We start from the raw sequence: 123,256 nt of genomic DNA on the forward strand, positions 1-123,256 counted from the left end.
ACCTTGTTTGAACAAAGTCACTTAAAAACTGCTGGAGAAATACAGAGCAAACCACAAGTAACTAAGGAAGTTATTTATCATTGCAATGCGTCACAATGGCTCTTAGAAATTTGTTGTATGCGGTGAATGCCAATTTATGATTGCACAGGCAATCTATGAATGCAGTTTTTCGTGTCGACAAAAGACCGATTCCTTAGCTTGTAATAAACTACGTAGAGCAACCAGTTCCAGTACGTAGTCCCCCCTTATTAAACGGAGGACGATTCTCCGGCAGAATTAGTGGAACGATACTGACGAGCTCAGTCGCATGGGCGAAACACAGTGTTCATCGCTGTTAATTCTTGCTACAATCGGCTGCCGAGAAACATACCTGATCAGTGTTATACATTGCCATTCCAACGCCACCACCATCTTTAAAATTAAAAACTTCCATGTTGACAGGGCTGCCGTTTGTTGGTGTGTATATAAGCTCCAGTTTGCCATCGCCAGGTGCAACAAAATCTGTTGCTTTGTACTATGCATAAAGTAAGAGTGTAAAACTTATGGTTTAATTGACACGGCTGAATGTAGCATTTTTTGTTTACATTTAGAAACATTACTCCCCTTACCGAACTCATTATTAGCAAAATAAATGAGGAATAATTGCTTGTGAAATGCATTCGCCAAAAACGCAAAGTCACAGTATGTTGCTAGTAAATTATTTGCAAAACTGTATTCAGTAACAAAGTCAATCCTCTCACCTGGTCACCATGAGCATGGCGGCCGATCACAATTGGGTCAGTCCATCCTGGCACCAATCTTGGCACAACTTTGCACAAAATGGGCTCTCGGAACACTGTGCCACCCAGAATGTTACGAATTGTTCCGTTAGGGCTTTTCCACATTTTCTTAAGTTTAAATTCTAAAGCAATAATTTTCAAGTGAGTCTTGTAGTTGATGCAGCTTTTATTTACATGCATCAATCCGACTGTGAATTCAGTTATAATGAAAACTTATAAACTCAATTGATGGTGCCATAATGGAGCCTTATTTTCAGTGGTTGAAGATTTAGGTTAAGTGAATGACACGAAAGTAAAGCCAAGCTTGATATTTACCTTCAACTTCAGTTACACTCTATGACTGACATTAAGATAATATAAAGATGAAAAGAAAAGAAAGATGGCATCACATGCTTTTTTAAACCTAAGACAAGTGTTGATTATGATAACAATTGCTACAAAAACAAAACTTGGAAAAGCATAACACACAGCAGCATGAGGTGATATGGTTTATACACCATTAACTTACCTTCAACTCTTTCCTCATCAGGCGTGATTGTTGCACATTTAACTGCAACGTTATATTTTAAAGTAGCCAGAGCAGAATCAATAGTGACCTGATCGTCTGTCTTGTCACGATATTCCATGCCGAGATCATAATACTTAAGGTCAACATTGAGGTAGGGCAAAATCAGCTGAAAAGCAATCAAGCATGAAAAGTAAAAACTGGTGATAAACCATGGATGATAAATAACACCGCTTGCAAATTATTTATTAGCTAAACAGAATTTATTCAACACTATGCCACTTAATATAAGAAAAAAACTTAGACAACTTGCAGGTTGTTTGAATCAGTAAAAGTATTACCATAAGCATACTACATTTCGTTTAAAATTGGGAACAGCATCCACAGAAATGTGTCACTATTTCCATTTCGGTACGGTAATAAGTTTACCTTTTGTTTAATCATATCCCAAATGATTCGAGTCATTTCATCTCCATCCATTTCCACAACAGGGTTAGCAACTTGAATGCGCTTATCACTTGAATCTGCATAGAAAATAAATTCAATTTCACCACTAGGATCTAGTGCTCAACAATTAAGAGCAACATATTTTTATAACTTGTGCTTTAATGTTTAGCATATACTACATAGCCTATAAAAACATCAGTAATTAACAAATGCACATAAAAAAATAATTCCTAACGAGATCACAGATAGAAGCAACAAGCAAGAAAATAGTTTGAGGCTTACAAAACTACAAACTTACATTGGCGTTGAGATCCATTAACACTGAAGGCAGAAACAACATTAACTGATTTCCGAAGAGTTTGCAACAGGTTTTGAGTTTTTGAAAGTGCCATGTTGGATAATTGTAATGATTCCAACCAGTTGATTACTTAAGACTGACTTAGGAATTTAAAGATTCTGCCATCAAATGTAAGTTAAAAATAAAAAAAATTAGAAAAGGTCATGTGAAGGTATTCAAGGTATTGATAAAACATCCAAGGTACTAAGATTTTTGTGCTAGGTCAAAACTATCCAGATAGTGGCGTAACACCAACTTTATGTTTTATTTCAGAGCAATTTGTTCGACTAGGCTTTGTGAAACAAACTTTCTCAGAACAAAAAATCATAAACGCTCCTGGACAGTGTCAAACCGCGCCTTTTGGAATCTGAGACCAATGCAGTCGCTGTGAGCTACGGACACACACGCTAAACTCTGTCGAATTTAGAGGTTATAAATGTAGCTTTGTTGTTTTTGTTGAGCGAAGAGGTGAAAAACATGTCATGCTTGAGTGAACAGATGCATATAGCCTCTGAGGTGTGCTTTTAAATATTCGTTGTCAGGTATTGTCAGCGTTGCCAGATGTTTTTGACTGAAAAGAGTCTTTATTCTATTGCAAATTGGAATTAATAAGAAATCAAAAGATTCAACAATACAAAACTCCGTACCGGATATACTCGAGTATAGTTCGATCTCATGTCCATAATCTACGTCGGCAATGATTTTGCTGCAGTAAAAATGTGTTAATTTTGAAAGCTGCCGAACAGCTTGTCCTGTGTCGAACCTGTCTTTTTGAGGTGAAAATCACATTTGCGAAAATCTCGACCTTTACTGGAGTATATACGGTAACTGTTAAATTTTTTTTTGCAACTGAGAAGCAAAAGTAGCCCAGGTTTGGCAGGAAAAACTTGCCAATCTAGCAAGCCTTAAAAATTGTAAGGCATTGTTGGTATTTTCAGGGATTGGCAGATATTTTGAAGGGTTGTCAGACCATAATCTTAACATCCAATTATAATCCTAAAACCGTAATCAGGGTTACCAGATACTCAAGCTATAGTAAGGCCAAATTCATTATAAAATAAGGCCAAAAAAAGACCAAATTTTTTATTTACTTCTAAGGCTAAATAAACGCTAACAACTTAATTAAAATATTTTTTTGTAAATGCCATTTAACGATCAAGCATAACAGAAAATAATTTAACACTGTCAGAGTATAATGACCGGTTCGTTTGCATAATCTGTTTAATAAACAATTACTGCAGTAGCAGAAAAACTAGAAACCATTATCACTTTAATTCATCATCAGTAAAAATAATAATAATAATGTATTCTGGTCCAGTACACACCACCGTCATTCTGGCAGAATAGTTTTTCCGCTTTCCGCCTAAAAAAGTCATCCGTGAATAAGTGTGAGGCATAAAATGCAACCTGACATACCTTCAAAAAACCTTGAATAAAACAATAACCCGCAACACGTGCCACTTAAATTTTACATGCATCGAAATTAGTATTAAATTACCTTTCCAGGGATGTGCACCAATAGGTGGGCATTTGGAAGGAACTCCCAGCAGAACGCTTCAAAGATGGAGGATATATTTACGATAAACATTAAAATAATATGATTTTTGCATAATTGACACCTCTTCAAACATCTTGAAATAAAACTTTAATCCGCAACACGTGCCACTTAAATTTTGCATGCATCGGATTCAGTATTAAATTACCTTTTCAGGGATGTGCACCAATAGGTGGGCATTTGGAAGGAACTCCCAGCAGAATGCTCCAAAGATGGAGGATATATTTACGATAAACATTAAAATAATACGATTTTTGCATAATAGACACCACTTCAAACATCTTCGAATAGAACTATAATCCGCAACACGTGCCACTTAAATTTTACATGCATCGGATTCAGTATTAAATTACCTTTCCAGGGATGTGCACCAATAGGTGGGCATTTGGAAGGAACTCCCAGCAGAACGCTTCAAAAATGGAGGATATATTTACGATAAACATTAAAATAATATGATTTTGGCATAATTGACACCTCTTCAAACATCTTGAAATAAAACTTTAATCCGCAACACGTGCCACTTAAATTTTGCATGCATCGGATTCAGTATTAAATTACCTTTCCAGGGATGTGCACCAATAGGTGGGCATTTGGAAGGAACTCCCAGCAGAACGCTTCAAAGATGGAGGATATATTTACGATAAACATTAAAATAATATGATTTTGCATAATTGACACCTCTTCAAACATCTTGAAATAAAACTTTAATCCGCAACACGTGCCACTTAAATTTTGCATGCATCGGATTCAGTATTAAATTACCTTTTCAGGGATGTGCACCAATAGGTGGGCATTTGGAAGGAACTCCCAGCAGAATGCTTCAAAGATGGAGGATATATTTACGATAAACATTAAAATAATACGATTTTTGCATAATAGACACCACTTCAAACATCTTCGAATAGAACTATAATCCGCAACACGTGCCACTTAAATTTTACATGCATCGGATTCAGTATTAAATTACCTTTCCAGGGATGTGCACCAATAGGTGGGCATTTGGAAGGAACTCCCAGCAGAACGCTTCAAAGATGGAGGATATATTTACGATAAACATTAAAATAATATGATTTTTGCATAATTGACACCTCTTCAAACATCTTGAAATAAAACTTTAATCCGCAACACGTGCCACTTAAATTTTGCATGCATCGGATTCAGTATTAAATTACCTTTCCAGGGATGTGCACCAATAGGTGGGCATTTGGAAGGAACTCCCAGCAGAACGCTTCAAAGATGGAGGATATATTTACGATAAACATTAAAATAATACGATTTTTGCATAATAGACACCACTTCAAACATCTTCGAATAGAACTATAATCCGCAACACGTGCCACTTAAATTTTACATGCATCGGATTCAGTATTAAATTACCTTTCCAGAGATGTGCACCAATAGGTGGGCATTTGGAAGGAACTCCCAGCAGAACGCTTCAAAGATGGAGGATATATTTACGATAAACATTAAAATAATATGATTTTTGCATAATTGACACCTCTTCAAACATCTTGAAATAAAACTTTAATCCGCAACACGTGCCACTTAAATTTTGCATGCATCGGATTCAGTATTAAATTACCTTTCCAGGGATGTGCACCAATAGGTGGGCATTTGGAAGGAACTCCCAGCAGAACGCTCCAAAGATGGAGGATATATTTACGATAAATATTAAAATAATACGATTTTTGCATAATAGACACCACTTCAAACATCTTCGAATAGAACTATAATCCGCAACACGTGCCACTTAAATTTTACATGCATCGGATTCAGTATTAAATTACCTTTCCAGGGATGTGCACCAATAGGTGGGCATTTGGAAGGAACTCCCAGCAGAACGCTCCAAAGATGGAGGATATATTTACGATAAACATTAAAATAATACGATTTTTGCATAATAGACACCACTTCAAACATCTTCGAATAGAACTATAATCCGCAACACGTGCCACTTAAATTTTACATGCATCGGATTCAGTATTAAATTACCTTTCCAGGGATGTGCACCAATAGGTGGGCATTTGGAAGGAACTCCCAGCAGAACGCTTCAAATATGGAGGATATATTTACGATAAACATTAAAATAATATGATTTTTGCATAATTGACACCTCTTCAAACATCTTGAAATAAAACTTTAATCCGCAACACGTGCCACTTAAATTTTACATGCATCGGATTCAGTATTAAATTACCTTTCCAGGGATGTGCACCAATAGGTGGGCATTTGGAAGGAACTCCCAGCAGAACGCTCCAAAGATGGAGGATATATTTACGATAAACATTAAAATAATACGATTTTTGCATATTTGACACCTCTTCAAACATCTTGAAATAAAACTTTAATCCGCAACACGTGCCACTTAAATTTTGCATGCATCGGATTCAGTATTAAATTACCTTTCCAGGGATGTGCACCAATAGGTGGGCATTTGGAAGGAACTCCCAGCAGAACGCTCCAAAGATGGAGGATATATTTACGATAAACATTAAAATATGACGATTTTTGCATAATAGACACCACTTCAAACATCTTCGAATAGAACTATAATCCGCAACACGTGCCACTTAAATTTTACATGCATCGGATTCAGTATTAAATTACCTTTCCAGGGATGTGCACCAATAGGTGGGCATTTGGAAGGAACTCCCAGCAGAATGCTCCAAAGATGGAGGATATATTTACGATAAACATTAAAATAATACGATTTTTGCATAATAGACACCACTTCAAACATCTTCGAATAGAACTATAATCCGCAACACGTGCCACTTAAATTTTACATGCATCGGATTCAGTATTAAATTACCTTTCCAGGGATGTGCACCAATAGGTGGGCATTTGGAAGGAACTCCCAGCAGAACGCTCCAAAGATGGAGGATATATTTACGATAAACATTAAAATAATACGATTTTTGCATAATAGATACCACTTCAAACATCTTCGAATAGAACTATAATCCGCAACACGTGCCACTTAAATTTTACATGCATCGGATTCAGTATTAAATTACCTTTCCAGAGATGTGCACCAATAGGTGGGCATTTGGAAGGAACTCCCAGCAGAATGCTCCAAATATGGAGGATATGTTTACGATAAACATTAAAATAATACGATTTTTGCATAATAGACACCACTTCAAACATCTTCGAATAGAACTTTAATCCGCAACACGTGCCACTTAAATTTTACATGCATCGGATTCAGTATTAAATTACCTTTCCAGGGATGTGCACCAACAGGTGGGCATTTGGAAGGAACTCCCAGCAGAACGCTTCAAAGATGGAGGATATATTTACGATAAACATTAAAATAATATGATTTTTGCATAATTGACACCTCTTCAAACATCTTGAAATAAAACTTTAATCCGCAACACGTGCCACTTAAATTTTGCATGCATCGGATTCAGTATTAAATTACCTTTCCAGGGATTTGCACCAATAGGTGGGCATTTGGAAGGAACTCCCAGCAGAACGCTCCAAAGATGGAGGATATATTTACGATAAACATTAAAATAATACGATTTTTGCATAATAGACACCACTTCAAACATCTTCGAATAGAACTATAATCCGCAACACGTGCCACTTAAATTTTACATGCATCGGATTCAGTATTAAATTACCTTTCCAGAGATGTGCACCAATAGGTGGGCATTTGGAAGGAACTCCCAGCAGAACGCTTCAAAGATGGAGGATATATTTACGATAAACATTAAAATAATATGATTTTTGCATAATTGACACCTCTTCAAACATCTTGAAATAAAACTTTAATCCGCAACACGTGCCACTTAAATTTTGCATGCATCGGATTCAGTATTAAATTACCTTTCCAGGGATTTGCACCAATAGGTGGGCATTTGGAAGGAACTCCCAGCAGAACGCTCCAAAGATGGAGGATATATTTATATACGATAAACATTAAATTAATACGATTTTTGCATAATAGACACCACTTCAAACATCTTCGAATAGAACTATAATCCGCAACACGTGCCACTTAAATTTTACATGCATCGGATTCAGTATTAAATTACCTTTCCAGGGATGTGCACCAATAGGTGGGCATTTGGAAGGAACTCCCAGCAGAATGCTCCAAATATGGAGGATATGTTTACGATAAACATTAAAATAATACGATTTTTGCATAATAGACACCACTTCAAACATCTTCGAATAGAACTTTAATCCGCAACACGTGCCACTTAAATTTTACATGCATCGGATTCAGTATTAAATTACCTTTCCAGGGATGTGCACCAATAGGTGGGCATTTGGAAGGAACTCCCAGCAGAATGCTCCAAAGATGGAGGATATATTTACGATAAACATTAAAATAATACGATTTTTGCATAATAGACACCACTTCAAACATCTTCGAATAGAACTATAATCCGCAACACGTGCCACTTAAATTTTACATGCATCGGATTCAGTATTAAATTACCTTTCCAGGGATGTGCACCAATAGGTGGGCATTTGGAAGGAACTCCCAGCAGAACGCTCCAAAGATGGAGGATATATTTACGATAAACATTAAAATAATACGATTTTTGCATAATAGACACCACTTCAAACATCTTCGAATAGAACTATAATCCGCAACACGTGCCACTTAAATTTTACATGCATCGGATTCAGTATTAAATTACCTTTCCAGGGATGTGCACCAATAGGTGGGCATTTGGAAGGAACTTCCAGCAGAACGCTTCAAAGATGGAGCAATATTTACGATAAACATTAAAATAATATGATTTTTGCATAATTGACACCTCTTCAAATATCTTGAAATAAAACTTTAATCCGCAACACGTGCCACTTAAATTTTGCATGCATCGGATTCAGTATTAAATTACCTTTCCAGAGATGTGCACCAATAGATGGGCATTTAGAAGGAACTCCCAGCAGAACGCTTCAAAGATGGAGGATATATTTACGATAAACATTAAAATAATATGATTTTTGCATAATAGACACCACTTCAAACATCTTCGAATAGAACTATAATCCGCAACACGTGCCACTTAAATTTTACATGCATCGGATTCAGTATTAAATTACCTTTCCAGAGATGTGCACCAATAGGTGGGCATTTGGAAGGAACTCCCAGCAGAACGCTCCAAAGATGGAGGATATATTTACGATAAACATTAAAATAATACGATTTTTGCATAATAGACACCACTTCAAACATCTTCGAATAGAACTATAATCCGCAACACGTGCCACTTAAATTTTACATGCATCGGATTCAGTATTAAATTACCTTTCCAGAGATGTGCACCAATAGGTGGGCATTTGGAAGGAACTCCCAGCAGAATGCTCCAAAGATGGAGGATATATTTACGATAAACATTAAAATAATACGATTTTTGCATAATAGACACCACTTCAAACATCTTCGAATAGAACTATAATCCGCAACACGTGCCACTTAAATTTTACATGCATCGGATTCAGTATTAAATTACCTTTCCAGGGATGTGCACCAATAGGTGGGCATTTGGAAGGAACTCCCAGCAGAACGCTTCAAAGATGGAGGATATATTTACGATAAACATTAAAATAATATGATTTTTGCATAATTGACACCTCTTCAAACATCTTGAAATAAAACTTTAATCCGCAACACGTGCCACTTAAATTTTGCATGCATCGGATTCAGTATTAAATTACCTTTCCAGGGATGTGCACCAATAGGTGGGCATTTGGAAGGAACTCCCAGCAGAACGCTTCAAAGATGGAGGATATATTTACGATAAACATTAAAATAATATGATTTTGCATAATTGACACCTCTTCAAACATCTTGAAATAAAACTTTAATCCGCAACACGTGCCACTTAAATTTTGCATGCATCGGATTCAGTATTAAATTACCTTTTCAGGGATGTGCACCAATAGGTGGGCATTTGGAAGGAACTCCCAGCAGAACGCTCCAAAGATGGAGGATATATTTACGATAAACATTAAAATAATACGATTTTTGCATAATAGACACCACTTCAAACATCTTCGAATAGAACTATAATCCGCAACACGTGCCACTTAAATTTTACATGCATCGGATTCAGTATTAAATTACCTTTCCAGGGATGTGCACCAATAGGTGGGCATTTGGAAGGAACTCCCAGCAGAACGCTTCAAAGATGGAGCAATATTTACGATAAACATTAAAATAATATGATTTTTGCATAATTGACACCTCTTCAAATATCTTGAAATAAAACTTTAATCCGCAACACGTGCCACTTAAATTTTGCATGCATCGGATTCAGTATTAAATTACCTTTCCAGAGATGTGCACCAATAGGTGGGCATTTGGAAGGAACTCCCAGCAGAACGCTTCAAAGATGGAGGATATATTTACGATAAACATTAAAATAATATGATTTTTGCATAATAGACACCACTTCAAACATCTTCGAATAGAACTATAATCCGCAACACGTGCCACTTAAATTTTGCATGCATCGGATTCAGTATTAAATTACCTTTCCAATTATGCAAAAATCATATTATTTTAATGTTTATCGTAAATATATCCTCCATCTTTGATGCGTTCTGCTGGGAGTTCCTTCCAAATGCCCACCTATTGGTGCACACCCCTGGAAAGATAATTTAATACTGAATCCGATGCATGCAAAATTTAAGTGGCACGTGTTGCGGATTATAGTTTTATTTCAAGATGTTTGAAGAGGTGTCAATTATGCAAAAATCATATTATTTTAATGTTTATCGTAAATATTGCTCCATCTTTGAAGCGTTCTGCTGGGAGTTCCTTCCAAATGCCCACCTATTGGTGCACATCTCTGGAAAGGTAATTTAATACTGAATCCGATGCATGTAAAATTTAAGTGGCACGTGTTGCGGATTATAGTTCTATTCGAAGATGTTTGAAGTGGTGTCTATTATGCAAAAATCGTATTATTTTAATGTTTATCGTAAATATATCCTCCATCTTTGGAGCGTTCTGCTGGGAGTTCCTTCCAAATGCCCACCTATTGGTGCACATCCCTGGAAAGGTAATTTAATACTGAATCCGATGCATGCAAAATTTAAGTGGCACGTGTTGCGGATTAAAGTTTTATTTCAAGATGTTTGAAGAGGTGTCAATTATGCAAAAATCATATTATTTTAATGTTTATCGTAAATATATCCTCCATCTTTGAAGCGTTCTGCTGGGAGTTCCTTCCAAATGCCCACCTATTGGTGCACATCCCTGGAAAGGTAATTTAATACTGAATCCGATGCATGTAAAATTTAAGTGGCACGTGTTGCGGATTATAGTTCTATTCGAAGATGTTTGAAGTGGTGTCTATTATGCAAAAATCGTATTATTTTAATGTTTATCGTAAATATATCCTCCATCTTTGGAGCATTCTGCTGGGAGTTCCTTCCAAATGCCCACCTATTGGTGCACATCCCTGAAAAGGTAATTTAATACTGAATCCGATGCATGCAAAATTTAAGTGGCACGTGTTGCGGAATAAAGTTTTATTTCAAGATGTTTGAAGAGGTGTCAATTATGCAAAATCATATTATTTTAATGTTTATCGTAAATATATCCTCCATCTTTGAAGCGTTCTGCTGGGAGTTCCTTCCAAATGCCCACCTATTGGTGCACATCCCTGGAAAGGTAATTTAATACTGAATCCGATGCATGCAAAATTTAAGTGGCACGTGTTGCGGATTAAAGTTTTATTTCAAGATGTTTGAAGAGGTGTCAATTATGCAAAAATCGTATTATTTTAATGTTTATCGTAAATATATCCTCCATCTTTGAAGCGTTCTGCTGGGAGTTCCTTCCAAATGCCCACCTATTGGTGCACATCCCTGGAAAGGTAATTTAATACTGAATCCGATGCATGTAAAATTTAAGTGGCACGTGTTGCGGATTATAGTTCTATTCGAAGATGTTTGAAGTGGTGTCTATTATGCAAAAATCGTATTATTTTAATGTTTATCGTAAATATATCCTCCATCTTTGGAGCATTCTGCTGGGAGTTCCTTCCAAATGCCCACCTATTGGTGCACATCCCTGAAAAGGTAATTTAATACTGAATCCGATGCATGCAAAATTTAAGTGGCACGTGTTGCGGATTAAAGTTTTATTTCAAGATGTTTGAAGAGGTGTCAATTATGCAAAATCATATTATTTTAATGTTTATCGTAAATATATCCTCCATCTTTGAAGCGTTCTGCTGGGAGTTCCTTCCAAATGCCCACCTATTGGTGCACATCCCTGGAAAGGTAATTTAATACTGAATCCGATGCATGCAAAATTTAAGTGGCACGTGTTGCGGATTATAGTTCTATTCGAAGATGTTTGAAGTGGTGTCTATTATGCAAAAATCGTATTATTTTAATGTTTATCGTAAATATATCCTCCATCTTTGGAGCGTTCTGCTGGGAGTTCCTTCCAAATGCCCACCTATTGGTGCACATCCCTGGAAAGGTAATTTAATACTGAATCCGATGCATGTAAAATTTAAGTGGCACGTGTTGCGGATTAAAGTTTTATTTCAAGATGTTTGAAGAGGTGTCAATTATGCAAAAATCATATTATTTTAATGTTTATCGTAAATATATCCTCCATCTTTGAAGCGTTCTGCTGGGAGTTCCTTCCAAATGCCCACCTATTGGTGCACATCCCTGGAAAGGTAATTTAATACTGAATCCGATGCATGTAAAATTTAAGTGGCCCGTGTTGCGGATTATAGTTCTATTCGAAGATGTTTGAAGTGGTGTCTATTATGCAAAAATCGTATTATTTTAATGTTTATCGTAAATATATCCTCCATCTTTGGAGCATTCTGCTGGGAGTTCCTTCCAAATGCCCACCTATTGGTGCACATCCCTGGAAAGGTAATTTAATACTGAATCCGATGCATGTAAAATTTAAGTGGCACGTGTTGCGGATTATAGTTCTATTCGAAGATGTTTGAAGTGGTGTCTATTATGCAAAAATCGTATTATTTTAATGTTTATCGTAAATATATCCTCCATCTTTGGAGCGTTCTGCTGGGAGTTCCTTCCAAATGCCCACCTATTGGTGCACATCCCTGGAAAGGTAATTTAATACTGAATCCGATGCATGTAAAATTTAAGTGGCACGTGTTGCGGATTATAGTTCTATTCGAAGATGTTTGAAGTGGTGTCTATTATGCAAAAATCATATTATTTTAATGTTTATCGTAAATATATCCTTCATCTTTGAAGCGTTCTGCTGGGAGTTCCTTCCAAATGCCCACCTATTGGTGCACATCTCTGGAAAGGTAATTTAATACTGAATCCGATGCATGCAAAATTTAAGTGGCACGTGTTGCGGATTATAGTTCTATTCGAAGATGTTTGAAGTGGTGTCAATTATGCAAAAATCATATTATTTTAATGTTTATCGTAAATATTGCTCCATCTTTGAAGCGTTCTGCTGGGAGTTCCTTCCAAATGCCCACCTATTGGTGCACATCCCTGGAAAGGTAATTTAATACTGAATCCGATGCATGTAAAATTTAAGTGGCCCGTGTTGCGGATTATAGTTCTATTCGAAGATGTTTGAAGTGGTGTCTATTATGCAAAAATCGTATTATTTTAATGTTTATCGTAAATATATCCTCCATCTTTGGAGCATTCTGCTGGGAGTTCCTTCCAAATGCCCACCTATTGGTGCACATCCCTGGAAAGGTAATTTAATACTGAATCCGATGCATGTAAAATTTAAGTGGCACGTGTTGCGGATTATAGTTCTATTCGAAGATGTTTGAAGTGGTGTCTATTATGCAAAAATCGTATTATTTTAATGTTTATCGTAAATATATCCTCCATCTTTGGAGCGTTCTGCTGGGAGTTCCTTCCAAATGCCCACCTATTGGTGCACATCTCTGGAAAGGTAATTTAATACTGAATCCGATGCATGTAAAATTTAAGTGGCACGTGTTGCGGATTATAGTTCTATTCGAAGATGTTTGAAGTGGTGTCTATTATGCAAAAATCATATTATTTTAATGTTTATCGTAAATATATCCTTCATCTTTGAAGCGTTCTGCTGGGAGTTCCTTCCAAATGCCCACCTATTGGTGCACATCTCTGGAAAGGTAATTTAATACTGAATCCGATGCATGCAAAATTTAAGTGGCACGTGTTGCGGATTAAAGTTTTATTTCAAGATGTTTGAAGAGGTGTCAATTATGCAAAAATCATATTATTTTAATGTTTATCGTAAATATTGCTCCATCTTTGAAGCGTTCTGCTGGGAGTTCCTTCCAAATGCCCACCTATTGGTGCACATCTCTGGAAAGGTAATTTAATACTGAATCCGATGCATGTAAAATTTAAGTGGCACGTGTTGCGGATTATAGTTCTATTCGAAGATGTTTGAAGTGGTGTCTATTATGCAAAAATCGTATTATTTTAATGTTTATCGTAAATATATCCTCCATCTTTGGAGCGTTCTGCTGGGAGTTCCTTCCAAATGCCCACCTATTGGTGCACATCCCTGGAAAGGTAATTTAATACTGAATCCTATGCATGCAAAATTTAAGTGGCACGTGTTGCGGATTAAAGTTTTATTTCAAGATGTTTGAAGAGGTGTCAATTATGCAAAAATCATATTATTTTAATGTTTATCGTAAATATATCCTCCATCTTTGAAGCGTTCTGCTGGGAGTTCCTTCCAAATGCCCACCTATTGGTGCACATCCCTGGAAAGGTAATTTAATACTGAATCCGATGCATGTAAAATTTAAGTGGCACGTGTTGCGGATTATAGTTCTATTCGAAGATGTTTGAAGTGGTGTCTATTATGCAAAAATCGTATTATTTTAATGTTTATCGTAAATATATCCTCCATCTTTGGAGCATTCTGCTGGGAGTTCCTTCCAAATGCCCACCTATTGGTGCACATCCCTGAAAAGGTAATTTAATACTGAATCCGATGCATGCAAAATTTAAGTGGCACGTGTTGCGGAATAAAGTTTTATTTCAAGATGTTTGAAGAGGTGTCAATTATGCAAAATCATATTATTTTAATGTTTATCGTAAATATATCCTCCATCTTTGAAGCGTTCTGCTGGGAGTTCCTTCCAAATGCCCACCTATTGGTGCACATCCCTGGAAAGGTAATTTAATACTGAATCCGATGCATGCAAAATTTAAGTGGCACGTGTTGCGGATTAAAGTTTTATTTCAAGATGTTTGAAGAGGTGTCAATTATGCAAAAATCGTATTATTTTAATGTTTATCGTAAATATATCCTCCATCTTTGAAGCGTTCTGCTGGGAGTTCCTTCCAAATGCCCACCTATTGGTGCACATCCCTGGAAAGGTAATTTAATACTGAATCCGATGCATGTAAAATTTAAGTGGCACGTGTTGCGGATTATAGTTCTATTCGAAGATGTTTGAAGTGGTGTCTATTATGCAAAAATCGTATTATTTTAATGTTTATCGTAAATATATCCTCCATCTTTGGAGCATTCTGCTGGGAGTTCCTTCCAAATGCCCACCTATTGGTGCACATCCCTGAAAAGGTAATTTAATACTGAATCCGATGCATGCAAAATTTAAGTGGCACGTGTTGCGGATTAAAGTTTTATTTCAAGATGTTTGAAGAGGTGTCAATTATGCAAAATCATATTATTTTAATGTTTATCGTAAATATATCCTCCATCTTTGAAGCGTTCTGCTGGGAGTTCCTTCCAAATGCCCACCTATTGGTGCACATCCCTGGAAAGGTAATTTAATACTGAATCCGATGCATGTAAAATTTAAGTGGCACGTGTTGCGGATTATAGTTCTATTCGAAGATGTTTGAAGTGGTGTCTATTATGCAAAAATCGTATTATTTTAATGTTTATCGTAAATATATCCTCCATCTTTGGAGCATTCTGCTGGGAGTTCCTTCCAAATGCCCACCTATTGGTGCACATCCCTGAAAAGGTAATTTAATACTGAATCCGATGCATGCAAAATTTAAGTGGCACGTGTTGCGGATTAAAGTTTTATTTCAAGATGTTTGAAGAGGTGTCAATTATGCAAAAATCGTATTATTTTAATGTTTATCGTAAATATATCCTCCATCTTTGAAGCGTTCTGCTGGGAGTTCCTTCCAAATGCCCACCTATTGGTGCACATCCCTGGAAAGGTAATTTAATACTAATTTCGATGCATGTAAAATTTAAGTGGCACGTGTTGCGGGTTATTGTTTTATTCAAGGTTTTTTGAAGGTATGTCAGGTCGCATTTTATGCCTCACACTTATTCACGGATGACTTTTTTAGGCGGAAAGCGGAAAAACTATTCTGCCAGAATGACGGTGGTCAGTACACATGGTACTACAGAAAAAAACATTAACATACTCGCAGATAACAATTGATAAGAAAACATAAATAAATAAAAATAAGAAAATTTTGAAGAGAAAACAAAAATCACAAGGAACAAAAAAGATAAGACACAATCATAAATAGTTTTCGACACGTCGCTTAAATGTCGCAATAGACATACTATTGACTACAGCATATGGTAAATTATTCCAAGTATCGACTACTCTATTGGCAAAGGAAAATTTACGGCAGTTCAGTTGAGCAAACTGTTTATGCAATTTAAAATTATGCCTTACTTACTGTATACTTACTTACTCATTTTCAATACTTGGAGAATAGGCTATAACAACCTTTCAAAAAAATTATTAAAATATAATTGCTTCTGATAAAATTGGTTTTTTCTATTAATATTATTACTATTACCGGTACCCTATAATCAGCAGGTCTATGAAGTTTTTAGATGGTTTCCAAAATCAGTTGCTTACAGTACCTTAATTACTATGCTGTTGGTAGACCTACTATGTACTGACTGCTGACTAAGAGACTTCACTAATTAGGCTACTTGGCAATAGTCCCGAAACCCGGTTCAACTCAATAGAACCACCCTGTCCACAGCTAACACATTCTCTACTCTCTATGTCTATCTACTAACTACTTAGTAATAAAAATGTATATATTTCAGGCTTTAAGTGATACTTTTATTTGCAATTTACTTAAAATAATACTTTCTAAACCGGTCAAAATTTGCAGCCATAAAAAGGGCCAAATAAATCCAGATTTTCTGGCCTTATTTGCATTAATTTTTTTAAGCCAACTGCAATTTAAAAAAGCCAGATTTTTGGAATTTGGCCTAAAAAAAAGGTCATCTGGCAACCCTGACCGTAATCTGAAAAAGTACACCAATTGGAGCTGGCAACCCTGATAATGTCTGACAATAGGTAGTTAGAGGTAAGGCTCTCTGAGACTATATAATATTCATAATACCGTATGGTAAGAATAGGCACTGCGTAAAATTATTTTCTAGCCTTTGCTGCCCTCTACCAATGTAGGTTATCTGCACTAGAACTAGTACGCGCACCATTACTCCATTAGGATATCTTACAGTACCACATGTCACCAATACTTTTATTTCATGAAATCTTACTGTATCTAATAAGTTTACAAACACATCTAGACTAGTCTCAAAAACAAAATTTATTAAACTAGCCCGACAAAAACAATCAATTGACTTTCAAATAAGACAATCTCAATACTTTAACATACTGTACCCCATCGCAAACATTCATTGTATACCGGTAAGATCCACTAAGTCAAGATCTAACTAAGTGTGATTTCACTTTTTATTGTAGGCTGCAACAAATAAACTGGTGATTTTGTGGACCGACTATCGATCTAAATTGCTAACACTTCAACGCAAAATAAAGATGACAAAAGTAAAACCTATTCTCGTCGCCACTGTTTTTGACCCTTCGACTTTGTCCATTGTTGTGCCGCATCACAGCGTAACATGAGAGGTGACCACAATCTTCAAATTACAGTAAATCATGGAATATTGACAGGTGGCAGAGTTGCCAGAACCTTACAAAATTTCCACCCAACAACAGGTTTTAAACTAGCTAAAAACAAGCCGAATTCTTTCTCAAGCAGCCCAAAAAAGAAGCCAAAGGTTAAAAGTATTTTACGCACACTTAAAATGGCCTAACCGCTTGAAAAAATGGTTTTACTTTACAAAATATAACCAGATTTAAACAGAATTTTCCAAAAACATTTGTAAACCTTTCATTAAAGAATTACGATAACCTGCAAAAGTTTGATTTTATTTGTCGTCAGAAGCTAGGTTTTATGAAACCAGTGAACTTACCCAACCGTTGTCTGGGAGATTGACCACTGATACTCAGTCTGATCATCGAATACTGCAGTCCTATTGATAATAACCCTTAGCACTTAATTTTTTACGAAGGTTGGCTGCAAAGCCGAGATTTTCTTACCCTTTTGTAAATGAAAATTCAGAATCAATACTCAACAAATCACATATGTAAAAGAAACCAAAAAATCGCCATCCGCCAAACTAAAAACAAAAGACAGCCAAAGTAAAAAGGGGTCCAACTTGGCGTGAAATTGCCAACCTGGCAACTCTGACAGGTGGTGAATCAAAATCACCCAGTTTTGCCAAGTTCAATGCTGTTGCACCAGAAATACAACGAAAACTGACAAAACTACACCAAATTTTTTAATCTTGCAAAATACAGATATTAACCCAGAGATTTTTAATCTAATATTTTTGATTTATTTTCTGGTATTCCTGTATGAGCCGAAAAGAAAACATAATAGTTTCTCAAGTGGTAGGCTACGTTAAGCATGTCTTCCTACCTCAAAAACACACGCTTGTTCCCTATACGATTACGAAGTCATTGTCTTTTTCAGCCTTACATCCCAGTTTTATCTTGTGTGTATGTGATGCCCTCGACGTTCAGCATTAGGATGGTAAACCTAATACGACGGTACTTGTCGACAGTTTTGGGACTGCCGCGTTCTGAAAAGAGCGTTTCCCGTGGAGTCTTCAGAACGTTCCGGGTCGAGGTTCGGTTTTAACAGTCTTTGTTTCGCATTTTTACGCTGCTTATGGGAGGGACCGCGTGAAAGTGACTGTTCTTCCTTATCTTGGATGTTACCTTGCAAAAAAAGTTTCTCCTTTGTACTTCTTCAACCTTTCCTGGCGCGCCCATACTGGCCGATGAATTTGGTAATAGCGATCAGAAAATTCACTCTGTTAAACTCAGTGATTGGGCCTGCGTCAGCGGTTCAAAGCGAAACACGCATGTGAAGCTGCCAGAATTAAGCTCCTAAAGAGGCTTTCAGTCCAGTTATAGCCTTAAGATTCACTATTCACTACCCCCCTGAAATTATTCGTTTCTGCGACGCATGTTGTAACGCATGACTGCTTTTTTCACAAAACTCTGGCTTTTGGGCTGTCTTGGCTGTTGAGTGTTGAGCAGTGGTGCCACGGCTTGTGTTTTAGCACAAGATCTTGTGTTTTTACTTTTGATCTTGTGTTCTTCCGTGCTTTCCGATCGATTTTTGGCTAAATCTTGTGCTTTTTGATCAAAGTCAAATTAATCGTTGCTACCATGGTTTGAGTTTGGTAGAGAATTAAGGACTGGAACTAAAAGGTTTTGGTAACTAGGTTTTCGGTTCCATATGGTACTTAGGCAATTAGGCATATTGACCAATTTTACTCATTGAGTTATCAGGCCAGACAAGATTAGCTAAAAACTTGATCTGAAGAGAGTACAGTATGTGCTTGTCGTCAAACTCAGAGGTTGTATTGCCCGATACTAGATACGGTAACAAGAGCAGCGAAAAGAGTACATCAGCATCAAATAATGACGATCATTCACCAAGTCCCAAAACGAAAAAGTGGTATAAACAGCCTTTTAATTGTCAATGGTTAGATTATCCTGATTTTAAAAGTTAGATACAAAAAGACAAAACTGATTGATATGTAGCCTTTTGTGAGATATGTAATATTAAATTTTTTGAAATGATGGACCGTAGAAATAAAAACAACTGAACTAAATTAAAGACCACGAATAGAAAGAGAACATTAGTAAGCATGTATCTTCTCTAAATTGTTGATTTCAGAGTCATGTTAGCCTATTCTTCAAATTGGCACAAAATGGCTCGCAAAGGTTCAATTTTGCAATCTTGTGCTTTTGTATCCAAACCTTGTGCTTTTTTTTCTTATATCTTGTGCTTTTTCCAAATTTGCTGTGGCAGCATTGGTGTTGAGTAGCCTAATGAGTTGAGTTTGAGTGAGTTTGCTTTGCTGTGGAGGAGTAGGGAGTGAAAATTTTTATTTTTGTGCGCGAAAAACAGCAATGCAGGCGAATGTACATTGTACAGCATGCCATAGAAAATGCAAAACACAGACATACGAGACAGCGCACCAAGAAGCCTGCAAAATCATGTACCAAGATAGAGTTGACAAATAATTAATGTGAAGTAGGCCTACGGTACCACCAGATTTTGAATATTGTGATGATTTATTGCTGAAAAGAAATCTCAAAAGCAGACAAAATTGTGAAGTGAAATATGCCATATATAATTTAACACCAAAAATGTTCTGACCTTGCAAACATTACAAGAATTTGTTTTATCTTTCATAATATTTGGTTGAACTGTCCAGTGTACGTCGGAAGGCGTACACCGATGCATAGCGCTCAAGTCCGCTTTCCCGCAATGCAGGATAAAGATAAACAAACAAACAAACAAAAAAAAAAAAAAAAAAATTCTGCATAAAATGTAGGGGATGCAACCTAGTTCGTACCCTGAACAGTTCGTACCCTCAGTTCGTACCCTGAAAAGATCGAGAGAAAACATTAAAAAAAGCGGAAGTCGCTGATCGCAGTTTCCGCAAACATTTTAAAATTTTCCCCCTGAAAAGATCGAGGGAAAGATAGCACAAAGCCGAAGTCGCTGATCGCAGTTTCCGCTAACCTTAACCGTAACCCTATCCTAACGCTAACCCTCGCTCATCGCAGTTTCCGCAAACATTTTTCCGCAAACATTTTTCCACAGTTTCCGCTAACCCTAACCATAGACTAATCTATGCTCTAACCCTAACCTTCGCTGATCGCAGTTTCCGCAAACATTTTTCCATAGTTTCCGCTAACCCTTACCCTAACCAGGCCTCGAAATTTGTACTTTTTTCCGGCGGTCAAGCATGTCCTACCGGACTGGCCCTTTCAGTGGACATTTAATATCTCAACCGGACATATTTTTTGCTTGCAAATAAATCAGTGCGTTAATGACAGTCGTGTAATGACGCAATAAACACAATTGAAAACAACAATCCAAATTTCCTTATTACAAACGCAACTCCGATCATTTATTCGGTGGTTTTCGCGTTATAGAATCGTTGTGCCAAGCGATTACTGCCGGCGCGGGGTCGTAAATCTTCATGTCAGGACTGTCCAGACAAATGCGCATTAGTGACGCAATAGTGTTAGCCCTCAATAGTGTTAGTGTTAACTAACTAACACAATAGTGTTAGTCTAACACCCTCCCTTATGTGCAGAAATTCTATCAGTATCAGCGTGAATAAGGTCGCCACATTTGCCTAAGCACGTGCGGAACCCAGCTGAGACTTGCTTCTCTGTGACGTTTCTTTTTAACAAACGATCAATGTAACGCAATAATCCTCGTTGTTAAAATTAGAATACATATCCTGCCGAAAAGTTCAGACAACTGTATTTCAAGGCAACATTGCAAGGCGTTGAAATGATGTAAAAATGGCTACTTTTGCCATCAGCTCGTTAACCACACCACTCTAATGTGATCTTTAAAGCAATTGCCTGTACGATTATTGTTTCAGCTCTGTATTTGTTCGCGTTAAACAAACAATTGTAACAATTCAAATTTAAAATATATATATTTTTGCTGCATTATCTCTATTTTTGTCAAGAATTTTGCGGCGGTCATTTATGACCGACCAATAAGTCGGCTTCGGCAGACATTCGAGGTCATTCCGGAGGTCATGTCCGCCATGACCGCCGGAATTTCGAGGCCTGCTAACTCTAAGTCTCTAACCATAGAGCAATCTATGCTCTAACCCTAATCCTCGCTGATCGCAGTTTCCGCAAACATTGTTTCGCAATTTCCGCTAACTGCAGTTTCCGCTAACCCTTACCTTAACCATAGAGTAATCTATGTTCTAACCCTCGCTGATCGCAGTTTTCGCAAACATTTTTTCGTAGTTTTGCAGTTTCCGTTAACTGCAGTTCCCGGTAACCTTTATCCTAACCATAGAGTAATCTATGCTCTAACCCTCGCTGATCGCAGTTTCCCCAAATATTTTTCCGCTGTTTCATTTTTCCGCAGTTTCCGATAACCCTAACCCTCGAGTTTGTTTGCGGAAGCTCCGATCAGCGAGTTCGGCTTTGTGCTATGAAACTGCAATCAGCGACTTCGGCTTTTTTTAATTTTTTCTCTCGATCTTTTCAGGGTACGAACTGAGGGTACGAACTGTTCAAGGTACGAACTAGGTTGCACCCAAATGTAGGCCTACAGAATAAGCAGTATACCGTAGTATGCTAACTCGGAAAAGCTTCACAATTCATTATTTAAATTTTAAAAATGAGCAAGTAAAATCCTAAAATGGTTACCTCCTTGTATGTGAGGAAATTATGAAAGAAATTTTCAATATTATACACATTACACAACTTGAAACTAAGTAACATAGGCTAATTTCTTGAAAGGGAAGGAAATACCAAAACTGTTTGCAGAAATCTTAAGTATCGTATGTTTGCTTGCACATATCTTTCTGCTTATGATGTGCAGCGCGTGCCTACTGCCGGGTGCAACCTAATTCGTACCATGAACAATTCGTACCGTCAGTTTGTACCTAGAAAAGATCGAGAGAAAAAATTTAATAAAGCCAAAATCGCTGATTGCAGTTTCCGCAAACATTTTAAAAGGGTTAGGGTATCGGTTCGGTATCCACAAACAAACAAACTGAAAAGATCGAGAGAAAAAAATAGAACATTGCAGTTTCCGCAAACATTTTAAAATTTTTGGTAGTGATTCTAAGAGTTTGCCAAAGACGCTGATCGCAGTTTCCGCAAACATTTAAAAAAGGTTAAGGTTTAGGGTGTTTCCGCAAACAAACAAACTGAAAAGATCAAGAGAAAAAAATCGAACAAAGCCGAAGTCGCTGATCGCAGTTTCCGCAAACATTTTAAAAGGGATAGGGTTAGGGTTGATCGGAGTTTCCCCAAACATTTTAAAATTTCTGGTAATGGTCCTAAGAGTTTTTGTTTGTTTGCGGAAAATTTTAAAATGTTTGCGGAAACTGCAATCAGCAACTTCAGCTTTTTTCAATTTTTTCTCTCGATCCTTTCGAAGTACGAACTGACGGTACAAATTGTTCATGGTACGAATTAGGTTGCATCCCCTACTGCCCTTTACAATGTGGTATTCTGACATATCAGTTACATAGTTAGCAAAAGAAGCACATTTACCTTGAAGACAACGACTCTTAAAGACAATGACGCTTGCCATATATTGTACGGTATGACACCTGAGTAATATTGTTCTCATTGCGGCTCATAGACTCATATTGGTTGAAAGGTGACACCAGTATATTGTTCAGAGTTAGTCTAAATATTTAATTTAATTAATTAGTCTACTTGATGACTTGAAATATTGGGAATAGTAAAATTGTTTTATAGTTAGTATATATATATTCGAGACTTTATTCAGACTTGGTGAAGTTTTTCAACTGGATTTATGTATGTGAATTTTTGTGTTATTTAGATAATTTTACATTGTGTAATAATATGTCTCATGAAAATCTGACGTAAAATATATATAATAATATAATCTATGCAATGGCATCAGATACCTCTCGATTTAAGACAATTGAACCAATTTTTGTTGCTTCTACCGACAGAAAATTAACAACAGATTACCAATATTGGAGAGGGTTACAGGTGAGCTAATTTCTATATTGTGCTAAAATCATAAAATTTGCTAGATCAGTTTTCCTTCGAGCACGATCATTTCTGTTATGACATGTGATATTGTTTTTTTTTTTCAATGGTCGAAAATAAAAATCAGGGCTGTGGAGGGGTGAAAAATATATAACTCCAATTCCTCGGTTTATACAGTAACTGGCCTACTCCACACACACCAAAATCTTTCCGACCTCGATTCCACAGCCTTGATAAAAAATGAATGATCAGGACAGTTTGTTTGTCGTTCTAAATGTATGGGTTTTTGTGTCAAAATAAAACACATGCTTGAATGCATATTGATATTGAGCATACAATTGTATGCTTTGTGATTCTATATAAGTAAAGCTGTAGTTATTGCATTTCAAAAAAATTGTTGTGCTGTGGCATATGATATAACCATAACAATGTTTAAAGTTTTTAATTTCATCGCCTTTATACATTTTAGTTTCCAATTACTGTTAAAGAATTTGGAGCAGTCACTAATGTAGCCTTCCAAGCAACCAAGCCTAATTTTTTTGCTGTATCAGCATCGAGTAGAGTAAGTATGTATATGTATTACATAGTGTAGTGCAATGGTGTATATTATATTTCTAGATTTCATTAAAGAGCTATTTTGAGATTCAATGATGATAATTTTTATAATCGTTTTGTAGTAACCACATTGTTTTATTGTGATAAATTCTTGCAACAGTTCAATTATTACTTCAGGTTGAAATATATAATCCAGAATCAAGTGAACTTGTGAAAACTTTTTCTCGGTTTCATGATGTTGCATATGGAGCAAGCTTTCGAGCAGATGGAAAGCTTCTTGTTGCAGGAAATGAAGACAAACACATTCGCTTGTTTGACATGGATAACAGAGTACCTTTGAGGATATTTAAAGGACACACTAGGTCAGTAAAACTGCTTGAATTATGTAACGTTTCTCACATTTACTGGTTATTTTTACCATGCAAGATTAAATACAAAAGCTGAATATTTTACCTGTAAAAAACAAACAGTTTTTTGAATTTTTATGTCAGCATGCTTATCTCAGGCCTGTCCATGTGACGAAGTTTTGCAGCAATACCAAGCACATTTTCTCAGCTGCAGATGATAAAACTGTTAAAATATGGGATGTGGCCACAGAAGAAATTGTCAACGAGTATGCAGAGCATGAGGTACTTTGAACGAACCTGTTATGTGTGCTTTGCGTACACATGCTTTTTGTATTTCTATTTCATTTGTTTACTTACGAAACAATGTTTTTATTTTACTTTTTTGTTTGAAGGACTACATTCGAAGTGGCAGCACTGCAAGAAATTCAGAAAACATTATTATAACTGGTATGTACAATATATGCATATGCAAAGAAAGTGAAAAAATATACGTATTTGGTTTCAAAGCATAATTTTCATATAAATGTCAAAGAAGCTTCTTGGTGGAGATGCTACTCTTCGTTAGCCCAGCTATTTATACAGTATGCTCTTAGTTTTGGCTCAATGTTTTCTAATAATAAAATTGTTTGTTCCTAGGTTCTTACGACCACACAGTACGTATGTTTGACACTCGCACCAACCAGTGTTCCATGACAATCAATCACGGATGCCCTGTTGAAAGTGTGCTGTTATATCCTTCTGGCAGTCTGCTGCTTAGTGCAGGTAACATTGTTGAGTTTCAGAACGTAGTCAGTGGTCACTACATGGCATGCTACATGACTAAATAAAGAGGGTCTGCTACTATTCGGTGAGTCCGATTTGGTGAGTTCCTAACTCCTAACCCTAAAACGGCAATGATAATTAGGCTACGGTACCGTACCCAATAATTAAAAAAAAAAATTTAAAAAATCACCGAATAGGGAATCGGACTCACCGAATTGGACTCACCGAATCGGACTTACCGAATCGGACTCACCGAAACGGGCCGTTCCGAAATAAAGATGTGGTGAAATCGTAATGTTTACATTGAATATAAAAAAAGCGATTTTGTTTTAGTAGAATGTTTACTGTACTGAATTAATTTCGGTAACTGTAGTATATATTAGATGTTTGTTCTTTGTGATTCAGGAGGAACTAGCATAAAAGTGTGGGATGTCCTGCAAGGAGGGAAACTGCTGGCAACAGTTCGAAACCACCACAAGACGATCACTTGCATGTGCTTCAACCACGACTGCACCAGACTGTTGTCTGCTGGATTGGACAGGTGAGATAATCTCTAGCCAAGCAGCACTTCAACTACTGCGAATGTATTTTTCCAATACCAAAAGATTATCACTGGCCGACACTATCTTTGGTGCCGGCAGTTTTTGAACTGATTTAGACTAACTTTGGGGCGCTGATTCCGAAAATGCAATCAGTTTTTCTCCATCAGATCAACTTTTTTAAGTTACAGTGATTTTGACTTTTTTACAATTGCCCTACAAAGTAGCACAAATACAATAGTTTTAATGCTGTCATTATGGGATTACAACCTTTATTATTAAAACAGTTGAAATTTTGTCGGCTAGTGTTATAGTTTCTTAGATGTTGGTTCCATGCCCATGTAATACAGCCTAACATGGAAGAGTTATTTGATGACTTACCGCGTTATCCAGCAAATACTTCAGATCAGAGGTGGTAATTAGGTAAAGTTATTCTCGGCAAAGTAAAAGATGTACGCACATTAGTTGGTTTGTTTGTCATCTTTTTCATTATTAGCTAGGTATGTATGGTTTATTCATCCGCAGCATCCCTAAGCTCTTCTGGTGCGTTATGACATTTTGATATTGCAGACACGTGAAAATCTATGACGTAGCAACTTACGGCGTTGTGCACAACATTGACTACCCGGGCTCTATCTTAAGCATGGACATATCGGTATGTGTTTGTATTTGTAATGAGTATGTAGTTTGATGTCAAGCCTTAAAGCAGCCGGCGGCCATGGCCGCTAAGTAGTGATTGAATGACCGCCGGTGCTACCTCCTCAGTCGGCCAATTTGGCCGCCGATTTCTTCAGGTAATTATTTAATTTTGCAATAGAATGATTGTGGATTGTGCGGAAACATTTGGTATTGTATCGAAAATATCCAGCTGCGATCACCCGCTATAAGTCTTGTTTGTAATTCCCTGCTTTTATTTTAACAAAGTGTTAATCCGAAGTGCTAATTTACATTGGCTGGCAATATTGTCGTTTTTATGTTGATTCAATGTTGTCGGAAATCGTTGTTAAAAAGGAGAATTACCCAGACAACATAATTTGTCATTTTTACCCTGATTTAACCACTGCAAACGTAGAATCAATGTAAAAATGACGGATTTTGTTGTCTGGGAAGGTTAGTTGACATCCGAGGGGAAAACACGTGTCTTCAGAGTTATGAAATGTTTCCGCTGTGGGTTAGTGACTTCACACCTTCAATGGTGACATCATAACGGTATAAATGGTCAGGTTTTATGAAAGGAGGTATGCAGTTGAAACAATTTAGTGTCGTTAGATGGTCCCGCAATACCGGATTACAATTCCGATAAAGCAGTTATTGCGTGTTACAACGATTCTATAGCAGGACGCCCAGACTTCAATAACACTAGTCACTAAGTGATCATTTTGGCATTGTTGCAAGTTTAATTCTATTTACTTGTGCTATCGTTATTTTGTATTTTGGCCTCCAAGCACGCAGATTTGGCCGCCGAGAAGGAGCTCTCGGTAGGCCACGATGGCTGCCGGACAAAAACACGAGTTTTAAGGCCTGGATGTGTTGGTCGATTGATATTTATTTCAATTGCTTTGTTATATTTCCTCCTCAGCATGATGATAAGACACTTGTTGTGGGAATGGCTGACAAGATGCTGTCTATCCGCCACCGCAAGCAAGCCTACAAAGACGCAGAACCACAAACAGAGGAGTTGTCAAAGAGAAAGCAAAAACGATCCCTGTTCATGGGAGGTATGGTGGTATCCCAAACAGTAAATCCGTTTTTTACATTTTGATTAATTTACATTCCTTTTTAATCAATTTAAAAAGTAACTGATTTTCTGGTTGGTTATTTATTGTGGCGTATTCCTTGAAATAATTCTAGCCACAATACAGTCGGCATGGTTACTTAGCGAAATGCAATGCTTGCTGTTCTGTAGTAATCGGCCTTGTGCTTGCACCGGAAGATCGCTCATTCTAAACAATTGTGCAACCGTTTAAGCTACTACAGTAACTTTAAGACCAATATATCAGTTTAATGCGCAACTCATCGCGTTTAACTTATGTAAGGTGAACCAACAATCGTGTGCTTATAATATTGCGTTTGAAAGTTTTGTCTACATATAAATCTCTACATTGTACAGGCCAGACGTTTGTTCCCAACGAAGGCGACATTGTGATTGGCCATCAACATAAACCTCATTTGCAAAAATATGACGCTTATTTTAAAAGGTTCGAACACACAAAAGCTTTGGACGCAGCCCTAAATGTGAGTTTTTTTGTGTGACTCTTATCTATTGAGTTTATTGTTTATAGTATTAGGAATGCAGTTTTTCAGATGCCGCAAGATGTCGTTTTCAAATCGACGTACTTTTAATCGCACGAGTGTATGGATTCTGGTATAAATCTATTTTCAAAAAGTGAAGAGCCCAAAAAGAAAATACTTCTCATTTTAAAACTTAAAAAAATAATTTAGTTTTTAAATTTTGAGCTCTATTTTTTATAACATTGGCCATGCGTTCTATTCCAACATTTTGCTCCTAAATCCACTTTCAAAACCAAACAAATCTTCAATGCTTTACTTTTGAAATATATTATTTGCAATTGTTCTCACGGTACTGTAAACCCTTTGCCGCCGTCTGACCGGTTTAATTACAATACATTGACGTGCCTTTTTTTCAACAGCCTCCGGTGAGCAACAATACTCCGGCAGTGACTGTGGCGGTCATGCAGGAACTGATCCGTCGTGAAACCATACGCGCTGCCATTGCGGGCAGGACTGATAAAAAGCTTTCAGTATTGTTACGTTTCCTGATCAGGTGATGAAGAGTTAATGTATTAATTGCGTCCACTTTACAAATATTTTGCAATTGAAAATAATTTGACAAAAAAAAAAGATTTTACGCAAAGTATGTGACTTGATTTTTGGTTTTAAAATTACATTTATAAAAAAATTCCGTTTTTTATAAAAAAAAATAATTAAAAAATGGCATCCTGACTTTCAAGCTGCACAAAAATAAATACCGTATGTCAATGAGAAGTGCTTTCATCAGTGTCCGCGTGTTGTTGCTGTCGTCACATTATTTACCGCATGTTTTTTACGGATTGTTTTATGAGTCGGATCGCGCTTGGACGCATTTTGGAATTAATACAGCAATCACAAAATGTATTGTAGTTTTAATACACACAACAATACCACCAAATTATTACACGCTTAAGAGTATGAAAATATCTTTTTAATAAAAAAAAGTAACTGTTCCTTGAAAAACATAGTCGCAATACCCACATGGACTATATGTTGTTGTGGTATTGCACAAATTGATTTAAAATTGTGTGTCTATGGTTAAATTCGCTCAGAGGGACTTCACTTTGCGAGTGTTAGGGTAACAGTAGAACTGCTTTTGACGCAAAATTGTGACTTTAAAAAGCTAAACATCATCAAGTTGTAAAAAGGAATATTTAGTTACATGCTCTGTTTCATGCCTTCCGCTATACAGCTCTACCATAGATATTAGATACTCTACCACAAATACTTTGAAAATTAGAAGCTTTTTTCTTTCGTGCTATCAAACATTTATTATGAAAACCAGTTTTAAAATTTATACCCGTTGTAGCTCGCTGTTGGGAAGTGATCAATAATTCACTGAACGCGGATGGTATTTTTGGTCAACTGTGCATGCAGCAACTGGTCTCTGCTACCCTACACCAACAGACAATTAATGACTTGTTTTAATTGAATTCACGTCTCCAGCTTTTCTTTGGTATGCGTTGCAATGAATTTTACTGGTCTGTGTTTGATTGACATTTTCAATAGAAATAAATTCGAAGTTGGTAGCCTACATGCAAAACACGTTAGCCTACTGCTGAAAAGAGTGCCCGCTTGTGATACTAATTCTAAATAAAATACTCTTTTCTAGTTTTTGTTTGGATATATTTCTTAATAATTTTAATGCATATTTTCTTGTAGAAACCTTACCAACATCAACTTCGCTCCAATTTTAATAGAAATTGCTGAAATAACAGCAGGTGAGGACGACTAAAGGTTTACAATACTGTTGTTAAAAAAGCTCTTAGCCTGCACGTACAATTACGTGATATAGTAGACACCCTGAAGTGCTGTGTGTCGTGAGTTTGTAATTCCGGGTAAGGGGCTGCTTTCAGTATGACAGCAGCCAATAATTTCTGTGCTGTTGCATTTTTATTTGCAAAAACAGTTTAAGGGCTGTTGGTTTTTTTTCTGTCATTACCATCAACAAACTGGCATCAACTTGTGCAAAAAAAAGTGTTTCTTATTATACATCTGCGTAATATTTTATTTTGATTTCAGATATATACAGCGAAACATTTGACGACCTGACAGTGGAAATGAAACTTCTTTTCCAAAGGCTTCAAAACGTCGTCAGAAAGGAGGCCCAGCTGCATAAGGAGATGTACAAGCTGATGGGATCGATGGACGTCATAGTGAGGTCAAACTCGCAATCATTACAGACCTCACAAAACGAACTCAATTCTTCACAAATCGTCACTTCGAACTGAACTTCACGGTTTTGATCACTGCCGCCCGCTCAAGATCAGTTTGTATCGAGTAGCTGGATCAGAAAGTGGTTACTGTCCAGTCGGTGAGACTTTCCAGCTGCGCTTGAACGATCGCATATCGGTCGCAATATTGATATGGCATCACAGTGACATGTGTTTTATTGTTTTAAGAAAAATAAACACAATGTCTGTGTTGATTGAAAAATACAACAAAAATATTGATAAATGCACAGCACCGTACTTAAGATAACGATAAGAAATGTAGACCAGCACTGGAATGTTCTAGCTTTTTTATCCAATTACGCGGAGACTGAAGCAAAATACAGTAAGTACGTAGTGCATGGTGTCCGATCATACCACCATGTAAGGGAAGATGGAAGCACATTGGGATCAATTCGTATCCGACTGACGCTAGTAAGTCGCCATTATTATGAGACCCTTAGGTTCAATCGTCTTTTTAACTGATTGACATACAGAGGTCATATTCCGCATACAATTTTAAGTTTGCGCCAGTTCGGTATTCTTTTGCTAGCACAGCAACATGTAAACCCATTTTGAGAACATTTACAGAACCCGCAATTTCTCTGGGCGGGTTCAAGTCGACCCTAAACCAATAGACACCAAATATTTTCTGAACCTTACACGAAAGGAAGCACCACCAGAAAGCTTTTCGTCACAAATACTTTCGTGTCCGATCTTTTAATTTGCATCTCTTTCATGTCTTTGATAAAGATATACATTAGCTACTTTAATTTGATCGGTGATTAAATTTCTCTTGTCATTTGACTTACCTATAAAATTGTTGGTTTTGATTGTTGATCGGTGAGAAGTTTAAAATACAACGTCGCAATGAAAAGCAAGCTGATTCAACTCCTAGACTTGCTTGAAGGTGGATTTAAAGCTTTCCTTTATTGGCTTTGTGTTTTGATAAAAATAGAAATTTCAAGCACAACATATAACAAAGAAAGATCACGTTAAAACTGGAGCAGAAAGACATTTTGTGACGAGGCGATGTTTTCTGCTTGAGTGGGCATAGTGGGAAGCACTTGGAAGGGGACATCCCATGTCATCGACTCGGTGGAAATGCGTCCTGGACCTTGCCACACGCGGTCACCTGATTGGCCAGCTTCTATATCCAGTCCTTTGATTGGTTCAGTGGCGGTCACAAACTCAAAGTGCAACCTCCATTTCAAGCAAACTAAAAATGAGGGATCTTGAATTAATTGTTATTTAACAGGGACTAAAGAAAACAAAATTTAATTTGGATCCTAACTGCACTAATGTAAAACTTACACAATTTCATGCTCAAAAGCAAAATATTGTCACAACGGCCAGTTTAGTTAAATACTGTATTCTCTTGTAAAAGTAAAGTTCTTAACAATTATATAGGCTACTAATACAACAACAACAACAAAAATACAAAAATTGTTTTGAAATTCAATGTCGAAAAGCAACTTCATTCACTTGCGGTTACGGGATTTCTTTGCAATTCCAATAACAGTGACGTATCAAAAAATAATTTTTAAATTGTCACTCCTTGATTTCAAAGAGTAGTTACTGGGGATAGTTATTTATAAAATGAAAATTGCAAAAAATATGACTTTTTTAAGCATCAAATTTATGCTAATCTCCGTAATTAAAACTTGCCTGCAAGTTTTACATGTATTTTGAACAACGAACAAAATCACTACAAGTATTCAAATGTCTAATCCAATAAGCATTCAAGTACAATTTCATGTAGTATACAGTACAATGTTTAGCCTATGTATAATTTTCTGTTTGGAGGAAGCATTGATTTCCAAAGATTAAACGATCGCTCCACATGTGCGGAAGTAGGCTGGAATTTTAACAATTTTGCATGCTGGAGAAATATCTAGCCTACCCAGCTTCACAATTAGGCGTTTCTTAATGTATTTTCTCAACTGCACAGGGTCGCTTCCCAAATCAAAGGAGTTAATATCATCATAGGCCCCTTGTACTGTGTGTAGGTTATGTGCAACTTTCCATTTTAAGAATTAAGTTTGTCAGCCCACTGTAGCAGTGGCTGATTTCTGTCAACCGACTGGTCAGCTTTTGATCATTCACTATAGTTTTAACCTTTCTCAAAAAAATACATTTTCTTTTGATAATTTTTTTTTCAGCTTTATAGTTAACAAGTCTGTTAGTAGTAGGCTATTTCGGTGGAGTGGGTATTTAATTTCCCCTTTGACTTCGCCCTTGCTTACAAATTATTAAGTTTCAATGTCTACAGGAGCTGCTTGAACTACCTTTACGAAGTTACGGTACTAGGGTTCAATCTTTGCACTTTAAAGTAAAAATTAAGTCATATTTTATGACCTAAAACAGAAAATACGACTTTATAACTTCTTAAATAGAGTTCATAACAACGTAGTTTTTTCACTGTTATCAATTTCACGACTTTCTGTACCACCAAAAAATATGGCTTTTACTGGCCCTAGTAATTACCTAAGTCCGTAAGGAATCCTGGTGTGACGTTTAAAGGAACGGGAAGGATCAGATGGCTCTTGTCTGTGCATAAACAAAATTCCATGTGTTTGCTGTGGGATATCAGAGCATTACCTTGGCTGGCGTTGCGTTGGCATTCCTCCGCCAAGATTTCTTCACATTGCAGACAAACAGTGTACTGGAAATTGACAACATATGAAAGACGGCGTTTCATGAAAAATATAGACGCTAAAAAATTCACTGGTTTCTATGCGAACCAATGAAGACAAACATACTGAGAGGCCAATTAGGTCATGTTACAATTATCACACGCTTAATATCAACTGTCACTTTTTTCATCATGATAAACTTAAGAATGAATACTAGTGAAAAAATACAAACGCCTTCGTGTGGCTAATAGTAGTGAGACAAAATTAACAAAAACATTTACTCATCACGAGGAATAAAATTATAAACATCATGTCATAAAAAATCTTAAAACTATGTGCTTTACCTGTAGCACTGGTACAGTCCCTTCGGCAAATGAGAACACGCCAACGATATCGTCACCAATCTTTGCGGAGGTTTTCATAAGCGAAAATATTCCCATCAGGCCTCGACTGTTTGCGATTTTGTAATTTTCTAAGATTGTCAGGAAAGAGTCGGTCAAAGGATTTTATAAGAAATTCTCAAAAACATAGCTACCAAAAAAAAACAAGATGCAAAAAAAACGCGAGTACACAGTGGCGGCTGGTGCTGTTTGTGAGCAGTGGGGGCTGCAATAAGTAGTCCGGAGGGTGAAGTCCGTTGGTGAGTTCGCCGAAGACCAAGGACTTCGAGGGGGGGACTGGGGGGTATCTCCCTAGAAAAATCACATTAAATTTAGTGCGTCCTGAGCACGTTTTTACCCCAAATATTAAAAAAATGCATTCAAACTTTGTTGAAAAGTTGATGTATTCCTAAGCTGTAATTAAAAAAGACTAACAGTATTGCTTTGGAGACAAAGTTTAGGCTACCAGTATTGAGCTTAGCCTTGACCAGCACTTCCATAACCTGTTGAATACCCTAACTCTACACTACAGCTAACACTTCTACATTCACAGCTCATCGCTACTCAGCGAAATAAAAACTAACTTTAAAAAGTCTGTAGCCTAAAGTTATTCGGTTAGGTGGGGCTGTTTTCCATGCAGCCCCAACAGATTAAAAAATTGCTGTAAAATACCAAAAGAGGTGGAGCTTCAAGGATAATTTTTAGCCAATCAGAGCGCTAGAAATCCAGAATCGCGGGCTGCAGAGAAGTTTGCCCAAAGTCGGTGTTGCCAAACGAAACTTTTAATATTTTAATTTTCGATCCGCAATTCTTAAGTGAAAAAAGTAACCCGGTCGGACAAACACAGATGAAAACATATTTTCTCTCTTCTCTTTCTTTCAGGTGGGGCTGCAGCCCCATGGCACGAGCCGTCACTGCCTGTACATCATTTCAATGCCACCACAGTAATCGGCAGCGAGTAATAACTACAGACAATAAAAAAAAATTAAGCCCAATTTCAGTTACTTGAAGAACGACGAGAAGTTATTGTGCTTAATACTTCAGATGCAACATCTAGCAAGTCACTCTTTGCTGTTGAACGTTCCAAAAAAGGGTTGCCTGGTATGTTGTGCTCTTGGTTCAGTTGATATTCTGTTAAACCTGAAATAGATCAAGCTTCATGACATCAGTCCGCCAGTTTGTGCAAGCTCGTTGACGAAATTCCATGACCTCAACCATGCTTGGTTGCAAATAGTCTAATATTTAGTTGATACAAAACGAAGTTTATGGTGTATTTTTTTCACATAAAAACCAAACAAAACCTTTGTTATTGTAAAGTGTGTTTTCCCACAAAGAGGTATTGGAATCATAGGCGCCGGGTTTTGAAAATTGCCGGGGGGGCAAACTTTCTAGCGACTGATTGCTTACATTCAAAATGCTGATGTTTGTTTGTCAGCATTGATGTGTTTGCGTCTATCTGCCATTGTATATCGCCAAGCTTTATAATGTAGGCTTAGGCCTCGAAATTCACGGCGGACATGTCCGCCGTCACAGCATGTGGTGTCCGCGGGAAGTACCATCTAGATCGGTCATATTTGTCCGCCGAGAAACAACACAGGAACTAGCGATACAAATCGTCATTGCATAGCACGAACAATTATTGCAATACAGTAATATATTTTCCAGCGCATTTTAGCGCGCATCTGGAAAATGTGAATACTGTATCTCTTAGCTTCCATTCAAGGAGGAAAACTTTCGATTTTTACGTTGCTTCAAGGATTGATGACATTGAATCAGCGTAACAAAGGTGAATTCTTCGCTAAGGATCGATAGGAGTACAGGTACTTCTACAGTCTACACTAATCACGCGCAATTTAGTTCAAGTTTTATGTCACAATATCTGGCTTTGATCTCCTAGTAATGATTATACAGCAAGGTTGGTTACTAAATTAGATTATAGGAGTAGGCTATTACAGCAAGATGCAACAAAATTTTTTAAGTTTTGGTATTACAGTAAGAAAAAAAAGACCCAAGGAAAATTTACTTTCGCTTACATGACACGCAAAAGTCTGTGAAACTTTGCACAGCAGAAAATAGTAGCGTCATTGTAGAAATTTTCCGACTCCTGCCCAGAGTATTGTGACGCAATAAGCCACACAACCTCGTTCGGGGGAAGTTAATCAGTTATGTGACGTATTGACCAGCTACATGGCGCTTTGACTCTTCAAGTGCAAGTCGTTGGTCTGATGAAAGCCTTTCAGAGTGACTTTACTGATTTTTTAAAAAGCCTTTTAAAACCGTAGTTATAGTTCTGAAATAGCGAAGAATTATTATCAAGATAAAGTGATTAAGCATGACGATCGACGGCTAAAACTGGTGTGTCCGCCGTGAGACTTGATTTGTCCGCCGAGATAGCTGCTCAGACCGGACACGTTTGTCCGCCGTCAACAAAAACGAATTTCGAGGCCTATAGGCTACTTCGAATTATATGCTAGTCACTTTGAACTTTAGCTCTTCATACGCGAAGATACTAAACTGAGCAAACTGCACCTCGTTATTGACACTCCCAAGAAAAAACAAAGCGGAAGAAATCAAGAAAAACGTTTTTCAATCATTGTTACAATGCTTCAACGGCACCATGCTGGCGTTTATCAGCTACCGTACTTCTGTTTCTTTTGTTATCTTAGGAGCAGCGCTCTTGTTGCAACAAGTAGATCTTTTAATTGAGATCGATCCGCAATGAAGGTCAAACTAACGCAAATCTGAACTTAGAAACATTTGCTTTAGGATTTTTTTAAAAATAATTTGCGAGGGGGCAGCCACCCCGAGCTAAATTCACGGGGGGGCGCCGCCCCTCCGCTCCCCCCCCCCCGGAGTCGGCGCCTATGATTGGAATGACGTGTAAACATCATGTTCAATTGACTATACAAACTCAATACTGTACTGATATAAACAACATGACAAAATGTCGGATATTCAAGCACACAAAACAAAGCTAGCAAATGTGTTACTTACCATACACAACTAAAACTCTAAATGGTATTCTCAACAGCTTGATTGGAGCTCCCACTCTTTGTGTGCCAATCGTCAGTTTGTATGAGTACTTGCATGATGGGCCTTTATAGGTTGGTGGGGTAGCACTTGGTATTACTTCTTTGAAATGAACTGAAATGATATACTGTATATATACTTTTATAACTAACCTATGCCACTGTTGTATGAGAGTACGTATGACGAAAAGACTCACATGTTTTGCTTTCTCCAGGAGCAAGTTTTAAATCACAAAATAATATTTTGATTGGGGTTTGAAGAACACAATGACCTTGTTCATCACGATGGGGAGTAAAAGAAGTGACATGACCCACTCCTCCTACCAAAGAAAATGTTAATCATGTTAAAAAACGGTGACATTGCTATTATGATTTGACATCCTTCTGAAACATATTGGCTGTTGACTGTGAAAACAGACCAATTAGCAGCACTATGTCATCAGAAATCCCATGATTATGCTCAAATGCCTCTTTTCAGCAGTTAAATTCCTGCCTTTTCGTTGTCAAAAGAAAGCAATTAACTAATTGATAGCCAAATACAAAGTTCAGTATATATATTAGGTAAACAGTGGTTTCAAAAAAAGAAAAAATTTAATTGAACTCAATTTTCATCGCAGTTTTACTTGTTGATTTTGTTTGGTGATAAATCAGCTTGAATTTTTCCATTAAAATGAAGTGTATTCACCTATTGGAGCAGAAATTTCATGCATTAGTTGTAAGGATGGATCAAAAATTGAAAACATATTTCCATAACAGATTAGCAATTTTTTTGCATTACTGTGCCATAAACTAGTAGCCTACTACCTTAGCAACTTACACATACGTTTCTTAAAATATTTCAATCTAACAAAACTTAAAAAAAAAAAAAAAATTAATAATTACCAGCAGTTTTTGGGATGTTATTCTTCAATAAAGTAGATGGAAGGATAACTCTTGATTCGTTGATGCAGCAGAAACAATGAATGTGCACACTTGCCCATGCTATAGTTTCAACTTTACTATAAAAATAAAGTTTTATTTAAGATGTTTGTCATGTTATTTAATAACAAAGGCGAGCAAGGCAAAGGCTTTAATAGGATTAAGCATTACAATTAATATATTTCACATTTTACAAGGAAATAATACAACCATAACGTTTTCATTCTATTCTAAGCCTTCATTAGGAATCAGAAAAATAAAAATGATCTATTTCCTTCTTTATTGTATAGTTTTGTTACTCAACTCAATTGCCTCTTGACATGATCATATTGAGAATGCTGTGCTAGCGAAATCAATTTATGATTAAAAAATATGGCTGGTAAACTGTTTGTTGCACTGAGTAACAAGACTAGTAATCATACGAGACAGTCAACCGCTTCAAGTGAACAGTTTGCAGGGTTGGTTCACAAAAACAGAAAAGTTTTATTAGTCTTCTTTTAAAATGTAAGTGACTGACTAACCTAAATGCATAACAACGAGAAATAAGCAGTAGAAAACCAACACAGAAACAGACAAAAGCAGAAAATAAATTACATTAGGGCAGAAAATTACAAATTAAATTACAGTAGGCTATAATCAATTAATCATAAACTCACTTTCTAGAATGTACAGGATTTGACACATTTAGAAATCTTAAAGAGCACTGGATTGTTTCCCCAGCTAAATAAACTGAGCCCCTTGAAAGTTTTGCAACCACTTCTATCATTGTGTTGTTTTTAATTCATCTCAAACTTGGTGACTTGAAATTTTTCTGCTGCCAGTACCAATAAATACAATCCATGCTAATTCACAAGTTAACAAGAAATTTCTTAAGTTCAAACTTCAGAGCTAGTGTACGGCAGTGGTGGGCACTAGTTACTTTCAAAGTAACTGAGTTACAGTTACAGTTACTTCGCTCAAAAAGTAACTAGTTTCAGTTACAGTTACCGTTTTTAAAAAAGTAACTAGTTACAGTTACAGTTACTAGTTACAGTTACTTTTCAAAGAAAATGGTTGCATATGAGTACTGATCTACAACTACTCTTCTTTGCATGAAGTACAAGTTGAAAAATACATGATAAAGGGCAAAATGATACTTTGTTCGTAGCTGTTGTCTTACTACAAAACAGCGACCACTCTTCTAGCTGTCCACATACTATAATGCTTCTAAGATTCCATAATCTAACCCCAAAACGTCCGCCTACCAAATATGAAACAATAATCGAAAAAATGACATGCACAGGACCAGTGCCGGCCTTAGGGTATTTCGGGCCCTGTGCGGAATATGCTTTGCGGGCCCCAATGACAATTATCCAAATCATCCAATTTAGTAGCGTAGCTAGGTATTTTGAAAGGAGAGGAGGTTTGACGGCCGGCGTGCGAAGGCTGACGGCGTGTGCACCGAAGGCGACCCCCAGCGGCAGATGGTCTGGGTGGCCTCCCGCAGAAAATTTTGAAAAATCACTTTGAATTTGGTGCATTTGGAGAGCATGTTCAACAAAAATTTGGGTATGAATATTACTGTAAAATGGTGCTGTCCGGTGGCATAGCAAAAGGATAAGATCATGTTTTCTTTGGCATTTTTTGGAAATAAAGCTGAGTCTCTATGTTTTCTGCATTTTCTGAATTGCGGCCCCCTAATTTGCTGGCCCTGTGCGATCGCACGGTTTGCACACTTGAAAGACCGGCACTGCACAGGACATTCCTTGATAAGCAGTAGGGGGTGTCAATATTTTTATACGGGTAGCCTACGTATCTAAAATGAACGAAGAGGCACAACATCAATTTCTTTTCACAAACATCAGTATTTCAAAATGTTGACTGCTAAGTCCAACTTGGTTTGGCTTCAAAATATCCTTTCCAAGGGAGAGCAGTCTTTCAACAGCAGCACTGGAGGGGATAGGAGTATTGTATCGCAAGAACAAACGCCTCATGGCGTCATTGGGGAATGCATCAGACGTAACCGCCTTTGTTGGGTTACGTTCGAGAAATTCATTTAAAATTTTTCCCGCACTCGCTTTCTTTTTTGTGTTTTCAAATAACGAAGCAAAAAGTCATCTGCTTCATGCCTGTCAACATCAGTGTCACGGTTGCTTGCTGCATCGTCGATGTTGGAATTGCTGTGGTTCTGTAATAGGTTAACAATTTTGAGATGTAGAGCCGTCTTAACTTCTTTACCCTTGTAAAGCCAAGAAAGTCGGAATTGTGGGTGAAACGCAGCAGCTAATCATCAAAGACATGGCCAAATCTGTTTTCCAAAGTTTCCAACAATCTGGTAAGTAATGGCAGGCAGACAGCCATCTTGATGCTGTTTCGAAGTTCTTATAGTCTTTTCCTCGTCATGCCCATATATGCATTCTCTTCTGATTGCAGAATGTCCAGAGATTGGCATATTGGTCGCATAACCAGTGGGGTTTGTTTCAGTCTCGGATACTTTAGACAGAAACTTATCCATTTCGACTTTTGACTACTGAGTACTGACTACCTCGTCTACCTGTGCTCAAAGCTATATAACCCCAATCTACAAAAAAAGAATCGCTTTACAAAAAAGGAGAACCTGAAATTTCTAAAAACAGACAGCTTAGTGGGGGAACAAACAAAGGATTGTGGCGTCACAGACATCAATCCTTATAGAACACCGCGAAATCCTACCTCGCAGTTTACGCGGCCTCCTTTCTGTCGATGGTACACCGCAAAATCCTATCTCGCAGTTTACACAGCTCCTTTCTGTACACAACCTCGCTTCTTGTCTCGAATGCCTATAATCTCTTCCAAACAGATAATTTGACCTCTACAAATAAACTGCAATAAACGACTAATTTTTGTTCGGGAAATCAAGTAACTGTAACTAGTAACTGTTGAAAAACGCTAAAATAGTAGCTAGTTACTGCTTATCGTTACTTTTTCAAAAAAGTAACGAAGTTACAGTTACAGTTACTCAAAAAGTAACTAGTTATGTAACTAGTTACTTTTTTAACTAGTTACTGCCCACCTCTGGTGTACGGTACACAAGTACAAAAAGTCTACGGCTCTCCGTGACGTCATAGACAGGAATTCAACCACATATAGGCATTATAGGGTGAAACTACCTTACCTTTGCTTTACTGGTTTGGTTTTGGTTCTTTATCCTCGGACTGACAAAGCCTTGATAGGTTATTCCTGGTAGTTTCGCATACTTGTAGAGGCTTTTGACGGAGGGCCGGTTACAGAGACTGACAGAGTGAAGAGTTTTCCGATTGTTGAAGTCTTGTTGCCGAGAATTATTCCATCTATTAGGTGCTGTTAAATGGAGAGCAGTCCTTAACGTGCGTTGCATAAGCGCACACCGCGAGAGTCGAACCAGAGACACTTGATCTTGAAACTTCTTCATTCACGAAGTCACGCGCTAACCAAGTGAGCTATCGAGGCGGACTGTTCACACTAGAGATGCAGCAAACCCAAAATTTTTATCCACACACCGCACCGCAACTGAATCATTTATCCTCAAACCGCACAACTTATCTGGAACTTTGACACCGCGCTGCACCGCACACCGCAAATTTTTGAAAAAATATTTTAGTTAACGCGTTATTTTTTAGAAAGTTAAATGTGGCAAAAAAACACCCATGGCATAGCCTATAACTGGTACCGTAACCTACCGGTACAGTTGTGCACTAATTGACTAGGCTAACCAGATCATATTGTCTTATCAGCAATGCATCTAAGTTCTAAGACATCATGCTTTTTCAAATAGAATGTTCCTGGATCCAGTATCAGGACTTTTGAACACTTTTTGTAAGAGTAAAACTTATAGCCTTAACTCACTGTAATAGTAACTAATGCAGTAGGGCTATAGCCTGGTAACTGGGAGCTGAGCTATGTCTTATCAGCTAGGCTATTAACCAAAAACACTCCTACAGCTTCCCTCACAAGCCAGCCCCAAAAACCCTGTCAAAGTGTCAAGCAGTGTTGCCAGATTTTTTGAAAAAAAAGAGCCCAAAAATGCGCCAAAGCGATTTAAAAGTAGCCCAATTTGCCGTCGCGACGTCGACGAAGGCGCAAGCTTTCTAGGGGGGTTTTGGGGCATGCCCCCAAGAGTCATGGACAAAGCAACATCTTTGTCCATCATGCTGATTGTGTAGATACAAAATGCATACACTGTTACAACATATAAGAAGACAAGAAGTAGAATGTTCTATATTGAATCAAGCATTGTTCAATAGAAAAAAACTTAGACGGGACAATGCTATATATACAGACTTCCTACAAATTCCTATTTTCAAATTCAAGATACAAATGGTTCCATAGTAGATGCTAACGCATAGCATAAGCCCTTCAACTCAGATGAACTACTAAGAACCAAGACCCGACAACATTCTATCATCAACTGCTGAAGCTTCATTTTCATAAATAGAGCTGTCATACTTCAGCTCTGATGACCGGGGATCAAACGGCATTTTTCCAATTGTTGCAGCAGAGTTCTGATCCTCAAAATCGCTGACAAAAGTTGAAGTCCCATACGATTTCGCAATTTGGTTTTGATTGCAGAAACTCTCGAAAAGGCTCACTCAACCAATGCATTGCTGATTGGTATACATTGTCAGTGCCAATTGAGTAACTTCTCTAAATTTATACTCCCCTGCACTGCAGCATTTCTAAACTCGTACACCTTGGTACAAAAAGTAGCCTACAACAATTTATCATTGTTTTTTCATCATACAAGGAAGACGAGTTTACATACAGTACGGTAAATTTCTCCACTGACATTCAATTTTTCCAACTTTAATTTATAGCTTAGACACCAATAAAAGCTTCAAACATTATGGCACTAAACCAAGATCATAACTATAATTTCCAATATTCGATACAAGTGCAATTTCGCTTTCGCCACTCGCCAGTCAGTCCTTCCGTTTTTCCGGATGAAAATGAATACAGCATTAATGTAACAACAGTCAAAGCTGCTCATGGTCAGCGGTAAAATCAATCCTCATGCAGAATCATAAAAATAACGTCATTTTTTTCGTAATAAACCGAAACTTTACCAACATTTTTAAAGGCTCGTCGGATTCTACCAATTATTCAATTCTGCCAACTCAAAATTCACTGCCAAACAACTTAAAATTCTGCCAAATTTAAGCGCCGTATCGCGCCAAATAAGAGACTGAAAGTAGCCCAAAAAAGCGCAAGTCGCAAACCAACATTTTTTGGCGCCAAGCCCAACTAAAAGTAGCCCAATTGCAAATAAATCGCCCAATCTGACAACACTGGTGTCTAGTCAAGTGTCAACTGCAAGCCATTTGCAGCTTTAGCTTTGGTAACAACTAGAACAGCACACAACTCAGGCGAAAGAGAAATTGAGAGAGAGAGAGAGAAACCTTTTATTTCGTCTGTTGCGACAATAGTACGGTACAATTATAAACAATACGAATAAAATAGTACCATAGCTATCTAAATACCACAACAGATAGGAAGCAGCGAAAGACTATATCAGTCATCGAGTCAGCTGCTTCCCAGTTCTTAATGTGACAAATGTCAAGCATCGGCAAATTACGTTGAAACAAGATAGGCTGATGTTCAGTAATATTAATGAAAGAAAAAAAAAAATCATGTGCTGCTGCGATCCTTAAGTGAAGTCCTGTGGTTTTATTCAAATATAAACTTTATTCCGGGTGATTAAAAATAGGAAAAACTTTTGAAATCAATAAACTCTTGTAGCAAGGGCGTTTAAACTTCAGTGCAACCAAGAAAAGTTCAAGCCAATAAATAGTTCAAGGCTACGAGTAAAAACATTTTCAGTAGCAGTATTACAATACAAAAATAATCACAATTTAAAAAACAGGTATAGGCTAGCCTAGGCCTATTGTTCTGTCATAAAAGAAATGGTTGAGTGACTCTCAGTGGTACCTGTTAGGCTGCATGAAACTAGCGCAATGTGACCATATAATTTGACAAACAAATTGAATAGAATGTAAATGAGAAATAATTTAGTGTAACCGAATAACACAATAGGCCAATAATGTTCTCTTCAGACGAAATTTAACAAAAATCAAATCCAGACGACGTATCATTACAAAGTTTGAGCCCAAAATAACAATTTATGACAATTTTTGTCACTTTTCCACTGACATAAAGCAACAAAATTTAAATTCAATTAAAAAAATCAAACACTTCGCATTGAAATAAAAGCAAGAAAAAAAAAGCATTTTTGTCGATTTAGGCTAAGTGCGATTGATCCAAACTTGTCTGGCAGCCCTGCTTAAAAACTGACTAGGCTTGATTGCTGGCCAACGTTCGATTTTTATGTCAATTGAAAAAAAAAAACTAATCGGTAAATAGTTAAAACATTGCACTCTCAAGTTTTTTGGCGGTAAAAGTAACTACTTTCGATTCTCTCACTTTTGCAAACGTAACTATTTCCGCAAGCGTAACTATTTCCCAATTAGTTTTCTTTTTTCAATTTTTTCTTTCGCCTTAGTTGTATGATGTTCTAGTTGTTACCTTTAGCTTTCCAGCTTAGGGTTTCCGTTAAAGAACAAAAAAAGTGATCAGTGTTTCCAATTTAAATTTGAAGTTTTATAACTGATATTTCTTGAAAGTTTACACGGCAAGCGGCGCGGCACGCGGCCGAAAAGTCAAAAGCGGCCGCGTACATGGCGCGGGTTGCATCACTAGTTCACACACTTCAACCTATGGGTCTTGATCGATTCCTATCTATGACGACATGGTATTTTTTACCAGGTTGGAGATTTGTACACCACCTCCTAAACTTTTAACACATCGCAATATTAAAGTAAACCTGCGACTGCAAAAAAAGGTTCAAAAGTTTCCTAGAGAAATATTTATCAATCCTTGCTGTGTCCCCAGCCTACTGTAGGCTGTCCGTTTAAAGTTAGGTTGTCTGTCAGCACCTTTTTTACACAAAATTATTCGATTTGTTGTAGCCTACAGTTACAAGTTTTTTTTAGTCATAAAACAGGAAGATGGCCAATTCACCCCCAAAAGAATTTGCTTCAAAACGACGACTATCAAACTTTATAACGGAAATTTTTCATCAAAAAATGTGCGAGATCATAAACCAACGTTTTTCAGATGAGGCCTCTTGTGCATACTACTGAAAAACTCTGCATGAAGTCATTTGGAATGACATAGCGTACATAAGGTAGCATGCTGCAAAAAAATGGCCAATTCGCCCCCTCTTACCCTATGGTAATTGATGGAAATGTCACTCTATCAATTAAAAAATACATTTTACAAGGAAATAAACATGGGTTGTATCAAAGCATATTCAGTACGGTATTCATATTAACTGATAAACCGACACCGTCCATAAAGAAATCAGATTACACATCTGCCGCGTATAAATTCGGCAAAAGTTTTGTTTGAGTATTACCGCCTGTCGTAGGCTACCAGACAGTAAGATCAAATTCTGTATCAACGTGGCATAGTTTATTGTTAGTAAATCTTTTATTAAATTTTTTATTTGATCATAATGTAGCCTAGATCAGGTGGATCTTTTTTGTGCCTCTTTCCATCGATTTTTATGTCTACTGTCATTGTAGAACTTGGAATGCTATGGACTAGAGCAGTGGTTCCCAACCGGGGTGCCGCGGCACCCTGGGGTGCCAATTGCAATGCTCAAGGGTGCCGCGAGATATTGAGGTATTGCAATACTGCAGCCCAATCTTTGTTTTAACTCCTGTTAAGTGCGGAATTGATCAATTTCTAACTGAGTTTCAGTGTGCAGCCTATTACGTTTCGCGTCTCGCAGTTATTCCCAGCTCCTTTCTGGAGAGTCGCTTAGTGGAGAAGTCGCTGGCGATAAGTAGATAATCCGCAGTATGCCTTTGTTTTCTCGCCCAGGAAAAACAGTGTGAAAGAGATTTTGACTCGTTGCTGTTCTTTCCATAAAAACGTTTGAAACGCATCATTATTGCCAGGTTTCATGATTTTATTTTGTGTTTCACGGCGCTCAATTGGGTCTCCAAATTAGCGTATTTAGTATATAGGCCTATCTTCGACCATTTAAATAACGTAAATGGCAAAAATGAAACTCTCTTAACTTCAAACGATAAAGTGAAAGTATAGCAATATTTATTATTATTATATTTAAGTGTAAGGATAGTTTATATTTAAGTATAAGTTTAAGTATGAGAATGGTTTGTTTATAAGTTGAATTAAGATGTAGGCTGTCTAACTGCCTGATGAAATTTCTATCTATCTAATTTATCTAGTTTGGCTATCTGACTCCATGAAATAATTTCCACACAATTATTGTTATTCGAATTATAATTTTAGATTATCAGAAGGTGTTCATATAATATTGTAGGTCTCTAACACAATTTGAATTTATACATTACAGAATAGTGAAGTTGCAGAACAGGGAAACATTATTACAAATCATTACATTTTTAACTAAACATACAATCAATTTAATGTTTTCTGAGAGCTGAACTGGTCTAATTGCGCTGGTTTGATGTGAGCTAGTCCGATTTGATAGAGCTGGTCCGATTTGATAGAGCTCTTTGTCTAATTGAGCTGGTTTGATGTGATAGAGCTCGTCCGATTTTATAGAGCTCTCGTCAAAGGACGAACAAACCATTTTATTGTGTGCGCCCTTTTTTCTATTTTTTTTGGGAGCATTTGAATGGAAAATTACAGAAACTTTAGTAAATTACCCATGGTTTGGAATGGTTCATCTTAGTTAAAGAAAGGGAATTTATATGACGAAATAATGGATCGCTACAAAAGCACTATGAGAAAAAGTGCAAATGTGGTCCTTAAAAGTGGACAACGGAAACTTTGACATGCTTTCACGTTTCTCTGAAGTGAAGAACAAAGAAGTTGTCTCATTAATCAGCACCTAAAATCATTGAAAGAAAAAATGAGAAGTACTTTTCCAGCTTGTCCAGCTGGACTCTCATATTGTTTTGAATCTTAAAGAAGAATTAATTGATATTCGTAACGATAGAAATTGCTTATGCACAAGCAGATGCATCTCGACAAATTCTGGATAAAAATTCAAAATAAATACAGTATCCTTGCGTTGGAAAGAAAGCTATTGTGCTTTTGCTACAGTTTTCCACGTTATACCTATGTGAGAGTGGGTTTTCCGTATTATCCAAAATAAAAACTAAACAACGAGAACGACTGCTTATAGTCGAGAAAGAAATGCGGGTGATTTTATCGAATGTGCCCCCAGATATTAAGGGACTTTGTGCAAGTAGTCAAGCCTAAATTTGACTTTTGTCACTGACTTTTGAATAGCCTAAATAGGTTACATTTATTTACGCGCGCTATACTGTAAGTACACCTCATTCTGTGCTATTTTATACAGTCATTTTTAATACAGACACCTCATAAAATTGATCCAGTTTTGCCAGGGTGCCGCAAACTATTTATCTCTTTGATAGGGTGCCGCAAGGTCAAAAAGGTTGGGAACCACTGGACTAGAGTAATCAATCACATTGCTGCAACCGAGACATCGGTGTCCTTAGCCTACGTAGTTTTTTTGCATTGGCCATCTGCTATATGCCGCATTACACCGATCAATGTATTGTGCCTAAAATGCTCTAAGCAGTAGCCTACCGCAGCCTACACCCATAATCAAGAAATGTTCTGATCTTAAGTTGATGCAACGGGTTTCACGAATTACCCATAAGCATCATAAATACTCTTCCATAAGCATCCATAAGTGACGTCGAACTTATGGGTAATACGATGGAATTATCGTGCTTGTGGTGCTTATGAGTAATTAATGGAACTGGATGCAACCATAGCGTTTAATAGCCAATTAGTCCAACCCACATTAGTGCTCATATTTTATACTTTTTTTCCAACTAAAAGTAAATAATAAGAAGTTGAAATTAAGAAATGGGGTTCGTTTTGGGGCAATTATTTAAACAAACATGAAAATCTGAACTTGTGATAATCCATTTTTAACCCAAAAATAACAATATAATGGTGTACCAACAAGCCCAAGTGCCCACTTAAATTATTATAGGGCCCAAGTCGGGTTTGCTGGCTGGGATTGTATGCTACAAGAAATTAGTGCACCTTTTTGAACTGTTATTGTAAACAATCTTAGACGTTGATTATTACAACGCCATTGTTTTGAGGTTATGGTAAGAAATGTTGGTCAGTGGTGATCGAGTGTGAGCAGGGCCGCGAATCCACTTGCGAGGAAACTTCTTCATTTGAGAAAATCTGATCAATAAATTCATGAAAAAGGAAATTTGTGATGAAATTAGCAAGATTGAGAAATTAAAAAATGAGTAGATCACGAGAAAATAAGACATTGAAAGTGCAACCCAAACACAAAAAAATGCAAAAGAATTTATTACATTTATATTTTATGGTCCCACACTTTTACGAAAAAATTTTCTTTTATGCAAATATGTTTTACATTCATTCAACGCTTGTAAATGTTGCTGATTACAATTTGGCTCGTTTGGTATGTGAAACAAATCGAAAAGAATGTCAAAATATGCTTGACACCTAATATAGGCTATTTGCACGGCAAAAATAAATCGTGGCATGGCCTAGGCTACTTGGTCTCCAGTTTATGTAAATGTAAATTGATCGCATTTTATCTATGATGCAACCACAACCACAATGGTGCAAAGAAATCAACAGCCTTTTAGCTAATTTCATTTTTAGCATCCTAGCAATTAGGCCTATGTACTAATTGTGAAGAACCGGGAAGAACGCCTTTCTTCACATTGACCTACCCCTGGCACCTGCTGGTTTTGTTGGCTCTTTCTTTCCACAAAGATAAGAGTTAAACTGACTGGTAAAGCGGCGGTCGATTATTCAAGTGGCAAGAATACGGTGCGATACTGATGAGCCCAGCCTCATGGGCGAAACACGTGTCTATCGCTGTCTATTCGATGCTACAATCGGCTGCCAAAATAACTTAAATATGTACTAATTCTTGCAGGTAATTTTATAATTTCGTTAAAGCTGATCGTTGCTGTCTGACTGAACATTTTCTTAAAGTTAGATTTTTTCACCTTTTGGTGACTCTTAATAATATAAAAGCTTTTTGTTGCCTTACAAAGGAAGCAAAAAATAAGAAAAGGTATACCGTAGTCTAATAAGTTTAAAAGCGTTTAGTCACACTGTTGACAAGTGGTTAACAGGTGTGAGTGAAGTTTTCTGGGTCAAATTGTCTTTGTTTTTCCATTTCTTGTGATGTTGAAACTCATTGTGTCACCTGGATAAGAGAGCAAAACAAATGTTAAAATAAGATTTTAGAAAATTTCAATCACATATTTACCAAAAGTTGGAAGATTATGGAAAAGTTTTGCCAAATGTAACAACCCAGACACCTTATCTGGCCCAGATCTGGTCAGATCCGTAGCCTACCAGACCTGGTAAAAATCTGGACCAGATTAAGTGGCTGTATGGGAAATCAGACAATAGGCTATTTTTAGGTAGCCATGGTTAAGAGAACTGCAAAATGTTTATGGGATAAATCTGACAAATGCACTGGTCTTGTTTTTCTTTTCATCTATTTTTTTGCTGTAACTTTTCTGTGTATGAGCCTAATTATCCAAAAAGATGTAAAAAATACATCAACCGTAAAATTCTACTTGCATTTTACTTGCCTGCGAAATGTGTTCTCTCTTTAGGCTGTGAAATTATGGTAGGCCTGTTGAAGGTGGAATCGAAGATTAGCTTCCTGATTAGCAAATAAAATTATTTTTGTTTTCGTGTGTGTGGAAAACGGATGGTAATTTTTTTTTATTGGAACAAAAATTATTCAGTGGCAACTCTGTACTGGTCCATTGTTGCTCTCTTTCTTTCTGCTTCTGCGTTTTTCGTGCTCCACCAACACGTTTATTCCAACGTAGTTAATTCCTTAGAAAACTGTGACTGTTGGAAATCGTTTTTAGTGCGGTTATTGTTTTTAACCCATATTTTCCTGAATCTGAGTTTTTTGTTTATTTCGTCGAGGTAGCTTAAGTAAAGTGTATGTTTTTTCAAAGTTGACCAGGGTGGCGGATTCTATACTTGCACCTTCTTTTTCTCATGCACTATGGATGATTTTACTTTTACCAATTTAAACTGATGCTAAGAGCATAAAGGCACAGGTAAAACAATGCAAGATCATGTCTCAACAAGGGTGCAACCTATTTCGTCCCCTGAACACTTTGTACCCCGATTTCGTACCCTGAAATCGGGGGTACAAAGTGTTCTGGAGACGAAATAGGTTGAATCTTTGGCTTAAACATGTCTAACCCTGACATTAGTGCATAGCACGAACAATTGCAACTGTCTTTTTGTCTTTTTTTGTTTATTTTTTACTCATATAAATTGTTAAAAAAAAATTCACTGGCCTATTTTTTTTCACTTATAAATTTATAGAAATTTTATAAGCTGATATACAAGTCCCCCCCCCCCCTTCATAACTCATGACAAAGAGGAATTGACCAAAACATGTGGATTGAAGTGTGCGAACAGTAAAGCAAAGGTAAAGTAATTTCACCCTATATGTTTGGTCGAGTCCTGTCTTTGTCATGAGGTACCAAGGGAGGGGCTGGGACGGGAGACTTGTATACCAGCTCCAAATTTTATTGAGGTGTTGTGACCGTGCCATATTTTAAACTGATTGTCCTGCTTTGGTATCATGCACGTTATAAAGTCCACGTTTTGTCGCTTCTATCTTTTTCTAGACCTCTGCTATGTTTGTCATATATTGTTTTTTTGTTGTGATGATCAGAAATAAAAACAAACTGAACTGTTGCGAGAATATAATTTCCAGCGCATTCTAGTGGACATCTAGAAAATGTTAATACTGTATACCTTAGCTTCCATTTAAGCGGAAAAGTTTTGGATTTTTACGTTGCTTCAACGCTGGTTTTTTTTTCGGTCATTTATCGGTCATTGACCGATTTTTTAGCAAAATGTCCGAAAAAAATATAGTCAATTCGGTCAAAATGTCCGAAAAAATATTTAGTCAATTGACTAAATATGACCAAAAATGACTAAAAATGACCGAAATAAATAAAAAATGATCAAATTTTTTCCAGGCATTTCGGACAAATGACCGAAAACTCTCAGCAAAAAAAAAAACCCAGCTTCAACGATTGATGACATTGAATCAGCGTAACAAAGGTGAATTTTTCGCTAAGAATGGATGGGAGTACCTACTTCTACACTAATCAGCGTAATTTAATTCAAATCTTATGTCACAATGTCTGGCTTTGATCTCCGAGTAGGCCTAATGTTGATTGATAATATTGAATCAGCCTAACAAAGGTGAATTCTTCATTAAGAATGGATTGGAGTACCTACTTCTACACTAATCAGCGCAATTTAGTTCAAGTCTTACGTCACAATGTCTGGTTTTGATCTCCAGTAATATTGATAAGGCAAGGTTGGTTAAAAAATTAGCGAATGTCGAGTAGACTAAGTTATGGTACTACAGTAAGAAAAGGTCCGGGGGAAATTCCATTATATAAACTGTGAAAATGAATATGATGAACCTACTTGCTCTTCATCACTTTCGCTCACATGACACGCATAAGCATTAAGCAAACCTAAGGAAAAAAGCTTAGTGAAACGTTTGACTCTTCGAGCGCAGGTCGTTGGTCTGATGAAAGCCTTTCAGAGTGACTTTGCTGAAATTTTAAAAAGTCTTCTAAACCGTAGATATAGTTCAAGATAAAGTAATTAAGCATGACAGTTGACGTTAAAATTGGTGTGTCTGCCGTGAGACTTAATTTGTCCACCGAGATAGCTGCTCAGACCGGACATGTTTGTCCGCGTCAACAAAATCGAATTTCGAGGCCTGCAACCTATTTCGTCCCCTGAAAAGATCAAGGGAAATCTTGAAATGTTTGCGGCAACTCCGATCAGCGACTTCGGCTCTGTTGTATTTTTCTCGATCTTTTCTGGGGACGAAATAGGTTGCACCCCATTACCATACTGGTATCCGGAATGGCCTGTTTCGGTTAGTCCAATTCGGTGAGTCCAATTCCTTAACGGGTGATTTTTTCAATTTTTTTTAAAAGTTATTGGGTACCGTAGCCTAATTATCATTGCCGTTTTAGGGTTAGGGGTTAGAGGTTAGGAACTCACCAAATAGTAGCAGACCCACTGGTATCGGTAGTCCAAAATCTTGGTGGTCTGCTTTTGGGTTTCGCTTTTTGTTTATTTTCTTGTGTTAATTGTTTGTAAATTTTCATGTTTGTGTGCATTCTAAATAGTACATTTTCACTTGTGATTTTTTTCCTTTCATAAAATTTTAAGCATTTTTTACTTCTTCAGCATTGACGTCATTCTTGACTGTCTACTTTTTTACATTTTTCATTAACCCATTAAACGCCGCACCTATTTCTAGAAGTTAATTTTTTTTCATTTTTTGATATGTTAGTAGCACCCTTCCAGTTTGGACAATTAGTAAAAAAAATTGAATTTTTTTTGTTTGTTTATACAAAATCTGAGGCGTTGCAGAAACGCAACGTCAGCGGTTAAGCGATAATTTTTTTTTGAATTGCTTGACTAATCGAGTGTTAAGACTTCTTTCCCTTTACGTCTTCTGCGTCTCTCTTTTGACCGTTTTCTTTTTTTCCTTTGAACGTATAAAAATCTAAGACCATATTTTAGTCAAGTGCGAAAACATAGTTTTCTATTCACAATTGCAAACAACGAAATCATGTGGCATAAAAACATATACAGACGAAATCGGTTAATAGTATACTGCTTAAACGTATCAATCGTTTATTTGAATCAAAACCTGAAATCCCAAACCAAATCCAATCTAATGTTAAGTAAAAACATCGGTTAAGCGTATACCGCTTAAAAGAATAAGTCGGATAAAAGCATCAGGATTTGCTTCTAGTTTGCCTACTTCATTCATTTAATCGTATAATTGTACCCGTTAGCGAAAAGAGAATGTCTCTTTTTTGCTTCGCATAATTGTCTGCAATGTTCAAAGGCGAAATGAAGCAAAGGTGAGACAGACGCAAGCGATCAAAACAAAGACAAGTGTCTGTAATCCCAGGCCATAATCTTATGTGCTAGACATCGCACTACAAAGAACCAATTTTCGCACAGCTGGGCTTCATTAAAACAGAAGAGCAAGAAGAGCACACAAAAGGAATAATCACACTTCCCAATAAAGAAGTTTAAATGCTTTTGATGTCATCGGTCGGCGACTGGCCTTGCAAGGAAAGGACACGGACAAATTATTTCGGCTTGAGAGGGAAGTGTTGAAAAGAATGTCTAAAAGTTTAAACCAGAAAACTGTGGAGAATTTTTTTTTAATTGCTTAAAAAAAGTAGCCTATTGTTGTGAAATGCAGTGCGTAATTTCATTTGTTGCAGTATTGTTCAGTTGAAGAACATGGCAAATTAATTATTTTACCAGACATGGCAAAACACTTGAAAAAAAAACCTTTGCGATTTCAAAACAAACAATGAGTGTGAGCTGTGTTTTTCCACCATACCACTATTTTCGTAGGCCCTTTTCCATACTCAAAACTACACAGCTGGTACAGAGCTAAAAATAGCCCGCTTGAATCAAAATCTTCAACGTCAAAGTTCGCGTTGTGACGTCACAGAGATCGGTGATATGAAAGATTGCCGATTTGCAGTCCGATTGCTGCAGTTTGCAGAAAAATGCTCTGATGGTTCTCCCAGTCAGCAAAGCTGATCTTTTTTACATTGTTTCAACGTCTGCAGACAATAAATCAATGTAAAAAAGACCAGTTTTGCTGACTGGGACATACAGCGTAGTGGTATGTTAACACAGAACTAGGAAATTCCTTAAAGTTTAACCAGAATTGTAAACAGTTGTAGGAAGTATCAGTGGTATTGTGCGTTGCAGCCTAGTCAGCACAGACATCTTCTCAACATTACGCCCATTCACAATAAACCTTTTTTTAGTAAATTGGTTAAACGAATCAATCGTATAATCGTATCAAAATGTCTGGCAAATAGGTGATTCGATTAACCGATTTCGTCTGTATACGAGTAATAAAAGTACACAAAAAATGCACTCAATAAAACACAATGTCCTTGAACACATCTACTTTGGATTATGGTCTGTTTTTGTGGTACAATTCATTGCAATGCTGATGAAGAGGAGCATCACACATCCCACAAAGAAAACGCGTTTGGCTGTGACACTGTCTGCAACGACGTCTTTTATTGCAGGGAATAGTTTTTAGACAGTGGTGCGATGTAGAATTATTTGGTCGGCTATATTCAAGAGCAGAAACATTTGGGCAGCCAGTGGCAGAGATTGCAAAGCGTTTGGAGTTCAAAAGTTTCACAGTCACTTGTCGTCGAAACTCTAGTCCCAGTGATTTCCTTTCCAAATCTTTCAGCTTGTCAGCTTCTTTGCTTACAGGAGAAAATAAGAAAGAAGCCTTTTTCCTACTCCATTTTACTTCCGATAAGCTGCGTTTTTTCTTCGGAACTGGGGTCGTTGGGACATCATCACTTTGTACTGGGTTGCAATGAATTTCAATCTCTCCTGCAGCGTCTGATAGCACTGCTCCACTTTCTGTCAAATCGTTTTCGTCCATACCCTCTTCGTCGCTAACTACAGCAAGATCTGGTGGTGCTATGACCATGTCAATTTCATCTTCTTCACAATATTCCATATCTTCGAAAGCGGCTAATGCCTCCTCTACAGTAGAAACTTCTGGCGAGACATTATGTAGTGTAACGTAATGCGTTCGGAAAAAATAGCAGTAGCTCGGCCTGCCTCTTGTAACTATCAGTTACCGTGTGACTTTGTGAGACAGAAAACAATATCCAGCTCTATTTCGGTCAAGCCATCAGTAAGACAACTAAGTATCGTTTAGAGTTGGACAAAATTACTGGTTACTGGCTAGTAATTCTAAGAAATCATTTGCAAATCAGGTCAATTGTCACTTTATTGTTTCGTAAATGCTTTCTTAGGAAACAAACAGAAGTTTTCGCCTGTAATCAGCATCTCTTTACGAAACAACGGTGCGTGTCTACTACACTGCATATGCATAATAAAGTATCGGTTTTACGCTGACGTTGCAGAAATGGTACAGCAAAGTTTGCACTTAAATATCTCCGGCTCTTCACACATTTAGAAGATGTGCTTACACTGGTATGTTCTAGCATCACTACACTATACTTTAAGCCAATTTTTGAAATTATTTTATTGAATTAATGCATATTGAAATACGACAAACAAAATGCGCTCGAAATGCGTGAAAAGTGTCGTAAAAGAGCGATGATTTTAAGTATACAAAAAAATTATTTTTTTAAAATAAGGTTTTAAACACTTTATTTAGAGTTCAAATGACTAGAATATTCATTTTTTTAGATAGAAAGTTGCTTTTGAAATGCGTTTATAAAGGTTCAAAGTAAGCGTTGCAGCAACGCAACGTCAGCGGTTAATGGGTTAAATCCATATCTGAATTCAGGCCTTAAAACTCGTGTTTTTTTTCGGCAGCCATCGTGGCCTACCGAGAGCTCCTTCTCGTCGGCCAAATCTGCGTGCTTGGAGGCCAAAATAAAAATGGCGCATGTAAATAGAATTAAACTTGCTACAATGCCAAAATGATCACTTCGTATTGTTGAAGTCTAAGCGAGGTCCTGCAGTAGAATCGTACCACGCAATAACTGCTTTATCGGGATCGTAATCCGGTATTGCGGAACCAACTAACGACACTAAATTGTTTCAACTGCTCGCTGCTCAGTAAATTGTTTCAACTGCATACCGCCTTTCATAAAACCTGACCATTTATACCGTTATGATATCTCCATTGAGGGTGTGAAGTTACTAACCCACAGCGGAAACATTTCTCAACTCTGAAGACACGTGTTTTCCCCTCAGATGTCAACTAACCTACCCAGACAACAAAATCCGTCATTTTTACATTGATTCTACGTTTGCAATCGTTAAATCAGAGTAAAAATGATGAATTTTGTTGTCTAGGTAGTTCTCCTTTTTAATAACGATTCAATGTCCGACAACATTGAAACGACATAAAAACGACAATATTGCCAGCCGATGTAAATTAGCACTTCGGATTAACACTTTGTTAAAATAAACGTCGAGAATTACAAACAAGACGTATAGCTGGTGATCGCAGCTGGATATTTTCCATACAATAGAAAATGTTTCCTCACAATACAACAGTGGTGATTATGACGCGCTGACCTAATTCTGCGTCACTCTTTGATACTACATATTTTCGACAGTTAATCCACGATCATTCTATTGCGAAATTAAATAATTGGCTAGGCTAGAAGACACCGGCGGCCGAATTGGCCGACTGAGGAGGTAGCACCGGCGGTCATTCAAGCACTACTTAGCGGCCATGGCCGCCGGCTGCTTTAAGGCTTGTGAATTGCCTTCATTCACTTTGCAATTTTTGATGGTAATGTCGATTATTTCCTTATTCTATCTAATAAGTCAAATTTATAAAGAACACAGAAAAATGAAATAACAGGATGTATTTTCTTATTCAGGTTGATGTAAATTATTTTTTTGAATTATTAGTTTGTAAAAGAAGGATTTTCAACCTAATTGCTTTCTGAATTGTTTTCTAAAGAAACTTGGTATGAATTGAGTTGAAATGTGTTGTATAGCAGTATTTGCTGAATTCTTTTTTGCTTGACTGTACAAATATACGTGTTCAAGCTTCCATCATGTCTCAATCAAACTCTGTGGGATTGGCTCTGTTAAAAGCTGAACTCAAGCAAATATCATCAATTTTCCCAAAAACTCATCAATTGTTTCGTGTAGTCAATGCAAGCATAGATGAAATTTGCTGCCACTTTATTGCTTCAAACCAAAACCACATCATTCACTGCACCATATCGGTAAGGGGTTATAGCCTACTGTAATAGAATAGTTTGCTCTTTATGTTTTTTACTCATTTGCTGCATCAAGCACTTTAGTTGTAACTGGTGCGTTTGTTGATGGAATATACAGTATATACTGGCCAAGTTAATGATATAAATTTATGTATTGATGATATAATCACTAATAAAAATCTACTTTGCTCGTAACAGTGCTGAAATCACTTGGTGCTGCAGAACCTAATTAAGTATATATATAATTATGCTGATGTCACATTACAGATGCACAAGTGCTTGAGCCTAAATATTATGCTCCAGTGTTTTGATCTACTGTTTATAAAGAAATATTTAGTGAATTTTATACTCAGGAGCCTTATCCTTTGGCAAGACCGATGTGGTACTCAGAATCTGAGGACAAACTTGTTGCACTAGTCATGGAGGAACTATCTGATACTAACTTCAAGGCACAGTGCACAGTAAAGTTTGAAATATACATACATACATCATTTCGTTTAAGTTTTCTAAAGATTTAAAACAAAGCATGAAACTTTAAAGCAAATCTTTTAAAACCATGTCTTCCATTGTATGTGACCACCTTGAAGTCTATTTTACCTGAAAAGTGATATTGTAGCAAAATATTATGTTAAAGTCATTGCATGAACAAAAAAAGGTTTAAGATGTTCATTGTTCAGGTAGAAATGTTACATAAGTGATGTTCAGATAAGGCTACGTTTATTGCAGGGCTGTGGAGTCGGGCGAAAAATATACCACACCGACTCCTCGGTTTATGTCGGGCTGACTCCAGCTTCAGTGTTGCCAAATTTCAGAGGGTTGTCAGATTATTCCTAAATTTTGTCCTTTTTCATTTAAAAAAAAATTAATTACATTAAATTTGTAATCAAAGTTGAAACGGCGACTTTGACAAAACTGACAAGAACCTACACTTCTATTTTGAGTAAGCGTTTGGAACGCAATACAAAGAATAAGAAACAATATATTAATTTTGAAAAAGTGGATTGCAAACAAATATTTTATTTATCGTTTTTACCAAACCTGAATCTGCAGTTTGTTTAACGACTCCGGACACGCCAAAATCCCTCCGACTCCACAGTCCTGGTTTATTGTATCAGAGGTGTCATATTGCAACAGATTTCCTAAATTTTTGCATCTCATTGTATGTACGGTATTTAGTGATTTACATCAATTTTCAGATAAACACGATGGTCAAGTTTCTTGTAACTCGTCTGTGTGAGAAATTTAACTTAGCCCTCCCCAACCGCCTAACTGAGCTTGATAGATCTCCCCAGCCTGAGGTGAGTTTCAGAAATTTGATATGAGCGTTGCCTTTCTTGTTGGAACTGATTTTTTTTCAAAATAAGTTCTAGATGCAAATGTTTATGTACTGGTCCCACTTCACTGGGTTTTTGCCTTTAAAATTTTTTTTTTTTAACTATCAGAAATTTGGAAACCGGCTTCTACTATTTCAACAAACCATAACGTGCTCTGTTTTTGAGTAATTTTGCTTTCATTAAGTTTATTACAGTGTGGGAATGTTAACAAAACTGTAATCAATATAGTCATCTCTTTGAAGATTTCTTTGTGAGAACTTTGGAAAGGTTAACACTTGACTTGTGCTTTCCTCTGAAGTTGTTGCATATGTATTTGCTCTTTCATTAAGCTGATTGAAATAATTAAATTTATGAATTTGCGTTTCAGCAAGTGGAATTGAATACACTGTCAAGCTCAGAAGATGAGGATGATGAAGGCAACGATGAGGTAAATAGTTTGGGAGTATAAGTGTCCATTACATGAGGGTAAGGAGGCGAAACTGGGTTAAAGTTTGAGATAACTTTATTTTATTTTTGGGAAAGTTGTGTTGTGTTTATTTTTATTCTGTATGGCAAGATCAGTATTAATTGTAATTAAAAAACTGTGCACAATTACTCTTGGAAGTTGATGATTGATTGCTAGAAACTGGGCCATAGCGTAGTGGAAAAGCTTCTTTGAAAGCATATCACTTTCACTTTGGCATACTTGTATAGTTTCTGTGGAGCTGGCCGGATCACTAGTGTCGTTGTCTGTTATTTGTTCCATTAACTAAGTGCTTCTGTTTGGAAAAGGAAAGCTGCTCTGAAAGCCAGATGGTCAAAGCACGCGCATCAAGACTCAAGAGCTAAGCTGCCGTTGCTTGATTTTGCCGAATGTTTGCAGAACCAGGTGTTCATGCATTGAGCATTGAGCAATTTGGTCATTCAAGTTGCAAGATTGGATTGCGGGGAAATACAGTACATGCAACCTCAACCTTGTATATAATTTGACAGTTTTCAAGAGTTTTCTTTACTGATATCAAAAGGTACTTTGCTTTTTAGGATGATGCAACTCTTGAGGAAGATGTTGCTGCGGAGGCAGAAGAAGTCAGAAAAGAAAACAGCGACATTTCTGAAGAAAACTTAGAAATTCTGCACAAAATAAAGCAAACACAACGAAAAGATCACGTTGATGTAAGTGAATTGAACGAATTGTAATTTAAACATTGTGGTACTGTGTAATTTCAGCATAGTGTATTATAAACACAAATAACAAAAATATTCATATTACCTGGATTGTTAATAGCGGAATGGCCCGATTCGGTGAGTCCGATTCGGTGAGTCCGATCCCTTAACGGGGGATTTTTACAATTTTTTTTTTTAATTATCGGGTACCGTGGCCTAATTATCATTGCCGTTTTAGGGTTAGGGGTTAGGGTTAGAGGTTAGGAACTCACCGAATCAGACTCACCGAATCGGACTCACCGAATAGTAGCAGACCCGTTAATAGATAGTCTTGTTGAAATAGAAGTCTTACACCTGAATGTAATACTGCGTAGACGTAGCAGGTTCACTAACAAATTAATTTGCTTTGTATATATGTAGTTAAAAAGTTTTTTTTTCAGCAACTTGAACATTGTTTTTAAACATCGACAATTTCTTCATTTTATGCCTGTTTAAATCACTGATAGAGATTAAATTATCATGGTAAGTTGTTGAAAGTAGAAGTGTTGATGTGCTGAAACCATTTCGTCCAATGAAAGGCTCTTTTCTTTTTAGTGTGTTACTGAACTCCACTATGTTACTTCCTGTCCCCAGCTTTATCCGGCGTTTGTTTACAGAGCTGAATAAAGCCATTTTACTGATGTCAAATTTTGCTGATCAGCTCGATTGCATTAATCTGCTTGTACTGTCTTGTCAGCAGTGCTTAAAAGATGTTACATTTCTTTCAAGGGTCGGATTGTTGGATCTGTACAGGCTTCTGATCGACTGCTGAAGGAATTGAAAGCAATATATAAGTCTGACAGCTACAAGAAAAGTTAGTGTTGTCGTAACTTACGTTTGTACGGTTTGGTATTAGTTGGCAGTATTTGCAAAATTCTGATTTGGTTAAACGGCCCAACTATGCCTTATTAACGAGTTCATTCAGTCCTGGTTCGACTCCTGACTCAAGCTGGTTGTTGAAAAACACCACTCACCTCTACTCAGAGTGAAATAAATTGGGTGGGCGTAGTCGCTGAAGGAAAGGCTGCCGAGTGAAAGGAACTGACCACTAGGGTGCGTCGTGTGCCCCCAAAAATTTAAAAAATGATCGAAAACAAAATTATTTTTTTTTGTTGGTGAGGCTTGACTAAAAAAGCAAAATTACAAAATTTCAAAGAATTTGGTCAAGGTTTAGGTGCTCCACATCCCAATTGCCCGTATCCCCTTGTTAGCTTGACAATAGGGTGGATTGAAAAAAGAAATTTTTTTAAAATTAAAAAAAGGGGGTCTACACCCCTGAGAAATTGGCAAAAAACAACAACAAAACTGGTTTCAGGGAGTTGTACCACCTATTGGCCGTGCTACCCCCCCCCCATTTTATGGGGAAAGACCCCCAAAATTCTCAAATTGGATGTAACTTTGGAACTGCTGGTGCTAGGAACATGAGTTTGGTATCAAATGATGCAGAATCATAATGTTTTTATCTGCTCTAAGAGGACTTTTTGCCTTAATTTCAATAGAAAAAAAGTTATGACAAAAAACGTATATTTGACAATGTTTTGGACAAAAACGGTAGCGCAAGCACAAAGTAATGGGTAAATGCACATGCTGTACTGCATATACTGGTCGCAGATGACTTGGATACTTTTGCTTATTGCATTTGCAATAAATATACAGCATAGTATGCATAATATAATACGGCACACATGACATAGAGAATACAAGGGTTAATCGAGAGGATGTTGGCAGTGGGCTAACGGTACAGTAGTATGATTGGTAATACAATATAGTGCTCATGTCATGTACACACACAGCTGCATGACCTGGGGGTTACTAACTGGACTGTTCAAAGTGTAGGTGCATAAAACATATAGTGTAGTTGGTAGACTGTGATCTGCCATGAAATCACTGTCAAGAAAATACCAGCACACAGATTGATATACTCCATACTGCTGCATGTGCTAGACTACCGGTACTACATTGAGACTTCAGCAATCAGCACAAAAAGGTGAACATGTCAATCTAGTGGGTTAACCCAAGTGGGAATTGCTTCTTGCTGTTGAATTCTTTCATAAATTGACGAGATCGTACCTGATGAATCAGCCCAGGTCATCCCTTCTTTCAAAACCTACAGCATATAAGCTTGCTTCAGTCACAAGATTGACGTGACGCTCCACTGCTTGGTTGTGGCAAGGATAATCCAGCCGCAGAGGTTCGTCGATGACATTGTCAAGCTGTTGATCTGTTAGCGATCTCATGATAGGTGGCTCAGACTTATGAACTGTGCCAAGCTTCCCAAGTTGGTGGTATGATTTTGTTTTAGTATTAAGCTGTGGCACAAGAAATCTGCATATTGCAGGTGGCACCGCTGGTGAAATTTCCTTTCTCAGGTTTCGATTTTCATCTTCTGCTTTTTGTGAGGAGCCAACATGATTCTTGCTTTGCTTTCCCTGTGCTTGTGAACCTAAGGAATAGATTTGTTGGACTGCTGCTCTTCTACCTTGGCAGCCTTCATCGCCTAGCATACCAACAATGACATTTTCAGATTGAGCGAATAATGCATTGCGTTCCAAAACCTTCTTGGAAAACTCTTTTACTTCTTGCTTTGGGAAGATTTCTTTGCAACATGTTGAAGAAGTTTTTTAACCCATCAGATAATGAATTGTGGTGTTTTATTTCAAACCAAGAATGGAAGCAAACCTTGATGCATTATGCAGTACTCAGACAAGTTCATGAAACTTTTGGAAGGGTTGATTACATGAGTCGTAAGTAGCCTACAAGCAAGTGTTAGCCACCTTGAATGACATAATTCCCCGACTGACAAAAACTGCAAGTCTTCATCAACATTCAACATGCCCAAGCGCAATGCAGGCATAATCCATATATTACACTGGTCTACAAAAAAAGATTTTTTTTGCTCCATGAACTTTGTAGACTGATTTAGAGTAATTTTGGGGTGCTGAATCCGAATCTGACCTCAGATTTATCCTATCACGTCAGTTTGTGAGATATGATAACAACAAATTGTTACTTTTGTCAAAAGTAGAAGATTTGACGTTGCGTTCACCACCAACATATGCAGTGCTATGGCAAAAGGTTAGTGTTAGACAGGCCAAAACAGCCTTTAAGTAAGGTTACTGGCTAAGCATTGCCATAGGCCTGCTAAAAATTTTGTAGTTTCATGCAAAACATTGATGGGGGAGGGGGTCAGTTATACTTTTTGCCTCCCTTTTAGCTTGTTATTACTGCCTTGTTAATAATGTTGTTTAGAAAGCAAATTGGTATCAAAATTATAGTTGGTGACTTGGTGAGTGTATTCCAGCTACTTATGCACCACATGGCCTGGATTTCTGGATATAGCACAATGTGTATGTGCAATAAAGGCAACGTCAAATCTTCCACTTTTGACAAAAGTAACAATTTGCTGAATATCATATCTCACAAACCTGACGTGATAGGATAAATCTGAGGTCAGATTCGGATTCAGCACCCCAAAATTACTCTAAATCAGTTTTCAAAGTCCATAGAACAAAACTCGTGTTGTTATGTTAAAACAAGGTATTTATGGACTATAGGGTGAAATTCCTGTATTTTTAACTGCAATGTGGAGGACCTAAACATTAATATTTTTTGCTGAAACTTCATATTATTGCTATTTCAGTGAAACCTCACCATTGAAAAAAAATAATACAAAAAATATGAACATTGGGGCACATGACGCACCCTACTGACCACCCTACTCTCGTTAGTGCCGATTGCTTAGTACCATGAGATTGAGAACCTTAACTTGCTTGGATCAAGTATGAGACTCACCTTTACCTTATTAACGAATTCAAATTCAAGCAATTTGTATCTCTGCACGGGCACCAAATTTAGCACTTTGTAACTGATGATTGTGTAACACAAAGTTGCAATAGGAAACGAATTACTGGTGCACCGTCCGTGTCCAATGTCCATTTTGTATCAGCTTGTATTTTTATCTAGTTTCGCTTTATCCTTTTTTCCATAGTGATTACTAGACGATCATGTCTCAACTTACTATGCAAGTTTGCAAGGTTCACAATTATGGGAAATGCTTTGTTGTCTATCAGTTGCATGGAGAAACGTGGAGTGAGCGGAAGGGTTGAAATATTTGCTTTCGTCATCGAATTCGATTTGGCCTCGTCAACTGCGTCACTAAGCAATGTCATTGTTTGTTTTCAGACTGTGCATTCACTGCATAAATTGCACCACAGCAAATAACAAACCGTGAATGATAAAGCACAATGGTGTTGTGGTTGTATTACTTTCAAAAGTATGCTTCTTGCGATTAGACAGCGTCTGATGATGTGCGTCATACTGATCATGTCAACTTCTTGAGTTTTTGTAAATTGAACATCTAACCGACTCGAACGTTTTTCCTAAAATGCGACTGCCCACAGCGACAGCCACTAGCATAATAGTTCCACAATCTACATCCTTATCTGTCCTATGTGTATGGCAGAATGCTACAGTGTGGACCTGGTCAACGACAGCTTGTACGAGTGGTACATTCACATATTGAAGGTCGACCCGGATAGCACTCTTCACTCGGACTTAAAGAAACTGAAAGCAAAGACTGGCTCAGCCTCTGTCATCATAGAAATATCGTTCAGGGAAAACTTTCCATTTGATCCTCCATTCGTTCGTGTCGTTAATCCCGTTCTAATGGGCGGGTGAGTTCAACAAGCCCGACGTTATTTCCGATTGGTAATGACTGTCCAGTTGATGTGTTTCCAGACAGCAAATCAGCCATCTTAGTAAAAACCACTGATCCGCTGTCTGGGTTCATGTTATTTTATTCTCCTTGAACTGGGCTGTGGGTTAGGGTGTTGCATATTTAAAAAAAATTTTGATTTTAACTTTGGAAATATAAATGGGAGGTGGGAAATGGCCAAAATATGAGGTAGAAAAAAATTTTCAAAAAAATATTAAAGTTTAGGGGTCCCACGCTCATCCCAAAATTTTGGGGGGGCTCGCGACTAGTGAAATCTGGATATTTTAGTTAAATACGTATTTTTTGGATTAAATAGGGTATGCAACATATTGCTGCAATCAGAATTTTATGAGGAATAAACTGATGTAAAAATAACATTCACTTTCAAACGTTTAAAAAAAAATTTCTTTACACATGTCACAATTTTAGGTTATAAAAGCGCAACAACAATGACTTTGAAAGTCGGCTATTCAAAGTTTGTTAGATGAGCAACCAGCAGTCAAGCATTATAGTTAAAAGATCACAGTTATCAATTCCTAAAGCAGTGGTTCCCAACCTGGGGTCCGTGAGAAAGCATTTGGGGGTCCGTGATTACCTTGATGAATTTTGGAGAAAAAAAAACAAAAAATGATCTTTTTAGTTTCATTTCTCTCATTAAATTTGCTTACATTAAAAAAGTTTCGGCATGCCACTTTGGGTCACCTTAATATTCAAATACCGGTACTGCTGACATTTCTTGAACAATTCATTCATTTTCTGATTTGATCAACTGTTTAACCTGATATTTGCCGCGGGAGTCATAGCCGCAATGCAATATGACACAGTACAGTAGTTGAGAAACATAATTATTACAATAGTCAATAGTATGTTAATTGAGTTTCAGGCAAAATTAAGGTAGGGGTCCGCAGAATTAATAATTTGTCTATAGGGGTCCGTGACAACAAAAAGGTTGGGAACCACTGTCCTAAAGGAAAGTGAATAGCCATGGCACAGTTGAGCCTTAGAAGAATATTCTTCACACAAATTATGTTACTTATTTGCTTTTCGAAAAGTAAAGTGACGACTCCAGAAGCTGTTAAAAACATTGCGACAGCATCGGTTAATACAGAAAAACTACTTTTAACCAATCGTCCACTGTCTGCATTCTTTGACATTACCAGTCAGTACTCTCCTTGCCTTTCAGTTGGTTCACCAGGCGACTGGATGTCTTTCAAAGACAATCAAATGGCAACTGAAAGGTTGATAGGAAATTTGACCAGATGCATTCAAAACAGAAAGGTCAAAGACAGCGACGATAGTATGACAGATGCTGAGATGAAAGCAACAGACAATAAAGTTAAAGCATAATGTTCTCACTATGACGTCAGAAGCAAGTCATTAATATTGTGAAGACTGGAGACACTTGATAAAACTTGTTTTTAACACCTTTCTTAGGACTCGCTTTGCATTGGATCGTGTATTTCGTTTGTTTAATGTAAGCTACAATTTTTACAACTTTTACCATGGTTAGTTTTTACTTCATTTCTAATTTTCTAGTGCTAAAAAGTTTGCTTATTTCCAAATGGATTGTGGCCAAAATTCTGGTTAATATGATGTGTTACTTGACCTTTTAATATGGGGCCAAGCAGTCTACCAGTTGTGGGGCCCAGTCCAACAAAAGACTTGTAATAGAACCCTAAAAAGGGTTTCCAGTGTTGAAGTGGTCAGACAATACGTCTGAAGGACATACGTGTGGTCCCTCTGGTTCATATGCATAAATTAATATTTAAAAAAATGAATTGAATGCAAAGTTTTATGTTTTGCTAATCGCTTGCTAATTTTCTTCAAATTTTGAGATTAGTCTGATCTTTGCTTTGTTGGTAAGATTAAAATTCAGAAGTTACGGTATTTCAGCGCATCCTCAAATTGAAAGTAAGAGTGGTTGCATGTAGGGCTTGTAGGCTAACAATCACTCAAAATTTGTTTTTTATGTCTAAATTGGCCTTTTATTTTATGTTGTTTACGAGGCAGTCCATTATAATACAACAAATCAATGCAACCACTAGGTTGCAGAATAAGATGGTTCAAATATATGTTGTAGCCCAAGTCCATCAAAAATTTACTTTTCAAAATCAGGTCAGTGGATGCCGAGTTGGAGACTTGGGCCGTCACTAGATGGTGCACTTCATCTGCATAACTAATTTTTGATTTTAAACACTATACTCAAGGTAAAAAGATGGTTGAAGTGTCTATTCCACCATTTTTGAAGATGCAGAATCCAAAAATGGCATTGTTTTTGGTCTAAACCAAGTATTTTAGGAGGTATTGGACTTTGGTAAAAATTAGTTGTATTAATGGAATGCCTCTAACCTATTCTGCAAAATAAGAAAAAAATCTACTTTTAATCACTTGCCTAAAAATTTTCAAAATCTTATAAATCTCATTTTTGTTTATTGCAGCTCATTCTACATTCAATTCTGACAAAAATGATATGTAACATGACATATCTATTATTTATAATGTAGATTTCCCAACGATTTAAAAATGTTGCTATTCGCGACCAAAAATGAACTTTTCGGGGTAAGTGCGGGACCCCTAAATATCAATATTTTTAAATAAAAATTTTTTTGGTGTGGTTTTGGAAGATTTCCCACCTTACAATCATACTTCCAACATAGGTTGTAAAATTTGCAACACCCTACTGTGGGTTGGCGCCCCAGCCAGCAAATCTGTCCTTTTTACATTGATTCGAATCAATGCAAAATGACGGATTTACTGTGTGAGTTGTGATAGCTTGATATTTGTTTGATGTTAACATAGAATGTAGGTCAGGGTTCCCCACAGCATTGTGGAAAGCGACAAAGTTTATGCAAAGTATAGAATTATTGAAAGAACTACATTGTTTTAACGTCCAGTGACGTTAAGCGATGAAAATAGGTCAACTTTGACTGGCTATTTTTGTGATGTCTCAACCTCGTGCGTTGTCTAGCACGAGTTTATTTCTGATTGTCTTTTTTCCAAAGATTCACAGCCGGATTACCTTGCCGTTTTTACATGATTTCAACGTCCAGCGACTTTGAAACAATATGAATAAAGGCAACTTTGTTAACATACAATGTTTGTCTGAACTGAATCATGTTGAGCGACCATGTTTTATAATAGTGCTTGTCAGCAGTATATTTATGCGTATTCGCTTGTGTGTGGGTGCTTTGTGATGATGGCAACTTAATAAGAACTGCTCACTTTTAATAAGTTGATACACAATCCTGTATGGACTACCACTCGACACTCGTATGTCTTAACGTGTTCTTGACGTAGTGACGGAAAACGATAATGGTTTTATGGATAAAAAAAAAAACTTTCAAAATTATTTTACTGCAGTAAATCTTTTAAAATTTAAGTTTAAACCTCGTCTTTTTGAGCAGGTTTGTTCAAGTATTCGCCAAGCAATGGCCCTTTAAAATTTTCAGTATAGGAACATGATAAGCCATATGGGAAAACGTATGGTAAATTTTTTTTTTGGGGGGGCTTTTAAGTGATTTTTTTTCTCTATGCCGTTGCTAACATCTAAAATAATCATTTCTGACTGAAATCACCACATATCTGGAATCAATCGATGTTTAAAAGATACAAGAAAAGTTTAATTTAATCAAAAAATAGTAGCAATATATTATGCCTATTTTTGTAAATGCAATCTTAGTTGAAAGTCTGAACACCGCGTCAAGGTGTCGCCCGTCATTCAGGTTTCTCTTATTTGCTGTTGCTTCAGGCAAGGAGATCCTTTTCACCGTTAACATATAATTGCGGTGATGAGGCAAACGAAACTGAACTAAACTCCCAATACATCAATAATTACATCTTGGAGGATGACAATCGTGGCTTTTTTGAAATCTGGATAATCCCGCCTTGCCCTTTCTACACAATGAAGAATTACATTTCTTCTGCATCATAAACTCTCTTTGTACTCTTCCATAATTCTCACTCCTCGGTCTGCCACATTGTTTACAACTTGGATACTCTTTATCACTTTTTCCAATCTTTTACAATTCTGAAACTCCGGCCATCTTTCTACTGCATACTTCAAGAAACCAATGTCTCCCATACTGAATTGTAGCCTGTGAAACAATGAAGCAGAGCTTGCACCAACAAATTCATGCAATTTTGTGTCAGCAGAAACCGAAGGAAACACTGGCTTTTGTGGAGCCAAATGAACACCGTGATTTTTTTGGTAGTTGTGATACAGCTTGTCAGCCTTAAGCAAGTATTTCTTTATCCTCCGTGGAAAGCTGATGTGAGCATAAAGGGAATGGTACCAGCTCTTCTGTCAAATACCACATGTGGCCCGTGAAGGCTTGTACGGCGACATTTGCAATTCCTGAAATTTCAATTACAAAGAAATATTCAAGCATTTTCTTATAAAAAGGTAAATCATTGGACAGCCGCTTCAGAAGCAATGGGACACTGGAACCAATAAGGAGCGTAAAAAATAGCAACAAATTTTAAGAATTGTTAAAGACTTTGCAAAATGTGTGGCTCCAAGTCTAGTTGCAGGTGTTGACATCCACACAACTACCAAAAAAATCATGATGTTCATTTGGCTCCACAAATGCCAGTGTTTCCTTCGGTCTCTGCTGACACCAAATTTTAGATGTTAGCAACGGCATAGAGATAAAAAAAATAATTAAAAGCCCCCCAAAAAAAAATTTTTTTTTCTAACATACATTTTCCCATGTGGCTTATCGTGTTCCTATACTAAAATTTGAAAGGGCCATTGCTTGGCGAATACTTGAACAAACCTGCTCAAAATTTTTTGAGGAAGTTTTTAGGACCAACCTCATGATCTGAGGGGGTTGGCGGGTTGCCGCCATGTTTTGAAAAAAACAGTTTTTTTTGACCCACCCTATTGTACAGTATATGGAAACGTTTTTTCATTGTTTAGCTTTGTACTTGGGGGAGGTGCCATATGTATGGAGCTCCTTACCAAGCAAGGATGGAGCAGTGCTTACTCGATTGAATCTCTGATTATGCAAATAATGGCGACATTGGTCAAAGGAAAAGCAAGAGTGAACTTCGGAGCGTCTGCTGTGAGTCTTGAACTAGAGCTATCCAGTAGGAAGCCGATCTAATGCGGTGTTTATCAGTTTCTTGAACAAACTACGGAGCATCATCTTGTTATATGCTCTTCAAATGTGTTCATATGACAGTGGTAGTTTTGTGTCAGTTTTTAGTCAGTTTTTAGTATATTGATGTTGATACGATGTAGCTTTATATTCTTTACCATTCATTACACAGAGTTTTTGTTGTTACTTCTTACAAGCGTTTGAATCTTCATGACCTTTTTGTTTTTCAGTCATCCTATAGTTTGTCAAGAGCTCAACAATCTTTTTCCCGGCTTGTTCAAATCCACGAAAAGAATGGCTGGTACACTCCACCTCCAGGAGACGGATAAATCCGCTTTTGCGTTCCGTTTATTCCATCGTGTCAGTCTGCGGATAGTGTCTTTTATGAGCCGAACTCCATGCTGCCCGGGCTTTGGACTTGCGTTGAACTTTCAAAAAGTTCTGTTATTTCTGCTCAGATGAGATGAAGAAACAACAAAGTTTTAGCTCTAAGAAGCTGCGGACGCTTTCTGGTAGTAGCGACTTTTAGTGCAACATACATTCTGCTTATTTTTTATTCATTTTCGATTTTCTGTTCTCCATCTAACGTTATTGTTTTGCCACAAGTGTTGTGATTGGTAAGCTTCAAAAATCACCAGAAAGAAATGTTTTTTCTGACCTCATCACCAAAAAGAACCGACACATCGTTTGGTTTAATGTGTTGAGCATTCACTAAGGTTGAATAGTGCACATGTTTTTAGAATAGTTAAAACAAATCTTAATCCTTTTCTTTTGTGTTTTTACAACTATTGACTTCTCAATAAATGTGGTTTCTTCACGCAATTGGTTTGATATCCCATTCAACAAACATGACATGATAAATTTATCATATTTTGGTGTTGGAGTATAGATGTACAGTTTCAATACCTCGTGGCATGAAATGTCTTTTTAAAATAAAGGACTTATGCATTTAATTCAAACGTAGGAAAATTTGCCATTTATTGTATAGATTGGCTACACATTTGTTGACAAAGTTGGATGTTTGCAACATCTTAGTTGTTATATTCCTTACAGTTAAAAAGTAAGACAATTTTGAGACCTTCGCTTTTTGATTATGGTATCATTGTACATTTTACTATGTTTTTCCCTACTTTGTTTGACAATCGCCGCGTGCATTGTTTCCTTTGTGTTCATTGTTCTTCTTTCACGCCTTTTCTCATAATTTTGCGAAGGTATTTGCCCAAGAAAGAGTGGTCTGATAAGGTATGAGTACTATGCGCCTTCCGCCGCCGCGAGGACGCTTCAAAAGGACATTTTGATTAGTGGACAACTTCACAACAACATGTCTTGATGATACGTGCATATTTTTGTTAATATCTGTGTGGTTGTTTTAGGATTCTTCTCTGTGCTCGGTCAACCGGCCCTGCGTCAAAAAGCCTCTACAAGTATGCGAAAATTCCTGAAACAACCTATCAAGGCTTTGTCCAGTCCGAGGATAAAGATTTAGAACCAAACCAAGTAGCAAGAAAACGAGTTTCCTGTTTAGTGAACTTAGCGTCACCTCTGATCTTCGAAAACTTTTAGTTTATGAAGCAACAGCATGTATCCCTTTTAAATTGTGGGCTTATGTACATAAGTCTGTTCTGTACCTCTCCTGCAGTCTACAGGAGAGAAGTTACAAGTTTTACAATAGTGTAAAAATGGTTTTGTCATTTGTTCAGGTGATGTCATTGTTGGTGATTCGTATTCATGTTCATTGCTTTGAAACCTTTGGATTTCTTATCCTCGCAGTTTATTCACCCGAAACGGAGCAGGCTACACACCAAAATGTGACTTGCCAAATAACTAAAATGAGAGTGTAAAGTTTTTGTTTGCGAGCTGTCGCAAGATGTAAACGGTAGTCTACTGAAGCTTGACAATATTCAACGACTTGCTTCCAAAGAATGAATTCATTTTTCACTATCCCATTGTGAAAGGATATGAAACTTGCTTAGTTTGAAAGAGTTTCTTTGTGTGAATTCCATCTTTAGTGTACAGTGCGAATGAAGTGCAGACAATTTGAGATAATCTCACCGTTTTAAAAGAATATACAAGGTCGATTTTTGATGACGCATTGTGGCAATAACCTGATATATTTTGTAATGTTTGTTGATGTTTTTATCTATTTTCTTACTTGGAAAGTAGACATCGGTGGCTTTAGATTTTGTGCTTGTTCAAATTGCTGCCGAGTTTTGTACGAGAAAAAAACATTCATTTTTGTTTGAAATGCATTTTTGATCGCAATAGCTACCAGAGTAAGAATGAGATATTCTTTGGCACTCAACAAATTTCAACTTTTGCGATCTCTGTGCAATATAGTATTGAGAAATTTCTGGTGTATGATGCCGCTTTCGTTGTTATTGTCAATGCGCTTAGCATTGAAATGTAGATAGGCCTATCCTTAACCTTACTAAATATTAAGCATCATCCACCCTGGTGTATCAAAAAAGGTTCTCTGGCCAGTGAAGCAGAAATGTATCCTTGCTTTCAAGTTTGATCTACACAGTATTCCCTTTTTGACGTATGTTGTTTTGTTGAACCTATTCCGCCGGATTGAACCACCACACGTATGACGTCACATCCCCATGCTTCGTCAAGGGATAATGTTGTTCAGTTTGAATAGGCCTAAAGAAGGTTTTATTTTTCAAAGAGTTTGAATTCCACCTTTTCGTTGAATTTGTCAAGTACAAAATATTGATGTAGAGCAAGGTATTTGTCATTTGATGGAAGTAGCCCATTTGTCAGTTTTGTCTAATTTTGTCCTACCTTACATATTATGACAGATGTTAGTCTACTTATGATTGAAAGAGAATAGCTTTTATCATATCTAGTAGAGGGAAAGTTTGCAAACTGTTCAATGTGGGATTGAAGCTCTGATGGCTCGAAGGCACCATTTTGAAAATTGGTCTAGAAAACACTGTAGGCTCAGATATTTTTTCACTTATAAAAAGATCTACCGGTAGCCTACTGTAGGCGGCTGGGCCTATTCAACATTGTCTACGTTCAACAACTTAATCCAACATTAATCTATCAACTAAAGTTGCTTTCCCTCAAACTTGGACAACCTCTGTTCTTGACACCATGACTGTAGGCTACTGTAAGTTGATTTTAACAGATGGATTAGTCTGCTTTTGATTTTACAAATTTGGTTTCTTCAAGTCATCTACTCTAAAGAAGCACATTATTTTCTATGGAGAGAAGTACCAGTAGGTTTACTAGGTTACCGCACAGCCAAGAACATCTTTAACCGTTTTAATTGTGCAACATTTTTAGTTGTGAAAATGGCATTTCTCTTACCGTAACAGTTGTATTGATAGGAAATAAACACAAATTCTCTTTGTGATTGATGAATGATTGCAGCACAACTCGACATCTAAAAATGATGGTTGCAGCGCAACCTGACAAAATATGATTTTGGTAGTGCATACTTTTCAATTTATTTTTCTTTGTCGGAAAACAACAGCAATGAAAAAATTACAAATAGTGAACGGGAACAAAACCAACAAAAGGAAAAGGTGGCAAAACTACAAAAGTTTAACACGTGCATGCGATGCAAATTTAAAGGTTACGTACACGAAAGTAAATTAAGCACGGCCACCAAACCTAACAGTTTAAAGTAGATGAATTAGTTGGAAGAACCAGTTGGCTCCACATACCTAAAGCAACTGGAGGTGTGCCAGTTGATGAAACCATGCGGGGACGACTGAACCTTACAACCAATATAAAAAAGAAAAATTAACAACACAAGCATTTAAGAATAAACAATGAACATACGGCATATTATTACATATTAAACATATTACATATACAAAATTATATATGTACAGTGCATCGTTTTAAGTAAAATGGAGTGTTCGCAGCAACGACAGTGGTGTGATGTTGAATAGGAATTGATAACTGATGGGTACAGGAATTTATAGGTTAATTAACTTATTATTTGAGCATGATATTAAACTGATGATCATGATATCGTCCAATAACATAGGCCTACTCTGATGAGATAATGTGAGAACCGATTTAACACGCTTTTGGCTAATTTTATATGATTTTAAGATGGTCCAATTCTTAAGGCTTAGTCGCACATGTTCTAATCTGCCATTTGTGGGTGAAGAGCAGCTGTGTGTGGTAGCGTCAAGGAAAAATAGAGTATGATGAATTGCTTGATACCCAAAATTGTATTTATTAACAGAGTATTTGAAAAAATTGGTTTATCTTTTTTCTGAATATTCTCATCGAAACACTGTCTGGCAGCCTTTTGTCTGGTAAAGAGTTTTTTCCGAAGCCGTTTTAATTAAAATGAAATAAATGTTTAGTACGTTATTTTTTTATTAAAAGGGTTCATTTGGCAACTCTAGTCTCCAATCTTCAGTCCCAGACCAGTGCAGTATAAACCAGTGTTGTCAGATTGGGCGATTTATCTGCAATTGGGCTACTTTTAGTTGGGCTTGGCGCCAAAAAATGTTGGTTTGCGACTTGCGCTTTTTTGGGCTACTTTCAGTCTCTTATTTGGCGCGATACGGCGCTTAAATTTGGCAGAATTTTAAGTTGTTTGGCAATGAATTTTGAGTTGGCGGAATTGAATAATTGGTAGAATCCGACGAGCCTTTGAAAATGTTGGTAAAGTTTCGGTTTATTACGAAAAAAATGACGTTATTTTTATGATTCGGCATGAGGATTGATTTTACCGCTGACCATGAGCAGCTTTGACTGTTGTTACATTAATGCTGTATTCATTTTCATCCGGGAAAACGGAAGAACTGACTGGCGAGTGGCGAAAGCGAAATTGCACTTGTATCGAATATCGGAAATTATAGTTATGATCTTGGTTTAGTGCCATAATGTTTGAAGCTTTTATTGGTGTCTAAGCTATAAATTAAAGTTGGAAAAATTGAATGTCAGTGGAGAAATTTACTGTATGTAAACTCGTCTTCCTTGTATGATGAAAAAACAATGATAAATTGTTGTAGGCTACTTTTTGTACCAAGGTGTACGAGTTTAGAAATGCTGCAGTGCAGGGGAGTATAAATTTAGAGAAGTTACTCAATTGGCACTGACAATGTATACCAATCAGCAATGCATTGGTTGAGTGAGCCTTTTCGAGAGTTTCTGCAATCAAAACCAAACTGCGAAATCGTATGGGACTTCAACTTTTGTCAGCGATTTTGAGGATCAGAACTCTGCTGCAACAATTGGAAAAATGCCGTTTGATCCCCGGTCATCAGAGCTGAAGTATGACAGCTCTATTTATGAAAATGAAGCTTCAGCAGTTGATGATAGAATGTTGTCGGGTCTTGGTTCTTAGTAGTTCATCTGAGTTGAAGGGCTTATGCTATGCGTTAGCATCTACTATGGAACCATTTGTATCTTGAATTTGAAAATAGGAATTTGTAGGAAGTCTGTATATATAGCATTGTCCCGTCTAAGTTTTTTTCTATTGAACAATGCTTGATTCAATATTGAACATTCTACTTCTTATATGTTGTAACAATGTATGCATTTTGTATCTACACAATCAGCATGATGGACAAAGATGTTGCTTTGTCCATGACTCTTGGGGGCATGCCCCAAAACCCCCCTAGAAGCTTGCGCCTTCGTCGCTCGATCGTCGACGTCGCGACGGCAAATTGGGCTACTTTTAAATCGCTTTGGCTCATTTTTGGGCTCTTTTTTTTCAAAAAATCTGGCAACACTGGTATAAACACTAGCGACTGGATCCTGACCTGGTCAGGCTGACCATAGAATTGACAAGAGTGAAGGATTTATTCATAGCCTGTCACGCCAGTGTTAAAACCAGATAAGAGCGTTTTCTGTAATGTGTTTATATCATAGTTGTCACAGGAAGGGGGAAGTTGGTGAGGATGTGCTTCATCGTCTGGATGTGCCAAGGAAAAAAAGTATGGGTTTCGAAAACTGGAAATTAAGATTTCTTCATTGTCGATTCCATGGTCAGGTTCTAGTATGCACCATACCTATTCCCAGAGCTCTTCAATCACAGTCATACAATCACAAACGAATTCGACATGCTCAGTATAGCAGAAATCCCTGATTAGATTTTATTGATTAGTAACAAGATCTTAAATTGTTTGAAAATAAACATGAAATTGTGTTGAGGGTTTCATAGCATAGACATGATTTCATACGGTAATATCTGAAACTTCTTTTACAAAATGAAGTCAAGTGCACTTGTATGGTAAGCTACTTTGATTTAAATCAGCAAATTTTTCCATATGTTTCTGATAGACTTAAGGTTCTCATTGTTATGTGGAAGGCTTGGGAGCTTGTTCTGAAAATGTACGTAGCCTACCGTATGTCAATAATAATTGCGGTAGGAATCTATTTTGTTTCACAGTCGCTACCGTACCGGTAGCCTATAGTTAGGTTACTTCAATAGACGGTCCTATACGGTATGCTTGGAAAAATAGCATCTTTGAAATAAAAAGTAAAACTAAATATTTACCCTAGTAAATAAGATGATCTGAATGGCATAACTTAATTTTTAGTAATATTGTTGAAATATCACCACTTCCGTTGAACATAGAAAGTTATTGATTGTATTTGAAGTTTTGGTTTAGAAGGGTGCAACCTAGTTCGTACCCTGAACAGTTCGGACCCTCAGTTCGTACCCTGAAAAGATCGAGAGAAAAAATTAAAAAAAGCCGAAGTCGCTGATCGCAATTTAATAGCACAAAGCCGAAGTCGCTGATCGGAGTTTCCGCAAACAAACTCGAAGGTTAGGGTTAGCGGGAACTGCGGAAAAATATTTGCGGAAACTGTGATCAGCGAGGGTTAGAGCAGAGCATAGATTACTCGATGATTAGAGTTAGGGTTAGCCGAAACTGCGGTTAGCAAAACTGCTGAAAAATGTTTGCGGAAACTGCGATCAGCGAGGGTTAGAGTTAGAGCATAGATTGCTCTATAGTTAGGGTAAAGGTTAGCGGAAACTGCGGAAAAATGTTTGCGGAAACTGCGATAAGTTAGGGTTAGAGCATAGATTGCTCTATAGTTAGGGTTAGGGTAAAGGTTAGCGGAAACTGCGGAAGAATGTTTTCGGAAACTGCGATCAGCGAGGGTTAGGGTTAGAGCATAGATTAATCTATGGTTAGAGTTAGGGTAAAGGTTAGCGGAAACTGCAGTTAGCGGAATCTACGGAAAATGTTTGCGGAAACTGCGATCAGCGAGGGTTAGAGCATAGATTAGCCTATGGTTAAGGTTAGCGGAAACTGCGATCAGCGACTTCAGCTTTGTGCTATCTTTCTCTCGATCTTTTCAGGGGGAAAATTTTAAAATGTTTGCGGAAACTGCGATCAGCGACTTCTGCTTTTTTTAATTTTTTCTTTCGATCTTTTTAGGGTACAAACTGAGGGTCCGAACTGTTCAGGGTACGAACTAGGTTGCATCCGGTTTAGAAGGTATAATACCGTACTGGTACTATGCAGAGGTGGGCAGTAGCGCGCTACTTTTTTGATAAAAGTAGCGGTAGCGGTGCTACTTTTTAGTTATAGTAGCGGCTGCAGTAGCAGCGCTTTTTTTTTCCAAAGTAGCGGGAGAGGCGCTACTTTTTTTCAGTTGCACTCCCGCTACCCACTACTTTTTAATTTGAAGTGAAAAACAATACTCATTTTCTTGGCAACAATGGCGTGGTCAAGCAGCTATATAATCGGCTTGGTTGCAAAGTTTCGGTCTTTTGGGAATGTCGTCACGACTCCGAGGATGAATTTTTTGGTGTGTTGGCGCCATCCCGTGAAACGTCGGTGCAGAAGAAAACAGCAATTGTGGATGCCTCTTTTTCAGACAGGAGCAAGTCCTTGAGCTTTTCGAATACCAAGTTAAAACATCTGTTAAATGTTCATTACATACAACAGTACAACACCCCCATTCCTTCCAGTGCTGTGGTGGAGAGACTTTTCTCTGTTGGAAAAGATGTGATGTGCTTAAGCCAAAGCGGGGAGGATTTAGTGACTCTCATTTTGAAATGCACGTGTTTTTGAAAGATGCGTAACAACAAACTTCCCTTAGAATGTGTTTTCTATAACAACGTTAAAGTGAAAGTGTAAACAAATGATAACATTCGTTTTCTAGATCATTTTTGCGTCACTAGGGACCTGAAAAATGTTTCCTAGTGTCATTTTAGACAAAAGTAGCGGAAGAAGTAGTGGTAGTGCGCGCTACTTTGGTCCGAATAGCAGTAGCAGGTAGCGCTACTTTTGTAAATTGGTAGCGGGTAGCGTGCTATTTTGGTCCAAGTAGCGGTAGCGCGCTCATTTAAAAGTAGCGGGTGCCCACCTCTGGTACTATGCTATATTCATTTCACCATCTAGTAATTGGCAGCGTTATGATGGAACTATACCAGTGTGCTACTGAAGAGCAGCCAGGCTTTTGTGTCATCATCCAAAACATGGTCCATCATATTGGAATTCTGCTCCAAATAGTTTGGCTAAACGACATTGGCCAAATTCAATTCAAACAAAATTTCTTACAAATTATCAACAAAGAAAATTGTTGAAACATTTCGGACACTTGATGCAGTCAAACTCCATCTATTGATCATTAATAGAAAAGAAAAGTCGGCTGCATAGTCGAGTGGTGAGAGCCTTGGAACGGCAATCGAAAGGTTGTTGGTTAGACAGTGCTCAAGAGCATGCGGCTGTGTCTTTGGCAGGACACTTAAGGCATGTCTGAAGGTGGACATGAAGATTGGCTTCCTTGCCTTCTTTTTAAACTCTTTAAAATTTTTTAAACTTTTCCGCATAGCCTAGCCTATGACTTTATCAATCATAGTTTGCAGTTTACTCTGAAATCTGAATCCTAGTTATTATACAAGATATGCGCAAAAAGAAAAAAAGTTTAATTGTGCCTCTGAGGCTATCGCCTATATTCCCTTGTTTAGCCTACTTAAGCAAGACAATGACCTCAATAATGTACTCAGGCATGTTGTTACGTAAGCTCCGTATCTTTGGCACAACCATACCGATAAGTGCGAAACATAAAGTCGAGCATGCTTTAATAAACATATTATGAAAGTAGCAGCATTAAGAAAATGGCAAAACTAAAAACCTTAAATAATACATGTGATGAAACTATTCTCTTGAAATAAATGTTGTTAGTTTTTGCAGCCACTAAACTTACTCGTTGACAGTAAAAAAAGTGCACATAAAATCAGTCATTTTTGTAAACTTGGCTAACAAATAACATGAAAAGAAATTTGACTCAGTGACCCCGAGCAAACATTGTGCACTAAAGATTATGTGTAAGTTTGTTCGGTAAACCTGGTCAACCTCTTTTGGCAAACGAAAATTTACCAAGAAAAAGTCTCCAACTCTGGTAAAATAAATAAAATTCTAACACCTGAAGGTTAAGTTCTAAACTTACTTATTCTTACAGCTGGAAGCAGCAAAAAAGCACTACCGGACGCCGGTATTATCGATAAAGTTTTAAAAAAACGCTGCTGGACAATGTCAAACTGACACCCTTTGGAATCTGAGACTGATGCAGTCACTATGAGGCACAAACATTCCTGTTAATATTTGTCGAGTTTAGAGGTTATAAACATAGTTTTTTGTTGTTGTTGAGAGAAGAGAAGGCGAGAAAAAATACGTCATGCTTGAGTGAACGGGTGCATATAGCCTCTGAGGATATGTTCACAATATATGTATTGTAAGAATGGGTCTGCTACTATTCGGCTAGTCCGATTCGGCTGATCCGATTCGGCTAGTCCGATTCGGCTATTACCCTTTTCGGCTACAGCCCGATTCGGCTAGTCCGATTTGGCTGATCCGATTCGGCTAGTTCCCTATTGGGCTACAGTCTTTATCTGTTAGTTCCCTATTCGGCAATTTTTTGAAAATCCAACGATAATCCTTCTGTAATCCAACATCGTTTCTTTTGCATTCCGACAAAGAAAAACAAATTGAAATGAAATTTAGCGAAAAATGTTTGAACTATTAAATTGAACTGTTTGCTCACATAAAATAGACAACGTCTTCTGTTTATTTAGAGAATGTTGTAATATCGCTTCTTTTATAGTTGAAATCATCGAAGCTTTAGATGAGTGGGGTTTAGACCTAACCATTGAGATCTTAAAACTAAAAAGCGAATTAAATTTATTTTTGAACTATCAATGTTTGCTCAGATAAAATTGACATGTATCATGCGTCGCCGTCTGCATGCAAACTTAGAATATATTAGAATCCTCAACTATTACAAAATTCTAAATCCAACGACACTTTCTGTTTATTTACTGTAGAGAATTTTGTATTTTGATCTCGAAGCTTTAGATGAGTGGAGTTTAGACCTAACCACTGAGATCATAAATCATATTTATGACACCGGTTACATCCCTAGTGATATGGTACGTTCCATATTCATAACTTTACCAAAGAAAACCGGAGCAACAGAATGGTCACTCCACAGAACAATTAGCCTTGTGAATTACGTAACAAACAGCTTACTCCGAATCATGTTGATGAGATTGAGACCAAAACTACAATCGGAAATTTCAACAGCACAGTTTTTATTTGTTCCAGACAAAGGGACCACAAAAGGAATTTTTTACATTAAACATGATAACAGAGAAATGTATGTCCGGTTCTTCTGTTTATTTAGAGAATTTTGTATTTTAATTCGACAATATGGTATCTTTTGCATTCTTGCATTTTATCCAGTGTTTACCTTTGAGTGCCTTCCCAGACGGCAAAATCTGTCATTTTTACATTCATTCAACGTCTGCAGACGTTGAATCAATGTAAAAATGACGAGTTTTGATGTCTGGGTTCGTTCAAAATATGTGTTTTACATGAAAACAACAGTTTTCATGATTACCAATAGGGGTTAATGAGATAAAGTCTCAGCGAAAACGTGTCAACGAAAAAAAGACAGTTGCCAAATAGCGTTTGCAATAAAAGATGAAGTTAAAACCTAAGTGGCAGTTTAGAGTAAACCTGGGTTTCGGCGTTACATGACCTGAAATTCCTTTGGTTAGTTCCTTCGTTAGACTCTCAGTTGATGTTACTTGATCATGGCAGAGGAATCGATTAGTACGCAGCGCAAAGGTGAGGTTTTTCTACATGATGGCTACATGTTTCAACTAGCTCAATATAGTCCAGACGGGCTTAAGAAATACTGGCGTTGTTCCCGACGTGATGAGAAATGCAAGGCTCGCATCAACACTTGTGTGGCAACAAATCAGGTAATAATGTGTGTTATGATGACTATATTTTGATCATTTGAGAAAATGTGCCAAGAAATGTCAAGTACTTGAATTGTAATAATTGCAACCGTTGTTCACCTGCATTGACGTTGGACCTGGGAATGCACCACGGACTGCCCTACCCTAATAATAACAACTGCTTTGATAGTGACGTTGTGCTATTACTTATTACTAGGGCCATTTTTTTACCTAAAAAATTGAAAAATATGACTTTATTTTTTGAAATATATGATAATATATGACTTTGTTTTAAGCATCAAATTTATGCTAATCTCTAATTAATAACTCGTATGTAAGTTTTTACATGTATTTTGAACAATAACACACTCGAACAACTAACAAAACACTTCTATTTCACTTGAAAATCACTACAAAAATTCAAATGTCTAATGCATCCACTGGCGCCGACTTGCGGGGTGGCCAGCCACGCCACCCCATAACCTCTATGGCATGATGGCAGCCACCCCGTTTAGGTTACATTACTTACTGCAAATAAATGTAATTTGAACGGACGTTTAAATCTTTTTTTGATTATTGGTTTTCGCTTCAAGTCAACGTAAAGCAAGAGGTGAACCAATACAGTATTGCGAAGAAAATGATTGTTTTTGTCACAAGCATGATACTTGCGTAACATCAAGCAAGCTACGTGAAGATTACGCAACACGTGGCTACGATTTGTTTCCTTGTTGTTGGGATCGTTTTATTTGTTACTTTTCATAAGTCATTGTTACATTTGTTAGGTTTACAATGGGATTTATTAATCAATAAAATACGATCTTTCCATTGCCTCTCCCAAAAATCTTTTTTGAAAAATTTTAAACTGCTTAATATCGCTATAAATTATGACAGCTATAAAATACTCGGAAATAAAATTAGCTCCACCCCCTAAATGAATATCTATTTTCAAATTAAAAAAATGCAATTTTCGAATGCTTAGTAAAAATCAAACAAAAACATGCAGTTTGAAAGTTTATAGGTTGCCATATTGTGCTATCTGCCACCCCGTGCAAAAATAAAAGTCGGCGCCTATGTGTAGGCCTACCTACCAAACCAGCTACTTAGTAGTACGAGTCAAAGCTCTGTACTCGAAAAGTACCCTTGACTTCTCAAAACTGCATTTTTGGAGTTACGACGGTTCAGCTTATTAGCGACGTAGTGGCCTACTGCAAGTGTTTATAATGTTCAGAGACTGGATTGTGTGTTGCAAAATAATGTGTCAAGATGATGTCACAATGCAAATTAACATCAAACAGCAAGCGCTATTACTAGGCTACAGAAAGTAATAAAAATGTTGCTTCCAATGCTAAGTGAGACTCAGCGTGAGAACTCTCATTGCCTCCCTTCCACAAATTATTATCAAAGTTCAATGTCTACAGGAGCTGTTTGAACTGCATTTACAAAGTTACTCCGGCTCAATCTTTGTATTTTGAAGTAAAAATGAAGTCATATTTTATGATCTAAAACAGAAAATATAACTTTTTATGACTTTATAACTTCTTAAATAGACACCGTAGAAACGTCGTTGTTTCACTGTTATCGGTTTGACAACTTTCTGCATTACCAAAAAAATATGACTTTAATGACTTTTACTGGCCCTACTTATTTCACAGGTAGTAAACACTGGCAAGAATCAGCATTTTTAGAAATGAAGACGATGTTCGATCAAGCTCAAACTTTCAGGAATGTCGTTTTATGATTATTCGCAAGAAAGAAAGTTTGTAGCAATGAAATCGGAGAAAAAGTCCGTTTCGACCCACCCTACTTGTTATGTACCGTATTGATTGTATTGACTTGTTAAACTAGGGATTGGAATTTTGTAATAGTTGAGGATTCGAATATATTCTAAGTTTGCATACAGACGGTGACGCAGGATACATGTCAAGTTTATGTGAGCAACATTTTAATTTAATAGTCCAAAAATAAATTCAATTCGCTTTTTATGTTTCGCTAAATTTCAATTCAATTTATTTTTCTTTGTCGGAATGCAAAAGAAACGATTGATGATGATTATGTGTCTCATCTGATACAGACGTTGGCGATCATGGTCTTCCAATCTTTTCTGTCATTTGCCATTCGTATAAAATCGTTCGTTTTAACTGTTGTGTTTGTGGCCCATTGATTCAATCTGTTTAAATAAGTTAATCTTTGACGGCCACTGCTTCTTTTTCCCATCCCAAATCTCCCTGTCTGTAAATATGACCTACAAATTGCATCTGGCGCCTTCTAACTGTTCTTATTATCATATCGTTACTTATTGTCTAGCATTCACATCCGTAGGTTAGAATTGATATTACATATGCTTTCAAAAGTTTAATTTTGGTCTTTGTTGTCATGTTGCGATTCCTGAAGACTACGCTCATTTTACTGAAAGTATCCTTTGCTATAGCGATTCTCTTTTTAATTTCAGTGTCACTTTGCCATCGCAAGTTATAGTGTACCCAAGATATTTCAATTTATCAACTTGTTTCACACCATTGAGTGCAACACACCATTGAATGTATGGTTGCAATTTGGATAAGTTTTCATTTTTGATACGGTCATACATTCTGTGTTTGAATTTAACTCTTACCCATTCGTGTACTGTTATTGACAGCACAATTTAATAAGTCCTGTAGATCGTTTGCAGATTCTGCTATCAGGACTGTATCATCATTCATCAGCGTATCTCAAGCTTGTTACATTTTGTACCCCAACCTTTACTCCATTCATATGTTCGATGTCTCTCAAAATCATCTCACTGTAAGCGTTGATAAGATCTGGAGATCGGACACATCTCTCTGTTATCATTTTTAATGTAAAAATTCCTTTTGTGGTCCCTTTGTCTGGAACAAATAAAAATTGTGCTGTTGAAATTTCCGATTGTAGTTTTGGTCTCAATCGCATCAACATGATTTGGAGTAAGCTGTTTGTTACGTAATTCACAAGGCTAATTGTTCTGTGGAGTGAGCATTCTGTTGCTCCGGTTTGGTTTGGTAAAGTTATGAATATGGAACGTACCATATCACTAGGGATGTAACCGGTGTCATAAATATGATTTATGATCTCAGTGGTTAGGTCTAAACTCCACTCATCTAAAGCTTCGAGATCAAAATACAAAATTCTCTACAGTAAATAAACAGAAAGCGTCGTTGGATTTAGAATTTTGTAATAGTTGAGGATTCTAATATATTCTAAGTTTGCATGCAGACGGCGACGCATGATACATGTCAATTTCATCTGAGCAAACAGTAATAGTTCAAAAATAAATTTAATTCGCTTTTTAGTTTTAAGATCTCAATGGTTAGGTCAAAACCCCACTCATCTAAAGCTTCGATAATTTCAACTGTAAAAGAAATTTAATTATTCAAACATTTTTCGCTAAATTTGTCGGAATGCAAAAGAAACGATGTTGGATTTTGTTGGATTACAGAAGGATTATCGTTGGATTTTCAAAAAATTGCCGAATAGGGAACTAACCGCTAAAGACTGTAGCCCAATAGGGAACTAGCCGAATCGGATCAGCCAAATCGGACTAGCCGAATCGGGCTGTAGCCGAAAAGGGTAATAGCCGAATCGGACTAGCCGAATCGGATCAGCCGAATCGGACTAGCCGAAACGGGCCATTCCGTGTAAGAATAGCCTCTGTGAAAAGAGGCAGACAAAGGATAATTTGGACAACAAACATCTCTAAATGGATGAAATCAAATTATGGAAGTCCAGTACAAAAAGCTCATGTTTGTGAACAATGGCAAATTGCTTCCAATCCTCAATACGAGAAAGGAACATGATTATGGTGATGAAACAACTCGTAATCATTTTGCATTTATGAATTGTTTGTAGTTTCATATGGAAGTAACCTGCTTTTTTGTGACATTTATAGGATCCGGTATATATATAATATATTTTCTAGCTGTTTTTGTAATCTTTTGATAATTTCAAGTACCGTATTAAACCTTGGCTTTTTTTTTACAAATTTACAAAATTCTTGGCCTAACGTATTGCATATAGTGTAGCACCATGTCTATGACATTGGCCTCTGATGATGGAGCTGTTGAAAATACAAATGGAAGTTTTTGGGAGGTGATTTTTTGTTTGCATTATGGTTTGTGGCAAAGTCATAGTCATTTTAATAACAAGAAGGACTTCTAAAACACAGGGATTGTTTATCAAAACCTGTAAGCAAATGAACATCTTGATCATATTGTACAGATATGTAGCACTTACTAAGTCATGTTGTTTGCCGCATGTTTATTTGTTTGAAAATGTGTACCTACCAATAGTATAAAATATTTGAACTATATAATGCTACATGTATGTACTGTACTATGATGCTACTGTATATAGAGCTCGACTGATATCACTTTTTCAGGCCGATACCGATATTTATGAAATTTTTAGGCCGATACCGATATATATCGGCCGATATATATCAATTACGAAAAATTTGTTACCAACAAGGTTATTAAGCAACAAACCAGTCCAAGAAAGTTTATGCATTGGTTGCTGTCATAGGCGCCGAGTTTTCAAAATAGCTGGGCGGGCGAACACATACTGTCACGTCACGTCGTGATCACCAATAATAATGAAGAACTCCACTGTTGTTTTCCTGCCACCAAGGTCCAAGATCTAGGCTTCCTAGTTCCTACTACTATAAATTGCAAATATCTAGCGATAAACTGCGCTATTGAACCGAGTTTACATTGAATCTACAATAGAACAGTTAACGAAAGAGCTGAATTGCAACTAATGAGTGACAACCAACGGTTTCATCCGGCCAAACCAACACGTGTGCACTGTTCAGTAGTGCACAGTTTAATATCAGTGACGTAACAGACGCAACTGTGATGGTTGAGACGACAACATAGAGCATTTTAGCAGCAGAGTTAATTGATGACGTCGTTTGAGAGAAAATTACTCCTTTGAAGAACAATGCTACAGTTTTTACACCGATTTAACATCTGGCGATGTTAAAACGATGTAACAGCAGTGGAAATTGCGGTCAGACTTTTGCTGCGAATGAAGTTCCTCACAGGTTTGCGCAATTTACTTGATTTATAGCACTGGGCTTACGAGTGGCAGAGTGGAGACAAACGGCGCGGCTGGACACTTTTGCTCGTCTCACGGCGAATCAACGTTGTTTAACGTTGCATGAATGTAACATGGCAATAATTGACAAAAACTAATCGCTTAATTAGTAGGTCTAGTAGGGCCTATCATATGGCGACAAAACCTTGCGAATAAGGTAAGTAGGCTAGTATTAGAAGGTGGCAGATGGTTACAGAAATTTTTGGACTTAAAATTGAATTAATTTTTTTTTTTAATTCCTGAAATGTTCGGCGGGCGCGGCCCACCCGCCCGGGACTCGGCGCAGGTGGTTGCTTGCTTAATTACGCCGCATAACTTCCACCGAAAGAGGTCGTGTGGCTTCTTGCGTCACAATGCTCTGGGCACGAATCGGAAAACTTCTATAATGACGCTACTATTTTCTTCTGTGCAAAGTTTCACTAGGCTTTTTTCTTTGGGTTTATTTTTGCAACTTCTACAATGACGCTACTATTTTCTTCTGTGCAAAGTTTCACCAGGATTTTTTCTTTATTTTTGCAACTTCTACAATGACGCTACTATTTTCTTCTGTGCAAAGTTTCACTAGGATTTTTTCTTTGGGTTTATTTTTGCGTGTCATGTGAACAAAAGTTAATTTTCCCTGGACCTTTTCTTTCTTACTGTAATACCAAATTTTGCTGCATCTTGCTGCGATAGCCTACTCGTATGATCTCATTTTGTAACGAATCTTGCCTTATCAATATCACTCGGAGATCAAAGCCAGGCATTGTGACGTAAGACTTGAAATAAGCTGTGCGTGGTTAGTGTAGAAGTACACCCGCACTCCCATCGATTCTTAGCGAAAAATTCCCCTTTGTTACACTGATTCAATGTCATCAATCGTTGAAGCAACGTAAAACTCGAAATTTTTCCTGCTTGAATTGAAGCTAAGGGATACAGTATTAACATTTTCTAGATGCTCGCACTAGAATGGGCGGGAAATTATATTCTCACAGCAATTGTTTGTGCTATGCAAGCACGTTTGAGAAACTTGTGTTTCTTCTAAAGGCATGCATGGCTGGTTTTGAGTGTGCTTTTGCTGGCCGATGTTTATCGGCGAAAAATAGCCGATACGATATATCGGCTACACCTGATATCGGCCGATACATATCGGCTGACCGATATATCGGTCGAGCTCTAACTGTATATATATTGCACTTAATATTACATATTGTGTTAAAAGGTGAATCAATACAAACGAACTGTTTCAAGAATTGACAACGGTTTGAAACTGTGTGATGATCTCATGTCCTTCATTAAAGAAAGAGCACTTATTGAAGAAAATTATAACAAACAGTTAAAGTCTTGGAGTAACAAGTTTCACAAAGTTAGTGTATTTAACTTTTATTACCCTTTTTGCTAGGTTTTGTAATTTACATCTTAGTATATTGCATCTACAAGGAATAAAGTAGAAAAATCTGATGAATTGGTTAAGGCAATTCGTAAACTTTGTTCTGCGATGAACTGAATTAAAATATTTTAATGATAATAACATGCTAGTTGATAGTGTTAAATCTCTCACAGAGAAGTTTTATTTTCAAAATTTTTATTTTAGATGATTGAAAAGAATTCCGCTTATCATACTCTGGAGTCATCATGGTCTAATATGCTTAATGAAGCTGATCGAGTTGCTCAACTTCATTTAAAAATGAAAGAAAATTTAATCTTAGATCCTTATGAAAAGGTATGTTGATTAATTGGCAGTATTTAAGGAAGGACTAAGGCTATGCATTTCAGCCAAAAAAAAGTCCTATTGATGATATGTTTGTTGTCGGAAGATATTGAGAGGAATAACTTCTCAAAAATTGTGTCCTTGTTTCTTTTTAGTCCCTCCTTTTTGATTTTCTGTGTATTGTTAAGCAGCACCAGCACATGTTCTATTTGTCTGTCTAAAAATTAGCCTTAAAACAACACTAACTAAAGTATATAACTATTACATTGCATTTTTATGTGGCTTTGTTGATTTTGGATGTAATTTTTAAGACAAATTGCTTTTCAGGTGAAACAGTGGAAGAAAGACAATTATCACAGCTTGACACTTGGTGGGTTAAAAGAAACTAAAGTTTGCCAGGATGAATTTGCTAGGGCACAAAAACAATGGGCAAAATATTTGAAGAAAGTAAATGATGCAAAGAAAAGTTATTTCAATATGTGCAAAGAAGAGCGCACTGCTCAAGTGCAGGTTTGTGGGTTTTCATAATTCTTGTTTAACATTTACACATTACAATATATGTCATGTATTTTTGCCCCATGATTGCATTGAACACTTAAACAGTTCAGCCCAAAGCCTTATAAAATGACAACATTTCATGTAGAGCTTTCATTCTCTCATAGGCTCCATTGTCCATTTTGTTTCATCACGAGAGGAGTCGCTGCAGACAACTAGTCGACCCTCATGTTTCGGGATAAAGACCAGGCTTCTTTGAAGCAAAATAGATGATGACTGCTACATTTGTGAATGCACTTATCTCAAAGTACCATCATTTAAACTAAGAATTCAAGGAACTAATGTTTTTGATATTCTGATCACAGCTTCTAAACTCTAGTCTCAAAGGCGGCATTGTGTCCTCGGCTGCATTGCCAAGTGGTGAGAGCCCTAGAGCGACTCTCGAAAGGGCGCCGGTTCGACACCGCTCAAGAGCATGTGGCTGTGTCTTAAAAAAAAACCAATATATAGTGAAGGTTTAAGTCAGTAGTTTGTTAATTAATCATATCACTATTCGATGTGTGTGGACTAAACTTAATGATTCACTTTCAGGAAAACAGTGCTAAGAGTGACACTACGTTAGCTCCAGACAAAACAAAGAAGTTGCAAGAATTGGTAGAGAAAAAGGGAGTAGAAAGAGCAAAGGTAAAAATAACATCTTTGCTTCATATGTTGTCGCATGGTTATTGTTTGTCATGATTGTCATGTTAAAAGGGCAAGGAGCAATCCATTTAGACTTGTTGTACGTATGGCATTTTAGTTTTTTGCATATTTTGTTGATTTAGAAAGAGGTTCAGAAAGTGATGCAACTACTGTAGGTTAAGTTTAACGTTGAGTTTTAAAGGTACACAAATTGCACATCCAATCCAAAAGGAAGTATATGGCATGAGATTATTATAGTTACTTCTCAGGGTAATTTTCTGTCTAGCTGTTTTTTCTTTATCCAACAAGTGCACATATTCCCTCACTGTAAAATTTTACAGATTGGGTTTTCAACCACTTCTGACAGTTGTTTTGACCACTATGTCATGCGCCATGCGGAAATATTGCACTCTGAAAGTTTCTTTGAAGAGCAATAAACCTAAACAAATGAAAGTCAGATAATGCAATTGTTGTACAACCAAAAGAGCTGATGGCTTCACGGATTTTGAGTCTAGCGTGAGGCATTGTCATATTGGAACAAAACCTTGGACATGTCCAAAGCAGGCTGAACTCTTCCTAATATTTTTAGTTTCAACTTTTTTTAATGTGTCGGTATAAACATCTGATTGTTGCTCCTTTGGACATAAAGTACACAGGATCATACCCGCATCTCAGAATACGTCATCATTACCGTTTCTGCAAACTGCTGAGATTTGATGTTTTTCGTGTGTGGTGAGGTGGAATGTCATCAGCACTCAACACTTCATTGATGCTCTCTGGTTCGCAGTAATGAACCCATGCCACATTTCTGGTTGCTATTTGGTGCAAAAAGGTTTTGTCTCTGACAGTACTCCAGATTCAGAAGTTCAGAACAAGCTTCAAGGAGGGCTTGTTTGTCAGCCTCCGTGAGGTGATATGCACACATTTTTGAATACCCCGGTGAATCCACAATCTCTACTGCACACCTGCACTTCTTGTGATTCAGCTGGCTCAATAAAGCGATGCGTCTGTTAATATTAATGAGCAATGTTAACAAAATGTGAGTAATTGATTCGCTTCACCCACCTCGTCGAGTGCTGTAGTTTATAGCATCATCATCACTTGCTTTAGACTTCTGCTGATAGTCACAACTGTTTCTCTTTCCTTTAGTAGAATTTAATGACAACTCTTTCTTCCAAAGTTGCTTTGGGGCAATCATGCCGGTTTTACGAAGAAGACACAGATGGCTAGCTTACGGTAAACTTTGAATTGCGGTTTGCAGTAGCCAAGTTAAAATATTTCCTTTTTTAAGCAAAATCTGTAAACTATAGTTAAAAAGCTGCAATTTGTCCAGGAATCAGATATTAGTTAAATGAATGCTGGGAAAAATTAAATCAGTTGCATTTATTTTTGGGCCCCGCTTTGCAAGTACAGTACTGCTCAATTCTAATTTGGATGATACTTTATCGTGCTACGCTTTGTCATCTTGTGTTGCTGGTAAACCTGATGATGAGAAAAATGTTAGAAATATTCATGCCACCTTACTAACCTGTTCATTTACCTTAAAAGCAAAATACTTTTTCTTCAGCTTCGAGAAAAATACGAACAGGCCGTTAATACGCTCACCAACGACACTCCAAGATACATGGAAGACATGGAGAAGGCCTTCACCAAGTGCCAGGACTTTGAAGAAAAGAGACTCGACTTTTTCAAAGATATTTTCTTCCTCGTTCACAAGCATTTGGATTTATCAGACGAACCAGAGTAAGCTTCAACATTGTGCTCTTCTTGAGGTTGTTCTTTAAAGTCATTGTTGCTGACGTAGTAGCGTTCAGCCATGAACCTGCGTCGTCATCTTGGTCATACGTTGTTGTCTGCAAATAGTTCGAAGGCCGGCGAGACCTTTAACGACAAAGCAGCATCTAATTATAAGTTGTGATTCATAGCTTTGGTGCAGCCATTGTGTGACGTGTGTACAATTGCTTTTAGCTTCGTATTCATTCACCTTGTCTTATACAAAAAAGCGTTTGTAAACTTCTAACAAAGAATACGTAAACGGTATATATTAAATTTTCTATTCAATTTATATAAGGTTCAGTTTATTCAATGGCTACAGGTTTGCATAATATACGTCATTGAACAAGAACTGCAGGTGGTATTGGGATTTGCTCTTTGCAGTATAAAAAGGCTTTCCGTTTTCATCCCGAAATAAAACTGATAGATTCTATATAAATGTCCATGCTTGATGCTGCTTGTTTAAGAATTGTAGTTGGTGGACAGGAAGCCGATCTTCGTTTCCACATTCAAGTATGTCATCAGTGTCTTGTCAAGGCAAAAGTTCTTTAGTGATTGTGAAACCACCAAACTTCTGGCATTTTGCTCTTCCAAGCAGATCACCATATCCAAGTAGGCGTAACAAATCATTCTTCTCTAGGTACTCATCAGTTTATGCGGATCTGAAGAATGTCATCAGTCGTGTCGACGCCCAGGATGATCTGCAATGGTGGAGAACATATTACGGACCTGACATGCCCATGAATTGGCCTCAGTTTGAAGTAATTTTTGTTTTTGTAAATAGAAGTAAATGATGCGTCTTTCAGCGAGTCTATGCCTGGTTATGGTGGTGTAAAACGAACGCAATTTGTCACCTAGCAATATCTTGCAATTGCTTAACATTTTCTTGTAAAACGGGCCATGTTTTGAAGACATGTTCGTAGAAGTGCTTGATTCATACTTAGAACTTTATTGTAATTGCATCGGTTTAAGTGTGAAAAATGTTTTTTACTTAATAGTTTGTTTTGCTAGTGTTATTCCTAGACACCGAATCAACCGTTTTTTACATTGATTCGACGTCTGCAGACGTTGAAGCAATGTAAAAATGACGGATTTTGTTGCCTGGGTCTTCAAACGAATTTGAAGTAGATTTACGCGCTTCAACCGCGGTTTCTTTCCAGGAATACGACCCTGAAAGAATCCACATGCAAAGGACACTCAGCCGACAGCAGGGAAGCAAAGCATCAAAACATGTCGCGGGAGTCGGTGGGATCGCCGCAAAACAATTTTCACCCATCAGTGAAACAACTACGTAAGTTTGCCCCACTTGTTGTGCTTCCGATGGGGAAAGCATATCAGCCAAAAACGCTGTTAATACTATATGAACGTTATGAAACAACCTACAAATAGAAATGACATACTCAATACACTTAATAACTTTTGAGAATTTATTTGGACTTCTAAATTATTTTCAGCAAACTGGATGATGTTATAGAACAATTTGTTTTCGAAAAATATTCACCCTTCAATGATCATGAAATATTCCTTTAAAGATCATTATAAATGTATTTGGGCGCGGTTGGCGCAGTTCACCTTGGAGTAATTGCTTATCTTTTTAAATAACTTTTCAAGCTTAATCATTAACTAACTGCAGTTACCAGTTGTTTGACTTGTGAACTATGTAGCTCTCCTGACTCGGAATATGCGTCATTAATATGTTAACGCAACGTCTGTGAGACGTATTATCGACATGAAGAATTGGTTGTGCATTTAGGGGATCTAGTGCGTGACGTATTACGTGTTATCGCTCGCAAGTGCAATTCATATGAATGGGAAGCTTCACCGCTTGGCTTTTTCAGTGTTGTAAACCACGTTGTTACATTGCGTTTAGGTACAGCTTTTATTTTCTTTTACCACCAACGCATAAAGCCAAGTTTGAAGCAACACTGCACGGTTTTACTATTTTTGCATCATTCAAATGAACACCAAAGTAGTTTTGTGCTTCACAAAGAACAGAAAGTGCAGCTAGATTTTTGTTTCAATCTTCTGGGTCTCATCAATGCAGTGATGTGTCGTTGTGTGTCGGTTCGTTTTACCAATGTTTTGCTTCAGCTTGTCAAAAAATCTACACGATCGCGTTTGTACTCTTAGCTTATAATATAATGGGAAAATGTTTCCGAAGGCTCCGTCGCGTTTCGAAAGTAAATTAAGCACAGGCTTTTCAATAGCATTTCATCCACACTGTTTGGTTTTTATCGTTTTCCAAATTTCCAACCAACAAAAAGCCTGGTTGGTTTTATGGCGTGTGTGCAGTTAGTCTGCGACGCTGCTTTGACTTGACGGCTTAACGCTGCTTATAAGAATCCGTTATCGTATACATTGGAAAAAAATTCTTCATTTTTTAGATATAAGATTGTACCCAGACGACAAATCGGTCATTTTTTAAATTAATTCAACGTCTACATCAATGTAAAAACGACTGGTTTGTTGTATGCGTTAAGCACCTCGCTTGTAACGGACCCACTCACCAAATTCCTAAAAAGTTATTAGCAAAACTGTTGCTATTTGAAATAGTGTTTTCAAAAGCATATTTCACTGAGTGCAAGTGACTGTGGTCACAATGATTTCCAGCATTCTAGATTCTGTTTGTATAGTGCGTGTGCCTGGCACTGTACCAGCCACTGTGGTTATTTCATGTGCACAGTTTGAATCCATACGATGGATGATGTCATAGAACAAAACCTTTGTTGAGGTTTGGTTTGTGTCGTCCTTGTAGTTGTGGCTTACTACATTCACTGAGTGAGTTAAGAAGACAAAAAGTTTACAGGAAGTTCTTAATGACATAACGCTGTCTACCTAACAGTACATCTACAGTAGTTGTGTGTATTCTATTGGGAATTAAAACACATTGTCTTTACGTGGGCTATGCTTTGTATTTGATGTCGTTGTGCGGGAGTTATCCATCCCACTCAGCAAATCAACCGTTTTTTGCATAGATTCAGTTGTTTGGGTAGGTGGGTAGTTGTACTAAACTTAAACAATTTCGTGTTTCACATATATGGGACTTTGTAGTTACTAAGATTTGTGGATGACTGTCTGCTTTCAACTTGTGTGTTATTTTCGCTCATCCATCATATTAGACAAATCTATTCTCACTGCTTTACGCCAATCATTGGGCACCATTCTGACCCGCAGGTCTCCCAGAAGTAGTGACAAGGGTCATAGACCCCTTCAGTGATCCACTGGGTACTGGGTAGTAACTGGAAGTGGTTTGATTTGTGACTTTACAATGTGGTATGAACGTCTGTTTGCGAAGGTTAATTAAACATTTTATTTCGCTTGTGTTCAGTGCTCTGGATCAATAGGCGTTTTATTAATGTTGCTTTTGGCTGTGCCTAAAACAACACAAATGCTGCGTACCTGCTTGTATTTGTTCGTATCAGTCAGTGGAATGTTCTATTTATAGTTACAAATCCATTGGTTGTTTTTGAGAAAGAGCGAATATATGTGCACTGCAGACAACACATTGGCTAGCAAAGGAATCACAAATGTGAATCGATTCAGCTGGCAAAATTAAAAAAGCTATGGATGGGTTGTCAAGTGTTTAAAAACGGAGTTTTGTCCCCTTTGAGCAACCTTCTTTTAACCTTTATCGCTATGAGCTGTGTTATGAGGTGTTATGAGCTATGAACGTAAGTCGTTGTATTCATGAGCTGTTTTGTTGCCAAGTTTTTAAATTGGCAATAATCATCATAGGCTACCTGTGAAATAATAGGCTATAAGGCACAAACTATGACTACTTTAAACCTGACTGTTTACCTTGAATGAGATTCAGCATGGATGACTGAAGGATTATTGGAACTACTGTCACTGACGGATGAATCTGATAATGCACAATTCTTTTTTTTCCCATGATCTCATCAAGATGAGAGAGCTCAAATTATGCATGGTATCTTTCACTTTACTGTGAAATATTTACATGTACTTTATACTTTGCAGTATCTTCTTCTTTCTTCTTTACAGCTTTCAAAGAACAGACGTTACAACAAAAACTGATTTGACAGAAATTTGTTTCAAACGCGCAGGGTGAACAACGGGAAGCCCAAGCCGCTTAATTCGTGGAGCGACGATGATCAAAACCCATTCCAGAATTCTGCAACAGATAATACCCCCCCGAACCAAAATGCAAGTGGCGGTGTTCCTGTTAAGGCGGTTTACGATTACGAGGGAGTAGAAGACGACGAGTTATCTTTTGCTGCAGGTAATCATCTCTTATTATGCCGACCTTGTAACCTACACGCCTCGTTAATGCAGCTTCAATCCAATTGAACTAAAATACAGTTACTGGGGTTGGCAATTTAGAGAATTGCACGTGCTGTTCAGACTCTGCATGAACAGCTATTGGCTGGCTGAGATTTTTAAGTGTTAATGAATTGTTTTTATTTTTAGGTGAAACTCTGCTCAAGTTGGAGGACGAAGACGACCAGGGCTGGTGCAAAGGAAAACTTAGTAACGGGAAAGTTGGACTATACCCTGCTAATTATGTTCAAGTTCTTTAAGTTTTCGTTCATCACCGCTTGCTCTAGCATCCAAGCACGCAATCTCCGTCTGCCCTGTCTACTAAACAAAGGATTTAATATCCACCGCTTGATTTATCATTCTAGTGACAGTAAAGTGAATCCGCTTATTGAGATAAATCACTGGGGTGTTTGCTAATATTCGTTTTATTGTAAAGTTTAAATCAGAAAAATGACCTTCATTTGAAAGTTCATTTCTTAAAGTTTCCGTACATTCCATTGTGATTTGCTTCAAGAGCAGATATTTTTCACGTAGCAGTGAATTAAAATTTAACATTCAGTAACAACATTGTTGCATTCAGTTGATTGTTTGTATGACTCAATTGCGCCACTGGTGGATACATTGTAGTCTTCGTTCGTCACGGTCGCCCATAATCATACTACTGTGGAATATAACCCTGTGCACATCCCACTGTATGCAATATTTTATATTTTAAAAAGTCGATAAACTTTCATGCTGTGTACAATTGTACTTGTTGAAGTCAGATGATTCGATACATTGCTGAATTTGGTGTAAAAGTATTCGAAATAGTCATTTTGTTACATTGCAAGAATCACTGCATTAGCGTATTGGTATCCAATTGTCCATTAGTTAGGCTGCTTTCGTCTCAAACATTGGTGGCAATCTATGCTTTGTGAGAATCTCCGTTTCACGTCTGTTTTCTTCTGTTCAATCAAAGCAGCACCATGCGTCATCCGCATGTGGCTGCGTTGTATTCTCGTAAAATTTCGACAAGGGTTGTTATTATACCAAGAAATGGCTTCGGGTATTTCTTCGTCAGTCTGCCGCTTTATTGATACTTTGCAATAACCAACAACTAAAAATCTATGTTCCTATGTGACAATACACAGCCGTCTTTAGCACCGCTTCTTTGTTGAGATCAATTATTCTGATTTTATTTCAAACGACAGTTTTAACTTAAAAAAATTACGCTATCAGACGTCAAAGTTATGTGAAAAAGATAAGCTTCTCAGAAACGCGGCAAGAATTCAGTGGTGCAAACTCCATGAATGCCTGGTCTATGATTTGAGCCCTTTTGTGTTATCACTGCAAGGTTTATGACAATCAAAACGAATCCCATTCTTTATCGCTACTACTGAATAAATTTTAAAAAGCGACTGATGTCCCGTCTGGGTCTGAGCATTTGAACAAGTTGGTTTATTATCATTTCAATAGAACTTGTTCAATTATAATTCAAACATATTTTTGTTGTATGTTAACAATGGTTGGATTGGTGTAGCCTAAAACCGAAACGTTACTTTGCTTAATTGCGCTTCTTTCAATGTGTGCTTGGATTAGTTTCTACTATCGGTACTGTAATTTTTGCATGTGAATATTGGTGTTTTTGGTCAGCCCGCACGGTTTGTGTCCACTGTCCAGGCTAGACAGCAGCTTGTGATGCTCCACACTTCAGTGTGCATTTGTGCTTTGTTTTGGGTGTGCACCTTGTTCTGTAAAGGTCATCAATGTGTTGGAAGTATTATTGAGGCGCCACACAATATGCAAGTTTAGAGTGTTGAATATGGTTATTTGTTGTTTTCTTTTCAATGACGTAAATCGTAAGGTTACGTAACGCTACGTAAGAACGTAAATCGGTGTGGTTACGTAACGTCAGATTAGCAGAGAATATAGCTGACGTGTGCTTGCTGTCGTATCTCTGATGCAGCTCTTGATAACAGTGATGGTGGGCCCGTGTGTACGAAACGAGCCTTGAAATTACCAAACACATTCTAGCAGGGTGTTGAAGTAGATTGGGTGTGGGTTGGCTAGAATAGATTTCTTGAGTCTGGCAATATCCCATCCAAAAAGCTATCTTTTTTACTTTTTTTTTTTCGTGTAAAAAGGGATTAATTTTCTGTTTGGTAACCGATTTGTGTGGATTTTGAGTCGTAACCCTGCCTGGTGAGCATCGTTTCTAGTTTGTCATGACAAAGCGTTTTCATTGTTTTCTGTTTCTCAATCAACGTGCTTATGCTAATTTTGCTTCAACGATTGACAACAAGTATGATCATATTGTATGTTAATTTTGCGTTATATTTTCTTTACGGCGATTTAAGTTTCGTGTAGTTTTAGTTCTAAAGTTCGATATTTGCCCATGTTTGTGACCTTGTAGCTTGAGCAACGCTAAGATTTGCATTTGTAAGTAAGCTAAAGATAGCTTTCCTTTTTGAATGTTGACATTCTTTATGGCTTGCAAACATGTGATTGATCTTGATGGCTTCTTGATCGCAAGAGCTTTTCTATTTTAAGTTAGCATTTTCAACGGCGTTGCTATACGAGTGTATAGAGATTTTAACTGGTGATAATTATGACAGAGCAAGATATGACGTTGTAGCTGCAACGCAAGCATTCATTGATCATCTTCCTATTTGTGCTGACCCAGAAAACATAAATCCGTCATTTTATATTGATTCAACGTCTGCAGACGTTGAATCAATATAAAATGACGGATTTTGCTGTCTGTGGAATGCTTGCTCATAACCAGCAAGGATGAACGCAATTTGTTGCGTTTTTTATTTTTACAATTTGGTTAATTTTTGTCGATCTGTTAATGTCAAGTAACATTGAATAGACGTAAGTTTTGTGCAAGAAAATCAACATGGTCCTTTTACGTTTGCGAGCAGATTTTTATGTTAATATATTTTTATTTTTGTCAAGTCTTGTACATATCCGGTGTGTTGTACACTTATGTACAGTATATTTCGCGTTAATTTATACTTTAAATCACTTTTCGCGTTCTGTTGTATTTCGTACCAATTAACAGTAAAGTGTTCGAAAATTAAATAAAACGTACTTTGATTTATCGTGCGGCTGATATATGTTGAGAACATGACAACTCAGCTGCTGCTGCGCTAGACTACATTCTATGACTTATTTTGACCTCGTTGAAAATAAAACACCGATGGCACTGAGCAAAACGGAAATATTCTTTCGTATACTTTAGTAATCAACTACTGTACGTATTATGTTGTTAAAGCTCGGAACAGACTTGTGTCTGAACTGGACATACGGTTTGTCATCACAAAACTGTTTGAAGTCGAGCGCCAACTATTTTAGTTAACTGTAAACTGGACAATAATCGTTTCGGTGAAGACAAATTTCGTTTTTTTATAAAGAAAACAGAATTTTTTCGCTGTGCTATTCTGGTGAAGTTGTTCTCTCCTCTGGAAACCCGAACGGGATCTGGCGCTGGTGACAATTTTGTCACTTCATTAAAATCAGGCCTAAACTAAAGTGCCCAGCATGGCCATGGCAAGACTTATTTTTAGCAGAAGTAATGCGATAAGGCAGGGGTCACCAAACTACGGCCCGCGAGCCGGAACCGGCCCGCGAACTGATTTCATCCAGCCCGCCACATGCTGCGGAAATAACAGCTGCATTACAACTGTCAAAGAAAAAGTTACCAAACTTTTTGTAAAGGACTGACGTTGCTGTTTATCAATAGGCCACCACAAATGGGACAATCACAGCAGAGGATAACTTTTCCAGCAACCTTTCGATTTTCATCACAACTTTGCTATTCCATCGCTAACTTTGTTATTTATTGTGCTCAATTCAAGTCCAATGGAGATTCTAAATAGTTGTACCTGTATATCTTTTCGCAATTTGCATCCGGCCCGCAGCTGTTAATCTCGCAGCAATCCGGCCTTCAGAGAAAAAAGTTTGGTGACCCCTGGCCTAAGGCAACAAATTTGTTTCAAGAACCAAATAAGCGTAGCTGTAACAAGGCTGTGCAAACAGCAGTAGTTCCAAACACCTGCGCTAATTCCAAGAATTTGAAGGAACGATCTCGTATAAACAGAATTAAATTCTATTAAGCTATATAAAATTAAAGAATATGTAAATATGGAATGCTATAAATATTGTTGCAAAAAATTATGCCTTGCAAGCGTAGAGTATCCGCATTGCTGTAACGCGACAGCTTTCAAGCGGCCGCACCAGCGAATTTTGCTTATATATTTATGTTGTAACCAAAACACTTCGAAGTGTGCGAAAAAGGTCTGAGGCAGGCATTTGTTGCTGTGACAGTGGCAACAAATAAGCCTAAAATTAGGGAGACCCGCAAAGTTCCTTACCTATTTTGAACGCGGTTATGTAAATTCTTGTAATGCTTTGGGAGTGTGGCACCATGTAGGGTACTTGATATTTCTGGTCTGAAAAAAATTTTAAGGACCGCAACAATGGTGTAGTGGTGGATTAGGAGCCCAATGTCCATAAATTAAATCGGTTAACTCGAATCATTAAGTTTGACGCGTCGTGAGTGCCACAAGCCTGTGCTATGGATGCGCAACTCACGTTCCTGACGCTTAACATAGGTAGTTTAACTAAATCGTTGGCAACAGTTGATTTATTATGCAAGACAACCAGCTATTGGCTCGGCAGTTGTTTAAACCGGCGGACTAGTAGGCTGCAGACGTGTTCCGATGATGACAACGTTGGTAACAACTTTAATTTATTTGGCAGTCAAGTACATTGACAATGCGAATACTCAATTTAGGGAATAGAAAACGCCTTTCGATAAAAGAGCACAGAAATCAAAAGCACAAACGCCAAGAAAAGCAAACCGATTGCTAAAACTGGAAACGTGATGCTCGAGTCTCCTGAAAACATAGAAGTGTCTGTAAGCTACCGTACGTCACGATTAACAAGGCAGACATTAAAAGTGAAGCGACATCACTATTTGGAATTGTTACGCATCCAACTTCCAAAATCGTGAAAGCGGCTATAAACATTCGACAAACCTGATGCAGAAGGGGACTTGACAGCAGGATGCAAACGAATATCCGTTACGCTGGTATTGGAAGTGACGAAAATGGGCTCGCTGAAGTCGGAGTGGAAGGACAGTCTATCAGAGCCGTCGTGGGCAGAGGTTATGATAATAGGACCCACAAAGCGATGGATGTCGGCCCCACGTGAAGCATCTGAATCACCGACCGATCGCTTTTGAACAGTGTCACGACAAACATTGTAGGTAGTTCCATCTGGGCAACCCTGGTGAAAAAATAGAAAGGTTAGGGATGGTTAAGAAGTTTAAACAATGTAGTCTATTAATGTTTTATATAAAGCAAAGTGCGAAAAACTGTACAAACGAAGTCAAACAGCGCGTTATAAAGTCACTGAATCGGACAGTAGGCTGTTATGAAGTTGGAATGTCTGTCTGCATGTAAAGCGAAAGTGGTGATTACGGATAAGCAAATTTGCTGCTGCCAGACAAGGCAACTTTCCAAACGACCTTTAACACAATAGCAATCGTGGCAAAAACATACGTATGGTTCCAAATTAGCTTTGTTGCAGAGGACCATTCGAACGTGGATATAAAACTCCGTACAGCCGTTGAGCCTTGGAACACGGAAGGACATGCAGACCGATCGATCACTTCGTCGACCAAGAAGACAATTCAATTCACGAGCAACAGTGCATCTGGAAAAAGACAGGCGTTAAAGGTATAGTGGAGGACCTAGGCGCAGGTACAGAAAGGTAATACAAGAAACTCACCCTTTCTTCAAGAGCACACGATCGGTAACAGCGCGGTTGGAGGAACAGGAAAGATGGGCATCCATTACTTCTGCCACCAAGGATGATTCCCCGTAAGATCCAACAGGTGGATCAATATTAACAGAAAGGTGAAGCGTTTCGGCGACGGTGTAGATAGCTCCGTGGTTGACAAGGAGATTGCGAGGACAAACATCTTGGCAGGTCGAAACCTTGCACAGAGAAATGGAAGTTCGGGCAACCATCTCGCCAGAGATCTGAGGTCGAGGTTTGTCAACCCTGTGCAAAAGAGCTAAGGTGTCAACTCCGAACAAAATTTTAAGTCGACTTAATGAAGCCTGTAATCGGGACTTACACTGGTTTCAAAGCGGCCACGATGGAGTACTCCTTCTGGTAAGAACACGTAAAGTTCACAACGGCTCGGGGTAAGTCGTATAAAGACGATGGCTTGTTGTTGACCCAAATGTTGTTGCTGTAGACGACGTCTCGGCCCGGACCAGAAATCAAGGTATTGCCGCAAAGCGTCGAAAAGGCAGGTACCGTGATGATATGCATCCCATTGGTGGAAACAGCTGAAATGGAAAGGCCAAATATACCATAATTACCTCACTGCAAGGTTAACTGGTAGCAAGGCATCACAAGATGAAATGACAAATGTAAAGCAGGTTCAATGAGAAATCCACGAAAAGGTTAAGTAAACGTGAATTGGGCACGAAGTTGACGGCAAGGACGGGCATACCTCTGCAAAGTGACTGCGTGGAACCAGCACCGTCGAGAGTGGTGGACATGTAAATGGAAGCAGTAGTTGAAGCTCCAGCGTACTCTTGCAAAAATGCCGAAGGAATTTCAATGCGAATGTTGTCGTCATTGCAGAAGACCCGTGGAGGACCTGGGCACAAACGATATGACACATGCAGGCAGGTTAAGCGGATCTATACATCGTCTATCAACCATATGACTCAGACAGAGTAGCAGAAAATCACACACAAGACTTCCATACCAATGTCACAATGTTCCCCAATGTAGCCTTCCGAGCTGAGGCAGTAGTAGCCAAATTCGTGCATGCAGGAAGGGATGCATCGACAGTTGGAGGACTTGCTGCATTTATTGGCTGAACATGCGTTAGTTGGATTCGAAGTGGTGGTAATCGTTGGAGTTGGTTGGCAACTGAAAAAACGAATGAACAAATGTGAAAACCCGAGGATATTGTGGTAAACGTAGCGAAAATGAGACTTACTAGTAACCTCCGCCAGAAACCGTAATGCAAATAGAAGTCCCAAAACAAGGATTAGACGAGCATCCAGTGAAAGTAGTCTCGCAGCGGTCACCATGTACATTGGCAGGACAGACACACCTGAACACAAAATCGAACAGCGTAGCGCAATGACTAAACGGAGTAAATTCGTGCGGAGCACAGAAAACAGAAACGGCAACTAAACAACTTCTAACTATGAACAATGGAGACGGTTATTGCGCGAAGCGCATGAAGCACCAACCTGTTGTTAACGCAAGTACCCACTCCACAAACTCCTGGAGAACATTCAACCAAAGCCAAGGGGGAAGATGGGCGGTAGCATAGTGGATACAATTCCCTGTAAAGACCGAAAAAGTAAAATACCGTAAACCAAGCGGCAACCCTCCAGGCACAAAAAATCGTAAGGTGTCAATTTAGTATGCAAAACAGATAAATTAAAAATTTCACATGACAGATGCATCCTACCCAGAATTCGGAGTAAAGATAGTACAAGTAAAGCCATCGCTGCAAGTCACCCCAATGCAAGCGGCCCGAGGAACCAATGGCTGAAGAGCAAGCTGACCATTTGCAACGGATGGGATGTGACCAACTGGAGTGTTACGCATCATGCACCTGAAACGCACAATTTATTGAAAGACAAGCATGAAAGACAGCACTGCCACTGAACAACTGACATGCAAATTCTAAAGCAAACAATTCAAGTTCCCCACTTGTGCTTGCCCCCAGGGAAAATGACACAAACTTCTTGACGCCGACACGGATTGCCAGAACAAAGAGTCCAAGTCTTTTCGCAGTTGCGTCCGTAGTTCCCGGCTGGGCAGTAACATCTGGAAAAAGTGAAGGTGTTCAGTGGCAATGAAAACACAATGGAAACCAGCAATTCAAACAAAATCTCACCTGTCATCCATGCAATGTCCACGGGAACAAACAGCTTCATCACAGTCGACATCGAAGTAAAACAACGGATCGTGACACAAGGGATAGAAATTGCGACTGAAAAAAGCAAAAGGTCAGAGTAACAAGTTAAGCTGATCCTCTCGCAAACAATCGCAATAAGGAGGGTGTCTCGGCATTGGTAGTTACCTCTTGTCAGACTGAAAAGTGTAGCAATGGTCAGTTCCGCAATCAATTCCACGGCATATGTCAACACTAGTTGCGTCACCGTAGTTCATCACTGGTATTCCTGCTTTTGGAGCCATAACACCAAAATCCAAACCACTAGAATTAGTCGTGACGTTCGCACCTGAAAGTGAGAACACAAATGTAACAAATGAGCAAAGGTAACATGAACACGTTAAACACTGTACTTTACCTTCAGACAAGTCAACCATGCACCAAAAAAGAACCAAAAACCTGAAAAACAAGATCACGTTAAAATGTGCCCAGCATCCATGCATCTCATTCGATGTTAAATCTTTTACTCACATTGAACTAAAGCTGTCCATTTTTCACCAAATAGAAGTTGCAAAAAAACCTCAACCACACGCAAAACAAGGTACAAAAATCAATTGTGAGATCCAGCTTTTGCAGCTACTTTTAAGGCGCACACTAGCAATCACCAGTTTCTACTTTTTGTGTCATTAACGTCGACACAGTTGGCTTGGAATTTACGCCTCAATCTTTTTCATTTCTTGGAGCATTCTGCATCTAATTTTAAGTGATGTTGAAATGACGTTTCTCCATTTTATTACCAAGTTTCATCAATTGACGTTAAAACAAGTGTGGGCTACATAAGTTTTTCTGTCAGCGGTATGGCACCTATCTACGATATACTCTATAGAGCATATTTTTGTGAGAACTTCACTTAAAAACCTTGTTTCTTCAAACATTATCCTGTAGTTTTGTACATTCATGTTTTTTGGGCTTTCACAGATTTTCTTCTTTGCTTAGGGAAATTTATAAATATGTTCATGAATACCATTAACAGTAGGCTATAAGTAAAATGCTTAAAAGATAAAGCCTAATCGAAAAAAATCTCCCTGGCCAAACATTCTGGCTTCGACCAGCTGAATGGTTTTGCTTTCGGCTTTGGTGCTGGTAGATCTGAAATCGATTCCAGGTCGGGTCAAACAGAAAACTTTAAAAAGAGTACTGATTGTGGTCTTTCTTGCATAGCGCAATGAAAGTAAGTCGGGTAATTATGTGATGACATTGTAAACCTGATTTAAAGTTAAAATAAGCCCTGTTGCTACAAGACCTTAGCTGTTGTAAAGCGAAAATAAATAAAACCATAACATTATTACTAAACATCCCGGCAAACATCCTTATGATATCGAGCATTTTAATAATATAATTGCTGTGGGTCATCGGCTGCGATTGCCCTTGGGCTCAGATGTTAGAGTGCTTGCACGACGCCTAAACTGTCGGTTCGACATCTATTTAAAGCGTGCGGTTGTGCCTTATAAATATTATTCAATTTTTTTAGTTTTGTGATCTATTTCCCCCAATGTTGGACTACCACCAATTATAATGAGGTTCAACCTTTCCTCAAAGCCATACAACAAGTTTTGTTTCTTTTGCTGTCCACAGAGCATTTTTGAAGCTGGACGCAAATTTAAAATCTTTGATATTTGATTTAATGGACATTAATTTTGTTTGTTTGTAGCCAGGGATGGAGGAACCATTTTAAAAGTAGGTGGGCCCAAAGCCGTAGCAGTCAAAGTTAATCAAACTTCTGGGGGGCGATTCCCCCCCAGACCCCCCATAACATTGCTGTATTCGTAATACTTCAATTCGCTTACACATTGTGTTTTCATGATTGCCTTTTGTGCCATCGAGCGAAAGTTCCATTTTTGAGCACGATTTGGTCAAACAAATTACAAAATTGTTAAATTGCTCTATAGTCTATAGCGTTGTACAAAATATGGCGATATACACACAAATAAAAAGGCAAACTATACACACAGTTATAATACCAACCTGGGAGAGATAATCTGCAGCATTATACAGTAGGCCTACGTGCATGCACTGCATACTATGTAATGATATCATTGTTTTAACCTTGGAGAACAATTAGATTGATTTATAGATTGCTCCACCAATCACACGCAACCACACACACACGTGCTGCCCATCAATAGTGGGCTCAACAGAAAAGTTTGAAGATGAGATTTCATCATTGAGCTATCAAAGATAACACAGGCAAAAACAAAAATATTTTTTTTAAAGGCACGGCATGTGAGAGTCATTTTAGGGTATTTCGAGGCCCCTGATTCCGAAAATGCACTTGTTTTTTTCGAATTGGCTCTCGTTTTTAAGATAGCCTACAGCAAAAACATTTTTTGCAATTTTGAACTCCTATAGATTTAACGCCGTGTCGTTTATTACATAGACAAAACTGAAAGTAATCCCAGGCACATTTCTGAGTTGTATAAACGCCATTTGAAACCAATCACGTTGATTACAACCCAAACAAACGGCTATTTAACGTTTACTGGCCTAGTAACAATCAAAATACGACGTGAAGCAAGCCTTAGGATACAAGATGTAGAATATACAACTTGTGCATTGCGTTAATATATTTGTTGACTTCAACAGTATCAGACTTACTAACTAAGCTACTAAGTACAAACAAAATACATACATTGTATTGCTTATAAGCAAAACAAAGCCATCGATGAACAAACACAATTCTTTATTATGGTAAGCTTACTATATACTGAGCAACACCCATCAAGGTACGAAGGCCATTTATATAATTACAGAATACAAAGTTGTGTTCTGCAATAAAGTAGCTGCTTAGAATTGTAGGTTACGGAAGAATGTAATCTTGGTTCGAAATTCAATTCCTGGTAGTTTCAAAAATTCGAAAAAACTAAGTGCATTTTTGGAATCGTGGGCCCTAAAATACTCTAAAATGACTCTCACCTTTTGTGCCAAAATTTTTGTTGGCTTGTGCAATCAAACGAGTGTGTATCAAATGAGTGAAGAGCTTTTTTTTGGAAGTCCTTCTCTAATTTGCCGTTTTCACTACCTTTTCAAAGAAATTTGGCTTTCAGAAGTGGGTGGGCCAGGCCCACCCAGAAAATAAAGTAGGTGGGCCCAGGCCCACGTGGTTCCTCCATCTCTGTTTGTAGCCTATCTATGACCAGGGCCGTGTCAACTGCCGCCGTACCCCCGGCTGGGGGGCACGGTTGTTAGGGGCCTACTCATTTTAATCTGTCTAATGTTTTTTGACTGTTTAAAAAATTAAACAATGCTACAGAAGCTCGATAGCCTAATCCATAGCTAATTAAATCATGCAAGGCGGTATTTACTGCTTTCAAAACCCCTGACTAGCGGCTTAGCTCTAATTAGGGGCCCACTCATACTTAGTTCCTGAAGCGTTTTTCGGCTTGTAATTTTATATTTTTTCCTATTATTGTAAAACTTCTTCGCTCGTTCAATCACATTTTTTTCATCTCGATAATATTGGGCAAGCATAGTTGGGGATTGATGGAGTGAAAAGATTTTTGTGTCAAAAAAAAACTAATAAAATGATGTAATATTTTGAAGTAAACACTGCTCACTCAAATAGTCTAGTTAATATAATTGAATTAATAAATTTCAATGTGAATCGAGATATGTTATGAAGTGAAAATGCTATCTGTGAAGGTGGAGACACCTCAGGTAAAATTTTCAAAGTTCTACCTGCGTGCTGAAAGGCAGGCCTAGGCACACATAAGGCTGTAAGCAGGGATGGAGGAACCATTTTAAAAGTAGGTGGGCCCAGAGGCGCAGCAGTCAAAGTCAATCAAACTTCTGGGGGGCGAAGTCCCCCAGACCCCCATAACATTGCTGCATTCCTAATATTTGAAATCGTTTACACCAGGGGTCGGCAACCTACGGCCCGCCAAGAAAAATCATCAGGCTCGCCGCTCCTTTACAATTTAGAATAATATGTGGCTAACTGGCTATGCCAGTGGTTTATTACAGTATAGGCTCATCAAAATTAAATTTGGCTTTCAAAAGTGGGTGGGCCAGGCCCACCCAGAAAATAAAGTAGGTAGGCTCAGGCCCACGAGGCCCACGTGGTTCCTCCATCCCTGGCTGTAAGCTATACAGACTTTCAAAAAATAAATTAATGAAATCCTTCTGTGGTTGTAAATAAAAAAAATTGAAATGGTAGGCTAATTTAAATTTTAAACAAAACTTCTACCCAATCCAAATTTAATTTGATGTATTTGTTTACACCTACAAAGTGTGCATCTTGATAAATAAAAATATTGCTCCTGACAATGCCTAAGAAGTGACCAAAACAAAATTATAATGTATTTGTCAAAACTTTCTGGAGGGCAAGCCTCCCACACTCCTTTTTCGTTTCATTTATTTGAACATTAAGTTTTGTATTGCATTGTTCTTGTATGTTATAAACTTTAGTTTGTTAAAACTCTAGTCTAGTCCTTTCCCAACTAATTTGGGGCTCCCTTCTGTATTGTCGGCATAGCCTATTAGCTATTTTTTTCCATAAAATTTTAAAGCCTACACTTTGCTAAAATGAGGAATGTAAATCTTTTCCCCACGTGAAAAGAGTTTGCCGCCCTAAACGCTTTCTGCTGGTCCTATTTTTAATAGCAATCACTAAACATAGGGTGGATTTCGGAGAGGGGGGCCGAAATAGTGCTCACACGGCCCTGTCTATGACTGTTGCAGTTTTCTTCTAATACATGATTTGTTGCCTTTTGAAACAAATTGGGTCCTTTTATTTTTCGCTTTATAGCTTTAAATCCATAAAATATGCGATTCTGAATAGGCCTACTTGGTTGGGGAAGTGGACTGATTTTGCTACAACCAAATAGCTTTCCTATTGCAGAGTACGCTTTAGACATCGCAACATTCGCTTCATGTGATCGATGATGTTCCATTTGCATCAGAGTTCGTTTTTATATCCATGGAGTGGAAGAACCATTTTCTCAAGGTTTAAATAGGCCAACTGGCTATATTTACAAGGTGCTATTGCTAGACTTTTTCTACTATGAGGATTTTTTGCACTTTTTTTATAATAGGCTATAACCAATGTGTAGCCAACTACTGTAGAATGTTATTTATTGTTTTTGAACATTCTGAATTCTAATAGTCTAAGCGTTATGACTAAATTATGTTGTATCAAAATTCGACAGAGGCTATCCTACATTCAGAAAGTGAAACCGCTTTTTCGGCCACCGAAAGTCCGCAAATTCCTGCTTGGAAGCCACTGGGTTATCGAAGCTTTCAATATAATATGATGATTAGACTTCTACTTAGTTGGTATCATAAGAGCCAGTATTATTGATTAGCTAGACAATCAAGGATTTTTGCCATGGGTGTTTGACCAGTGAGATTTTTTCAATTAGATTCTATGTTTAAAGGATTTTACTTATAGCCTACTGTTAATGGTATTCATGAACATAATTATAAATTTCCCTAAGCAAAGAAGAAAATCTGTGAAAGCCCAAACAACATGAATTTACAGAACTACAGGATAATGTTTGAGGAAACAAGGTTTTTAAGTGAAGGTCTCACAAAAATATGCTCTATAGAGTATATCGTAGATAGGTGCCATACCGCTGACAGAAAAACTTATGTAGCCCACACTTGTTTTAACGTCAATTGATGAAACTTGGTAATAAAATGGAGAAACGTCATTTCAACATCACTTAAAATTAGATGCAGAATGTTGCAAGAAATGAAAAAGATTGAGGCGTAAATTCCAAGCCAACTGTGTCGACGTTAATGACACGAAAAGTAGAAACTGGTGATTGCTAGTGTGCGCCTTAAAAGTAGCTGCAAAAGCTGGATCTCACTATTGATTTATGTACCTTGTTTTGCGTGTGGTTGAGATTTTTTTGCAACTTCTATTTGGTGAAAAATGGACAGCTTTAGTTCAATGTGAGTAAAAGATTTAACATCGAATGAGATGCATGGATGCTGGGCACATTTTAACGTGATCTTGTTTTTCAGGTTTTTGGTTCTTTTTTGGTGCATGGCTGACTTGTCTGAAGGTAAAGTACAGTGTTTAACGTGTTCATGTTACCTTTGCTCATTTGTTACATTTGTGGTCTCACTTTCAGGTGCGAACGTCACGACTAATTCTAGTCGTTGGGATTTTGGTGTTATGGCTCCAAAAGCAGGAATACCAGTGATGAACTACGGTGACGCAACTAGTGTTGACATATGCCGTGGAATTGATTGCGGAACTGACCATTGCTACACTTTTCAGCCTGACAAGAGGTAACTACCAATGCCGAGACACTCTCCTTATTGCGATTGTTTGCGAGAGGATCAGCTTAACTTGTTACCCTGACCTTTTGCTTTTTTCAGTCGCAATTTCTATCCCTTGTGTCACGATCCGTTGTTTTACTTCGATGTCGACTGTGATGAAGCTGTTTGTTCCCGTGGACATTGCATGGATGACAGGTGAGATTTTGTTTGAATTGCTGGTTTCCATTGTGTTTTCGTTGCCACTGAACACCTTCACTTTTTCCAGATGTTACTGCCCAGCCGGGAACTACGGACGCAACTGCGAAAAGACTTGGACTCTTTGTTCTGGCAATCCGTGTCGGCGTCAAGAAGTTTGTGTCATTTTCCCTGGGGGCAAGCACAAGTGGGGAACTTGAATTGTTTGCTTTAGAATTTGCATGTCAGTTGTTCAGTGGCAGTGCTGTCTTTCATGCTTGTCTTTCAATTGTGCGTTTCAGGTGCATGATGCGTAACACTCCAGTTGGTCACATCCCATCCGTTGCAAATGGTCAGCTTGCTCTTCAGCCATTGGTTCCTCGGGCCGCTTGCATTGGGGTGACTTGCAGCGATGGCTTTACTTGTACCATCTTTACTCCGAATTCTGGGTAGGATGCATCTGTCATGTGAAATTTTTAATTTATCTGTTTTGCATACTAAATTGACACCTTACGATTTTTTGTGCCTGGAGGGTTGCCGCTTGGTTTACGATATTTTACTTTTTTGGTCTTTACAGGGAATTGTATCCACTATGCTACCGCCCATCTTCCCCCTTGGGTTTGGTTGAATGTTCTCCAGGAGTTTGTGGAGTGGGTACTTGCATTAACAACAGGTTGGTGCTTCATGCGCTTCGCGCAATAACCGTCTCCATTGTTCATAGTTAGAAGTTGTTTAGTTGCCGTTTCTGTTTTCTGTGCTCCGCACGAATTTACTCCGTTTAGTCATTGCGCTACGCTGTTCGATTTTGTGTTCAGGTGTGTCTGTCCTGCCAATGTACATGGTGACCGCTGCGAGACTACTTTCACTGGATGCTCGTCTAATCCTTGTTTTGGGACTTCTATTTGCATTACGGTTTCTGGCGGAGGTTACTAGTAAGTCTCATTTTCGCTACGTTTACCACAATATCCTCGGGTTTTCACATTTGTTCATTCATTTTTTCAGTTGCCAACCAACTCCGACGATTACCACCACTTCGAATCCAACTAACGCATGTTCAGCCAATAAATGCAGCAAGTCCTCCAACTGTCGATGCATCCCTTCCTGCATGCACGAATTTGGCTACTACTGCCTCAGCTCGGAAGGCTACATTGGGGAACATTGTGACATTGGTATGGAAGTCTTGTGTGTGATTTTCTGCTACTCTGTCTTGAGTCGTATGGTTGATAGACGATGTATAGATCCGCTTAACCTGCCTGCATGTGTCATATCGTTTGTGCCCAGGTCCTCCACGGGTCTTCTGCAATGACGACAACATTCGCATTGAAATTCCTTCGGCATTTTTGCAAGAGTACGCTGGAGCTTCAACTGCTGCTTCCATTTACATGTCGACCACTCTCGATGGTGCTGGTTCCACGCAGTCACTTTGCAGAGGTATGCCCGTCCTTGCCGTCAACTTCGTGCCCAATTCACGTTTACTTAACCTTTTCGTGGATTTCTCATTGAACCTGCTTTACATTTGTCATTTCATCTTGTGATGCCTTGCTACCAGTTAACCTTGCAGTGAGGTAATTATGGTATATTTGGCCTTTCCATTTCAGCTGTTTCCACCAATGGGATGCATATCATCACGGTACCTGCCTTTTCGACGCTTTGCGGCAATACCTTGATTTCTGGTCCGGGCCGAGACGTCGTCTACAGCAACAACATTTGGGTCAACAACAAGCCATCGTCTTTATACGACTTACCCCGAGCCGTTGTGAACTTTACGTGTTCTTACCAGAAGGAGTACTCCATTGTGGCCGCTTTGAAACCAGTGTAAGTCCCGATTACAGGCTTCATTAAGTCGACTTAAAATTTTGTTCGGAGTTGACACCTTAGCTCTTTTGCACAGGGTTGACAAACCTCGACCTCAGATCTCTGGCGAGATGGTTGCCCGAACTTCCATTTCTCTGTGCAAGGTTTCGACCTGCCAAGATGTTTGTCCTCGCAATCTCCTTGTCAACCACGGAGCTATCTACACCGTCGCCGAAACACTTCACCTTTCTGTTAATATTGATCCACCTGTTGGATCTTACGGGGAATCATCCTTGGTGGCAGAAGTAATGGATGCCCATCTTTCCTGTTCCTCCAACCGCGCTGTTACCGATCGTGTGCTCTTGAAGAAAGGGTGAGTTTCTTGTATTACCCTTCTGTACCTGCGCCTAGGTCCTCCACTATACCTTTAACGACTGTCTTTTTCCAGATGCACTGTTGCTCGTGAATTGAATTGTCTTCTTGGTCGACGAAGTGATCGATCGGTCTGCATGTCCTTCCGTGTTCCAAGGCTCAACGGCTGTACGGAGTTTTATATCCACGTTCGAATGGTCCTCTGCAACAAAGCTAATTTGGAACCATACGTATGTTTTTGCCACGATTGCTATTGTGTTAAAGGTCGTTTGGAAAGTTGCCTTGTCTGGCAGCAGCAAATTTGCTTATCCGTAATCACCACTTTCGCTTTACATGCAGACAGACATTCCAACTTCATAACAGCCTACTGTCCGATTCAGTGACTTTATAACGCGCTGTTTGACTTCGTTTGTACAATTTTTCGCACTTTGCTTTATATAAAACATTAATAGACTACATTGTTTAAATTTCTTAACCATCCCTAACCTTTCTATTTTTTCACCAGGGTTGCCCAGATGGAACTACCTACAATGTTTGTCGTGACACTGTTCAAAAGCGATCGGTCGGTGATTCAGATGCTTTACGTGGGGCCGACATCCATCGCTTTGTGGGTCCTATTATCATAACCTCTGCCCACGACGGCTCTGATAGACTGTCCTTCCACTCCGACTTCAGCGAGCCCATTTTCGTCACTTCCAATACCAGCGTAACGGATATTCGTTTGCATCCTGCTGTCAAGTCCCCTTCTGCATCAGGTTTGTCGAATGTTTATAGCCGCTTTCACGATTTTGGAAGTTGGATGCGTAACAATTCCAAATAGTGATGTCGCTTCACTTTTAATGTCTACCTTGTTAATCGTGACGTACGGTAGCTTACAGACACTTCTATGTTTTCAGGAGACTCGAGCATCACGTTTCCAGTTTTAGCAATCGGTTTGCTTTTCTTGGCGTTTGTGCTTTTGATTTCTGTGCTCTTTTATCGAAAGGCGTTTTCTATTCCCTAAATTTAGTATTCGCATTGTCAATGTACTTGACTGCCAAATAAATTAAAGTTGTTTCCAACGTTGTCATCATCGGAACCCATCTGCAGTCTAGTCCGCCAGTTTAAGTACGACTGATAATCGAATCCGCAGCCATCCCTAAAGCGTTGAGTCATATGTGTAGATCAGTGTTTCTTAACCTTTTGTGGTTCACGAGTCACGACCCCTTTTAGGTGTTTAATACAGCCTGCGACCCCCTTCCTGCTCTCTTTTTTTTATAGATAAGCTATAAAAATTAGCACAAATGCATTTCAATAACATTTAATTTAAAAAAAACTGCTTAATGTCACATCTTATTGTTTGGCGTTTCAAACCGGTCTCACGGCGTTGAAAAAAATCTAAATGCTTGCTGATAGTTTTTGGAATGTTTTTGGAATGCTTTGTTTCTAAATGACGTTTTAACGTTGATGGCTTCATAAATTCAGCACTGAGAACTACATTGCACAAAACACACTGTTGAATTACGCTTACTCCTGACTCACTAAACGCAACTGCACAATAATTAAAATCTGATTTAACTAAGGTTTTGACAACTAACGTTTTGAGGGTGTTAAACCAATGGTTAAACCTGGTGTTGGTTAAACAGGCTGACTCAGTTCAGTTCATTCGTTCTACTTCAAACGATGATAAATTGGCCTATAACCGAGCGACGCATTTTCTTTCGTAACAGTGCAACCAATTAGTCACTTGCTACAACATTACTGTGTACAAAGTGATTGCTGCAAAGATTTTTCATTTTTCTGGAATTCTTTGCGACTCCCATGACATGACCTTCGCGACCCCCATGCTGAGAAACGCCGGTGTAGATACAACAGAACCGGGATATTCCAAAAAAAAACGGTAGTTTTTCATCGCCACTCCAAATGCAATTGTGCGCAAACCGCATGTGCTTCCGAGATTTAGTTCAAGGTTTAAACATTTATAAGTGTATGTTGACGCACAATTGCTGTACAATATATATAGTTTAAAAGTGAATTTAACTAATGACATGCTGCCATCCAGTGGCGTACCTATGCAAAATGGCGCCCATGGCAAAGTTTAAATGTGCGCCCTTAACAAAGTTAAATATTGTTACAACTCTTTTATGAACAAATCACGAAACTAAATGTGTTATTGCCGTTTTATTATGTTCAAAGGCAGTCCCATGAGATTGTTTCGTCGTGCAAGTTTTGTTTACTTTGCGGAGCCATTCAGTTTGATAGAAAGCTGCGCTTTGTGCCTTTCCAAGTTATTTCCCACATAAAAACTAGCTAACGCGGCTTCCCCTTTCTTTTCCATCTGACTGTTATTTCCCACATAAAAATTTTTTTAGCCTACTACCAAATGAATTATTATTGGACATAATCGAAAATAAGTTATAATATATAGGCCCTATAGGCTACAAGGACTACTGTACTGTGTCATATTGCATTGCCGCTAAGACTCCTGCGTCAAATATCAGGTTAAACAGTTGCTCAATTAAGAAAATGAATGAATTGTACAAGAAATGTCAGCAGTATCTGAATATTAAGGTGACCCAAAATGCTATGCTAAAACTTTTTCAACGTAAGCAAATTTAATGAGGGCTGTTGTTGCCATTCCTGAACTAAACGACTGAACTGTGGTTGAGTTTTTGACAATGCAACACGCATGTCATCAACGTCCAGGGGATTTCGATGTTTAGTTTTTATTGTAACAAGAGCTGAGAATCCTGCCTCGCAAAGGTAAGTGGTTATGAATGGTAACAAAACAATAATAATCGCTTGCTTTGCCAAGAATGGGTAGGTTTGCAGTTGTGAGCACCAGTGGCGGCTCGTGGTCTCAAAACATGGGGGGGGCTGCATCAACCAGTAGGCTAACCTAATATAAATAATTATAAACCTGTACCGGACTGAGTTATAAATGCACTGAGTTAGGGTTAGTAACACAGTAGCCTACACTACACAGTAACATGTTCTTTTAATTGGCTGTCGTTTAATGTTTTTATCATTTAAAGTAAACTTTTGATAATGGCTTGAATTTGGTCAAGTTTAGGTGGCCACCAGATAGAGCTAGTACTATTATGGGACTTGGTATTAACTTAGTTGGTTAGATCTATGCTTGTGCTTTCCAACGATAGCAAATTTGTTGAAATTGAACAACAAATGAAGAAATGGGAGACAATTTCCTTCAGGTGTTTTTCAGTGCATTTCAACCCCGTATTTCCTCCTTTATAATAGTCCATTCCAACCTGTGTGACGTATCATGACGTCATCATCCAGAGGACGATTTGTGAAAGAGCACCAATAATAATTACAGTAATTGGCTTTACTTCACATCAAAACTAGTCTGTCTCAGTGACTTCTCAAAACACAGATCAAGTAAAGTAACCTACGATCCCTTCACCTAATCACCGATAGCTTCCACACGCTTACCCTAAAGCTTTACCCTTTACCCTAAAGCTTTGTCGGCAGCCGTGGCCGAGTGGTTAGCGCGTTGGGCTCGCAGTCGAGAGCCTGCATGTTCGACTCCAGCCACCCGCACTTGCTGTTGTTTCTCTGGGCAAGAAACTTAACGATAATTGCCTCTACCTAGTGATCGATTTCGAGTAATGGGTAGTACCAAATTTAAGTCATAAGTATAGTAGACAACCGGAAACAGACATTGCCGTCGGCTGCAGCGTGGGTCAGGTGTACGTCGGAAGGCGTACACCGATGCATAGCGCTCAAGTCCGCTTTCCCGCAATGCAGGATAAAGATAAACAAACAAACAAACAAACCAAAGTTGGAATCCCTGACCAGGGTCTGTTCTATTTGCAGTCCCTGCAGCGCTTGTTCAGTGATGCTAGAAAACTATTTTCTGAAAAACTTACGTCATAAAAAAAGAACAAACAACACCGGACCTGCAAAATTTGCAGACCCAGAGTTGCCAATTAATTTTTGTAATACAAATTTTTTTTTTATTACAAAAAAAAATTAGTATGAAGAGTTTTTTAATTCTTCAAGCAAAATAAATTAAAAAAAACATGGCAAAACTATCTATATGTAATATAATTCGCATATGTACAAAAATGTTGGGGGGGGGCTGCAGTCCCGCAGTCCCTTATGACGAGCCACCAAAATTCTTCCACAGTTTTTGAATGAAATTCAATGCGTAATAACTAATAACTCTTTTGATCTCAATTCAATCAGGCCATCTTTACTGAAATCGTCATCGCTAATGTTGTTCAAGTCAAAAAGAAAAGGATTTCGAATCCATGTTTCAACTTCGTTCGGCAGGTGTTCTAAATTACAATAACGTTGAAATGGGTAGCCACTTTAACAAGTTGAAATGAGATTTGCAGGGTTTCCAAGTGTGCGCAAAATTTTTCTCTCTGCTGTCTATTACGTAATAGACGAGCCAATCCTGATTTGACTGTAATCGACATGCGTTGTGGTAGATGTAGTTTAAGGTCAATGTACACACTGTAGGCAGCAGCATAGATTTATTTTAATGCATACCGGCACAGTTTATTCTCGCGGGCTTGAGCTTGACACATTTGCATTTAAAGAGGGAAATGAAAGTAAAAAGATCGCTTTTCGTTTTTTTCCCAAAATTCATCAAGGTAATCGCGGACCCCCAAATGCTTTCTCACGGACCCCAGGTTGGAAACCACTGCTATAAACGATGTTTGCTTAACCACTGCAGCACGTCCAGCGCTGTAGTGTCATTTTTAAATATATCAGCAATCAGCATGCTTTTTCTCAAATCTGTCTATCTATTTCGATACTGTCACTTCGCAACAAAGAGTGGGGATTTAAAAAGATGAATACTTAATTTAGCAAACACATATCGCTGAAACACTTTTCCGCTTCACTCCGAAACCGGTCTATAGCTTCTAACATGCATCTCTTGGTTTCTTCAACATGCGAGAGACCTATATGTCTTCGGTCTACGTATAATTTTTTGGCTTCACTTAGATCAGTGTTAACTTGGTCGTTTAAGTCAGAGTCTCTCTGAAAATAAATTAGTGTGACTGTCTTTGTTTGTTTAAAATGTTATTCCATTTTTCCGCCCTCCAGCAACGTGCCGCCCCCGGATTTATCCACAAGATCCACTGGGGTGCTACGCCACTGCATAGGTCTACTTAAAATTCATCTCTGTGTTATTGCAACCGGCGGTGACCGACTTACAGATACAGATATTTTTGTAGGATAACTGTGGATAAAAATAAAACGACCCAAGTCCGGCAGATTTTTTTAAAAACTGATATTAATTAATTTAATTTGTCGCCGACATTTGTTGGCATGTCGGCGGGTTTTGTGACCGTTGGGTTGTATGCTAATTACGGATTAAAGAAACTGATAGCGAATCATTCCCAATCTCAACCACACAACAGATTAGATTTATAAATTCTTATAAAAATGAATAAGTAGCCTATGTTCTGGTGCTACTTCTAAGCTTCAACTAATCGCTGCTTAGTGATTTTACTAAACTTCCAATTTTTGCTGACTGAATCCAAAATGAGCCAGGAGAGGCACAATGTTGCTTTTGCAACGTCACAATCCATTGTTTAATAATATGGCTGCAGTAAAAGAGAGACTCCTTTTTGATCTTTGTCAGGGATTATTGTACTGGGCGCAAATTAGATTTTGAAGAAAGTGTAAGTCACAAATTTTAATTTTTACCAATCGATTTTGGCGCCCCTATCAACGTCGCGCCCATGGCTCGAGCCATGCCTGCCATACCCTAGGTACGCTACTGATGCCATCCCAACCTGGTACAGAAGTTGCAAATAGACAAAAGCATAACATTATTTTCATTATCGCCTTGACATTGCCAGACTACGTCTCGTAAGCCACGGTTGACCGCCGGCGGAGAAGCTATTAGTAGGCTACAATTTATCACAATCATCAACGGTTTCATGTATGAATATAAAAAATACTGTTAAAGACAAAAATAATTTGTTTTTAAATATTGGATTTGCATGTTTACAAATCGTCAAACGCAATTCGAACGAATAAAATCAGCCATGAAGTGACTAAATGCCAGCAAAATTCGTGCTTTTTTGCAACATATGTATTCAGAATACAAACTACGCATTTATTTCAAGAATAAATGATTAAAAAATATAACCAAAACATTCGATAATTTGCATGTCAATTTTCTCAAATGTGCGATGTTCAGCAGGTGAGTTCTAAGCCATTCATAAGAGCGGCTTAAAAAATCCCTCGTGCTTTTCGAGCGTCTTTGGAACGAATGCCAGATGGGGTTAATCGGCCATGTAAAATGTCTACTGTTAGTACATGCAACTGCAGTATGGGAGACACCGCAAGAATCTTAGACATCAGCCGAGATTAGTATAATATGTTCTGGCTGTTTTTGTTTTGAACGAAATATTAGTGTGTTACTTTCCGGGAGCTAAGATTAGGTCCAAATCTCCTTTTGTGGACCAAGAAACGTTCTCTACGTAGCCTACATTAGAAGCAATGAGAAGTAATTGCACCACTCGGTCCTTGTAAAGTTTGTGGCTTCATGTACACTGGCTGGAATACCTTAAGCATATCATTTGAGTAATGCTCATTCTTACCAGTTTCATTGTCGTCATCCGCTGATTACATCACAAGCATTTCTTCTTCTTTTTTTAAAAAACTTTTTGGCTCTGCAGGTCCAGCATGCATTACTTCCAGCTGATCAATAAATCGAAGCTTGTATATTACTGATTGTTTATTGGAAAAACCCTATTTTGCCGTTTTTAATTCGTCTTCATGTGCTCTATTGATGAAATGAAAAGTGAATGAAGCAGGTGTTACCATCCTCTTGACGAAATCGATGATTCATTACTGAAACCGGTGCTTGTAAATCTTGGGGTTCAATCAAGTTCAAAGCTTGAAGAGTGTTGTTCATTTACCCTTCTAACGCTTTTTTCTAATGTTATATTTTACCTTTGTCAACATAAACATTTGTTTAATTTTTTTAGGGGATAAGTGTAGCCTAACATAGCCTACATGTGTGGCTATGGCTTGATCTCCAAAGGTCAAGGTTTAAGATTTTTTTTTCTTCTTAAATCGTATCCTTTGTAGGCTATTTGACCAATTGAATGAAATTAAAACTGGGTTTCTGTAGAAGTTTGAGTTTCAAAGCTTAGTTTACAATACTAACAAAGCTAACTTTCAAATATGTTTTTTCAAAATGATATATTTCTGACAAAAGTTTCTATAGTGTAAGTCTATCAATAAAACTTCGAAGATTTGTCTGAGATGTTTCCATTTTTCCATATATATACTATAGTATAGTAGGCCATAAGTCATGCTTTAACATACCTCCATCAACACTGGAATAGGTCAATTTGGCAGTTAACTAGTTGAATGAGCATTGTGTTTATTTTGGAATATTGCAATTCAGATATTAACCGCTATTCAGATAGTACAACTCTGTTGTGAAGAAAACAACAGTGTTCCTTTTCAGATATTATTTATGAACAAAATTTGCCAATAATAAATACTTCGAATAGCCTACATACACCATGAGTGTGTGAATCAGCGGTTCTCAACCTTTTATGGCGCGGGGCCAAATTTTGAATTTTGTGTAGGGCGCAACAACAAAAAACAGGTCATAAAAGAGCACATCACGGTAAAACACAAAGCAATTTAATGTGAAAATTGATTTTGGCTTTGATGTTTAATAAAATTCGTGCTTCTGTTTGTTTTCATTATCTTTTTTTCTATTTGTTTTTTTTTGGATCTTTTGTGGCTGTGCTAGCTACAAACATATACCTTCAACATAAACTACTATTCACGCATGTATTAAGCCTTTCAAGGTTTTGCCACCTTTTCCTGTTCATTGACGTGTTGGTATTTCGACTATTGCAGCTGGCAGTATCTTTTTTGTTTGTTCCGGACGCGTTAACGACGAAAAATAACAGGATTAATTGATAAAACAAGTTGTAATCTTGGAAGATGCACTACGCAAAGCTGACTGAGGTGATGGTTCGTCAATCGGTTGCAATGTTTGGTTTATTTCCAATTATTTTTCTAAAAAGTGCTTCACACACGTAAGCTATGTTGAACCAAATACAGAAGCATTTTGCATTGGCTATCACGTTAAGATACTTTCCCTCTGAAACTCGACTCCAAAAGTAAAGTAGATGATTATATTGGAATGCTTGTGTCACCTGCACATCCGACTGCAAGTCTAACAGCTTCAGCGGAGTATCATCGGGGAGATGACTTTCTAAACTTCAGCAAACCCCTTGATCTCTGGGAGAAGCATGAAGAATCTTTTGAGACATGTAGCATGAGAAAGTCTGCATACAGTCATCATTAATATATCCCAGGAAAAGCTTCAACTTGCGATGGTTAAGGGCATTTGCAAGAATCAAATCAACTGTGGTTACGATTTCTATCAGATTAGATAACTTCACTGACTTGCGGCAAGGATTTTTTTTGGTGTAAAATGCAGTGGTGTCGTTATTTGTTAACGAGTCCACGAAGATCTTGATTCTTCCCTAACACGGAAGGACATTCATCTGTTGCAAATAAACACACCTTTGCTTGGTCCAAATGTGGTTCTAGAAGACTTCCACGTAATTTACAAAACACATCTATCTCTTTTTTTTAGGTCATGAATGGAATGTAAAGTGAGAAATTGCTCGCCAATGTTAAGGTCTGGCCTAATTCTACTGATAAACACAACTAATTGCTCTGTATAATATATAATGTCATTTGTGCCATCAAGTGCAGTAGATCAGTAGGCTATACACAATCTCTCGACTTATCAAGAAGCTGGTCATGTACAGTAGGTCACTAGGTATAATCTAGGTAATCTAGGTATGCATTTTACTCATTGAGTAACTATTTTCTTTAGTTAAAATAACATTTTTTTTGCTGCATTGATGAAGGCCGCAAGAAGAACGGATGAGGGCCACATGCGGCCCAATAGGCCGCGTTTGAGAAATACTGGTGTAGACGGTGTAGGAGACTAAACGTCTTGTAATTCATCCAAAGCACATTCCAAAGATGTTGTACTGTATGGTAAGCCTACCACACAGGATACAGTTTTTAAGATTTACAAGAATGCTTGACCAATAATATCAAATTACGTACAAGAAAATAAGCTTTTTTAACCATTGAATTAAAATTCTTTGATCTTCAGATGTCACTTGTCACTGTAACACTTTTCCCAAATAAGCTACAATTTACACAAACTTCTTTTTTCAACTTTGTACGCAAGTCTCAGCTGTATAATATGACGACCATTAGTCACCGTGAGGTTTCATCGTAGTTGTACTAGCAGTTGTTTTTGAATGGGTGAATGAAATTTGAAGTATACTGTAATCCGACATGATTTCTACATGCCCTCAGATGGATTTACATCGGTGTTAAAATTATAGAGGAAATTGGATGGTGCTTTTAATTTTAGTAACATAAAGTTGACACACGGCCTACTAGAACACGGCCAAATATGTTGCTATTTGAGGAAATTTCTAAGAGTCTGAATTGTTACAATCATAGCTATGACAAACCTATCATCTTCCCATTTCCAAAAGTAAGTAAAATGAACAATATTTGCATCTAGACATATTTTTGGCTTGTTTTTCCAGAGATTAGATATGTATGTTAAGCACAACTTATGCAATAATAATGTAAAATATGTAAATTTTCCAACTACATCCTGGAGGTAGTCTCATCATACAGTCGTTAGGTTTTTTGTATAGCAGGATTTTTTGCCAATAGCCACATTTTACTTGCAAAATTAAACTTGGTGGAAAACAAAACGAACTAAAATTTAAATTAGCACATCAAATGAACCGCTTACAACATAGAATTCACAAAAAATCCTTGATATTTTAAATGGAACATGCAATTTCACCAAAAGCGACACACCAAACGATACTACCTCCAGGTTGCAGTTGGAAAATCTTACATATTTTACATTGTTATTGCATAAGTTGTGCTTAACATACATACCTAATCTCCGGTTAAACAAGCCAAACATATGTCCAGGTACAAATATTGCTTATTTCACTTACTTCTGGAAATGGGAAGATGACAGGTTTGTCATAGCTATAATTGTAACAATTCAGACTCTTAGAAATTTCCTCAAATAGCAACATATTTGGCCGTGTTCTAGTAGGCCGTGGTTGACACTATTTTATCGAAGAAGGTCGATACCAGGCTATAACATTTTAATCAAAAAGTTAGCAAAGTTGTCTACGAACAAGGATATCATCAAGCAATGTCACTCTCAGAATTTCTGGTGAAGTAGCCTTCTGGGGCTGTTTGAAACAACATTATTTTGAAATATTTCAAAATTTTAAAATATTTTCTTTCGTTTCAACCTAAATGTCTTTTTCTTGGCAGTGTTTTGTTCATAAAGCAACCAATTCGCTGTAAATTTAAAGCGAAACAACTTGCCAATTATTTGAATTCAAGAGTATTGTGGACAAAGTCTTTGTGAAGAATTTCTTTTTGCTTCAACCGAAAAATAGCTGCGAACGATCTCACCAATTGCACGTTTTTTGGTTTTATTTATTGGTTATTATTTTTTTATCTTCTCCGTCTTTGACTTTTCAGAAAGGTAACATTTTCGCAAAATAACTTTTATACTGTCAGAGATAAGCAGTTTGACCTCAGTTTAGTTAAATGGTTAAACCGAGTAAGACGCAATGCAAGATTAACATTGTGCTATTTTTACCTTGAACATTTTGTTTGAACCTATCGTAATAAACCTGTTGCTTTCTTTTTATTTTATTTTCAAGGAATTTATTGGCACTGGACATATTAATTGCATAAATACATCATCCATAAAACTATGTGTTTTTGACAACAACATTCTTGTAAGGTTTATCACTTTTGCAACGGAAATGGTAACAAATACATGTGTAAGCTGAAAAAAATTTGGTGTTGCATCTTTTCTCTTCACTGATTGGTCTGACTAGTGACATCATGATGGTTTGCAAGTTCAACGCGAAAAAAAAACTCAATAAAACTAACAACGAATGATACTAAATCGTTAACGTGCAAATGCATTTCTGAAGTGCTGAACATTTCTGAATAGAATCAAGTACGGAAAGTTCGCTAGAATTGTTGAAACAAAACTCTTAAGACAAGAAAGACTTTTTCTTGAATTGTTACACAATTTTCATCACCAGTTATTAAAATAACCAGGCTAATACGTCACAACCATGATGTGAATGAACTTGAACGTTACGTAACTACTCAGCCGTAACGTACGAAACGCCAGTGCTGCTTTTTTCTCTTCATTATGTTCAGGCTGTCGAGTAGGACGGAGCTATGCTATTCCAGAGTTCCTGTGAATAGAAGACAATAAAGTTTTAGTTTCAAGGCAGGTTGCTCAACCATAGTTAGTGCAGTGGTTATCAAAAGTTAAAGCTCACTTATTTAAAGTGACAATTTCTCAAGAATTTTGTCCATTCTTTATGGAAAAGGAGGTTGTTGTAACATACAACGTAAAGGTTTTTTACTCAAATTAATAGGCTAAATTTGTTAACTAACAATTTCGGATGATACAACATGGGCCAAAAACGTTTGATGAAAATCGACTGAGTTTAGCCTACAAGTATTTGTCTTTTTTTTTAAATTAATTAAATAGCGATGGATTATTTCCCATAAGTTGAAAACCCTTTGGGATCGCTTGCAATAGCCCTGAGTATTGAACAAAACTTGTTTGGTTTTAAAGTTTTGAAAAAAATATTTTATGCGTGTTAAATAAAATATGGGTTTTGTCATAGTCAGACAGATATCGGCTGAATATTCAAAATTAAATTAAAAATGTTTTTTTTTTGTACAATTGCCAGTGTCAAATTATTGCTCCTTACAAGAAATGTGTGCCGATGCAACCACATTATGCTAAATTTGTTGAAGTGAGAAAATCTTTCGTCTCACCCTAGACATATCAAACATGACAATATAAAGATATTGTTTTTTCTGGTTAAAGAATAACTAACTCTTTTGTGACGTAGAACTCGTCTTAAAAACTATTTATCAAAATTGTAGCGTTAACTTGAACCTGCGTGTCTGCATCGCAAAGTTATAAATCAAACGGGGGCCATTAAGTGATTCTTTAGCTAGCTTATACGCAAATACACTGTAGCCTACCATGGAAAAGTTTTAAGTTTAAACTTTAAATAAGTGAAAAAGTATCAAATCTACTTTGTAATTGCCACCGGCTTTTAAAATCTAATGTGTAGACTGTAGTGAGAAAATTTATTTCATTGACAAATAGCCAGTAGGTTGTTGAGACTGTAGGGATCAACCACTTGAATAACCTGAATAATAAGTAAAATATTATCTAACTAGAGCGTTTTGTTTGGTTCAAATATTATGAGTCTAAAGCCAAGCTTTATGTGATATGCCATAACGAAGCTGTAACTGACTAGTCTGGGTAATTGTATTGCAAACCATATGCTTAAATGAAGTGTAAATTTTCACTATTTAGTGACTAAACACTTGGATGCAGCCGCGGATCTAGGAGTTTTTTTTGGGGGGGGCCAGAAAATGTGAAAATGAATTAAAAAGTAATAAAGATAAAACAGATATAAACAATCAGTGGCGTAGCCAGGAATTTGGGGAGTTTTGACGGCCGTCGGGCACCCAGCGGCGGGGGGTCTGGGGGGCCTCCCCCAGAAAATTTTGAAAAATTATTTTGAATTTGGTGCATTCTGAGAGCATTTTCAACAAAATATGGGTATAAATATTCCTGTAAAATGGTGCTGTCCGGTGGCATAGCAAAAGGATAAGATCATGTTTTCTTCGGCATTTTTTCGGTAATAAAGCTAAGTCTCTATGTTTTCTTGTTGCTAATTCCTGGCTGAGATGTTTGGTATTGGCAAAACTTGCTCTTTCAATGCAGTTTCGCTTAAAATTAGGCAAACTTTGTTTTAGAGACATAGAGACTGAAAGCATCATTCTCAATATCGTGACGTCACACGCGTGCCAAAGGGGGTTTGTAAGTCCGCTGTGGGACTAATATCAGCTATTTAGAAGCATATCAAACCATTCAACAATTTCTCACAAAATTTCGGGGGGGGGCCCGGGCCCCTTGAGCCCCCCCCATAAATCCGCGCCTGCTTGGATGAGTGAGTTGTTTTTGTTACTAAAGTTTTGAAATAAAAGACTTATGAGCAGGTTCGTTGAAATAATAATTTGGGAAGGAAGCAATGAGATCCCAGGGGCCCAAAACAAGATATAACAACGATCTCAAAATGGGTGAAAATGTAACAAATATAATGAAATTCATCAAGGAAACGGTTCTTCCT

General features: G+C 37.6%; 7 protein-coding genes across 7 annotated transcripts in view; 4 read left to right on the top strand and 3 right to left on the bottom strand.

Moving 5' to 3' along the window:
* The window catches only part of LOC145771632 (isocitrate dehydrogenase [NADP], mitochondrial-like), a 6,180-nt gene extending 3,997 nt beyond the window's left edge, over positions 1–2,183 (bottom strand). Inside the window, exons 1-5 of the mRNA XM_082583353.1 lie at positions 2,030–2,183; positions 1,714–1,808; positions 1,288–1,453; positions 741–901; positions 371–514 (exon numbers count right to left, since the gene is read on the bottom strand). Of these exons, the coding sequence (XP_082439479.1) occupies positions 371–514; positions 741–901; positions 1,288–1,453; positions 1,714–1,808; positions 2,030–2,123 (660 nt within the window). The 5' untranslated portion in view covers positions 2,124–2,183. The remainder of the gene's footprint in view (positions 1–370; positions 515–740; positions 902–1,287; positions 1,454–1,713; positions 1,809–2,029) is intronic.
* A 21,089-nt stretch (positions 2,184–23,272) lies between these two features.
* Positions 23,273–30,364, top strand: LOC145772252 (U3 small nucleolar RNA-associated protein 15 homolog). Its single transcript, XM_082584110.1, has 13 exons — positions 23,273–23,443; positions 23,913–24,005; positions 24,176–24,360; positions 24,504–24,627; positions 24,738–24,792; positions 24,982–25,107; positions 25,513–25,648; positions 26,217–26,301; positions 27,226–27,364; positions 27,757–27,881; positions 28,298–28,431; positions 29,580–29,638; positions 29,940–30,364. Exons 1-13 carry the CDS (start codon positions 23,342–23,344, stop codon positions 30,146–30,148), a joined length of 1,572 nt encoding a protein of 523 aa, XP_082440236.1. The 5' UTR covers positions 23,273–23,341; the 3' UTR covers positions 30,149–30,364.
* Positions 30,365–30,421: 57 nt separating this feature from the next.
* Positions 30,422–38,261, bottom strand: LOC145772253 (RAB6A-GEF complex partner protein 2-like). The gene is made up of 8 exons (XM_082584111.1): positions 37,747–38,261; positions 37,055–37,170; positions 36,370–36,492; positions 36,138–36,287; positions 34,149–34,283; positions 33,108–33,235; positions 32,615–32,792; positions 30,422–31,346 (listed from the first exon to the last, which is right to left on the bottom strand). The coding sequence occupies exons 1-8, from the start codon at positions 37,854–37,856 to the stop codon at positions 31,123–31,125; spliced, it is 1,164 nt and encodes a 387-aa protein (XP_082440237.1). The 5' UTR covers positions 37,857–38,261; the 3' UTR covers positions 30,422–31,122.
* Positions 38,262–55,578: 17,317 nt separating this feature from the next.
* On the top strand, positions 55,579–70,969 carry LOC145771728 (ubiquitin-conjugating enzyme E2 Q2-like). The gene is made up of 9 exons (XM_082583455.1): positions 55,579–55,926; positions 56,274–56,381; positions 57,117–57,218; positions 57,622–57,681; positions 58,275–58,406; positions 59,166–59,250; positions 62,899–63,109; positions 68,069–68,213; positions 68,480–70,969. The coding sequence occupies exons 1-9, from the start codon at positions 55,753–55,755 to the stop codon at positions 68,576–68,578; spliced, it is 1,116 nt and encodes a 371-aa protein (XP_082439581.1). The 5' UTR covers positions 55,579–55,752; the 3' UTR covers positions 68,579–70,969.
* Positions 70,970–83,466: 12,497 nt separating this feature from the next.
* On the top strand, positions 83,467–96,536 carry LOC145772351 (protein kinase C and casein kinase substrate in neurons protein 2-like). Its single transcript, XM_082584229.1, has 10 exons — positions 83,467–83,532; positions 85,739–85,882; positions 86,111–86,239; positions 86,555–86,737; positions 87,314–87,406; positions 88,971–89,146; positions 89,817–89,937; positions 90,337–90,467; positions 93,241–93,416; positions 93,605–96,536. The coding sequence occupies exons 1-10, from the start codon at positions 83,470–83,472 to the stop codon at positions 93,712–93,714; spliced, it is 1,326 nt and encodes a 441-aa protein (XP_082440355.1). The 5' UTR covers positions 83,467–83,469; the 3' UTR covers positions 93,715–96,536.
* Positions 96,537–98,173: 1,637 nt separating this feature from the next.
* On the bottom strand, positions 98,174–101,978 carry LOC145772182 (uncharacterized). Its single transcript, XM_082584030.1, has 15 exons — positions 101,907–101,978; positions 101,794–101,834; positions 101,565–101,724; positions 101,379–101,474; positions 101,192–101,308; positions 100,947–101,093; positions 100,723–100,818; positions 100,464–100,580; positions 100,227–100,393; positions 99,966–100,115; positions 99,582–99,798; positions 99,230–99,505; positions 99,001–99,154; positions 98,476–98,725; positions 98,174–98,334 (listed from the first exon to the last, which is right to left on the bottom strand). The coding sequence occupies exons 1-15, from the start codon at positions 101,924–101,926 to the stop codon at positions 98,228–98,230; spliced, it is 2,115 nt and encodes a 704-aa protein (XP_082440156.1). The 5' UTR covers positions 101,927–101,978; the 3' UTR covers positions 98,174–98,227.
* Positions 101,979–107,256: 5,278 nt separating this feature from the next.
* Positions 107,257–111,056, top strand: LOC145772286 (uncharacterized). Its single transcript, XM_082584155.1, has 15 exons — positions 107,257–107,327; positions 107,400–107,440; positions 107,510–107,669; positions 107,760–107,855; positions 107,926–108,042; positions 108,137–108,283; positions 108,412–108,507; positions 108,650–108,766; positions 108,837–109,003; positions 109,116–109,265; positions 109,433–109,649; positions 109,726–110,001; positions 110,077–110,230; positions 110,506–110,755; positions 110,897–111,056. Exons 1-15 carry the CDS (start codon positions 107,308–107,310, stop codon positions 111,001–111,003), a joined length of 2,115 nt encoding a protein of 704 aa, XP_082440281.1. The 5' UTR covers positions 107,257–107,307; the 3' UTR covers positions 111,004–111,056.
* The last annotated feature ends 12,200 nt before the right edge of the window (positions 111,057–123,256 follow it).

This window comes from Aplidium turbinatum, chromosome 6, assembly GCF_918807975.1.
Source record: "Aplidium turbinatum chromosome 6, kaAplTurb1.1, whole genome shotgun sequence".
Lineage (NCBI taxonomy): Eukaryota > Metazoa > Chordata > Ascidiacea > Aplousobranchia > Polyclinidae > Aplidium > Aplidium turbinatum.

What these genes read in the sequence shown, in the direction of transcription:
- LOC145771728 (XM_082583455.1), top strand. Translation starts at nt 55,753, where the DNA reads ATGTCTCAATCAAACTCTGTGGGATTGGCTCTGTTAAAAGCTGAACTC. An exon ending in GTCTGACAGCTACAAGAAAA is followed by an intron (nt 59,251 to 62,898) that starts GTTAGTGTTGTC and finishes TGTGTATGGCAG; the next exon opens with AATGCTACAGTGTGGACCTG. An exon ending in TGAACTTCGGAGCGTCTGCT is followed by an intron (nt 68,214 to 68,479) that starts GTGAGTCTTGAA and finishes TTTGTTTTTCAG; the next exon opens with TCATCCTATAGTTTGTCAAG.
- LOC145772182 (XM_082584030.1), bottom strand. Translation starts at nt 101,926, where the DNA reads ATGGACAGCTTTAGTTCAAT. An exon ending in ATCTTTACTCCGAATTCTGG is followed by an intron (nt 100,819 to 100,946) that starts GTAGGATGCATC and finishes CGGTCTTTACAG; the next exon opens with GGAATTGTATCCACTATGCT. An exon ending in CGTGTGCTCTTGAAGAAAGG is followed by an intron (nt 99,155 to 99,229) that starts GTGAGTTTCTTG and finishes GTCTTTTTCCAG; the next exon opens with ATGCACTGTTGCTCGTGAAT.
- LOC145772252 (XM_082584110.1), top strand. Translation starts at nt 23,342, where the DNA reads ATGGCATCAGATACCTCTCGATTTAAGACAATTGAACCAATTTTTGTT. An exon ending in CTTTGGACGCAGCCCTAAAT is followed by an intron (nt 27,882 to 28,297) that starts GTGAGTTTTTTT and finishes TTTTTTCAACAG; the next exon opens with CCTCCGGTGAGCAACAATAC. An exon ending in AATTGCTGAAATAACAGCAG is followed by an intron (nt 29,639 to 29,939) that starts GTGAGGACGACT and finishes TTTTGATTTCAG; the next exon opens with ATATATACAGCGAAACATTT.
- LOC145772351 (XM_082584229.1), top strand. Translation starts at nt 83,470, where the DNA reads ATGTCTATGACATTGGCCTCTGATGATGGAGCTGTTGAAAATACAAAT. An exon ending in AGCGCACTGCTCAAGTGCAG is followed by an intron (nt 86,738 to 87,313) that starts GTTTGTGGGTTT and finishes ATTCACTTTCAG; the next exon opens with GAAAACAGTGCTAAGAGTGA. An exon ending in CGAGTTATCTTTTGCTGCAG is followed by an intron (nt 93,417 to 93,604) that starts GTAATCATCTCT and finishes TTTTATTTTTAG; the next exon opens with GTGAAACTCTGCTCAAGTTG.
- LOC145772253 (XM_082584111.1), bottom strand. Translation starts at nt 37,856, where the DNA reads ATGATAGAAGTGGTTGCAAAACTTTCAAGGGGCTCAGTTTATTTAGCT. An exon ending in TAACATCCCAAAAACTGCTG is followed by an intron (nt 36,493 to 37,054) that starts GTAATTATTAAT and finishes TTTCTTTGGTAG; the next exon opens with GAGGAGTGGGTCATGTCACT. An exon ending in GGACTGTACCAGTGCTACAG is followed by an intron (nt 32,793 to 33,107) that starts GTAAAGCACATA and finishes GTCAATTTCCAG; the next exon opens with TACACTGTTTGTCTGCAATG.
- LOC145772286 (XM_082584155.1), top strand. Translation starts at nt 107,308, where the DNA reads ATGGACAGCTTTAGTTCAAT. An exon ending in ATCTTTACTCCGAATTCTGG is followed by an intron (nt 108,284 to 108,411) that starts GTAGGATGCATC and finishes TGGTCTTTACAG; the next exon opens with GGAATTGTATCCACTATGCT. An exon ending in GTGGCCGCTTTGAAACCAGT is followed by an intron (nt 109,650 to 109,725) that starts GTAAGTCCCGAT and finishes TCTTTTGCACAG; the next exon opens with GGTTGACAAACCTCGACCTC.